We start from the raw sequence: 105,423 nt of genomic DNA on the forward strand, positions 1-105,423 counted from the left end.
TTCTGAATTACTTCTTCCTCTCACTAACGGCATTTGCGCGCGTGACGTCATTTCTCACTCGCTTTAGTGAAAGTTTTAAGGTTATTTGCGTGATTAGATTTTGATCATACGTGGACTTACCTCACTCAATAAAATGACTTTTGCACTTTAAAACTTAAGTTTATTTGAATTTGTTTAAGGTCAAAGGAACTCATTTGTGCAGTAAAGGTCCCTTCTGTGGAATGAATTTTAACAAGCTTTATTAATTTATCGCTGAATGTTTTTTACCTAGTTTTTTGAGCGGCGTCTATTTTCAATTTAGATCTGTATCTGTTTCTATCTCTATTATACACGCATGTCTATTCTTTCGCAGCTATTCCGGCAATCTGCCGGCTATGTTTTAAGATGTGTTCAGAAATTTTTTTAACGTGCGGCAATATCGCTACAGGTCTCCGTTTCTCTGTTCAGTTTTCCGTACGAATACCGTTAAATGGCAATACGTACGTTCCGATAAAGCGTTGTTACACTTTTTTAGACCCCTCAAAAGGTAATCAGTGGATTTCAAAGATATCGCCACTATTTGTCTGCATCAAATGTGATGTTTTTGCCCGTTTTTGGTTTTTTATTTAATCTCATCAATAATAGGTTTCAAGGGCTCTTTTGACGCATGATTAACTTTATTTTCTGATTTAAGTCAAAATTAATTGATTCAAAGACATTTACACCAACTTAACTTTTTTGTTGATCTGTCACTTAATCTCATTGTTGATTGGTTTCATTAATTTTCTGATGATCATATTTAAGCTTGTCTGATTTTTAATTGCTCTCGAATGAGATGCAATTATTGCAAACGTGTGATTGTTAGAAAGGCGATGTCAAGTCCCTGATAGCGTAGTGGTTAATGCCTCCGTCGAGGTGAAAGAATTGAACTCAGGTCGGGGTTTGAATCCTACCGTGGTGCGATGTTTTTGCACCCATAAAAAATATCGAGGCTACAGCCCCTGAATTCAATTGCGCCGCCTGTCATTCGAGATCAATTTCTCCGACGTTACTCGGTTTGTTTTTTTTTTCATTCAAAGCTTCAATTTTTAACGACGTGACACAGCTTTTTTTTAAGAAGTTTTCATGATTTTTATATGACTGTGTTAGTATTTAATTGCCTTCAAACAAAGTTTGCCAATATTGTTAGTCCTGTGCTCTTTTTGATTCGCTTTTTCGCTTGACCGATTTTTCGTCTGACCAATTAAAATTTTTGTCCTCACAAACGGGATAAACAGGTAACTCCCAAAGGGCTTTTAGTTCTCATAGAGTTTCAGCTGACTGTTATCGAAGTATGCGGCGCAATTCACGGAAATTGTTTTGAAGACGGGTACTCATTGTGTGGAGGGTGATCCTTAGAGACGACTTCCCCCTCCTCCCCCACCTCATTTCTCTCCAACATGAGCGCCCTCCCCTGCACATCGTCCAGGACGTGGGCCCCCGTGCAGCCAAACACCCAACCTTTGCCCAGTTCCCCCCTGTGCGCTCACCTCACGCCCTTTTGATCAATCTAAAGCTAGCCTCACTAAATAAGCCTTCGCTAGCTACTGACGAAGCCAACTGCTTGCCGGTCGTTTGAGAGCAAATCGCCTGACACGTTAGTTGTCCATTTTTGTTTTTTGTCCTGTCGGTAAGTCTCTTTAATGAAAGCTCTCCAATTTAGCATAATTGGATCAGTTCAATGTTTAGTTTAATTGATAATAATCCAATTGGCTTCAACACCATGTTTTGGACTATATTTGAAGTTTTCAGTGTTGCCTGCTTTTTTTGCTACTTTATTAGCTTGGTCCAGCAATTGTTTTCGTTAAAATTAAAATATTCTTACTATGGACAGATAGTGCAACAGGTGTTGACGAATTCAAACTTCAGTTACGTGTTTAAAGACTTTGATGCCTCTTATTGTTTGTATTGTTATTTTGTTTTGTGTGCAGTGCTTTCCCGCCAAGTTGTTTTTTGTCCAATTGTCCTTTGTGTAAAAGTTTTCTGAGGTTGACGTTCTTGAAACTTTGATAACACTTTTCTGAAAAAAAATTAAATCTTTGTTTTTATTGCAATTTTTTGTTTTATTGTTTTTTGAGATTTCGTTGCTTGGTTTGTTTTTCACCGGAGGCTGATAGTTTAAGGCAGTTGCTATTGTTGACGCAAGTTGCTCCAATTCTTTGAATTGTAACTCAGGACCGGTCCTGCTTTGTTCTTTTTTGTAAAATGTTTTCACACACTTTTCAATGACTGATCATTTAAAACGGAATAACAGGTTAGGCTCCATAGACTTCAAGCTTAATTTGAGGCCAAAAGCACGGTTTATTAGTCCCTCAAGTGCATAGTGGTTCAAGCAGCAGGGAAGGCCTTAATTCAACCTTTTCCACGTTTTGCCGTCAATTTTGAGTTCGTGTTTAAGTCTTGGCTTCGCGTTTGTCAGAGTTGATAAAGGTCCTTTGAAAGATTTTAATTACCGTTCAAGACCATTTTATGAGCTATGAATGATAATTTTTTGCTGTTCAAAATTTTTTTGAAACTGTCGTTTTTGCGTTTTTCCGGATTCAGAGGACAGAAAATCTCCTCTAGGATCTGATAATAGGTCACCGCATAGTTTTTAATTGCAAAAATTTGTTTTCAACATTATAGCACGATTTTTGCAAATTTTTTCTGGAATATGAAACTTAATCCAAATTTTCTGAAAATTACACATATTCCGAGATTAGCTATTTTGTGGGGTGGTAAATTTTTTTTACTGTAAATTGGGCTAAGGGTGTGAGTGGTTTAAATAGTGTTTTTAATTGGACCAAATTTGACCTTCAAGGTAAAAACTTAGAGTTTTAGCAATGATATCATTCTTTAGTTTGTTAAAATGTTTTAATTTCACAACTTTTAAGGCCGCTTGTTTTGGCTAGAATTGTTCAATTGATCTGATTATCAGATACAGTAGTTTAAGTTTTTCATTGAACTCTATCGATTGTTTTCCAGGTCGTGTCCTTTTTTCACTTCGATCAATAATTTGTTTCCTTTTACCTCACTTAGCCGCTTCATCGTTGTTTTTGTGACACTTTTTTAGACTAATCTCATTCATCACTCCACGTTTCCAAAATTTCTCAGTGATAATAGACTAGTGCGTAGTTTCCATTGGCAAGGGGAATGTTGTCAACACTTAAATTTCGCGACTTTTCGCTTAAACTTGTTATTCTTTGTTATCAAAAATGTTTGGGTTTTTTAGACTCAAGAAACAGAAAACAGAACCCCCTAGAATCTGATACTTGATTTCTGCAAAGTTTTCAGTGGCAAAAATTTTAGTGTTTTAAATTTTTTAGTATCTCGAATTTTTTCAAGTTTTTTGAAATTGTCTTTTGTTCAGTTTTTTTAAGCGTCAGGGGTCAAGTAACCTCAGCTAGAGGGTTGTAGTGCGTTCCTGCATATTTTCGAGGGGGCAATTGGGTGTCTTCAACGTTTTAATATTCTGAATTTTTGAAATATTTTGCACTTTTCTTTGAATATTGTGAAAATTATTGTCAAGTTCCTAGTTTATCAATCTTTGTGAGCGAATGCAGCTTCTAACGGCTTGCAATTCGCTCTGAAGCCTAACGAATAGCCTCTGGAGTCAATAAAAACATTCAGACGAAATTAAAATTACCATTCTTTGGAACAGTTCATTATTGTTTGCAATTTTTGCAAATTTAATGAATTTTTTTGTCCATTTATAAATTTATCAATCTTGATGTACCAATGAAACTTTGAAGTTGCGCTACTGGGCAGATTCCAGAGACAAAAAATAGTTTTAAACGTTTTAAAATTGCAAAAGAAGCTTTCTTTAAATTTTGAGTTTTTCACTTTTTTAAACATCTGCCACAGTTCTCGATTTTTTCTGTCTTTATTGACAAATAAAACCTTTTAAGGCTTGTGAGTGGTTTAATGAGTATATTTAAATGAATGAAATTTGGTCTTCAGGTTAAAAGCGTCAAGAAAATTAGCAATATTTATATTTTTGTTTAGATTATTTGATTATAATTTCTCAATTTATTAATTTGTTGGCTGGCATTGTTCAATTGATCTGCTGGTCAGGTACAAGGATTCATCATTCAGTTTTCCACTCCTTTCTTTGATCTGTATTGCTGGGCTTGTCCTGCTATGTTTTTTTCGTCTGACGCTCCTATTCGGTTTTAAATTTGTTCTCACTAAAGCTTAGAAAGTCAAATTTTCTGATCGACTTCTTCCTATCACAACGGCATTTTCGCGCGTGGCGTTTCTCATTCTCTTTAGCAAACGTCTTCAGGTCAATTTTGTGATAAAGTTTTGATCATAGGTGGCTTACCTTACTGATCAAATGTGTACTAAATGTCACTAACGATGAGGCTTCTGCAGAATGAGTTTTAACAACTTTAATTAATTTACCGCTGAATGATTTTTTCATAACTTTTTGAGCGGCATCGGTATTTTTCAAATTATATCTTGATCTGATCCTATTTTTTTATGCGGCACGCAAGTTTCTTACGCAGTTATTCTGGCACTCTGCCGGCTTTGTTACAGTAAATTATAAACAAATTCTCGATATGCTTGTTGATTTGGACTTGAGATGGCTGGTCCAGGAACTTATGTCCTCCGTTCTATAATTGAAGTCAGAGCATTAGTATAGGCAATCGAATATCACCAAGGAGAAGTTTTCAGCTTGCTGTGCCATAAGGTTAAGACTGGGGCCTCAAATTTAATTTCAAACTTCAATGAGATGACTCAATTCTCCGATGCTTGATTTGATACAATAAATGATTTGATGCTCCTTGCTGATGACAAAATCGTCTTCAAAAGGAAACAAACGAAAGTATACGTTATCAGAACGCCGGAAATGACGCTGTCAGTTGGTCGAAAAAAATCCATTGTTTGACAGAAAAAGTGAACGAATTCCTATGTTCGTTTTATAAGTGGAAAAAATATTGACCTTTTCACATTTTTTTTGCTAAGGTTGTACCTACGGAACGGAGCGCAAAACAGCGTTAGATCAACTTGAATGTAAATTGGGTCATTCGATAAGAATTATGTGCGGTTTATAAAAACACGACTCTTTTCGTTTTGTGAGAGAAAGCAATCAGACTTTAACTGTAGAGAACAGAATTTTAGAAGAATTTTTGAGGAAACTAAAAGAATTTAATTTGTGTTGAACTTGAGAACTGGTAGAAATGGAGAAAAACATGTTGATACATCAAACCGTCTGAGAACACAACTGGTGTACGGGTCACAAAGTTCCCCAATCTCAGGCTCAAGTACAATCTTTCTGCGTAAAAAGTATGAAGTTAATGGAGAGAAACAAATTGTAAAGGTTTTTTTCAATATGTGTCCAAAGTTAGCTTCAAAACAACGTGGATTTACTTCTACCACTTTAGTCAGTTTTAAAAATTTCTTTTTTTTTACACTTTTTTCTTTTGATTTTTAAAATATTTTGTAACTGAAATATTTTTTTTACAAATCTCAGATTATTATGTTTGAAGAAGGAGTTCTGGCCAAGTATATTTCAACTGCTTCCAGGCATTACTTGACTAGGTTTCTTTGAAGCCTTTTGCTGGCCTCTTCTCAGATCTGAGTCATGTGTGAGTAGCATGTCATTAGATTGTTCTTTTGTATGATTGGATGAGTTGTTTTAGCAATTGGATGAATTGTTTTAATAAGTTGCCAAGACAAAGATGCGCTAAGAAAATTTTGATATACTTGTTTAATTGTAAAAATGAAGCCTGGAGAAAAAAGTAGGGGATCTCTGTTAATGCCGCATTCTTGAAAGCAAGAACTCAGGTTGTGGAAACAATTGTCGTTTAGGAGCATTAGTATAGGCGATCGACTATCACCAAGGAGAAGTTTTCAGCTTGCTGTGCCATAAGGTTCAGACTGGGGCCTCAAATTTAATTTCAAACTTCAATGAGATGACTCAATTCTCCGATGCTTGATTTGATACAATAAATGATTTGATGCTCCTTGCTGATGACAAAATCGTCTTCAAAAGGAAACAAACGAAAGTATACGTTATCAGAACGCCGGAAATGACGCTGTCAGTTGGTCGAAAAAAATCCATTGTTTGACAGAAAAAGTGAACGAATTCCTATGTTCGTTTTGTAGTTGGAAAAAATATTGACCTTTTCACAATTTTTGCTAAAGTTGTACCTACGGAACGGAGCGCAAAACAGCGTTAGATCAACTTGAATGTAAATTGGGTCATTCGATTAGAATTATGTGCGGTTTATAAAAACACGACTCTTTTCGTTTTGTGAGAGAAAGCAATCAGACTTTAACTGTAGAGAACAGAATTTTAGAAGAATTTTTGAGGAAACTAAAAGAATTTAATTTGTGTTGAACTTGAGAACTGGTAGAAATGGAGAAAAACATGTTGATACATCAAACCGTCTGAGAACACAACTGGTGTACGGGTCACAAAGTTCCCCAATCTCAGGCTCAAGTACAATCTTTCTGCGTAAAAAGTATGAAGTTAATGGAGAGAAACAAATTGTAAAGGTTTTTTTCAATATGTGTCCAAAGTTAGCTTCAAAACAACGTGGATTTACTTCTACCACTTTAGTCAGTTTTAAAAATTTCTTTTTTTTTACACTTTTTTCTTTTGATTTTTAAAATATTTTGTAACTGAAATATTTTTTTTACAAATCTCAGATTATTATGTTTGAAGAAGGAGTTCTGGCCAAGTATATTTCAACTGCTTCCAGGCATTACTTGACTAGGTTTCTTTGAAGCCTTTTGCTGGCCTCTTCTCAGATCTGAGTCATGTGTGAGTAGCATGTCATTAGATTGTTCTTTTGTATGATTGGATGAGTTGTTTTAGCAATTGGATGAATTGTTTTAATAAGTTGCCAAGACAAAGATGCGCTAAGAAAATTTTGATATACTTGTTTAATTGTAAAAATGAAGCCTGGAGAAAAAAGTAGGGGATCTCTGTTAATGCCGCATTCTTGAAAGCAAGAACTCAGGTTGTGGAAACAATTGTCGTTTAGGAGCATTAGTATAGGCGATCGACTATCACCAAGGAGAAGTTTTCAGCTTGCTGTGCCATAAGGTTCAGACTGGGGCCTCAAATTTAATTTCAAACTTCAATGAGATGACTCAATTCTCCGATGCTTGATTTGATACAATAAATGATTTGATGCTCCTTGCTGATGACAAAATCGTCTTCAAAAGGAAACAAACGAAAGTATACGTTATCAGAACGCCGGAAATGACGCTGTCAGTTGGTCGAAAAAAATCCATTGTTTGACAGAAAAAGTGAACGAATTCCTATGTTCGTTTTGTAGTTGGAAAAAATATTGACCTTTTCACAATTTTTGCTAAAGTTGTACCTACGGAACGGAGCGCAAAACAGCGTTAGATCAACTTGAATGTAAATTGGGTCATTCGATTAGAATTATGTGCGGTTTATAAAAACACGACTCTTTTCGTTTTGTGAGAGAAAGCAATCAGACTTTAACTGTAGAGAACGGAATTTTGGAAGACTTTTTGAGGAAACTAAAAGAATTTATTTTGTGTTGAACTTGAGAACTGGTAGAAATGGAGAAGAACATGTTGATACATCAAACCGTCTGAGAACACAACTGGTGTACGGGTCACAAAGTTCCCCAATCTCAGGCTCAAGTACAATCTTTCTGCGTAAAAAGTATGAAGTTAATGGGGAGAAACAAATTGTAAAGGTTTTTTTCAATATGTGTCCAAAGTTAGCTTCAAAACAACGTAGATTTACTTCTACCACTTTAGTCAGTTTTTAAAATTTCTTTTTTTACACTTTTTTCTTTTGATTTTTAAAATATTTTGTAACTGAAATATTTTTTTTACAAATCTCCGACAATTATTATGTTTGAAGAAGGAGTTCTGGCCAAGTATATTTCAACTGCTTCCAGGCATTACTTGACTAGGTTTCTTTGAAGCCTTTTGCTGGTCTCTTCTCAGATCTGAGTCAAGTGTGAGTAACATGTCATTAGATTGTTCTTTTGTATGATTGGATGAGTTGTTTTAGCAATTGGATGAATTGTTTTAATAAGTTGCCAAGACAAAGATGCGCTAAGATAATTTTGATATACTTGTTTAATTGTAAAAATGAAGCCTGGAGAAAAAAGTAGGGGATCTCTGTTAATGCCGCATTCTTGAAAGCAAGAACTCAAGTTGTGGAAACAATTGTCGTTTAGGAGCATTAGTATAGGCAATCGACTATCACCAAGGAGAAGTTTTCAGCTTGCTGTGCCATAAGGTTCAGACTGGGGCCTCAAATTTAATTTCAAACTTCAATGAGATGACTCAATTCTCCGATGCTTGATTTGATACAATAAATGATTTGATGCTCCTTGCTGATGACAAAATCGTCTTCAAAAGGAAACAAACGAAAGTATACGTTATCAGAACGCCGGAAATGACGCTGTCAGTTGGTCGAAAAAAATCCATTGTTTGACAGAAAAAGTGAACGAATTCCTATGTTTGTTTTATAGTTGGAAAAAATATTGACCTTTTCACATTTTTTGCTAAGGTTGTACCTACGGAACGGAGCGCAAAATAGCGTTAGATCAACTTGAATGTAAATTGGGTCATTCGATTAGAATTATGTGCGGTTTATAAAAACACGACTCTTTTCGTTTTGTGAGAGAAAGCAATCAGATTTAAATGTAGAGAACGGAATTTTAGAAGACTTTTTGAGGAAACTAAAAGAATTTATTTTGTGTTGAACTTGAGAACTGGTAGAAATGGAGAAAAACATGTTGATACATCAAACCGTCTGAGAACACAACTGGTGTACGGGTCACAAAGTTCCCCAATCTCAGGCTCAAGTACAATCTTTCTGCGTAATAAGTATGAAGTTAATGGAGAGAAACAAATTGCAAAAGTTTTTTTTCAATGTGTCCAAAGTTAGCTTCAAAACAACGTGGATTTACTTCTACCACTTAAGTCAGTTTTTTTTAAAATTTCTTTTTTTTACACTTTTTTCTTTTGATTTTTAAAATATTTTGTAACTGAAATATTTTTTTTTACAAATATCCGATAATTATTATGTTTGAAGAAGGAGTTCTGGCCAAGTATATTTCAACTGCTTCCAGGCATTACTTGACTAGGTTTCTTTGAAGCCTTTTGCTGGCCTCTTCTCAGATCTGAGTCATGTGTCTCTTGAGTGAGTAACATGTCATTAGATTGTTCTTTTGTATGATTGGATGAGTTGTTTTAGCAATTGGATGAATTGTTTTAATAAGTTGCCAAGACAAAGATGCGCTAAGAAAAATTTGATATACTTGTTTAATTGTTAAAATGAAGCCTGGAGAAAAAAGTGGGGGATCTGTGTTGATGCCGCATTCTTGAAAGCAAGAACTCTGGTTGTGGAAACAATTTTCGTTTACGTGCGGACCTGCAAGTTTTCATATTAGCTCGTTTTTTGTCGCAATATGCTGCATTATATGCTTTCAAAATGTTTTTTTAACGATTAGATTCTTTTGGACGGTGAAGACGTTTTGAAGAACTCCATTTTTCAAACTTTATTGTGGTTTTACTCGAATTTGTCACTTTTAGGTTAATAATTTCAGTGTCCTAACTTCAAATAGGATGGGGTGACAAGCATTTCTTTTATAATTCTTATTGATTGTAATTTTTCCAGAGCAGTAACTGAAACTTTCAGGAAATCTGACCTTTTTCAGTTTTCCTCAATTTTTTCATGGTTAGTCACTTAGTAAGATTTCATTTGTACTCCCTAATACTCAATCCAAAGTAAGATTTCATTTGTACTCCCTAGTACTCAATCCAAACTATCTGCCTAATTTTAATATTGATTTTAAATTACTGCTTTGTTCTGATATTTCAGCATTTTTTTAAATCCAGGGAAGACAAGATTGCTGAGCGGATTTTATATGCCCGCATAGATGAGACCTTCCGGAATTTTTTCCCTTGTAGACTTCTTGACACACTTTGACAGTTTCCGAAATAAAAATTGAAAGTTGATTTTGATCACATAGCAACAGGAAGTGAAGTGAAAGGAAAATATTTGCTGCGTGATTTGCTTGAACGCTAACTTGTATGTAGAGTAAGTAAACGTTGATTGAATATAATTTCGTTTTCACGATTGTGGCTTTTACATTTTTATTGTATAAAAACACTGATATGGGAAAAGTCATATTGTTCTAGAAGTCACGCAGTCCCCGCTGTTGCAGTATTTTTACTACAGTTCGCATTTAAGATTTGTTTGAATTGTAATAATTTGTCTCTTAACTTTTTCATGGAATATTATCCTTGCTAAAATATTCTTTTCTTTTTACATGTTTCTACCAAGACGTGCAATTCAGTCATGTAACTCAAGTCTCTGCAATCTCAAATTAAGAAAGTTTGTTTTTGACAAGTGATTGAGCCAGCATTTTTATTCAGGATTCTCATCGCAAATACAATGCTCTAAGTTTAATTTTGTATTCTAACTGCAATTACAATAGCCCTTTTCTCCCTCACCACATGATGAGGGAGAATACGTAATGCCTCTGATGTTCAAATTGCTATTACCGTCACTTTCGGATCAATACACCAGAGTGTGACAGGAAAGCCACGAGCAAGTACTCCAGTTAGATTAGGAAAATCCGTTGGGAGTGAGGCTTTTAGGAAGAGATTTTTCACTAATGTTAAATTTGAAAGTCCCGACTTTTCGATTACTTTGTACTATCGCGTTTTATTTTCACTCTTCAAAGCTCTTAGACTCTCTTTTAAGCCTTAGCCTACCTAAACTTTTTGTGTGATATCACGGAATATTAAAGTATGCTCAAAGTCTTCGTAATCGTTAAAATTCCCAGCTGCAATCTAATCAAAAACCGTCTTTTAAAAGCTCAGAGACCGAAACGGGCTAATTTTCAAAATGAGTCTTTTAGACAGGCCTTTATCAGAAGCCAGAACGACAGCCGGTGAAACAACAGAAGACGAGAATGAGTTTACTGAAGTACGCAACAAACGAAAGATCCAGAAAACAAATACTAACACTAAGCGAAAACATCAGACCACCGATTGTTTCTACCAGGCCTAGGACGACAAAGATTCAGCCCGCAAGAGCAATCCGAATGAGATGCCCAATGGTTAAGACGAAGCATATCAGAGAACATAAAAACGAAACCGTTTTCTGTATCCAGTCGGAGCACTCAGCATCCAGAGATTGCCTAATGTTGCCATCTAACCCCCAAGGAGCCCTTCATAACGCAACTCTGAACGCAAGAAATGCAATCCCTAAATCAAAATCCTTAGTAGGTCTTGTTATTGTAAACGTTCACCACAGCAAAAAAGAAAGCGAGATAAAATGGGAACTTTTGAAGAACAAAACTAAGGATGTTATCAAGGTAACAAGGATAATAGGCAGAAAAACGACAGCTGCAAAGCTAATAAGATTAATCATCAGCTCAAACAATCAAGTCATCACCGCTCCAAAGAACGCGATAAGACTTTTTGGCAACTGTACCGCTGCGAAGCACGCCGAGAACCTCCAAACGTGATGCAATGCGTCATGTGCCAACAGTTTGGTCACTTTGCCAAAAAATGTCGCAGTGTAACTTGTTGTCTCCGTTGCTCTCAAGAGCACAGCGTTAAAAACTGAACCGCCAAAAACAAAACGCCAAGTGCTCAAAGTGTGGGGGTACTTGTGCCACTGTTTATCGCAGCTGTCCAGCTTATCAGACCAGGGTTGCTAAAGCTTCGAAAAAAATATTTGAAACTAATTTTCCAGCTATAAAAAAAATTCAAGCCGCAGAGAAACTGTCGTACACTATTTAAATGCGTCCCTCTCTTGTGGAGCGAGTTAGCTTAATTTGTTTAAAATGCGATTTGCCGAGCGAAATACAAAGTTGATCTACGTTCCCTTACTTGCGAGATACAAAGAGAGAATTGTCAACTGAATTTGAATTAAGAAAGTAAACTTATGAAACTCAAGTTCTTGTAATCAACTGAATAGGGTGTGATCAGACATGTCTGATCACGAAGCGGGCAACCAAGAAAGGATGAAGATGAACAACATAGGTCAAGGAATGAACTAACATAAAATGATAATTAAGGGCAAATGATATTGAACTAATTTAAATGCATGGTATAAAATTTTACTGCATCAAAATAAATAAAATATATCTTTGGGTATCCTAGAAACCACAAAAATACTCCTTCTTCTGAAAAAGTTCTACTTCAGTAGCAGAGCTCCTGAGCCAAATCCGCACATATCTCAATTTATTGTCATACAGTGGTACAACTAATAATGTCTTCAACAGCGCCTCGCGCATCCTCAACGAAAAAGTTGATGACAAAAAATACACGAAAGCATAAGAAGCACAAACACAGTCCCTGCAAACAGCAGAACATGTCAATCTTCAAACGTCCAGAGCTTCATTCAAGATGGATAAGCTAAGAATAATGCAATACAACTTCCGCGGACTAGTGAACAAATTGAGTGACTGGGCCTTTTTTAACAGAAAATGATATATAGTGTGTGTGTGAAAAATCCAAAAAGTGGCAAAAGAATTTTATACCCAGTAGTTACGTGGTGGCAACTGAATCTTGTTCTCATAGACCACACGGATCGTTCATTTTTTTAAAGACCAATATCACTTTAAAGATTGAGATAACAACGGTTAAATGATATACGAGAGGTTAGATAATTTAGGCTTAGTCGATATTACGCTTAGCGGGGTATTAGGCTTTCTGCCGAAATGTGCTTCGAAGGGCGAGATCTTTGTTGTTTTCTGCTTACATATCCACAATTGGTGAATGACAATCTTTAATGCATGCTTTACATGGAATGCCTTATTAGCCGATTTTTCTTCTTTGATACATGCAAGTCTACTTTTAATCGTTTGAATGAGTCTTTCTACCAAACCAAGAGCACGATGATCGTTCACTGGGGCTTCAATAATTTCAATATTGTTTTTGTTACAGAAATTCTTTACTTGATGACCCACCAAACATTTCGCTTGATCCAATAGAATAGATCGAGGAATTCCGTGATTTTCGAAGTACATTTGCAAAAAGTTTATAACATTTAGTCCATTAGTTTTGTCATATATACATGCAGTGGGGTATTTAGAAAAACGATCAATAGCAGCTAGGAAATATACCGGATTACCCTTTTCATCGAAAATGGGACCTTCAAAATCAATTTGGATTTCATGATTTGGTTCAACACACGGTATATGAGGTGAAAATTGATTAGCAGGAATTGTAGATTTAAGGTTCTTACCAATCAGTGTGCAATGTTGGCACTCTGTCGCTTTTACAATATGCTCCCGGTTCATGTATGTCCACCAACAATGCGTGGCCATGCAAATCATACCCCAGTCACCTGGGTGGCTTGCGTGGATATCATCTATCAGCACCTCGCGAAGTACGTTCGGATTTGCTACCGTTTCGTCGATAACACACAGCCGGAACGTACGTGTCGATATCTCCAATTTGAGTGGATATACATGTTGAGGGCTTTTAAACGGCTTTTGTTTGTAAGAATACAGTCCCGTACCTCTTTTAAGACTGCATCCTTGCTTGTTAGAGATGCATTGAGAGACTTAATAATGATTCTATTCACGATATAATCAAATGTTGGGAGCTGTGGACTAGGCGGAGGATGGATACTGATTTTGGAAGAAAGGGCTGGGGATGTTGGTGTCGTTATTTGGGTCGAACTTGCGGCGCGAGTGTTACTCGGAGAATCAGATCGTTGACTCGCGGAGCGAGATGTAGCTGGGGGCGTAAAGTGTTGATTCGCAGTGCGAGAGGCGTCATCGAAGCGAACTCTAGTGATACGCTTTCTAGAAGACATGTTGTATTTATTTTTACCAATGAAATTTCTAAATTGTTTTTGGGGTGAAAGTGATTATTTGAACAAGAAGTGAGCAACTGATTTCTAGGTTGATTTAAGGCAAAATGCACTGGTTCTATTTTTGGGTGGCGACTTTTAGAGATATTTGTGGAATGTCTCCTAAGTGGCGGGAATTTATGTTCAGTGAATTGAGTTTCGCGCGTTGCGAGAGTTAGTTCATTCCGATTTTGGAATGATTGTTTACAATGAGTTGAATTTTGCTTAGCGAGAGAAGTGGTAATTGGTATTTGCGACGCGGGATATGCATACTTTAAGTTGTTGAAATTACCACTGGTATTTGTAATGTGATTTCGCGGCGCGAGTGATTAGTGAGAATCATGCTTGCGTACGCGGTTTGGGTGTATGTCAATTAAATTTATCGTATTACTTCTAGCCTCAAATTTAGGTGTAAATTGATGCGCAAGGTAATGTGTTTGGATTAATTTGGTGAAATGAACAGCAGATTCATTGGGTTTTAAATTGAAAGAATTAACTGATGCAGAGATAAGCTTCAACTTTTTTATTTGGGTGCCGGGATATGTAGTCTACTAATCCCATTTTTGCGCCAGGCAAGTGTTCAATATCGAATTGAAGTGGGAGTAACTTATCAATACAGCGAGTAAAGCGACTATTGTATGATTTATTGGATCAATTTTCTTTTAATATGGAAAGAAGAGCTCTGTGATCCGTAATGCCTGTAAAGTGTTTACCGTAGAGGTAATTTTTTAACTCTTCAATAGACCAAACTACCTCAAGAAGTTCGAGTTCATTCACGCTATATCGCTCTTCACATGAATTTAGGAATCGGAATGTAAATGCAATTGGTTTCCACCCATCAACTGTTAATTGTTCGAGAGCGGCCCCGAGACCGGAACGAGATGCGTTGCATTTTACGCGCGTTTCGAGTTGCGGGTTATAGTGACCATTTTCCTTGGCGTTCGCGATGCGGCTTTTGATTTCAATAAAAGAATTTTCATCTTCCTCAGTCCTGATAGGTTTAGATTTTCTTATTAAAAGTCGGAGTGGATGGCTATTTTGAGCTAAGTTGGGTATAAATTTACTGATATAATGGACTGAACCCAGAAAAGAACGGAGGTTTTTCAATGTCTTTGGGCTGCAAGAGACAATATAGCTGAGGTCTTACTCTCGATGGGCGAGATAACAGATTGTGAAATATGATACCCGAGCCAATCATTTTCTAGTTTTGAGAAATGACACTTTGGAAGGTTTATCCTAAGATTTTCATCATCTAAGCGTTTAAGAGATTTCAAAACGTACTATTTGTGTTCAGCTTCCGATCTTTTACAATCAGAACACAATCAGAATATCGTCGAGAAAACAGTAAGTATTTTTTAAGAAAATGAGAGTATAATTCATAGCTTTTTGAAATTCTTCCGGCATGTCTGTTAAGCCAAAAAATTGAGTTTGAAATCTGTATGTGCCGGTCATGTCGCCACTTATTATATTAAAATTACAGTGATTGCTGTGTTAGAATCTCGGTTTAATTGACTGTACGCGTATTTCAAATCCAACGTAGAGAAATATGTGTCTTGCGGTGCGGGAGCCTTTATTTGTTGAGAAATAGATTCGATGAGCGTATCGATATTAGGCAATTGATACTTGTTTTTATGAATAGTTTTTTTTAAGATTTTAGAGTCCAGTGCCAGTTTGATTGATTGGTCTTTCTTTACAGTAACTACAATGGGGGATATGAAATATTTGTCAGGACAACTAGAAAGTTTTTTATGTGTTTTTCATCTAATAATTTTTTTAGTTCCGAGTTGACTTTCTCTTGAGGATTAATTGATTTTCATATCCCCTTTTGTTGTCTAGGTTGAAAGTCCTTATGTAAATTTTATTTAACCACATGATTTTTTGATCTTACCTTACGCGAAATTAGGTTAGGAAAGTTTGTCGCGATATGTTCCTTGAATTCTGATAAAGAAGAAATGGTGTTGACCCGTTTACCTTGTACTGAAGAAGGTTGTGTTAGTGCTAGACCCAGATGATCGAACAGATCTCTACCGATGAGAGATCTGTAACCATCTGCAACGACTGTGAAAGTTGCCGATTTCAATGTCCATCCGTTGCTTGTGATGGGAGTTTGTATTTTCCCTTCGATATGAATCGGTTCGTATGAAAATGTTCTAAGTTGTGGGCTGATTTTCCCATGAATCCAGACACCATGTGTACTACTTGCGTCGCGAGTGATTGATTATGAATACTGCATGCGCTCCCGGAGTCCACGAGAAGGGTAGTTGAGAAGTTACCAATTTTGATAGGCATATTGAGAGGCTCGATCTTTATTATGTCATTTTCGATGAATGCAACCGTATTATCTTCCCCACTGCTGTAGTCAGACTCGTACAGTTTAGTTGACCGAAGAAAATTTACTGAGTCTTCTGGATGAGGTTCTTCATCTACTGTGTTTACTGTTCTCTTCTTGGAATTTTGGTTTTTGCATTCTTTTGTTTTCTACAAACTTTGGCGAAATGGTTCATTAGCCCGCAGTTATTGCAAATTTTCCTTCGCGATACATTTATCGCGATGATTGGGTAGCCAATTCCCACCACAATTTGAACAATATAGAGGTGGTCTTTTGTTTGGCTTCTGGAAATTATTTGAGAAGGAACAATTCTATGATCGAGAGTCACTTGGAAACTAAATTGCGTTCAGGCTGGCCGGGATCAGTGTCATGTTATGCTGTTGAATTTGATGCTGGTTTCGCATCCCGAGTTCCATTTTGATGGCCAACTCTAATGCTTTGCGCGGCTCCACTGTCTGTTTGAGGAGTTCTTTTGAATCTCCGGATCATTTAAGTTAGTCATGAATACATCACTTATCAGGGTTTCCTCTTATTCTCGAAATCGCAATTCTCAGCTAGTACTTTTAGCTTACAGTAAAAGTGTTCTACTGTTTCTCCTCGAAGTTGTTTCGTTATGAGAAAAACGTGTCTGTCGAAAGTGATGTTTCGAGGACGAATGAAGGCGGCTTCCACGATCTTCCCAAATTCTGCAGTTGACAGTGCATCATTCATGATCTGTGGCTTCTTACAGTTTAAAATTCGACGTCCTTCCACCCCGATGCTCGAGTAGAGTAGAGACACTGTCTTTCTATCCGCAAGTGGCCATGGCTTGTCTCCACACATTATGCCAATTTCGATTAGACGTTGGCCACGTGTTTTGCCAATTCATCTTTTGCTGAGCGTTGAAAGCATTCCTTTCTCTTTCTGATTGTGCAGACGATCCAACTATGGTTTCCTCATATATCGGCTCCAAATTGGTCCACCATTTCGAGTTTTGGTCCAAGCAAAGTATCTAAAAAGATGTTCTCCTTTGCTAGTAGTGCCAATTTACATTGCACTCTCCATTTTTCCCAGCGAAGAGGTGGGTCAGGTGTTGGTATGTCCCTGAAAGCGTCTAAACCGAGCGGTGTGCGCTTGTTTGCTGGCTGCGCCATGTACACTATTTAAATGCGTCCGTCTCTTGCGGAGCGAGTTAGCTTAATTTGTTTAAAATGCGATTCGCGGAGCGAAATCCAAAGTTGATCTTCTTTCGTTTACTTGCGGCGCGATATACAGAATTGTCAACTGAATTTGAATTCAGAAAAACTTATGAAACTCAAGTGCCTGTAATCAACTGAATAAGGTGTGATCAGACATGTCTGATCACGAAGCGGGCAACCAAGAAAGGATGAAGATGAACAACATAGGTCAAGGAATGAACTAACATAAAATGATAATCAAGGGCAAATGATATTGAACTAATTTAAATGCATGGTATAAAATTTTACTGCATCAAAATAAATAAAATATATCTTTGGGTATCCTAGAAACCACAAAAATACTCCTTCTTCTGAAAAAGTTCTACTTCAGTAGCAGAGCTCCTGAGCCAAATCCGCACATATCTCAATTTATTGTCATACAGTGGTACAACTAATAATGTCTTCAACAGCGCCTCGCGCATCCTCAACGAAAAAGTTGATGACAAAAAATACACGAAAGCATAAGAAGCACAAACACAGTCCCTGCAAACTGCAGAACATGTCAATCTTCAAACGTCCAGAGCTTCATTCAAGATGGATAAGCTAAGAATAATGCAATACAACTTCCGCGGACTAGTGAACAAATTGAGTGACTGGGCCTTTTTTAACAGAAAATGATATATAGTGTGTGTGTGAAAAATCCAAAAAGTGGCAAAAGAATTTTATACCCAGTAGGTACGTGGTGGCAACTGAATCTTGTTCTCATAGACCACACGGATCGTTCATTTTTTTAAAGACCAATATCACTTTAAAGATTGAGATAACAACGGTGCAGCCATCGAAATCTTAAAAATTTGTATTAATCTGCTTCCAATTTAAAATTTCTGGATCATTTTGTCTACAATTCCCAGGCGAAGCCTCTAGACGCGGAGGAAATTTTCACAGAACGAATGTCTAATTGACAAAAGTCATCTTGTAAACTGCCTAATAAGGGTCAGTCAACATACCAATCGTCAGACAAAAAAAGAAAAAACACGCTGGATTGGCAACTTTGCTATAATTATTTTTTTGAGCTTTACAAATATTTTACTGTGTCAGATGATTTAAGAAGCTGTCATAGAAAAACAAATACTACAATGATTTTCAAGAAAAACAAAACGGTTCACTCGAAATAGAAAATAAACTTTCAGAAGACTAAAGAAATCACAAAAATGCCTTCCTATCATCATTTGGCCTTTGTTTACCTTTGCGATAGTTAGTTTTTTGAGCATTTCATCCATTTTACTTTGAGATAATTTTAAGCATCGATCACAGAGCAAAAATTACCACAATTATTTTCAGGAATAACAAAATTTAGCTCACGAAGTCGAAAATAAACGTTCAAAACTGTAAAGAAGTTACAAAATAGGCCTGCGTGTCATCAAACCTTTGACCCCCGCGTTGCGCAAGGACAAATGATGTCGATCAATTCAATGACAAGCTTTCAAACCTAATTCACTCAAAGGTTCTTTCATTAATACAAAACATCCTCCATACAATGTTGAGACACAAAAGCTGAAAAAATCGAAAAAGAGAAGAAAACAGCACGACGAATACAATTAATAAAAACAGAAATAATTTGCCTCCAGAAGGAAATAAAACGATCCAAAGAAGATTTGAGCTGAAAAATAGCAGAAACGTTGAAATTGCAGGTGGCAAAGGCAGCCACGGTTTCAAAGACCAAACAAATGAGAATCAGTCAAAACAGAAAACTAGACGACTCAAATTTAGTTCACAAAGTGCGCATTGCAATCAGCCCATGAAATAAGTGAAAAGTTAAAATAACTGCTAAATGACACAATGCGAAATCACACAACAGATTAACAAATTGCCGATCAACACTGCAGTACAATTGACATTGAAGCCCATTCATTTTTGGCCGCACAGGGTGCAAGCGAGCAACCCGGAGTTATTGTTACAGTAAAAAGTAAAAAACTTTGAGGAACTTCTGAGGTGTTCGAGAAAATTTTGCCCCGCACCAGACGAATTCGTTACCAAATACTGATTGAGCTACCAAAGTATGTTACGGCTTTTATATGTGCCTGTTTCCCAGCTCAATAAACAATTCATATGTTTTGTTACGTGGAAGGAAAGGTAGATAAACATGCTGCCAAAAAATAAGGAGCAAACAAAGGCGGAAAATTAAGACCCATTAGTCTGCACATTTGTCTGTTAAAAATCGGTGAAACTGTAGTGAAAAATATGGACATGGAACATTGTGAATCCCACATTTTATTCGGTGAAACGCAAATTGCTGACAGGAAATATAGCTGCACTACAGACAACCTTTTAAAACTTACCCCAAAACGTAAGTGAAATTTGTCAGTGGTCTAAAGACCCATGGATCCATAAACTAGAAACAAAAGGCTTGGAAATATGCCTCATATTATGGATAAATTGTTTCACGTCAAAAAGAATTGTAATCTTCAAAAACTCTGCTATCAGTAATGGTTTATACTCAGATGTTGGGATCCCACAAGAGAGTTTCTCATCATCATCTACGTTAGTCGGTTGCCCAAATTGAGAGCCCAAATCCTACAGTTCGCTGAAGATTTTGCATTATATTACAAATTACGTTCCACAAAATTAATTCAGGTCTGCTCCCAGTCGACATGTTCTGCATTTGCCCCCTCCTCTTACGCAACTGCCTGCTGGCTAGACCGTTCAAAGCGCTCATCAACAAAATTCAAAACGTTGAAATTTGGTCTCTAAGAAATTGCCTCCGAAAACAAAGATAAGATAGTACGGAACACAAAAACTCCATGACAGAAGCAAAATTACCAACGGTCTGAAAAATGCAGATAAAGTGGGTCAGAGGTTATTAATCGGGCAACAAAAAAGACTTAATAGACTTATTAAGCAAGAAATTAGACTTATAAAGCAAGAAAAAGACAATGTCCGCTCAACTCGCATTATAACTCGATCATCTCGTTCATTTAACGCCAATTCTTTTTTTTCAGGCATCACAGTCTGTAGACATAAGTAACTGCTGAAAAGGCTTGAATATTGGAACATTAGGATGAAGGTCATTTCACCCCAAAATCCAATAACCAATCCATTGCAGAAATAGTTTCGAGAACATAGAAACGAAAAAAGAGGAAATTGAACTACTATTACTAAATAATTACAAGTAAAACCAGATAATTGGTTAAAAAAAATAGAACAATACCGACAAAACAACAAATCAATAATTTGGCCTTCAATCTAAGCACCCCAAATATATAGAACATCAGCGAAATGCGCAGCCACCAAATCGAATCAACGAAGTTTTAGCGACTACGGTTCTGTTTTAAGGTCGTATCAGAAAGAAGTGCTTTTTCCCCTATGTGAAAGTTTTTGCTATCAATGATACTTTGCGGTAAACGGCGAAAAACAGAACGAAACAGACCAGCGGACTAACAGAACGCACAAAAGTCTTACAGCCTAGTGGTATGAAAATCAATTCTCAGTTCTGTTTCACCAGTTTATGTGTTTTTGTCCTCGTATTGCGTGTCATAAAACATCATCTTCTATGTCCATCAATCGAACCAAAGTATATACGGCCAATCACTCGCCTAGTCAATTTGGGGCCTGAAACAACACTCTGCAATCTATCCTACTTCACTTTGGAGAGTCTTCCTTTCCGCTCCTTTTTTCTTCTCGATTCGGCCAGCCACTCTCCAAGTTAATTTGGGGCCGAATCGATCAGGTGACTTGAGTACACTGTCAGCACAATGGGGATCAACATGCGCAATCATTGTTGCTTTTCCGTTTTTCATGTTTATCATTTCTTTTGGTAGACTCCACTGACCAATCTAGAACATGCCAAATCTCCATTAGATCAAGAAATTGTCGATTTATGTGCTACGCGTGATTTGGTTCAGTGGTTTTTTTTGTTTAGGTCAGTGTTGAGCGTAGCACTTTTGATCAAGCACTTCTTTCTTTTGTTGAATCTGTTTTTCGTAGTCAAAACAACGCTTGTTTCACTTTTTTCTCTCTTTTCTATTGTTAATTTTTAGTCTTTGTCTTTCTTAGCTTGATGGTTATTATTATATAATGATGCACACGGTTACTTCCTTTTTTTCGGATGGAAAACTAACTGTCTGCTTTAAAGTTTATTTTGTATTTGAATCTTAAAAAAAGCGAAAGAGATGCTCTATTCTAAACCGAACTTAGCGCGGTCAGCTAACACGTCATCGAAAATGCACGCCTCCATTCGAAACTCATCATGATTAAATTCTTCCTCAATTTTTCCGCCGACTTGAAGATCAAAAAATAAAACGAGAAATTGAAACACTTCAAAGAGAGAAGACAATTTAGTGCAGTGCGCAATTGAGTGTTTCGACTTGAGTTGAATATTTTTTGTCTTGTTTGCAAATCAGCTGCGGTTTATCAAGACGGATGGAAAGCCCAGCGTTGCAAACAGATCATGAAAGCACATAGCGCTGCAACTTAGAGGTCAATGAAGAATCATTTTGGCTTCATGTGCCAACTCTCCTCCGTCCAAGAGTTTCTATTGCTATCAGTATTTGCTGTTTTGTACACGTGTACCAGTTTTGTTGTTCTTTATCTGTAAAGTAAATTGTTTATCAGTAAAGATGTAATTGAGTATTCGAGTGATAATTAAGGTCGAAATACAAAGGACTGGATTCGTGACGCAAAATCCTTTGCATTTATAGATATGTAGAGTAAAGCCTCCACAATTGCACATAATTTTATTTACTTCAAGATTTGATGCGTTTCCACTCAATTTACTGATTATGCTAAAAATAGACGAGGTAGAAAGTTTACTGATTTTTTAAGATTACCATTTTAAGAATGAAATTATGACTAAAATGGGTGCGTCATGAAATCGTGACTTCCTTTCTCGACAGGAGATGAAACCCAATTATCCAACTGTTTGGCAATTTATTGGATATACCAATAATTGAAATATTTACAGACAAAATATTTACAGGGCATAAAACTTATAAACAGGTCTTAATTTAAACATTAAATAAATAAAATTTTGATATATATATATATATATATATATATATATATATATATATATATATATATATATATATATAAATTTATTTTATATATATATATATATAAAACAATTTTTGCTGGTTCTAATAGCTTAAACAATGTATTTGCTGGTTATCATAACTAGCGATAGTAAAACTTTACCAACCTAATGAATACCCTATCACATATTTATTGTATTCATTACCCAGGTAAATCAAATAACAGTCGCTAGTAACAACATAGAACGCCAAATTAGTGGATTCGTATCACCATTCTGCTAGCATGTTAAATTGGAGTAGAAGTTTGAATATCAGAGAAATTAGAACTGAAATTGATGCAAAAAGTGAACAAATACGTATTGGAAGAAATTTAATCAGTTGAAACAATTGTATTTAAATTGAAACAGAAAAATATGACAATGAGTAGAGTTTTTGGGTTCAAATATGGTTTCTGGCCTCAAATACCGACATGCTAATCTCTTCTAGTTTTCACAGGTATATGATGGTGGTTAGGATTGAAAAGATCTGATTTGAGGGTCTGCAGGGCTAACAATGGGCAAATTGAAATCAGTTTCTTCTGCAGGAGGACGGGATTTTTTTCATGGATCACAGCCAAGATTACCGGATTCTCTGGACGTTGACGTTTCAATTCAATATTGTCTTTTGTCTTTTTCACCAAACAAACCTATCTTTGCCTTTAAAATCCATAAAATGTTGAAGCAAGTCTTTAGCGTTTGGCTTACGAAAATGAGCAGACGAAGTTAATGATGTGGTTGGGTTAGGGGTGGTGTTCTGGTGCGTTGACAGTGTATATGGTTTGGAAAGCTTACGGGCCGGAAAGGATGAGGTTACTCCAGATGTATTAACTGCCTGTCTAATGGCGAACTGTAGTGACCCGCAATAGTTTTTGTTAGGTCCTTCATATGATGGCTTACTTTTTCCTCTGTAAGTGTTTCGTAATTCAGCAGTATTCGTTGAACATAATGCCAAAGCGCCAAATTTCTCTCTGGTGCAAAATTTAGCAATATCACAATTGCGTACTAGCACCTCTGGCTCACCGGGTTCTCTGATTACCGGAGTCGTTGCGGGATGTACAATATACCAAAGATCCTGGGACCAAAATTTCGTAGAGTCCGGGTAGGTCCCTTTTGGATCCTCTGGACTTTTTCCTGGCTAACTTTAATTCTAGAGGCTTTGCTGTTCATTGAATTGAATTGGTGAGCTTCGTGTTAAGAAAAAATCTGGATAACAATTCAATTTTTTCTCCGTTATACCTTCGTACTGTATCTACCTGAGCGCGATTCATGGTCTACTCCACCAAAAATTTCCTTGGTCTGCAGATACTCAACTCTTCTTATCCAGGTATTCAGCTTCTGGGACCGTATTGTCTAATAAATGATTCAAAATTGTTTCATAGGTTAAATTTGTACAAACTGATTGTGTGCTCATAAATTAGGCGTCTTTTAATTGGGCGTCTTTTAATTGTTTATATTAGTCGTCCAATAAATCCAATAGCCCTGTGATCATTAACTGGTGCTGTAATTTTTTTCAAACTAAAAATTTTGAAAATGTTAATTTTTCTTTTTAGGCAGCTTGTTTGATTTTAACGTATATTTCTAGATACTCAGTGATTTTGGATGTAATCTTCCAGAACTTTGAAGACATTTTGACCGTTCGCACTTTCGAAAAGTTTTTTTGTGAGGTATATGAAGAAACGATCAACACACGCAAGGAAGTGTATGTCTTGACATTCTTTATTCATGATTGGACCTCCAAAGTCTAATTGAAATTCTTCGTTTAGTTCAGATCAATTTTAGAGATGTATCCAGTTTGACGTTGGAATTACAGATTTATAGTTCTCGCCAATATCTTTGCAGGGTTTGCATTTTGCTGCCTTATTGAGAATCTTTATAGAAGATGTTCAAGAAATTTTAATCGTTTGAATGCCCATTTTTGTGTTGACGGCTTTGTCTTGTGCCTTTTTAGGTATTCTACTCTCCCTTAGTACTTCTCGACTAATTTCTCCGTCCTGCATATTTGTTATGAAGACATCTCGAAAGATTGACTCCTCTTGACTTTCAGGGCCGCGCTTTTAAATTTTTCTTTGGAATCCTTTTTCAGTTGCTTGCAAGTGAGAAACACATATCTTTCTTTGTTTCTTGGAGATGTAATCTAATAGAGTCCACGATTCTCTTGTTGTCATTTTATCTTTTTCGAGGGTGATATCCACACATGATTCCAGCAGCTTCATTTTTTCGGCATTTTTTTAATCACGCATTCTTCAACTGTTTGTTTCTTGTTAGACAATCGCGGTAATATTGAGCTGTGCTGTTATCCACATTTTCTTCATGGACGGTTTCATGGGAATCTTTATTTAGTCCAGAGGGGCTTCTCAAGAATGTCAATAGAAATCGCCTTTTTTGCCAGAATTTCCAACTCCAATATCCCGTGCTATCGTTCCTAGCTCAAAGAATGTTCCAATGTGTGTTTATCCCAGAAGGGTTGTATGCTGTGATACTCAAAGTGCGCTATTGATTATGCGAATTTGAATTGGGATCAAATTACAAAGGAGTGGTTTAGTGCGCGAATCCAATGCTTTTTGGCCAATTCAAAAGTACTACTTTTCAGAAATGTAAAAAAAACCTCCACGAATCCTTTTAGAAATATTTACCTGGAAACGTAGTGTATGTCCACTCAATTTACTTAATAATCTCAAAAGTGACGAGTTAGAGAGATCACTGAATTTCAGGATTAGGATTACCAGAATGAAAATATGTCTAAGAGTGTGCGGCGTGAAATCGTGACTTTCCTTCAAGACAGGAAGTAAATTTTATTCCTGTGAGCAGCAATTTATATCCCATGTAAGGATGAATCAAGTTTTAATTTTTTAAAGAATTCCTATTTGTAACACAGACTGTAAATTGCCATTAATTCTATCTGGATTTTAAGAACTACGTGAATCTTTCAGAACTTATGCTCGTCAGCTGTTGAGATTTTTTAATCTCAATTATTGTTATTTGTCGCTCCGAACCCATACAAGTAGAGGAGGACACTATATGATCAACTGTATCGATTCACAGTTGTGAAAGGTATCATTAAACGCTAGCAATTCTTAGAGTACCAAACAAAAAAGTTTTTTCAGTTTTTTTCCGAGTTATCGAGGTTTAACATTTTGCGAACGTTCTAATTTCCGTTGTTTTCTTTACTTATTGCGTAACCTTTGCTCGTACATTGATCAATTTTTTTACAAATATTTTGAAACTTTTAACAAAACTGTTATTGCTTTTATGTTTAAAAATAAAAGATATTTGCTGAACCCTACTTAACCCACATTTTTCTTCTTTCATTGCTGTACAGAAACAAAAACTGCCTTTACCTCCCAAAAGTTTCTTTATCTCGATTAGGCCTATTTTTACCTCGAATTCTTTAGAAAGTGTTCTGGAACTCATAATTTACCGGCCATTTGCTAATTTAAATCGACTTTTCTCAAAAAATGCATCATTTTTTTGATACAACAGAACTTTCTTGGCCAAAATATGTAATAACATTTTTGTCCAAAGGTGACCTAATGATGAAACAGTATGTCTCCAACCTAAAGCTTGTTTTTATGGCTTCGACAAAGTGCTTTCGTTAATTTTCGATAGAATGTTGAGTTCTCCCAGCAATTGTTGCTCTTCTAAAATTCTTTTGACTTAGTCTCCTTATTTGACAGCCTAATTTGCAAGCTAAAGAGGCGTTAAAAAACTGTTCAAGGTTATATTCCGATTTCCAGGAGCTCTTTTTTGTCTTCGAGAATACTCCCTGTAAAAATTGCTTTTTCTTTGTCGCCTTTGTGGCCTTACTTCTGTCAGTTTGTAGCTTAGTCTCACTAAGGGCAGGTCCCATCTCATCTTGTCTCCATTGAAACAAACAAAATCTCTATGGATGTTGTGTTTTGAATAATGGTTCCTATGACCTTGAATACTTCTGCCTGAAAAGAACGACAGGTATTTATACTCTGACACTTTCAGTTTGCATGAAAAAAAATTTTTCTTATTCTCTACCTGTATAAGTGGTTTTGTCTCTTGTCACAATATCACATAAAAAACAGGTTCTATGGCAGTTCAAAGGACGCCAGTTTCCACGTTTTTAAAACCTTTAATTGAGAGATTACGGTTTGAATGGGTTTAACACCTTTTTCAAGTTCGGTTTTTGCCTATAATAATTAGTTCTTTTGTAGTCGTATATCATGTTTGATCAATGACAGCTTTTAGTGGCTTCCTTTTAATATTTGAGTGAACTTATTCAACTCTTTCAGTCGGCAGTTAATAGCTTTAATGAAATTGAAATGATGTTTATTGGAAAAAAAATCAATGTAGTTCTGAACTTCTCACTTCTTCATTTTCTTTGGTCAATTTGTAAATTATTTCTTTTTGTCACAGGACCCATTTAGCCCCTTGTGTCTCTACCGGTTTTTGTGTCAACTGATGCTTTTAACATTTCGACACTGAATTTTTATAGAAAAAACTAAGGTTTCAATTTTTTTTTTCGAATATGGCTCCTTTAAAAACCTAAAAACTGGCCTTATTGATGCTCAAATGAGGCCCAAGTGCAGCTATACAATCCTTTCTGTTATGTGTTTATGCTTCTAAAGGCTTTAAAGTTTCGTTGTGTTCTATGATATTTTAAGTCTTGCCTGTAATTGTTTTTAATTTTTGTCTTATACTTAGTGTCTGTAAAGAGTGGCATTTTTTTTAATTTCAAGCAGTTTCATGTGAGCCGAACGAAATTCTTGTTATGTCCAGATCAGAAGGTAAATTGTAATGAAACAGACTGATCGTAGGCCGACTTGAGAGCTTAAAGTTTGATTTGAGCTGGTTACAAATGCACGAAAGTTTTATTTGTTGTTTAAAGTTCACGGATTTTTGATCAGAACTGGCTCTGAGCTCGTAAAAATTTATCAGAGTGTTTACAAACGCACGATGGTTTGATCAAAAAAATTATGGCCCCTAAATTTGTTTGGATTTTGTCCTAGAATTTTTGATAGATAAGTGTTGATTCAGCTGAACTACAATAGTTATAGAAAACGCAAGAATTTTAAAGACTTTTATGGCGTAATTAAAACATATATTGCGTACTATCATTTTAAGAAAAATTACCCATGAACGCCAAACCCACATATCTATGGCAACCATTTTTCACCAAAAGCTTAATTATGCATTTAATGCGTTGCATCTAAAAATATATTTTTTTTCAGTCAAGGTAAAAAAAATAATGCCGCAACTTTTGCTTAAAAATTAACAAAGAAAAATTTGCAACATTGCTGATAAAATTTTAAAGATTTCAACGGAACCTAAAACGTACTCAGCCCCTTTTTGTTCTTCCTTCCTTCCCCTTTTTTGCTCTGAAGACGATCATTCTATCGTGAGTAAGGATCATGCTTCAGTACGACTCAACCTGTTACTCGGCGTATCAGCGCTTTGCTTTTAATCCTCTCGGCTAAACTTTCCTTTAAGTCAACGGATGTTACTGAGGGGTGTGCCCTTGTACAGATTTTTATCGGTCTTCTGGGAAAAGGGAATTCTTCTCTGGAAGCATTGCTTTAGCTAACTACTCCCTTTCTCGGAAAAATATATTCCCAAAAACATTTTGCAAACAGTAAGAAGTTTCCATATGATCCATTGAACTTAATTATGGCAGCGAAGGACAAAATCTTTTCAATTTCATGCGAAAGAATAAATACTATCTATTGTTGAAGAGTTCCCCCAGCCTATCTGACAAAGTCAATCAAATTTCTCTTACAGTCTGGTTTGATTGAGTAACTGGTTTTTATACTGCTTATATTATTGCAAATAAAAAAATAGTGTAGTAAATAGTTGGAAGATGGAAAGCAGCCATTCAGAGCGATTTACTGGCTTGTTTGGCCATGCGTGAATGATATTACTTGAATACTACATGTTCTAGCAGACATTCGAACAGTCAGTGCCTTAAAATATGAGTTCACAAATATCTGATTTGCATATTGTTCACGTCTAGTTTTTATGAGAAATGTTTATTTCACACATTTATTTGATTTATTTCAATTTTGAAAACTCGAAAAAAACTGCGTTGGTTGTAGGTTTTCTGCCTTTTGCTTTGTTTTCTAACTATTCCTCAAATAGGTCTCAACTTGAGCTCATTTGAAACCAATGGGTCTCACCCGTTTAAGAGTTCTTTATACACATTTCACTGCAAGCGACCATTATAGAACTAAAAGTTGTTCTGAACGCTGATTATTTTTCCAAGTCTAGTTCCTTAACAAGTTTGCTGATTTTGCTATCTTTAGATTTTAAGTGGTTATCAAAAGTTTACGATAGCTTTCCTCAATTCATCAGGCTTTTTGTTGTTGCTTTCTGTTTTCTCTTTGCCGTCCAAATTTTATTTCCTTTGAAATTTTTCCTGATCTATTGGATAACAAAGCCGTTCGCATTAAACAAAACGTGCAAAACAAATTCTCCCTATCATCATTATTATTGCTTAAATCGCGGAATCACTTGAGTCCGGGAATCCAAGCAGCACAAAGAATATCAAAATCTAAAGAGCCAGACAGAACTAATCTTCATTGTTTTTGTGTTGCCGGTATTCCTCGTACGCCAAAATCGTTTATTTTGAACTTTTGATATATAAATAAGCACTTAAACATACATCCAGAGAAACAGACACACAAACAGAAACACACACATACACACACACGCACACAATTTCACGCACGCACACACCCGCACACATACACACACGCACGCACACACATACGCTTACCTACACGCTTATAGCATTTTTTATTTCTTTGATTTTGTTATTTCAATGACGTTGTTTTTTAATGCAAGGAGGGAATGCTGAACATCAATATATTGAGATTTAAATGCTTACAGATAAATTTTTACGCAAGTTTCACTAGAGAAAACAGCGCGTATGAAGAATTAAATTTTGAATGAATAAAAAAATGATATGTAGGCAGATTTTATTAAAACAGTTATTGTTTCTTGCGAAGCGATCTCTCCGCATATATTCTTGTAAGTGCCAATGAAGCATATTTCGGTGACAGCCTCACATTTTTTGTTGTACGCTTTCTTGACATTCCAGTGAGACTCGATAATTTGTGTGTGAACACCAGTAAAAGGCTCGACGAAGTTGAGTGAATGGTTGACAGAACTATGTTGGTGCCCTGAACGCTGCATAGAACTGTATGCCCTCCATTAATCTGAACGAGTTTGTTATTGATATTCGGTCAACTGCCTGAATAAAGGGGGCAGAGTTTCCGCATCTCTTTTTGGGTGCTTGGGCGCTCTTCCTCGATGATGTTTCAGTTTGTGCGAAAGACAACTTCCGTGGATTTGAACAACAACTCCAGGTCCACCAAGACGATTAGAATTCGTTTTTCCAGAGATTTGTCACATATTTCCCGAACACATGCGTAAACATTGGTAATGGATTGTTTGCTGAGTTCTGTCTATGCTGAGCCTGCTGATTCGATTTTTGAATAGAGCACAAGTAAATCAAATGAACCCATTTTAACAGAGATTGATGGCTGCTTGCAAAAAACTTAAACGTTCCGAACAAAAACGGTATATTTATTATTTTTTCATTTCGTATTTTGGCAATTCCAAACAAACCTTTCATTAGCCTTCTTAGGTTTAGTCTACAGTAAATCGCGTTCAATTTGAATACATTTAATATCACATGCTGAAAGGCTTAATTGTTCCAAGTTCATAATACAAAGCCTATTATTATTATTATTATTCAGACAAGGCAAAATGTCCTCGGTAACGTTTGCTCTTCAACTCGTAAAACGAATCTTGATACACTTTGACAGAACATGCATGGTCATTAAATATTTTGCAAAACTTGGAACATCTTGCCAAGAACTTCAATTACGAACATTTCATGCTAAATCTTGATATGATCTTGGTATGATTATATCAAGATAAACCAAGAAAATTCTTGACAGCTCATGACAAAATTTTGACCAATCCTGGTAAATTTTTTCGTCAATTTTTATCCCTGTTTGATTTACTTTGTCTCATGAAATGAAATGGTCGTAACTCCGCCGCTGCCGGTCCCAAGCCCGGAATGAAAAATGAGGAGGGAAAACACAAAATGTTACTGGAAATACCTAACAGTCAATCGTTGATTTGACTCGGAAAAAAATTTTCCGACACTCCTCGCCTATTGTTGTTTTTTTTGTTTAAATAGTTTTGCTTGAAATTTTGCTGAAAATTTTGTTGTGATCAAGGCGATTCTTTCTTGTTAATCTTAATAAGATCTTATTTCTTGAATTTCTTGCATTGAACTTACAAGTTCTTACATATCTTGACTTTTTCGTGGATTTTTCAAGTTTTATCATCCTTCTTATCAAGATGTTTCAAGTTTCATTTCACTGGGCAAATAGAGTACTATCGGTATTAGCGGTCAACTTAATTGAACCAAGTAAATGCCTGAATGTGATTGGTTTATTTGTTTCTCACGACGAATTAATTGAGCCGATTATATATCAATTGCATTCAATTATTGCCCCCTTTTGATAAAGGGGGCAATTGTTGAAAAGAACCAATAAAACGAATAACACCGTTGTATAAAATTAGTTTGCCATCATACAATGAGTTTGCCACTCTATAAATTGATCACAGAATCGCATGCTGGGTTGCATGAACTAGCTTAAGTCGGCTAGCAAGATTGCGTGAAATACCTGACAAAAATATGGAAGGCTTAATTGAGTTTTTATTACTTGCTTTGCTGGTGACCTTGGGATTTTTGGGTTCACCGTAATTTCGAAAAATATAAGTCACGAAAAAAAGATATCATTGATTTAGTCCACTTGTTGAGTGTACCCCATTATATCTCACCCAGATCATTTGTCGTATAACGTAAACTGTAAATATACCGTATACATTTGTCAAATGCCAAATTCACCATACAACATATTACATTAAATAAATAGTAATGGTGGTGGGGCTTTGATGAGACAGTCCCCATTTTTTCATACACTTATTTTTGGTGTATAAAATTTTTATGTTCCCATGTTCCACCTCCTATGCCATGTCACGGTCATTAAGATGGTAACATTTGAACTTGGAATTAAAATTGTCTGAAAACTTATTCCACCTGGTATCAATTATTTCTCTTTGTCTATACTTGAGACAGAAAGATGAGAATGCATAAAACATGCTTCTAATTAGTATGTATGATGTACGTTGTTGCTAATCAATTTCATAACATACTATCCGGGAACAAATATAGAAAAAGGTTTTTGTCCTTCTCCACCTGCAGGGAACTATCAAGTACAGCCACCAGACAAGCACATTCTCTCGGCCATTATTTACTGCCGCAAAAGGGAAATAAAACAAAAATGCAGTTAAATATACATACATATTTATACAAATTAATGCTCGTCTTCAGTCCAATTATTGCCCAAGAATGCAGTAATTTTGAGCTGTGTCAATTCGAGCTGCCCAAAACTCCAATTTCAGTCACCTTGGTTACCGTACCATTATCTGACGTGATTGGTCAATCAAATTGCACGCGAAGAATGGCGCAGTTTCATTGGTCAGAGGCTCTCTTCTGCCCCACGAGTTCTTTTTGTGGGATGGGACTTGATCTGCTAACTTCCGAAGGACAACGATATAGTGACGTCATCAAGAAGCATCATGAGCGAGTCCTTCCAGTTACAGAGTTGTGCGGTATTATAGTTGAACGAACCAGAACAAGCTGCTTGGAAGTTCTGACAGCTTTGTATGAGATCGATATCCTGAGAGGTAATGCATGAATAGAAACTGAAACTCTTTGGTGCAAGTTTTTACTGGTTTTAGGTTCACATCTCTGCAGTGCCATATTCTACAATACCAGGTTTTCCTATATGCACTACAGGATTTTAAAACTCAGAATTTTAAAGCTTGAAAGACTGTGACTTCTCTGTGATTTTCTCACTGACTTCATCAGAACCAGGTAACCTATAATTTTTGTGGGCTAACTGGTCATGATGAAGTCACTGAGTTAATCTGACATTCGTAGTTAACCCCATAGTGGTTCAATTTTGATTTTTGATTTTTAATGTGTTCAATTAGCAGTGAACTGCTAATTGCGATTTCTCAGGTGGAAGTTTACACCATCCTTTAAACCGCGCTTTCACTTTGGTTTGCATTTGGTTTTGGTATTTTCGTTGGTTTGTTGTGGTTTGTGTTAAGCACATGTCTGGAGGATGGAGGCAGTGAGATTGGTTTGGGTGTTTTTGCGGAGGGAGCCTGGGAGTGCCAGAAAAGGAGTTTCAGAGGGAGTTTTGGAGAGAGGGGTTTGCGGAGAGAGTGAAGGAGTAGAGTCGTAAGAGAAGCAGAAAGAAAAGAAAGAGGAGAGGCACCCTCAGTGCACCACTGGCTGCCAGTCCCCCCTTTCAGAGAACCAGCAAACGGCTTGTGCGCTGAGAGTACAGTAACTTGTCATTGGTTTTGATGTTGGTGAATGGAAAACAATAATGAAGTCTTTAGAGAGAAAGAGAAAGAGAGGCACCCTCTGCGCACCACCTACAGTCAGCCCCCCTTTCAGAGGACAGTCAGACGGCTTATGCACTGAGAGTACAAAGGCTTGTAGTTTATACCTCTTATTGAGGCGGTTGTTTTCGCCCTTGCGGGGGTGAGTGGTTGTTCCCAAGCGGGAACAGAGTGTGGGACCAGTATCAAGGCCTCAGCATGATTCGCACGATCATGCTGTCCTCCCTTACTGGTGCCCTGGAAGGAGAGTATGGAGCCAGTATCAAGGCCTCAGCATGATTCCCACGATCATGCTGCCCTCCCTTACTGGTACCCTGTAGTTAGATCAGCTTCAAAACCTAGACTGATTACCGTTATCAGTCTGGTCTCCCACACTGATCTTTCTTATGTGAGGTCCATCAGTTCTTTAGTTGGTATAAATATTAGGCATCTAGGCACACATACATATATGCAATCAGATAATAGCAAGCCTTATTAAAAAAGCCCGGGCAGTGTGTTTTTGGATGGTTTCAGCTAACGTCTCCCAAAGCGTCCCCAAAGCGTCCCCGTCCACCTTTGTTTACTTTAATTTTAGATTTTTCCTCTTTGATTTAGATTTTTAGGAAACTTGCTACTATTTTGATGGCTTCAGCTAACGTCTCGAGTCATACCCCAAGACGTCCGCATCCACCTCTGTTTTGAATTTTTGCCCTAATTTTGTTTTTATCCTTATGCTCGTTTCTTTTTATTCTTTTTCATATTGGATGGCTTCAGCTAACGTCTCGAGTCACACCTCAAGACATCCGCATCCACCTTTGTTTTAGAGTTTTGCCTTAGTTTTTGGTTTTGCCCTTTCTTTCTTTTCCTTTTTATTCTTTTTCATTTTGAGTGGCTTCAGCTAACGTCTCCACTCATACCCCAAGACGTCCGCATCAACCCCCTAATGGTTCAAATTGTTAGTCAGAATTTTGAAAAGACTTTAGTGGAGTCACGTGATCCTGCTTAAAACACGAACTCTGACCTTTGAAATCTGGCGAATATAGGAAAATCAGTCTTTTCGGAATGTGGTACTGCGAAGTAAGTTTTCAACCATCTATTCGGGCATGCTCAAATTACTTTATCTATCGGTTATCCAAAAACGATTATAATTGTTTGTTGAATAAAACAAAGTCATAGAGATAACATCAATTATATTGCCGGCGGCTGGTAATATAACCGAAGTTATCTCTATGTTTTTGTTTTATTCAACAAACAATTTTAAGCGTTTTCGGATAACCGATAGAGAAAATCAATTGAACACTCCTAGTGCAAACGTAATGTCAAATTGCATATATATTTGCAAATTTTTCTAGATTCATGTCAGATTTGCAAATATTTGGGAATTTTCACAGCTGAAGGTCAAATTTGCTACTTTTTGCAAACCATGGTAAAAATTGCAAAAATATTTGCAAATTCGTGAAAAAAAAAACATTAAAACAGCACAATGCAACAGCAGGCTAAGAAGAGAAGCGATATCACTGTAAACGTAATAGACGAGGAAGAGTCATCACCCAATATTACACCCGCACCAGCGCAGCAGATCGAAAAGCCACGTCCTACAAAATATAAGTATACAAGTTGATAAGAGGTTCAATAGCTCCTCCTGAAACTTCCCAGGTTGAGGTGCCATCCGGAAGTGACGCCTGATCAGACCATGCCAGACAAAAGTTACCTCTGATCAGACCCTCCCAGACCAAAGTATCCTCTGATCAGACAACAGTGCGCTCGAAACACCGTGTACGCTCTAAGTGCGCTCGAAACTGTCTCTTATCAGACCCTCCCAGACGGAGAGGACCTCTGATCAGACCATAATCAGACCATTGTCCAGACGATTGTGCGACCATGGCTCAGTTCAAACCCAGACCATTGTCCAGACGATTGTGCGCTCAAAATCATTTCTGATCAGACTATTGTGCGCTCAAAAGTTAATCCTGATCAGACTATCGTGCACTCAAAATCACCTCACCGCACGAATTTTGTTATAATATATTCATTTCATACGAAATGATGTTCGCATTATTATATTCATCTAAAGACAAGACTATTCTAAAAGTATTATTGCTAAAGAAAAGAAAACCCAACTGCTGAGTAAAAAATTATTTAGTATACATTAGTGCATATTTCCAACTCAATGAATAAATTCAGACAGCTTTCCATAGAAAACATCGTATACTACAGTTAAACAAAATTTCCTTGTAAGTGGACTGACATGTTCAATCAGTTGGACCCCTTTGGTTCTGATCAAAGACATCAGACTTTAGATCTGTCTGTGATCAGAATGCTGCTTTTTGTTGCCTCTTGACAGAGCCGACATCTCTCTGTAAAAAAAACAAAAAATCAAAAAAAAATTCCGCTCGAAATGGTCTCTGATCAGACTAATGTGCGCTTGAATCCACCTCTGATCAGAACATTCCCATCCTGAAGTGAATTTTGATCATACCATCCCCAGATCAAAGTGACCTCTGATTATACCATCCCCAGACTGAAGTGACCTCTGATCATACCATCCCCAGACCGAAGTGACCTCTGATCATACCATCCCCAGACCGAAGTTACCTCTGATCTTACTATTGTGCACTGGAACCAAATCCCAGACCCTGTAATTTTTGGTCTGGGAACACACCATGTGCGTTTGACTTGGTCTGATTAGAGGTCACTTCCGGATGGCACCTCAACTTGGGTTGCATTTTAAGTAACAACTAACTCGACTACAAAGTGAAAAGAGAGCTCGACAAGGACGCCAAATATACAAAAGTTGTACGGGTTTGAAAATAATCAAGAGAGTTATAACTCTGTTGAGTACTTTCAAACCCGTACAACTTTGATACATTTGGCCTCCTTTTCGGTTAAGATACTTTTGAACAAACATCTTTTCATCCCCTGATTTATTCTGCTAGTTTTATGGCGGCAAATGTATGTAGATTTTTTGATGTTAAGTTCTAGACTTTTGGGCTATCGTAAGGTTAGGGGCCCATGAAAGGTTTGAGTTTGTAAAAAAGGCCACTGAAAAACCTTCGTTTATCTTTTTGTTATCAAATTTCCATTTTCATTTATATATTTTTTCACGTTTTGGGTTTTTTTCTCCCCTTTGTATACCTGTTCTTTATATATTGTGTTCGCCGGTTGGTCGTTTGCTTGGTCACGGGTGCCCCAGTTTTGTTAGGTTGCTCTTTTGAACACGAACGTCTGGCATGCATTGTTCCTTTATTGTTGATGTATTAAGGAACATTTTAATAGCTACAGATTCTGCTACATGTTTGAACCACTTATCGGCAGGCGAATTCCAGGCACGTTTAGTTCTATTGTGGTATTCGCTGTTCGCTCCGCGGATGTGTTTGGATTTAAATTTTTGTATGAATCAATTATATTAAACTAAAGTTACCACTGTCAACAAAATCGTATTTGTTAGATGATTGATCTAATCGCTTGGTAATTAATCTTTGTCGACTTTTTTTACTCATTGACATGCCATTAGTTATCAGTTTAAACTCATAATCCAAATTGGAATCAAAGCAACACTCGGATTAGTGGCCCCTCGTCACTTTGATGATGATTTTTTATGTGAATCAAAAACCCACACAATCGGGCTTTCAATTGGATTAGTAGAACCCTCACAATCGAGTTTTCAGGTATGAAACTGCAAGAACACTTATTCTATGTGTTGTGTATTATTAGGGAGAAGTTTCCTGTTGAATTTTGGTTGAAAATAAGACCTCTTCTCGATCAGGGTGTAAGGCCCTGTGATCGGTCAAATACTAATCGGTGATCGACAGAGACCTGACCAAGGCCTTCGTTTGGATTGGTCAGGCATTACAGGAGTTAACAGTGAGACCGAGGGGTCTTAGAAATCCTCTAGAAGGGAAATCTTAAGTTAAAAGCTGCACTTCCGTTTATTCTATATTTTTGTTGTGTAATTTATTCTATATTTTGAGTTGAAGTGTCCTTTATTCTAGATAATAATAAAAAAAGAAACCTTATTGAGTGCTAGGTGTTCTTAGAGTGTGGGTCAGTATTAAGACCACAACATGGCTCCCGCGATCATGCTGCCCTCCCTTACTGGTACCCTGTAGTTAGATCAGCTTCAAGACCTAGACTGATTCCCGTGATCAGTCTAGTCTCCCACACTGATCCTTCTGATGTGAGGTCCATCAGTTCTTTAGTTAGTATAAATATTAGTCATCTAGGCAGACACACATATATGCGAGCACATAATTGCAATCTTTACTAAAGAAAAGCTTGGGCAGTGTGTGTTTGGATGGTTTCAGCTAACGTCTCGAGTCATACCCCAAGGCGTCCGCATCCACCTTTATTTGCTTTAATTTTAGATTTTTCCTCTTTGATTTAGATTTTTAGGAAAATTGCTACTATTTTGATGGCTTCAGCTAACGTCTTGAGTCATACTCCAAGACGTCCGCATCCACATTTGTTTTGAATTTTTGCCCTAATTTTGTTTTGTCCTTATGCTCGTTTCTTTTTATTCCTTTTCATATTGAATGGCTTCAGCTAACGTCTCGAGTCATACCCCGAGACATCCGCATCGACCTTTGTTTTATGGTTTTGCCTTAGTTTTTGGTTTTCCCCTTTCTGGCCTTTTTTTTCTTTTTCATATTGAGTGGCTCCAGCTAACGTCTCGACTCATGCCCCAAGACGTCCGCATCCACCCCGTAGGGATTCATGTTAGTCAGAACTTTGAAAAAACTTTTGTGGAGTTACGTGATCTTGCTTGAAACACGAACTCTGACCTTTGATATCTGGCGAATATAGGAAAATCTGTCTTTTCAGAATGTGGTACTGCGAAGAACTTTTAGTAAGTTTTCAACCATCTATTCTGGCATGCTCAAATCATTTTCTCTATCAGTTATCCGAAAACGATTATAATTGTTTGTTGAATAAAAGAAAGTCATAGAGATCACATTGGTTATTTTTCCAGCGGCTGGTAAAATAACCGAAGTTATCTCTATGTTTTTGTTTTATTCAACAAACAATTTTAAGCGTTTTCGGATAACCGATAGAGAAAATCAATTGAACACTCCTATTGCAAACCTAATATCAAATTGCAGTTATTTGCAAATTTTTCTAGATTCATGTCAGATTTGCAAATATTTGGGAGTTTTCACAGCTGAAGGTCAAATTTGCTAATTTTTGCAAACCAAGGTAAAAATTGCAAATATTTGCAAATTCGTAAAAGAAACAGCACATTGCAACAGCAGGCTAAGAAGAGAAGCCATATCACTGTAAACGTAATTGACGAGGAAGAGTCATCAACCAATATTACACCCGCACCAGCGCAGCAGATCGAAAAGCCACGTCCTACAGAATATAAGTATACGAGTTGATAAGTGGTTCAATAGCTCCTCCTGAAACTTGCATTTTAAGTAACAACTAACTCGACTAGAAAGCGAAATAAGAGCTCGACGAGGACGCCAAATATACCAAAGTTGTACGGGTTTGAAAATAATCGAGAGAGTTATAACTCGGTTGAGTACTTTGAAACCCGTACAACTTTGGTACATTTGGCCTCCTTTTCGGTCAAGATAATTTTGAAGAAACATCTTTTGATCCTCAGATTTATTTTGCTAGCTTTATGGCGGCGAATGTATGTAGATTTCTTGATGTTAAGTTCTAGATTTTTGGACTATCGTAAAGTTAAGGGCCCATGAAACGTTTGAGCTTGTAAAAAACGCCACTGAAAAACCTTCGTTTATCTTTTTGTTATCAAATTTCCATTTTCATTTATATTTCTTTCACGTATTTGGCTTTTTTCTCGCCTTTGTATACCTCTTCTTCATATATTGTGCTCGCCGGGTATGGTCGTTTGCTTTGTCACGGGTGACCCAGTTTTGTTAAGTTGCTCTTTTGAACACGAACGTCTGGCATGCATTGTTCCTTTATTGTTGATGTATTAAGGAACATTTTAATAGCTACAGATTCTGCTACATTTTTGAACCACTTATCGGAAGGCGAATTCCAGGCACGTTTAGTTTTATTGTGGTATTCGCTGTTCGCTCCGCGGGTGTGTTTGGATTTAATTTTTTGTTTGATTCAATTATATTAAGTTAAAGTTACCACTGTCAACAAAATCGTATTTGTTAGATGATTGATCTAATCGCTTGGTAATTAATCTTTGTCGACTTTTCGACTTTTTTACTCATTGACATGCCATTAGTTATCAGTTTAAACTCATAATCCAAATTGGAATCAAAAACTCGGATTAGTGGCCCCTCGTCACTGATGATGTTTTTTTATGTGAATCAAAACCCACACAATCGGGTTTTCAATTGGATGAGTAGAACCCTCACAATCGAGTTTTCAGGTGAAAATAAAACCCACACAATCGGTTATTCAATTGGGATAGTGGAACCCCACAATCTGATTTTCAATTGGGATACTCCTAACCTGGATAAGGATTCAATGATTGGCTCGCGATTCATATTGTCTTTAATCTCGCATCCCATGCCAGGATCATGATTGCGGAGCCCCAAATTGCTGACTGATTGAGATAACCTTCTGAAAGCTAACGACCACCCCGCCAGCTGCAAACATCTGTTATCAGCCAGAGTAGCGATTCGTTTGAAGGTCCTACAAACTGTCTCTGAAAACCAAACGACTGGAAAGCCAGAGCAATGAATTGAAATCCGACTTCACTACATTTCTGGGCATTCTGCTTGTACTTGCCGTTCTCAGCAGCTGTCAGGGCGAAACCACTCTTCTTCGAAAAAATTGCATATTTTTGCAAACCAAGGTGAAAATTGCAAATATTTTCAAATTCGGAAACAACAATGAAACAGCACATTGCAGCAGCAGGCTAAGAGCTCAAAGAGAAGTGATACAACTGTAAACGTTATCTGAATAAGGATTCAAGGATTGGCTCGCGTTTCATATGTGCCTTTAAACTCGCATTCCTTGCTAAGAGCATGATTGCGGACCCCAAAACTGCTGTAGCTGATATTGATTGAGACAACCTACTGAAACCTAGCAACAACCCCATCGGCTGCAAAATTCTGTTAGCCAGAGTAGCGATTTGTTTGAGGGTCTTACGAACGGTCTTTGAAACACAACTGACTCGAAAGCCAGAAGAATGAATTAAATTGAGACTTCACTACATTTCTGGGCCCACTGTTCGTACTTCTTGTCCTCAGCAGCTGACACGGCAGAACCACTCTTCTCCGACGCATTTATATTGAATCCTGACTGCAAGGTTGAAATGGCGGTAACGTCTAGTGCTGCTGGTTGACCGGCATTCCATACAGGATAGAAAATTTTGCCTGGTCTGGAGTTTTTGTCGGGTAGTAAACTCTTCTATTCACAGAAAAGAGACAAAAGAGCTCCCGAGCAGGCTGACATAATTTTGTCTCGTATACGAGAGATAGTATCACCCCTACCATGGCATGACAAGTCATGGTCGCCCATTACATATAGCGTCCCAGATTTACAAAAGGGACAATTTCTCTCGTTCTCGAACTATTTAGCACCCAATCGGTATTAAAGAGCAACACAAAACTCATTGGGATATAGGCGTTGTCCCAGAGCTGGAATGGGGGTTGCGAATAACCATTTTTCAGACTGCAGTAGAGAAAGAGATTGCAAACAAGGTTTTTCTCTAATGGAATTTTGTTTTCCTAAAACAATTGTCGTAGGCTGAGTTATCAAGTTCCTCCTGGACTTTTCTTTGAGAGCAATATGTCGTAGCAATTGTGCCCAATTATTCAATTGCCTGAACAAAAGAGATATGTTCAGTTTGATTTTGGCCTGTTTGTTTTCCTGCAAGAACAGAGGATTGAAAAAGGTAGTCAACGTATGCAGCCTGGACTTGATCTGCTGATCTCTTTTTCCTACACCGGTTTTATTGATTGGGAGGTATGCTTGGTCCCAAAAGGTATCTGAAATGAAAACTCCAAGAATACTATCAAAAGTTGCACGCTGAACCGAGTCTCAATTTTGCAGCATTTTCTCTGATTCATCCGAAGGAGAATTGATTGCAAAGGGTAGACCATTTGGGGGGCACCAAGGAAAAAACGCAAAATACCAAGGGCACTTTGTGGATCGTCCACATATGCTAGTTTTTATAGGAGTTCCCCTATTTGTTTAACGCGTTTAAGTAAACAAGAGGAGACAAAAGCATCAGATCCTATGGCACCTCCTAGAATTTCAATTCCACCTACACAGTTCCTTGATGAAACTGTCTACTTTCGTCATGCTTTCGATTAACCATAGCTCGCACTTATCCTTCCTGAGTTTTAAATCGAATGTTTCCCCTGATTCTGGGAGAAATAGCAAACAAATTTAACTTTTAACAAATTCGATCTCGATACCTGCAATAATTCGGTCATCGAGATACCAGCAATGTTGCGAGAGGTTTGGTACTTTGCTTTCAATTTCGACAATAAGAGGCCAGATGGGCTGTGAAAACAAAATTTGATCAAGTGGATCTCCTTGTTGCATTCCTGGCAGAGTGTCCAATCTTGAGCTATTGAAGAACAAATCACTATGCTTCGAGTAACAAAGGATGCAAAAGACATTAGGCATCAAAACTTTTGTTGAGACGAGGAAATGACTGCGCTTCACCGAATTAATTGCGTTTCTGAAATCAATTTGGAGTATGCCCCCACTTTTTTCTCTTCATTTAACCAAGTTCACTACTTTGGTTAGGGAGTTCATTGCTTGCTTTGGTTGATTGGAAATTGAACAATTGATTGCGTGGAGAAAATGTTGTGGGTACAATTTGGACGGCCCAGCTGCTGCGAAACTCTAATAAGACTGAAGCTGTAAAAAGACCTTTGCTTCATCGAATTCAGAAGGTCCGCAGCTATTGTCTTCCATCGGATCAAGATTTTTGTTTTCCCTGGATGAGTGCAATGAGGGTTTTTCTGTTGCCGGGTGCTTTCCCCTCCGATTTGTCCTTGAAGACAAAGTGTTTTCGCTCGGGAGGCAAGCGCTTCCATTATGCTGTGGCTTTTACTTTTGCTTGCTTCATTGAAGCCGCTTCGTACCAAAGGGCAGCATACTCACCCGATCTCTATTTCTCAAATCTATTCATCATTGCGTTTTCCTGATTCTGCTTGTGCTTTTACCCCTCTGTTGGAAGCACGCAAAACGAATTTGCTAACTGCGAAAAACTTTTTCCAGTTATCAACACAATCTGGATTTGAGATGCAACCATCTATGATTGACGTTATAATCCTGGACCACAGCATACGAAACATCACGAGTATATAGCGAATCTTTGGAAAATTTTTTACTGCAAACAGTGTTCAAAACTGGTAACTCGCTTCGGGTGTTACTGGGGCCCGGTGAATCACTTCCCAGTGTTGCAGATTTGAATCAACCCGTCTATGCGGGCAGATAGATCTTCCGGTATCTTTTTCGCTAATGACAAAAGTTGTGTGAATTGTGAATACGCCCAATTTGATTTAGAGCACATACATTTATCGTAGTTTGGACCCCACTGCAAGTGCCTGACCAAATCGTGCTCCAAGATTGGACTTTATATAGATTTTTTTTTCTCTCGGGATTGAAAAGGACTGTTCCAACTGGAATCAGTTAACGAGATACGTCATCGTTTATTGTCAGTTCACTTATCTGCTGTGTTAAACCAATTGAGGAGTCTGGCAAGACGTTCCTTTCTGAACTGCTAGTGGTTTGTTCCTGTGAGTTACATCTGTCGGGAGATATAGAAAATGGCGCTTTTTCACTGAAATTCAGAGAATATTGGAAGGGGATGAATTATCGATTATACCGTGTTTTTTTCAGACTGAACCAGATATATATTGCGTGGAACATCATGTAGATTAATACAATTCTGATGAAACTGTTTTTGTACCCACAAATTGTTTTTTTAATACCTCTTCTAAAAGATCTTTTGAGGGTATCTCGGTGACTAAAAGGCTACCTTGCAGCCAAAAACAGCCCAATTTCAGATTGAATCCCGCCTGAATCTATAAATGTATGGGCCCGTTGACTTGCATTGATCCTCATCCTTATTTTTACTGCGTACCTGATTCAAGTTAAAACAGCATCTTTAGAAGTGACACGGGCCAGGAACCTTCTTATAAGTAGTTGGCCTAGTTGATATTCAAAATTCTCCTCACAAAAAGTCCTGTTCCTGTTGAATCAATAGCGCTGTTCGAGTATTCAGTGTTTCTAGAAGTATTTTGTACTGAGGTAGAGGATGTTGATTTGAACGTTGCACGGAGGTAGTGATCTTGAGATGAAATTTGTGATAAGCATGTCTTCAGTTGAGTGATTTTGTTTCACTGTGCGCGTGCTGAGATGAGTTCTTTCTTGAGCAGAAAACAGTTCTTTCTTGACTACTTTATTAAAGGAGCAGGAAAAAGTGGTACTTATTTGTTTCGCTTTGTTTTGTGCTTTGTCAAATATAAATATGGATGCATGGATATATATATGTTTGAAGTTGAGTCGAAACTGCGGGATAATGTGGGGCTACTGCAATTTCGCCACAATTTCTGTGTGTCAATTTTGCTTCCCTTTGATTTGATTGAGGAAAAGTAAATCAATTGGTTCCCTTTTTGTGCCACAAATGTGATGAATATTAAAATAGAAGGGAAGAAGTTTATCAATGCAACGAGTCCGTCCACCATTGCATGATTTATTGGAACAATATTCCTCCATTACGAAAAAAAGTTCCTCGGCGATCAGTAAATGCTTCTCCACACAAACGGTTTTTTTTAATTATTTCACAGGTCAGACTAATCCCAGAAACTCAAACTCATTCATAACAATTTGTTTTTATTGAAATTGATAAAGCGCATTGCGAAAGCAATTTTTGCGAAACCAGTGTTGATCGTTGATCTCAGGCAGCTCCATTTACCACTGTAGGGGCGTGGCATTTAACACATGTTTCGCAATTCGAAACAAACAGGAATTTCTGTTGCGTGTGCCATATGAATTTCAATATATAAAATATTCAAAATGAATATTCAACATGTTCAGAGGTCAAAAACGGAGTTCATTCTTTTGTCAGGAGTGTTCGAAATGGATGACGAAGTAAAATTAAGTTAGGCATGTTTGAGCAAAAAACAATAATTTGCTTCTAAGATACAACGTAACTTCGTCAGGTTTCTCGGAGGATTCAGAGTTAAAGTTGTAGTTTTGGTTTTGCGAGACATTGTCTCTGTTTGAGTAAAACTGTAACAGAGTTGTTCAGTTTCCGTGTTAGCGAATTTCATTTCGACAAGTTAATTCTTAGGTTATCAGCATATAATTTGCGAATATGATAAGATATAATAAGATGATATAGTTTTATATGATCTGCAACCGTACCAGATCTATTGACGTGTATATCATCAAAGAAACAGTGCGTGTTCTTGCGTCCACTGCCTTTAGAATTTCTTATGGGGTGTCTAAAAGCGAGTAAAAATCAGTTTGAAGTCTTTTTTTCTGTTGAAAACCCCCTAACAGTTTCAAAATTACAAGGGCGTGTCGCTTCCGAGTGTTAGTTCAACTGACTTTGAGCGTTTGCAAAAACAATGTAGACGAGTGTGCTGTTTCGCTATCTAATTCATGATAGTTTTAGTGAAATGATAGACTCAATTATGCTATCACTATTGGCTTGTGATGTTTATTGTGAATATATTTGCTTAATATTTTTCAGTCTAAGGCTGACCCTACTGATTTATTTCAGTTTTCAGTAAAGACAAAATGTAATATAAAACTTTTCTACAACAACTATAAAATTTTTATTAAAGTATTCGTTGTTATTATGTTTTTGTTCCGACCCCCACTTTAGTGGGGAGTAAGGAACTATATACTGAACTGTTTTTTTGTTCAGACCATGTTGGCCGATCGATATATTCATCGTAGAGAATTATGAGTGGTATCATTAAAAAGCTCGTACAACCTAGAATATGAAATTAAAAAGTTTTTTTCGATTTTCGTTTTTTACAGGGAGTTATCGAGGTTTAAAGTTTTGTGAACATTCGACTGTTTTTGTTCACATTTTCAGTAATTTTTGCAAAAGTTTGGAACAATTTCGCTAATATAATTTAAAATAAAATAAAATCTTAAAGTTTTTTGTTACCGTTAGAGATAGAAGGGCGTTGCTGAATTGTTTGATTGAAGTTTTGTTTGGCTAAATTTTTTGATAAAATTTTCACAATTCGAAATTTTTTCATCAAAAATGGCACAAAATATGCTTTTTGGTCCAATTTGTTAAAGTTTGTCAGGTTTAGTGATCTAGAAACCTGAACACAAAACCCTAATCTCCAAAAGATTGCTAGTTAAAATTAGGTGCTCTATGAAAGTCTTCTGGAATTGAAATTTTGCCGTTTTTTGCAGATTTAACTCAATAATTATACAAAATGCATTGTTGTTTTCTTTTAAATTTTGAAGAATTTCACTCAACAATTGGTGTCGTTTGCAAAAACCTGGAACACTTGGGTGGTTGGTTGGGCGCGCGGCAAAATCAGGGATAGATTTGATATTATCATGGATTCTTAGAATCTGAATCTTTTTAATTTCTATTTTGGTGCTGCCTTTTTTCGAAATATTTTTTTTAAATGTTAATTACTGACAAAATTTTTTTTCACGGCTACAAGAAAGACAACTTCCACCTACGTAAACATGAGGCCGAACGTAGATACAGTTTGTTTTCAGAGAATCAGAGGGTTTTTATGGCTTTGAGGCAGAGTTTTAGTGGACTTTAACTGAAATCTAGTGTTCGGCCTTCAATTAAAATTCTTTTTGCAGTATGATTTAAAGATCCGAATGGCTTCTTCGAGAGGTTTTGAATGAACTTTTTTCATGCATTTGGTTGTGACCTAATGTCTCATATGTTATTGAATGTATTTGTTTTTAGGAAATTTCATGGACTTTTGAAATTGAAAGTTTTTTTATATTATTTTGATCAACTTTTTGCTTATTCTCATGAAATACAGGTCAAACTTTTTTCCTAATAGAAGACAATTTGCTGTCAATTTGTGATAGTGGTTTTACAAAAAGACTTTAAGATGATCGAAAGAGACGCACATGAATGTTTTGTATTCCCGCGGTTAATATTTTATAAATTTAATGGCTTCGACACTGTGGTTTCATAAAGTTTTTTTGTTAAATTTTTTAGTTCAGCTTGTATTTAATGTTATTTTTTAGTCTTATTATTTATTCTCACTAATTATAGGCTGAATTAGTTTTCCAATTAATTGCAAGACAAACTGTCTACTCTTTTAGTCGAAAGCTTTTGTTGGCTATGACTTTGAAAATTTTTGTTTTGAGATTTGCCGATCTTATTTCTGATAACTTGTAGCTTGGCATCTTTATAGACAAGTCATATCATTTGTAAATTGAAAAACAAATGGCTCTCCATGGTGGTTTTAGTTTACTCATATGGTCTTTGTTCTTGGTACAACCAGTTTTCTAAAAATAATCGTGATTTTTGCATGTTCGCCCCTTTTTTGTAGGTTTTTGTTTTCTTCTCGCAGTATCACAATAATGGGCGTCCTTTTATTCACAAATGCTGTCACTTGAAAAAATCCAATCGAAGAATTAATTGTTTTTAGTAGACAATCTTATATTTAGTAGCTGAGACATCGTTCTCGTGCAAATTTTATCATTCAAATTTTTTCGTGCAAATTTTTCCTTTTCGCCTTTTTTTGTCGTTCTTTTTGTTGTCGTATGACATATCCTGGATAATGAAAGATCTCAATCGTTCTCTCTGCAAATAAGAAAGAATCTCTCAATGATTTCATTTGATGCATAATGTTTCTAATCAGTTCGAAATTATTTCTTTTCAAAAAAGCTATGTTTTATTAAACTCTGCCCTTTTGCTCATTTCTTGTCGACTTGCTACCAAGTCGCATTGAAGAAAAGTCCCATATTTTGTTTCGATAAAGTACATATTAATCTTCTTAGTATAAGTTTTATCTGATGCCATTTTGATTTGGTCATTAATGGTTTTCAAAAAACGGACAACGAGTTTTGGTCGCAATTAAAATTTGTAACTATTTGATTTTTATCGCCGCGTTTTCTGGTAGTCATATTATGGTAGTTACAGGTGCCACAGGCCGTCTAAGGCAGATTGTTTTTATTCTTTTAGTAATTTGTTGAACGATATGTTGATATGTTAATTTTTTTAATCTCTTCCTCATTTGGTAGAGAATTAAGTGAAAAATGAAGATTAGCGGGGTCGGAACTTAATGTGCGAACGCACATTACCGAGCCTCCTTGTTGATTTTCGGATTAAATGTTTAATTGAAGTTTGTCGGGACTCCTCTTCCTTTTCGATGCGTGGTGTAAAAGTTTATCAAAAAGGTTAGATCGATCAATTTTGGTTTCGGACTTACCAATGGAAGACACTATACGTCATGGATGATCTAGTAGTGGATAAAACAAGGAAATCAACCAGCAGCAAAATTTGGCCTGTTCTCCAAACGCTAATCGCGCATGTCGAATGGGGCCAAATTTTACTACTTGTTGATTTCCTTGTTTTGTCCACTACTATATATTAGCTCTATATTCGGTCAGAAATTAATCAGAAATCAATTAAAATCAAAAAATAAAACAAAAAATCAAAAAATCAAAGAGCAAAATTTACATTTCACTCTTTAAGAGCAATTCACTCTTATTCGGGGTGATCCCCCAGTAGAAATATCGCTCTTTTTCGCTCTTAAAGAGTGATTCCCTCTTTTTTGATATTTTTTTTTATACTTTTATTTCAAATTATCTATACTCTTCAATAAATGTATTTTTTCTTTTATTTTTTCTTTATTTAACCTATTATTAATAAGAAATGATACAAAATTATAATATTTACACGAACAATTTTCCTCAGTTTGGCTAATAACTAAAGGACTTACAGTCTTGCTTTGCCAACTAGGATTTATTGTTTTCTCACTCAAATCAGTGTACCTACTTCGCAGATTTCTACTAAATCCTTTAGGTATATCTACATCTGGATGTTGTTTCCTTACATGAGCCCGTATCCCATCATATCTCACAACAGAAGCACAATATGGACAATTAACTTTAGCTGAAGTACAACTTCTCCATGTATACTTACTCTCATCAAAATCAGATAGTGGTTTTTATATAATTACATTTATTACAACTTCTAATAAAGACTTCTGGGCTAAGGTTAAAGTTAAGGTTAGGGTTAGGGTTAGGGTTGGGGTTAGGGTTAGGGTTAGGGTTAGGGTCTGAGTTAGAGTTAGAGTCATAGATAGAACTAGAACCAGAACTAGAGCTAGAGCCAGAGCTGGAACTAGAACTAGAACTAGATTCATTTTTTAAAGAACAACCCCATGGAGAAAAATTATTAGCACAAATACCATGTAGTATTATATTACCACACAAACATTTATCGGACAACGAGTTTTGGTCGTTATTAAAATTTGTAATTAAATGATTTTTATCGCCGCGTTTTCTGGTAGTCATATTATGGTAGTCACAGGTGCCCCAGTCCCTCTAAGGCAGATTGTTTTTATTCATTTAGTAGTTTGTTGAAGATATGTTGATATGTTAATTTTTTTCATCTCTTCCTCATTTGGTAGAGAATAACGTGAAAAATGAACATTAGCGAGGTCGGAACTTAATGTGCGAACGCACATTACCGAGCCTCCTTGTTGATTTTCGGATTAAATTATTAGTTGAAGTTTTTCGGGACTCCTCTTCCTTTTCGATGCGTGGTGTAAAAATTTCATCAAAAAAGTTTAGATCGATCAATTTGGGTTTCGGACTTACCAATGAGAGACACTATACGTCATGGATGATCTAGTAGTGGATAAAACAAGGAAATCAACCACCAGCAAAATTTGGCGTGTTCTCCAAACGCTAATCGCGCATGTCGAATAGGGCCAAATTTTACTACTTGTTGATTTCCTTGTTTTATCCACTACTATATATTAGCTCTATATTCGATCAGAAATCAATCAGAAATCAATTAAAATCAAAAAATAAAACAAAAATCAAAAAATCAAAGCAAAATTTACATTTCACTCTTTAAGAGCGATTCACTCTTATTCGGGGTGATCCCCCAGTAGAAATATCGCTCTTTTTCGCTCTTAAAGAGTGATTCCCTCTTTTTTGATATTTTTTTATTTTTTATACTTTTATTTCAAATTATCTATACTCTTCAATAAATTTATATTTTCTTTTACTTTTTCTTTATTTAACCTATTAATAATAAGAAATGATACAAAATTATAATATTTACACGAACAATTTTCCTCAGTTTGGCTAATAACTAAAGGACTTACAGTCTTGCTTTGCCAACTAGGATTAATTGTTTTCTCACTCAAATCAGTGTAACTACTTCGCAGATTTTTACTAAATCTTTTTGGTATATCTACATCTGGATGTTGTTTCTTTACATGAGCCCGTATCCCATCATATCTCACAACAGAAGCACAATACGGACAATTAACTTTAGCTGAAGTACAACTTCTACATGTATACTTACTCTCATCAAATTCAGATAGTGGTTTTATATAATTACATTTATTACAACTTCTAATAAAGACTTCTGGGCTAAGGTTAAAGTTAAGGTTAGGGTTAGGGTTAGGGTTGGGGTGAGGGTTTGGGTTAGGGTTAGGGTCTGAGTTAGAGTTAGAGTCATACATAGAACTAGAACCAGAACTAGAGCTAGAGCCAGAGCTGGAACTAGAACTAGAACTAGATTCATTTTTTAAAGAACAACCCCATGGAGAAAAATTATTAGCACAAATACCATGTAGTATTATATTACCACACAAACATTTATCGGACAACGAGTTTTGGTCGTAATTAAAATTTGTAATTAATTGATTTTTATCGCCGCGTTTTCTGGTAGTCATATTATGGTAGTCACAGGTGCCCCAGTCCATCTAAGGCAGATTGTTTTTATTCATTTAGTAGTTTTTTGAAGGTATGTTGATATGTTAATTTTTTTTATCTCTTCCTCATTTGGTAGAGAATAACGTGAAAAATGAACATTAGCGGGGTCGGAACTTAATGTGCGAACGCACATTACCGAGCCTCCTTGTTGATTTTCGGATTAAATTATTAGTTGAAGTTTTTCGGGACTCCTCTTCCTTTTCGATGCGTGGTGTAAAAAGTTTATCAAAAAAGGTTAGATCGATCAATTTGGGTTTCGGACTTACCAATGAGAGACACTATACGTCATGGATGATCTAGTAGTGGATAAAACAAGGAAATCAACCACCAGCAAAATTTGGCCTGTTCTCCAAACGCTAGTCGCGCATGTCGAATGGGGCCAAATTTTACTACTTGTTGATTTCCTTGTTTTATCCACTACTATTTATTAGCTCTATATTCGATCAGAAATCAATCAGAAATCAATTAAAATCAAAAAATAAAACAAAAAATCAAAAAATCAAAGCAAAATTTACATTTCACTCTTTAAGAGCGATTCACTCTTATTCGGGGTGATCCCCCAGTAGAAATATCGCTCTTTTTTCGCTCTTAAAGAGTTGTTCCCTCTTTTTTGATATTTTTTTTATACTTTTGTTTCAAATTATCTATTCTCTTCAAAAAATTCATATTTTCTTTTAGTTTTTCTATATTTAACCCATTATTAAAAAGAAATGATACAAAATTATAATTATTACACGAACAACTTTCCTCAGTTTGGCTAATAACTAAAGGACTTACAGTCTTGCTTTGCCAACTAGGATTAACTGTTTTCTCACTCAAATTAGTGTAACTGCTTCGCTGATTTCTACTAAATCCTTTAGGTATATCTACATCTGGATGTTGTTTCTTTACATGAGCCCGTATCCCATCATATCTCACAACAGAAGCACAATATGGACAATTAACTTTAGGGTTAGGGTTAAGGTTAGGGTTGGGGTTTCTCACTCAAATCAGTGTAACTGCTTCGCAGATTTTTACTAAATCATTCAGGTATATCTACATCTGGATGTTGTTTCTTTACATGAGCCCGTATCCCATCATATCTCACAACAGTAGCACAATATGGACAATTAGTTTTAGCTGAAGTACAACTTCTACATATATACTTACTCTCATCAAAATCAGTTAGTGGTTTTATATAATTACATTTATTACAACTTCTAATTAAGACTTCTGGGCTAAGGTTAAGGTTAAGGTTAGGGTTAGGGTTAGGGTTGGGGTTGGGGTTAGGGTTAGGGTTAGGGTTAGGGTCTGAGTTAGAGTTAGAGTCATAGATAGAACTAGAACCAGAACTAGAACTAGAACTAGATTCATTTTTTAAAGAACAACACCGTGGAGAAAAAATATTAGCACAAATACCACTTAGTATTATATTACCACACATACATTTATCAGTTTTATCTTTATGACATGATTCATAATGATATTTTAAACAAGCTATGTTTCCATTTTTATAGTTACACTCTAAACATTTTAAAAGCATTTGTAATAGGGTAAACTATAATATTTACCTAATCATTTCGCAGATAATATTTAGCCATGATTGCAATTAAATCTTTTTATTATCTTTAGATGTGATACACTCTGCAAAATAATTATTTCCTAACTTATTGAGTGTATTAGTTTTACATTTCTTATCTAAAATCAATTCAAGGTCTAATTCCTTTTTATTTCTAACAAAATTTATAATCTGTTCTCTAAAATCTTCATTATTTCCATATAGTCTGGTTAAAAACTTTCCTCCGTTTCTATTCAAAACTCCCATCTCTTCATTTATATGTTCTTCTTGAGGTTTTTCTAAGGGTGTAACAAGTTTACGTGCCCCATTAACTAAACTATTTTTTAGATCTGTATAATCATTTCCTAGATCTGTATAATCACTATGTGTATTTGCAAAGCTACTTCGCGGATCATTATCCAACTCTACTCCATATCCAAGGTTAACCAAAGTGTTTGTTTTATTCAACATATTGCTTGCACTCATTGCCACGGCGCCAACAGTTTTATTATTGAATCCGGATAAATATAACTAGTTATAACTAAACCCCAACCTATAATTCCACCAATATTTGATAATTGTTTTAAACTTTTTGTGTTAACCATCTCTTTTGTTAAAACATCATTCTGAATTTTAATATTATTTAAAGTAAGAAGTTTATTAAAGTAAAACTGATAATTATCATGATTACTGGTATTTCTATCTGTTGCATTTATCATGAGTGGTTTCATATATGCTATAAGTTTATTTATATCTTCTCTTTCTAATTCATTTTTTAAACTAAGAGCTTTTAAATCAAGGAAACCAGCTCTTGAATCATATATCATTGTTCTATTACTATTAATAATAATAAAATTATTTTCCGTCTTATTATATTTAATTATACCATAATCTGACATTCCATCTGACATTCCATCTGTACGATTATAATGGTTACTATTTAACTCACTAATTTTTTTACTAATGTCATGTTCACATTTATATATTTCATTAAAATTTTTAAATAGATCAGCTTCATTATAAGTTGTTAAATAAATAGTATCAGAACTCATTCTTGCTGTATTAATTATTTGAGCTGGTTTATGACACATTACAATCATTTGAATATTATAATGTCTGCCTTCTGTGAAATAATAAGCTGTATCCTTATTTAACCTATCACCCATATCATCAAGTACTATTACACAATTTTGAAATTTATGCATATTATTTTTTGTGATCATATTTATATCACATTTATTAAACCCAGTATAAAACTTATTAGACTCAGGATCTATCCAGTCTCTGTCATCTTTACACACTATAACTATGTTTTTAGCTTGGTCTTGGTCTTGGTTTTGGTCTTGGTCTTGGTCTTGTTTTTGGTTTTGGTCACAGTTTTGGTTTTGGTCTTGGTTTTGGTCTGATTATAATTTTAAGTATTGTCTAATAAAATATGTTTTCCCTGTACCAGTTCCACCATAAACAATAGTATGTAATGGTGACTTTTCATATTCAAATCTAACAAGACTCCTATTCATAAATCCACCAAAGTTTTCTTCTGGTTTTGTGTATTTACTTGGTATTGAATCATATATTATATAACAAATTCCAATTAAGAAAATAAAAATATAACTGCGCTACCTGTCTCCAATTTTATATATAAAATATAGACTTGATTTAGACTCAGACTTAGACTTATTAAATTTTTTATATAAAATGCTTATCCTAACTTTTGAGGAATTCAATAATAAATTTAATATTGATAATAGTGCTATAAGCAATATCAGAATAAAATTTATAGGTAAAGATATAAGTCTAATACCAATTGAAATTGTAATGAGAGATGAGAATCCTAAAACAATCAGGGAACTCAACTTCAACATTATTGTAAATCTACATCGAACTGATGGTACATATTGGGTTTTAGTTATAAGAGGAGAAGGTGGTCCTTTGTATTGCTTTGATAGTTTTGGTGTTGAGACCCTACCATTATTTTTAGAAGAATATGTTGATCTAGGCTCTAATGAAAGAATACAACAATATGATGAATCTTATTGTGGGGCTTATTGTTTATATATGATCTATCTTATTGATAGACGATTTAGAATTAACAATGCTTTGAATATTCTAGTTAATCAATGTAAATATCCAGGAATATACAATGAGTGTTTTGGTTTAGGTTGTAATGTTAATGATAATGTTAATGTTAATGATAATGTTATTGATAATGATAATGTTAATGATAATGTTAATGATAATGATAACGATAATGATAGTGTTAAAGATAATGTTAAGGATAAAGATAATGATAATGATAATGATAAAGATAACGATAGTGTTAAAGATGATGTTAATGATAAAGATAATGATAATGATAATGTTAATGATAATGATAATGATAGTGTTAATGATAATGATAATGACAGAGATAATTTTATATATCTATTTGGTGAAAAACATCAATGGGGTAAATCTAACAACAAAGAATGTCTTAGTAACAATATCTCTGTAAACATAAATAAAGATCTACAATCATGGCTAAATGATGATAGTATAATTACTGAAGCCGCATTCCCAGATAACTTTAGATGTATAATATCTGGTCCTAGTGAATGTGGTAAGACATTCTTATTAAAAATTCTAATTCTATCTAGTATATATTTTGATAAGCTATACATCATTGGACCTACTGGTGATCAATACAATGGATTAGAAAGAATATACCAAAAAGCAATTATAGAATTTATTAAAGATATAAAAGATTTACCATCTCCTAATAAACTACCCAAAGACTTAAAGAAACTAATGATATTCGATGATGTTAGAGCCAAAGAACCAGTTATCAATGAATACTTTTGTAGCGGTAGACATAATAATTGCAATATGATATATCTTATTCAAAACGTGTTCTCTCTATATAGGCAGAGTGTTAGAGAGAACTGTAATCTATTTTTTTTATTTGAACAGAGAGGTAAAGTCCTAGCATCGATATATCAAGATTTCCTTAATAATATTGAACTTAGTTATAATGATTTTGCTAATATATGTAATAAGGTATGGAAAGAGCCATATAATTATATTGTCCTTGTTATAACTAAAAATAAAATTATTAATGGTAAACTAAGAATTAATTGGGATCGGAGAGTATTGTAGTTTAGTTTAAGTTTATATCAGTATCTAGAGTTAGATCTATAATTTAGACTAGATCAACGAATTTGCTTACACCAGATGTAAATTAAAACATAATACATCACCCCTAAAGTCTATAGGTCTTCCATGCTCAACTTTAATATGAAACTCTATATATTCTATTCTGTCTTTAGTTACATTTCGATACAAGATATTAGTTGGTAAAATATTTATCAAGTAACCTGGTGGTTCTGTTAGAGTAAAAGTATATAGTATGTCTGTGTCATTCCCATTATCTTTAACACCAGATATCGTATTACAATGAATGTTAAAAGTACCAAAACCCATAATATCAACAATTTTCTGAGATCTATCTTTACCTTTTTTTATAAACTATTTTTATAAATCCTAGTAATGGGGCTATTGAATTTTCTATGTCAAAGTTAATTGCACCTTTTTTTATTTCCATTAAACTTTTCATTGTATTCTTATCAGGTTCTATTATAACATTACCATTAGTTTCTTCTTTTATTAATTCTGATTTTTCGCTTAATTCATATGCATCTGGTATAACAGCTAAAATACGGGTGTCTGTCCATGTTTCACCTCGGGTATCATATAAGAATTGATTGATTGTTCCTTCTATTCACATTATACACCGAATCATAAACAGATAATCTAAGTAAATCTAATTTTGACGAGTTAAGTATAGTTTCACTAAAGCTAAACTTTTCTGTTGGCTTTATCATTCTAAAGTTAAGCGTATGTTCTTCTTTAGTTTTAGTTAGCGTTTCATGTATCATTTGTAGTTCATATAGAATTAAGTTATCGGACATTTTTTGAATTACAAAAATGGATTTTGAAATTGGATACAACTTATAGTTATAATAATTATATACACAAAAGTAAGATTATAAAATATAAACCAAATAATCCAGCAACAATGAATACAATCATTACTAATATTAATATCATACTCAATAGAGAAGAGAATCATTTAGATTTGCATGATTCATATCTGGAGATAGAGTTTGTTGTATCAGATGATGCTGGTGGTGTATTTGCTAATAACGCTAATATCAGATTAGTTAATTGTGGTATGATGGCATTATTTAGTTCAGTTAAGCTTGAAACTAGTGGTGGTAGTACTATTAAATATATAGATCATTGTCATCCTAATCTATTGATGTATAAGTTATTAACTAGTACTGATGATGAATAAGAGTGGTTTTGTTAGAAATCAAGGTAATAGAGATAATCAACTTAAAAGTGACTATATTGCTGCAGAATGAGGTCATATGTATTTGGTGATTAAGATGAGTGATCTATTTAGTTTCGTAAATGATTTAGAAAAGATTATATATGGTTTAGGATTTAAACTAATATTAAAAAGAAATAATAATGATAGAGCTCTATTTAGAGTTAATGCTGGAGCTGATGCAGTTGGTAATGATGGTTTTATAAATATTAGAGATATATCATGGTGTGTGCCCAGTATTGATCCTAGTAATGACAATAGAATTATTGTCCAAAAGGGTTTAAGTAAAAAGAATTATGTAGACTTTAGTTATTATGAAAGAAAGACATTTTTTAAGAATGTACCCAATGCTACTAACTTCTTGTTTGATCTTGGTATGGAAAGTGGGATGGAAAGACAACAATATATAATAGTGGGTTTTGAAAATAATAATGTTAATGAACAAACTCATGATGCAAATGCATTTGATATAATGAATGTTACTGAATGTTATTGTAAGATTGGTAGTGAGTTTTATTCTGAGGATAGAATGAATATTATTTATGGTACCAATAATTATAATGAGGCTTTTAAAGAGGTTGTTAGCATTAATAAAGATTATAATGGGTTACCACATAATATAAAACAGTATATAAATCATAGAACATTCAAAAGTAGTTATAGAATATATGTATTTGATACTAGATATCAAATTGATCATATAGGACCACAACCAATACAACCTAATTTTAAATTTAGTGCTGCAGTTGCAGATGTTATATGTCATGCATTAGTATTAACTAGAAAGGTTATTAGTGTGAATAGTGATGGTAATAAGATGGTTGTTATTATATCATAGACATAGTCTTAGTTATAATTAAGTCATAGTTATAATAAATGATACATTTATTGACTTAACCAATGACTAAACAATGACTAAATCAATGATAATCAAGCTATTACCTACTAGTCTTAACAAAACCCCTAGCATAAATAATATCTAGTTTCTTTTTATTCTCTAGAGCTAAGCCTCTAGCTTCAAGTTTAGTTTGGGGTTTGGATTTGGCTTTAGGTTTAACCCTGGGCTTAGGCTTAGGCTTAATAACAACAAAGGGATTATACTTTTTTACTTCCATTATTTTTTATATATAGAAATGAGTCTTTTAAATAAGTTCAAAACTAATTCATATTGTGTTGGTGGCAGACATTATAGTGGTACTAATAATATAAGTGGAGCTATTACTTCAAAATGTACTAAAATGTTAAAGGGTAATTGTGTTAAATGTAGAAGGAATAAGACAATGACAGTATCTGATGCCACAATAGAAGCTTAGGGATTGAAAGATTTCTTTAAAAGTGTTGGTAGAGCTACAGTTAACTTCGGAAAAAAAGTTGCTAATAATCCTGTAAGAGCATTAGAAATAGCAAGTAAAATAGGAAGTGCAGCTGCAAGTAGAAAACCTAGAGCTGCTCTATCAGCCACACCTGATTTAATTAAATTTGCAACTTTTGGTGAAGGTATAAAGGTAGTACAAAAAGGAAGAGGGTTATACTTAGGTACTAAGAAGAGATAATTATTTGATTATTATTATGATTGTATTATGTTTATGATTATGTACATACCAGATAAAAGATAATCTAAATAAACCTAATTTTGACGAGTTAAGTATAGTTTCACTAAAGCTAAACTTTTCTGTTGGCTTTATCATTCTAAAGTTAAGCGTATGTTCTTCTTTAGTTTTAGTTAGCGTTTCATGTATCATTTGTAGTTCATATAGAATTAAGTTATCGGACATTTTTTGAATTACAAAAATGGATTTTGAAATTGGACACAACTTATAGTTACAATAATGATATAAACAAAAGTAGGGTTATAAAATATAATCCAAATAGTCTAGCAACAATGAATACAATCAATACTATAATTAATATCATACTCAAAAGAGAAGAGAATCATTTAGATTTGCATGATTCATATCTGGAGATAGAGTTTGTTGTATCAGATGATGCTGGTGGTGTATTTGCTAATAACGCTAATATCAGATTAGTTAATTTGGTATGATGGCATTATTTAGTTCAGTTAAGCTTGAAACTAGTGGTGGTAGTACTATTAAATATATAGATCATTGTCATCCTAATCTATTGATGTATAAGTTATTAACTAGTACTGATGATGAATAAGAGTGGTTTTGTTAGAAATCAAGGTAATAGAGATAATCAACTTAAAAGTGACTATATTGCTGCAGAATGAGGTCATATGTATTTGGTGATTAAGATGAGTGATCTATTTAGTTTCGTAAATGATTTAGAAAAGATTATATATGGTTTAGGATTTAAACTAATATTAAAAAGAAATAATAATGATAGAGCTCTATTTAGAGTTAATGCTGGAGCTGATGCAGTTGGTAATGATGGTTTTATAAATATTAGAGATATATCATGGTGTGTGCCCAGTATTGATCCTAGTAATGACAATAGAATTATTGTCCAAAAGGGTTTAAGTAAAAAGAATTATGTAGACTTAAGTTATTATGAAAGAATGACATTTTATAAGAATGTACCCAATGCTACTAACTTCTTGTGTGATTTTGGTATGGAAAGTGGGATGGAAAGACAACAATATATAATAGTTGGTTTTGAAAATAATAATGTTAATTAACAAACTCATGATGCAAATGCATTTGATATAATGAATGTTACTGAATGTTATTGTAAGATTGGTAGTGAGTTTTATCCTGAGGATAGAATGAATATTATTTATGGTACCAATAATTATAATGAGGCTTTTAAAGAGGTTGTTAGCATTAATAAAGATTATAATGGGTTACCACATAATATAAGGCTAAGGTTAAGCTTCTGGGCTAAGGTTAAGGTTAAGGTTAGGGTTAGGGTTAGGGTTGGGGTTGGGGTTAGGGTTAGGGTTAGGGTTAGGGTCTGAGTTAGAGTTAGAGTCATAGATAGAACTAGAACCAGAACCAGAACTAGAACTAGAACTTGATTCATTTTTTAAAGAACAACACCATGGAGAAAAATTATTAGCACAAATACCACTTAGTATTATATTACCACACATACATTTATCAGTTTTATCTTTATGACATGATTCATAATGATATTTTAAACAAGCTATGTTTCCATTTTTATAGTTACACTCTAAACATTTTAAAAGCATTTGTAATAGGGTAAACTATAATATTTACCTAATCATTTCGCAGATAATATTTAGCCATGATTGCAATTAAATCTTTTTATTATCTTTAGATGTGATACACTCTGCAAAATAATTATTTCCTAACTTATTGAGTGTATTAGTTTTATATTTCTTATCTAAAATCAATTCAAGGTCTAATTCTTTTTTATTTCTAACAAATTTTATAATCTGTTCTCTAAAATCTTCATTATTTCCATATAGTCTGGTTAAAAACTTTCCTCCGTTTCTATTCAAAACTCCCATCTCTTCATTTTTATGTTCTTCTTGAGGTTTTTCTAAGGGTGTAACAAGTTTACGTGCCCCATTAACTAAACTATTTTTTAGATCTGTATAATCATTTCCTAGATCTGTATAATCACTATGTGTATTTGCAAAGCTACTTCGCGGATCATTATCCAACTCTACTCCATATCCAAGGTTAACCAAAGTGTTTGTTTTATTCAACATATTGCTTGCACTCATTGCCACGGCGCCAACAGTTTTATTATTGAATCCGGATAAATATAACTAGTTATAATTAAACCCCAACCTATAATTCCACCAATATTTGATAATTGTTTTAAACTTTTTGTGTTAACCATCTCTTTTGTTAAAACATCATTCTGAATTTTAATATTATTTAAAGTAAGAAGTTTATTAAAATAAAACTGATAATTATCATGATTAATGGTATTTCTATCTGTTGCATTTATCATGAGTGGTTTCATATATGCTATAAGTTTATTTATATCTTCTCTTTCTAATTCATTTTTTAAACTAAGAGCTTTTAAATCAAGGAAACCAGCTCTTGAATCATATATCATTGTTCTATTACTATTAATAATAATAAAATTATTTTCCGTCTTATTATATTTAATTATACCACAACGAAGTTCATCTGACATTCCATCTGTACGATTATAATGGTTACTATTTAACTCACTAAGTTTTTTACTAATGTCATGTTCACATTTATATATTTCATTAAAATTTTTAAATAGATCAGCTTCATTATAAGTTGTTAAATAAATAGTATCAGAACTCATTCTTGCTGTATTAATTATTTGAGCTGGTTTATGACACATTACAATCATTTGAATATTACAATGTCTGCCTTCTGTGAAATAATAAGCTATATCCTTATTTAACCTATCACCCATATCATCAAGTACTATTACACAATTTTGAAATTTATGCATATTATTTTTTGTGATCATATTTATATCACATTTATTAAACCCAGTATAAAACTTATTAGACTCAGGATCTATCCAGTCTCTGTCATCTTTACACACTATAACTATATTTTTAGCTTGGTCTTGGTCTTGGTTTTGGTCTTGGTCTTGGTCTTGTTTTTGGTTTTGGTCACGGTTTTGGTTTTGGTCTTGGTTTTGGTCTGATTATAATTTTAAGTATTGTCTAATAAAATATGTTTTCCCTGTACCAGTTCCACCATAAACAATAGTATGTAATGGTGACTTTTCATATTCAAATCTAACAAGACTCCTATTCATAAATCCACCAAAGTTTTCTTCTGGTTTTGTGTATTTACTTGGTATTGAATAATATATTATATAACAAATTCCAATTAAGAAAATAAAAATATAACTGCGCTACCTGTCTCCAATTTTATATATAAAATATAGACTTGATTTAGACTCAGACTTAGACTTTTTAAATTTTTTATATAAAATGCTTATCCTAACTTTTGAGGAATTCAATAATAAATTTAATATTGATAATAGTGCTATAAGTGATATCAGAATAAAATTTATAGGTAAAGATATAAGTCTAATACCAATTGAAATTGTAATGAGAGATGAGAATCCTAAAACAATCAGGGAACTCAACTTCAACATTATTGTAAATCTACATCGAACTGATGGTACATATTTGGTTTTAGTTATAAGAGGAGAAGGTGGTCCTTTGTATTGCTTTGATAGTTTTGGTGTTGAGACCCCACCATTATTTTTAGAAGAATATGTTGATCTAGGCTCTAATGAAAGAATACAACAATATGATGAATCTTATTGCGGGGCTTATTGTTTAAATATGATCTATCTTATTGATAGAGGATTTAGAATTAACAATGCTTTGAATATTCTAGTTAATCAATGTAAATATCCAGGAATATATAATGAGTGTTTTGGTTTAGGTTGTAATGTTAATGATAATGTTAATGTTAATGATAATGTTATTGATAATGATAATGTTAATGATAATGTTAATGATAATGATAAAGATAATGATAGTGTTAAAGATAATGTTAAGGATAAAGATAATGATAACGATAATGATAAAGATAACGATAGTGTTAAAGATGATGTTAATGATAAAGATAATGATAATGATAATGTTAATGATAATGATAAAGATAGTGTTAATGATAATGATAATGACAGAGATAATTTTATATATCTATTTGGTGAAAAACATCAATGGGGTAAATCTAACAACAAAGAATGTCTTAGTAACAATATCTCTGTAAACATAAATAAAGATCTACAATCATGGCTAAATGATGATAGTATAATTACTGAAGCCGCATTCCCAGATAACTTTAGATGTATAATATCTGGTCCTAGTGAATGTGGTAAGACATTCTTATTAAAAATTCTAATTCTATCTAGTATATATTTTGATAAGCTATACATCATTGGACCTACTGGTGATCAATACAATGGATTAGAAAGAATATACCAAAAAGCAATTATAGAATTTATTAAAGATATAAAAGATTTACCATCTCCTAATAAACTACCCAAAGACTTAAAGAAACTAATGATATTCGATGATGTTAGAGCCAAAGAACCAGTTATCAATGAATACTTTTGTAGCGGTAGACATAATAATTGCAATATGATATATCTTAATCAAAACGTGTTCTCTCTATATAGGCAGAGTGTTAGAGAGAACTGTAATCTATTTTTTTTATTTGAACAGAGAGGTAAAGTCCTAGCATCGATATATCAAGATTTCCTTAATAATATTGAACTTAGTTATAATGATTTTGCTAATATATGTAATAAGGTATGTAAAGAGCCATATAATTATATTGTCATTGGTATAACTAAAAATAAAATTATTAATGGTAAATTAAGAATTAATTGGGATCGGAGAGTATTGTAGTTTAGTTTAAGTTTATATCAATATCTAGAGTTAGATCTATAATTTAGATTAGATCAACGAATTTGCTTACACCAGATGTAAATTAAAACCTAATACATCACCCCTAAAGTCTATAGGTCTTCCATGCTCAACTTTAATATGAAACTCTATAAATTCTATTCTGTCTTTAGTTAGATTTCGATACAAGATATTAGTTGGTAAAATATTTATCAAGCAACCTGGTGGTTCTGTTAGAGTAAAAGTATATAGTATGTCTGTGTCATTCCCATTATCTTTAACACCAGATATCGTATTACAATGAATGTTAAAAGTACTAAAACCCATAATATCAACGATTTTCTGAGATCTATCTTTACCTTTTTTATAAAGTATTTTTATAAATCCTAGTAATGGGGCTATTGAATTTTCTATGTCAAAGTTATTTGCACCTTGTTTTATTTCCATTCAACTTTTCATTGTATTCTTATCAGGTTCTATTATAACATTACCATTAGTTTCTTCTTTTATTAATTCTGATATTTCGCTTAATTCATATGCACCTGGTATAACAGCTAAAATACGGGTGTCTGTCCATGTTTCACCTCGAGTATCATATAAGAATTGATTGATTGTTCCTTCTATTCACATTAAACACCGAATCATAAACAGATAATCTAAATAAACCTAATTTTGACGAGTTAAGTATAGTTTCACTAAAGCTAAACTTTTCTGTTGGCTTTATCATTCTAAAGTTAAGCGTATGTTCTTCTTTAGTTTTAGTTAGCGTTTCATGTATCATTTGTAGTTCATATAGAATTAAGTTATAGGACTTTTTTTGAATTACAAAAATGGATTTTGAAATTGGATACAACTTATAGTTATAATAATGATATACACAAAAGTAAGATTATAAAATATAAACCAAATAACCTAGCAACAATGAATACAATCAATACTAATATTAATATCATACTCAATAGAGAAGAGAATCATTTAGATTTGCATGATTCATATCTGGAGATAGAGTTTGTTGTATCAGATGATGCTGGTGGTGTATTTGCTAATAACGCTAATATCAGATTAGTTAATTGTGGTATGATGGCATTATTTAGTTCAGTTAAGCTTGAAACTAGTGTTGGTAGTACTATTAAATATATAGATCATTGTCATCCTAATCTATTGATGTATAAGTTATTAACTAGTACTGATGATGAATAAGAGTGGTTTTGTTAGAAATCAAGGTAATAGAGATAATCAACTTAAAAGTGACTATATTGCTGCAGAATGAGGTCATATGTATTTGGTGATTAAGATGAGTGATCTATTTAGTTTCGTAAATGATTTAGAAAAGATTATATATGGTTTAGGATTTAAACTAATATTAAAAAGATATAATAATGATAGAGCTCTATTTAGAGTTAATGCTGGAGCTGATGCAGTTGGTAATGATGGTTTTATAAATATTAGAGATATATCATGGTGTGTGCCCAGTATTGATCCTCGTAATGACAATAGAATTATTGTCCAAAAGGGTTTAAGTAAAAAGAATTATGTAGACTTTAGATATTATGAAAGAAAGACATTTTATAAGAATGTACCCAATGCTACTAACTTCTTGTTTGATCTTGGTATGGAAAGTGGGATGGCAAGACAACAATATATAATAGTTGGTTTTGAAAATAATAATGTTAATGTACAAACTCATGATGCAAATGCATTTGATATAATGAATGTTACTGAATGTTATTGTAAGATTGGTAGTGAGTTTTATTCTGAGGATAGAATGAATATTATTTATGGTACCAATAATTATAATGAGGCTTTTAAAGAGGTTGTTAGCATTAATAAAGATTATAATGGGTTACCACATAATATAAAACAGTATATAAATCATAGAACATTCAAAAGTAGTTATAGAATATATGTATTTGATACTAGATATCAAATTGATCATATAGGACCACAACCAATACAACCTAATTTTAAATTTAGTGCTGCAGTTGCAGATGTTATATGTCATGCATTAGTATTAACTAGAAAGGTTATTAGTGTGAATAGTGATGGTAATAAGATGGTTGTTATTATATCATAGACATAGTCTTAGTTATAATTAAGTCATAGTTATAATAAATGATACATTTATTGACTTAACCAATGACTAAACAATGACTAAATCAATGATAATCAAGCTATTACCTACTAGTCTTAACAAAACCCCTAGCATAAATAATATCTAGTTTCTTTTTATTCTCTAGAGCTAAGCCTCTAGCTTCAAGTTTAGTTTGGGGTTTGGGTTTGGCTTTAGGTTTAACCCTGGGCTTAGGCTTAGGCTTAATAACAACAAAGGGATTATACTTTTTTACTTCCATTATTTTTTATATATAGAAATGAGTCTTTTAAATAAGTTCAAAACTAATTCATATTGTGTTGGTGGCAGACATTATAGTGGTACTAATAATATAAGTGGAGCTGTTACTTCAAAATGTACTAAAATGTTAAAGGGTAATTGTGTTAAATGTAGAAGGAATAAGACAATGACAGTATCTGATGCCACAATAGAAGCTTAGGGATTGAAAGATTTCTTTAAAAGTGTTGGTAGAGCTACAGTTAACTTCGGAAAAAAAGTTGCTAATAATCCTGTAAGAGCATTAGAAATAGCAAGTAAAATAGGAAGTGCAGCTGCAAGTAGAAACCCTAGAGCTGCTCTATCAGCCACACCTGATTTAATTAAATTTGCAACTTTTGGTGAAGGTATAAAGGTAGTACAAAAAGGAAGAGGGTTATACTTAGGTACTAAGAAGAGATAATTATTTGATTATTATTATGATTGTATTATGTTTATGATTATGTACATACCAGATAACAGATAATCTAAATAAACCTAATTTTGACGAGTTAAGTATAGTTTCACTAAAGCTAATTTTTTCTGTTGGCTTTATCATTCTAAAGTTAAGCGTATGTTCTTCTTTAGTTTTAGTTAGCGTTTCATGTATCATTTGTAGTTCATATAGAATTAAGTTATCGGACATTTTTTGAATTACAAAAATGGATTTTGAAATTGGACACAACTTATAGTTATAATAATGATATAAACAAAAGTAGGATTATAAAATATAAACCAAATAGTCTAGCAACAATGAATACAATCAATACTAATATTAATATCATACTCAAAAGAGAAGAGAATCATTTAGATTTGCATGATTCATATCTGGAGATAGAGTTTGTTGTATCAGATGATGCTGGTGGTGTATTTGCTAATAACGCTAATATCAGATTAGTTAATTGTGGTATGATGGCATTATTTAGTTCAGTTAAGCTTGAAACTAGTGGTGGTAGTACTATTAAATATATAGATCATTGTCATCCTAATCTATTGATGTATAAGTTATTAACTAGTACTGATGATGAATAAGAGTGGTTTTGTTAGAAATCAAGGTAATAGAGATAATCAACTTAAAAGTGACTATATTGCTGCAGAATGAGGTCATATGTATTTGGTGATTAAGATGAGTGATCTATTTAGTTTCGTAAATGATTTAGAAAAGATTATATATGGTTTAGGATTTAAACTAATATTAAAAAGAAATAATAACGATAGAGCTCTATTTAGAGTTAATGCTGGAGCTGATGCAGTTGGTAATGATGGTTTTATAAATATTAGAGATATATCATGGTGTGTGCCCAGTATTGATCCTAGTAATGACAATAGAATTATTGTCCAAAAGGGTTTACGTAAAAAGAATTATGTAGACTTTAGTTATTATGAAAGAAAGACATTTTATAAGAATGTACCCAATGCTACTAACTTCTTGTGTGATTTTGGTATGGAAAGTGGGATGGAAAGACAACAATATATAATAGTTGGTTTTGAAAATAATAATGTTAATGAACAAACTCATGATGCAAATGCATTTGATATAATGAATGTTACTGAATGTTATTGTAAGATTGGTAGTGAGTTTTATTCTGAGGATAGAATGAATATTATTTATGGTACCAATAATTATAATGAGGCTTTTAAAGAGGTTGTTAGCATTAATAAAGATTATAATGGGTTACCACATAATATAAAACAGTATATAAATCATAGAACATTCAAAAGTAGTTATAGAATATATGTATTTGATACTAGATATCAAATTGATCATATAGGACCACAACCAATACAACCTAATTTTAAATTTAGTGCTGCAGTTGCAGATGTTATATGTCATGCATTAGTATTAACTAGAAAGGTTATTAGTGTGAATAGTGATGGTAATAAGATGGTTGATATTATATCATAGACATAGTCTTAGTTATAATTAAGTCATAGTTATAATAAATGATACATTTATTGACTTAACCAATGACTAAACAATGACTAAATCAATGATAATCAAGCTATTACCTACTAGTCTTAACAAAACCCCTAGCATAAATAATATCTAGTTTCTTTTTATTCTCTAGAGCTAAGCCTCTAGCTTCAAGTTTAGTTTGGGGTTTGGGTTTGGCTTTAGGTTTAACCCTGGGCTTAGGCTTAGGCTTAATAACAACAAAGGGATTATACTTTTTTACTTCCATTATTTTTTATATATAGAAATGAGTCTTTTAAATAAGTTCAAAACTAATTCATATTGTGTTGGTGGCAGACATTATAGTGGTACTAATAATATAAGTGGAGCTATTACTTCAAAATGTACTAAAATGTTAAAGGGTAATTGTGTTAAATGTAGAAGGAATAAGACAATGACAGTATCTGATGCCACAATAGAAGCTTAGGGATTGAAAGATTTCTTTAAAAGTGTTGGTAGAGCTACAGTTAACTTCGGAAAAAAAGTTGCTAATAATCCTGTAAGAGCATTAGAAATAGCAAGTAAAATAGGAAGTGCAGCTGCAAGTAGAAACCCTAGAGCTGCTCTATCAGCCACACCTGATTTAATTAAATTTGCAACTTTTGGTGAAGGTATAAAGGTAGTACAAAAAGGAAGAGGGTTATACTTAGGTACTAAGAAGAGATAATTATTTGATTATTATTATGATTGTATTATGATTATGATTATGTACATACCAGATAACAGATAATCTAAATAAACCTAATTTTGACGAGTTAAGTATAGTTTCACTAAAGCTAATTTTTTCTGTTGGCTTTATCATTCTAAAGTTAAGCGTATGTTCTTCTTTAGTTTTAGTTAGCGTTTCATGTATCATTTGTAGTTCATATAGAATTAAGTTATCGGACATTTTTTGAATTACAAAAATGGATTTTGAAATTGGACACAACTTATAGTTATAATAATGATATAAACAAAAGTAGGATTATAAAATATAAACCAAATAGTCTAGCAACAATGAATACAATCAATACTAATATTAATATCATACTCAAAAGAGAAGAGAATCATTTAGATTTGCATGATTCATATCTGGAGATAGAGTTTGTTGTATCAGATGATGCTGGTGGTGTATTTGCTAATAACGCTAATATCAGATTAGTTAATTGTGGTATGATGGCATTATTTAGTTCAGTTAAGCTTGAAACTAGTGGTGGTAGTACTATTAAATATATAGATCATTGTCATCCTAATCTATTGATGTATAAGTTATTAACTAGTACTGATGATGAATAAGAGTGGTTTTGTTAGAAATCAAGGTAATAGAGATAATCAACTTAAAAGTGACTATATTGCTGCAGAATGAGGTCATATGTATTTGGTGATTAAGATGAGTGATCTATTTAGTTTCGTAAATGATTTAGAAAAGATTATATATGGTTTAGGATTTAAACTAATATTAAAAAGAAATAATAATGATAGAGCTCTATTTAGAGTTAATGCTGGAGCTGATGCAGTTGGTAATGATGGTTTTATAAATATTAGAGATATATCATGGTGTGTGCCCAGTATTGATCCTAGTAATGACAATAGAATTATTGTCCAAAAGGGTTTACGTAAAAAGAATTATGTAGACTTTAGTTATTATGAAAGAAAGACATTTTATAAGAATGTACCCAATGCTACTAACTTCTTGTGTGATTTTGGTATGGAAAGTGGGATGGAAAGACAACAATATATAATAGTTGGTTTTGAAAATAATAATGTTAATGAACAAACTCATGATGCAAATGCATTTGATATAATGAATGTTACTGAATGTTATTGTAAGATTGGTAGTGAGTTTTATCCTGAGGATAGAAATAATATTATTTATGGTACCAATAATTATAATGAGGCTTTTAAAGAGGTTGCTGGCATTATTAAAGATTATAATGGGTTACCACATAATATAAAACAGTATATAAATCATAGAACATTCAAAGTAGTTATAGAATATATGTATTTGATACTAGATATCAAATTGATCATATAGGACCACAACCAATACAACCTAATTTTAAATTTAGTGCTGCAGTTGCAGATGTTATATGTCATGCATTAGTATTAACTAGAAAGGTTATTAGTGTGAATAGTGATGGTAATAAGATGGTTGATATTATATCATAGACATAGTCTTAGTTATAATTAAGTCATAGTTATAATAAATGATACATTTATTGACTTAACCAATGACTAAACAATGACTAAATCAATGATAATCAAGCTATTACCTACTAGTCTTAACAAAACCCTTAGCATAAATAATATCTAGTTTCTTTTTATTCTCTAGAGCTAAGCCTCTAGCTTCAAGTTTAGTTTGGGGTTTGGATTTGGCTTTAGGTTTAACCCTGGGCTTAGGCTTAGGCTTAATAACAACAAAGGGATTATACTTTTTTACTTCCATTATTTTTTATATATAGAAATGAGTCTTTTAAATAAGTTCAAAACTAATTCATATTGTGTTGGTGGCAGACATTATAGTGGTACTAATAATATAAATGGAGCTATTACTTCAAATAGTACTAAAATGTTAAAGGGTAATTGTGTTAAATGTAGAAGGAATAAGACAATGACAGTATCTGATGCCACAATAGAAGCTTAGGGATTGAAAGATTTCTTTAAAAGTGTTGGTAGAGCTACAGTTAACTTCGGAAAAAAAGTTGCTAATAATCCTGTAAGAGCATTAGAAATAGCAAGTAAAATAGGAAGTGCAGCTGCAAGTAGAAACCCTAGAGCTGCTCTATCAGCCACACCTGATTTAATTAAATTTGCAACTTTTGGTCAAGGTATAAAGGTAGTACAAAAAGGAAGAGGGTTATACTTAGGTACTAAGAAGAGATAATTATTTGATTATTATTATGATTATATTATGTTTATGATTATGTTTATGATTATGATTATATGATGTTTATGATTATGATTATGATTATGATTATATTTATATTATGTTTATGATTATCGATAAATTTTAATACTAATATTATTATTACTAAACATAATATTATTACTAAACACTATTAACTTTAGTTTAAAAAAAAACTCAGCTTGTTTTTCTTGTTCTTCTTATATTCTTCATATACCTTGACTAATTCATTATATTCATCATTATTATCATTCATTGATTTAGTATATAGTTTAATAAACTTGTCTCTAAACTGTTTACTTAAAATATACATTTTTGAATACTTTTTAATTTTTTTTCTTATTTTAGTATTAATTGTTTTTAATAATGAACCACAAACAGTTGCTGTAGCAAAAGCTGTTGGTATAGAATAAGGTAATCCTATACCTGTTAATGCAACTGATGTTGTTGTTGCCGTTGTTGCTATTGATGATAATAGTATATCTGTTATCTCAGCTACAATAATATAATTTTTATATCTACTTAACTTCTTATTATAGTTAGAAGTTTCAGTTTCATAATAATTTCTAATATCTTTTGTAATGTTAATATTATTATTAAAATTATTATTGGCTTGAATCTTTTCATTTATGTATTGTTCATTAACGGTTGACAAGTTGGGATATAGTAATCTCTCACTCGGTGCTGTTGGATTGGTCATGGACTCCGTCATAGCTTTGCTTATTTTCATTAGTAAAAAAAACTTTCTATTTCTTTCGTTATATCTTCTTGTTTAAAACCATGATGCGTCTCAAATCTTGCTTGCTCTTTTTTATCAACTAACGCACTTCGTAAAAGTATAGCAATTATATATTGTACTATTGTCCTTTTATTCTTTATAAGTGCTTCATCAACGGCAGAATTAGTCTTTTTATTAATTTCTTTAAATTCTTTTAGACCCGTAGTAAACATATCATCTAGTTGTATGTTAGTGATATTCTGATTAAACTTATTATCATCAATTTCTAGTTTTAATTGATTATATTTAGAGATAGTATCAGCAGCAACTTTATTACAAAACTTAACAGTATTTCTGACTTCATTTGTTGATTCAATAAACTCATTAATTAGTTCTTCATTAACTTGTGTTTCATATAGTTGTAATGTTTTAGTTGTAACTTTATCAAGGTCACCTTTTCTTAGTTCAGTTATGTTTCTACTTAAAATGTCTATTTTATTTGAAGAGGATAATAAGTTATTGTCACAATACTCTTTATTAACAACATCTTTTTCATCTATTGGAGGATGAACATTTGTAATTTTTTAGGTATCCTTCATATCAATATTATCATTATCTTCTAGGAATAACCCACGAGCCTTAGTTAGTGTTAAGTTGTTTCCATTCCCCATATGATGTTTCGCTTGGTTAAATCTATTTCTTGTCATTATTTATATTAAGAAGTATATATAATGATTCTAAAACTTTATTATTAGATTCAAAGTCAAACTCCGATTTTAATAGTTCCTGTTCTTAGTATTTACCTTCTATTATCTCTGCATTCATATCTTCTATCTTATAAGTTGGTGGTTGTGTTTTTAAAATCTCATTTACTTTAAACAACTCTCTATTCCAATTAGAAGTGTATCCCTTAGAGAAGATATTACGTTTATCTGCATTTCTAACATAATCACCAACTTTCAATTTTGGTGTTGCTTTGGTAGAATTAACATAGTATTTAACCTTATCGCGATTATTAGAAGCATCAACAGGTGTCATAATAATAGTAAAGTGAATGTTATTGTTATATTTTATGACTGCATCATTTAATATATTTACCCAATTACCATCACCATTGATAAACATTGGTTTATTTATTATGTGTAATAATGTTCTATTAAATCTCTCTATAAACACAGCCTTTAAATCACTATAAGTAGAATATAGTTTTGATTCATATTCTTTAAGTAAAGATTTAAATGTTTTATTGTAAAACACACTACCTCTATCTACCCATAACTTTTCTGGTTTTCTATCGGGGAACCCGCAACTATGTTAACTTTCAGAGCCACCTTGTGGACTTTTAGAGCCACCCTGTGGATGTTCACTTAATACTACTTTAAAACCATTAGTTAGAGATAAACCAGATTTATTCTTTAATGGAGTAGCCCATGCATATTTTGTGAATATATCTATAACTGTTAAAATATATTTACAATTATTATTGTATTTAATTAGAGATGACTTATCAATTAAATCAGCTGACCATGTTTCATATTTATATAATGGTATTATTCTTTATCTTCTAAACTTTGTTATTTGGGGACTGAATACTTCTTTAGCTAATAGTTGTTTTTGTTGTTGTTGTTGTTGTTGTTGTTGTTGTTGTTGTTGTTGTTGTTGTTGTTGTTGTTGTTGTTGTTGTTGCGGTTTTTCCATCATTATTTATTTACCATAGTTAAAAACAAAATTATCTAGTTGCTCTTGATTAATAATATTCATAGATAATAGTTGCTTAGTTATATCTAGCATTCATCATATAATCCATCATGACCAGCTTTTGTTTCCAGTATTAATAATTCTAATCCTTCTATTAAGTTATTGGGGTCCACGTAGTGGTGGCAACTTTGTTGGTTAGGGTTGCTATTTAAACCCTTACCATATACATCAGCTTTTACCCCTATTATACGTTTTTTTGCTCTATATCTAGCACTTTTCTTATCCCCTTTTCCTAAATCATATCCAATATCAAATAAAAACCTTTTAATTTTGTTTTCATCTTCCTCGATTTCACCATATTTTATATTTGTGTTAATAAGAAAGTTTATAAACACATCTGAAAATTCATATATATTATCCTGAACTATGAATGCATTTTCTTGGTAAACTAGTTTAACACCGTTCATTTCAAATTCACCAATATCTAAATTTCCGAACTTTAACTTCAATTGAGGGTGAGATTGAACTGACATTATATTAATGATTTGAGCTGTGTCTTTATCTACTAAAAGTCCTGGTTTATCTCGAGCTTTCTCTACAACTTTCTCGTTGGACTTAATTAAAGCTTCATTAAACTGGAGGCCAGCTTGCTGGATCATCTTAGTTTGTTTATCTAACTCTTTATTTTGCCAATCTGTTGCCCTCAATGTTTGTTCACTTAATGCTAGATTGTGGTCGCTGTTCGCATTTAAAGTTTTAGTTAAAGGATCAAATAACACTTCTATTTCACCATAATATTCTTGTTGTTTTAATTTATCTTCTAATCTATTCTTTCTGTTTTGTTTTTCTAGTTAATTTATATCTATAAGTTCATCTAGCTTAGTCATTTTTTTATATAAAAATATACTAAGTATGAATTAGATCTATAATTATAATTAAAATAGCTAATTATAATAACTCATTATATAACATAATAGCTGCTTCTAATTTTTTTCTATTGCTACCTATAGTTAATTCTTTAATATCATTAATCATGGAAGGGACGAAATCCTTGGTACCCCAACCTGATTGGCTTGCCACAGACGAAGTCTGTTCGCAGATCAGTTTATCTACATCCTTATCCTTATATAGTTTCTTAATCGGTGAAGCCGCTTCTCGGATCCTATTTAACAAATCCCTTTTAAATAAATATAGTTCCTTATCATGTGGATAATTTTTTATATTGTTTACATAAAACATTTTATCATCAAATATATTTCAACTAATCTTACTTGTTTTTGTTGTTGTCATGCTATCCCCAACTTTTTGTATGCTGCTTTCATCTACTGTTCTCTGTGTTTTATTCATTAATGCATTATAATAATCTAAGTGCCTAGCATTATTATGCTTCTTTATTCCTTTTTCTTTAGTGTTTTTAGGATAATTTTTGAAGCTATATGTTTTGGGGGACAATGCTATAAATTCCTCAGTAATCCTACTCCCCAGCTCGTGCTTAAACTTGCCGGAGAGTTTATTATTAGTTTTTATAGGTATGTCTAGATTACTTAAGTCCATATGCTCATCACTAACTTTACCTTCACTATAACATAAGACGAAACTGTCCGTATCCATATACTGAAGTGTTAGATCTTTGAGGGATAGTTGTAGAATTTTATAGTACATCAAACATATGTAATTTGCTAAGTTCGATTATTGTTACTCCTGCATATACAGGTGAGCTATATTCTATTTTTTTCTTTTTATATTCTATTTGGCTATAATCTCTATATCTAGTTATATTCTTAAATGTTGGTTTACTTACACTTTTGATTATCTTTTCTTCATTGTGCAAGAACTTGCTTTGAAAGAAGTGTAGAGGATTCATGCACATTCTTCCATATAGGTGTTATTCATTAATTTCCTTACATCCTTTTCTGCTTCAGTTTTAGCTGTTGCTCTTTTGTTTTATTGTTTTGTATATAATCTCTACATATATAATCTTGTTTAAATTTAATTTTTCTATGTATTTTTTTTACTTTTACTCCCAGCTTAACATAGAACTTTAACATCCTATAATGAACCATATATTCTGTTTTGTTGTTATGGTCTAAGATTAATTTCTCTGATCTCGCCCTGCCTCCATCTCTTTCTCTGTAATCTAATTCTTTATCATTTATTTTTCTCTTATTAGGCATTAGTGCTAACTGTTCTGTTCTCTCTTTACATTTATTAGTATAATCAATATCACAAACTATATAGTAATCATGATCACTATCATGTGGAGTTCTCAATATTGCATCGAGGAACCCGCTTGGCTTGCCACGGACGAGGTCCGTTCGCGGATCTAGAGTAGTAGTAGTAATAAACTCAAAATCCTTATGAGGTAACTTTTGCATCATTGCATAACCATATAGGTTGTTTGCGTCTATGTACCAGATATTATTACTATTAACATATCTATCACCCATTATTCCACATATACCACCTCTCTTTGCTCCAACAAAATTATCTAGCATTTGTTTATCTTGCAATGTATCTAATGTAACACCGCTTGACATTAACCAACAATCAAAACTATAAACCGGGAGACTAACGTAATGTAGTGGATTGAGCTTGAATTCTTGCATACTTAATTTAACATATTCATTCATGCACTAGTCTAATATTTCAACATCATTCTGTAAAAACTCTATAGTTAGATCTTTACAAGTTTTATTAATGTTTTCATTATTAAAGTTATCTACTTCTTCTTGTTTTGGTAATTTATTATGTAGTGAGGATTTGAAGTCTTCTATTTTTAGATTGCCTAGAGTTTCATCATACTTATAGAAACCAAAGTATTCATATGGATATAATGTTTTAGTTTTACATCCGTATATCTTTGCCATTTGATCTAGAGGCATAGCTAAGAAGTTATAACTATCTAAGAATTTAAGACAACCAATGCTAAACATCTTTGACTTACCAGCAGCTAGTGGTATGTTATCTACTCTTCTTTTATCATTATTCTGTTTGAAGAGTTCACTGTATAGTAGGTTGAAGTCATAGCGAGAGCCATTATGGAATATTACAGGAATGAAGTTTTGTTGTTTGTACCTCAGATTACATATTTTACATGCTGGTCCTCTATATTTACCATTTTCATGACAATGATCTCTTACTTTATTAATACATGTTTTGCTGCAGATATGACAAGTGTTATTAGTTTCATGATATAATTTATCGTCTTCTGTGAATATCATCTTTTCATTATGTTTGAAATTATTCTCTGTTTCTATTTCTAATAGATCTCTAGCAAATCTTTTGATGAAGCCTAGACCGAAGTAGTGCTTGAAGTTACCTTGCCAGGTGTAACCCACAGCTATTGGAATATGTTCAGCTATTACATATTTATGGGTCTCCGACCATCCGGGAACCGGTTTCACCGATGCTTCGCCATGACCATTAGTTGAGACTTCAACAATGCGACATTCTATATCGGCAGTTATAATATTTTTTATATTCTGACGTTTGTGTTCATTTATAAAAGTAATATGTTTTTTCTTAGGACAAACAATCTCTGGTTTGAATGAGTTGTTGCATTCGTGTTTATCATATTTATTTATGAATTAAACCAATAGGTACACCTATCGCAATAATAATATTTATTGTTATTTTTATTTGGGCGATCTAACAGGGTTTCTATATTTTTTATTAGGGCACAGTGTTTTATTTGACCATTACTCCAAACTAGTATTCTTACATCTTTTCTATCTTTATTAAAATCATCCATTGGTTTAAACAATTCTACTTTGCCACCATCACAAGGTGTGTATACCCAAATATTAATATTGTACAATTTTTGTATTCTCTTTATATAAGCAAAATCATCTTCATCTCGTTGTCGTGCTTCAATTAGATTTTTTACATATTTACTCTCGCGTGTTGCGTGGTCCATAGCAGGATGTAGCCGAGCAGTAATAGTTAGTTGCAAGCAGTTGTATTTATAAGTACGCATATTTAATATCGATTTAGAGTTTTTGAGATCGGGCGGTAAATCTATAGAACTACCAATAGATGCCTTAGTTGGTTCAATGTTTAACTGAATACTTCTCAATCTAAATAATTCGAAATCGTAGCCATAACCTTCATATATTTCTTTTTCGAAATCTACCCATTGTTTGAAATCACCGTAATCATATATTGCATTTTTAATAATATAGTCAGTGTTGAAAAATATTTTAGTAGTTTTAACTTCTTCTTTGGTTCTCTTCTTGTACTCACACTCGGCTGTGATCTTATATTTAAAACTCTTAACTTTTCTGAACTGTTAAGTTTTTAATTTCTTCCAAAGGGTAAGTAGTTGCTTCACCTATATCTTCAATGTAATTCCCACCTTTATCTGTAATATAAAACTCTCTCATGTTCTGACTGGAGCTTATATCGAAGTCTTCTTTGTTTTCTAGATACAAGCGATTGTGACTATATGAATGAGTAGTTAGAGCTACTTTACTTCTAAATTCTTCATGACATTCTTTACATTCAAACTTAATTCTGGTGTAGATATTGTCGTCGGGTTTAGTTTTAGTTTTAATAATATCTTTAGTTTTTATAATATAATCATCTTCATCCGAATTATACACCCTCTCCAAGATTTCTTCTTCTTCAGACTCAAACATTTTCTCCAATAGTTCCTTATGTTTGAGATCGTATTATTGATGCCTGTATAAACCCTTCTTTGTTTCAAAGGATGAATTACAGACATCGCAGAAGTTTATGACACTAGAATTAGTTGATTGAGACATGATGTATTTATTTACGGAAATTATCAAAAAATATTTTTTCGAAAAATGAAAATGAAATGCAATAAGTGTATAAATAAACCTTGGAAAGAATTTTGTAATAATTGTAAAGAATTAGAATATTCTTGTTATGTATGTAAAAATATGTTTAAAGTAAAAGATTATATAGAACATTTGGGATATCATTATTCTGATCCTGATCAATATGTAACATGTAGTATGTGTAATGTTTATAAACATATATCTGTATATAGATTTAGAAATAAGAAATGCAGACTATGTATATATCTTCATAGATATAGATATGGTCATACTAGAAATCAATTCAAAGAGCATGTTTTTAGGTTTAATATTCAAGAAGCTAATTCTTCTTCTTTTAATTTATCTGTCATGTAGTTTTTGGGTTTTATTGATATATCTGCGAACGAGCTCTGCTCGTGGTAAACCAAGCAGGTTGGTATGCCAGGGACGGAGTCCATTCCCTGATATTTTAGATTTAGACCTTTTTTCTTAGTTAATGCCAGATTTAGAATAAATAATAAGCTGGTTTTTTATTCAAGTTACACTGAAAAACACTAATCACTGTGTTTTCACCGATCTCAGTGTGTTTTGACTGTATACCCATCACAGTGTGTCCCATATACAGTCTCACAGCAGGGATCAAACTTTTTAAGAAATGTGAATTTGTTTACGTGCTTGTTACACGGTCTCACTAGTTTCATACTAGTATCTGGGGATGTCCACTGGAGTCAGTGGGGATAGAACCCAAACTATCCGTCTGATAACGATTAATTACCAGCTTAACTTGACACTAGTGGTTTGCACCAAATAAGACAAGAAATGATAGATTGAAAATATAAAGAAGTGAATATAGAGAGAATGTATAGTAGTGGATAAAACAAGAAATCAACAAGTAGTAAAATTTGGCCCTATTCCACATGCGCGATTAGCGTTTGGAGAACAGGCCAAATTTTGCTGGTGGTTGATTTCCTTGTCTTATCCACTACTTGATCTTTATGAGTGCACTCTGTATATGAGCAACAGCTGAAGAAATTGCTAATAGATTTTTTTCCAGGCTTGTTGGATTAATAGCCCGAGTTGACCAAAACCATCTCTTTCCGATAACGCTTACCCGGGTCGAGAAAATTTATGTAAGAAATGCGCTGATTTTTCGAAAAGTTCAGCGCAAAAACCTTACATAAAAATGCGCTGAAATGTGCTAAAATGCGCTGAAACTTTGCAAGAAACGCGCTGAAAACCACTGAGTTTTCAAAAAATTGCTAGCTCTGAGAATCGAACTCTGCTAAGACAACTTAGGAAGAAATGCGCTGAAAATTCAGCGCATTTCTTACATATTTTCAGAGCTTTTCAGCGCATTTTTTAAGAAAAAGTTAATTGTTATGTAAGTACAACTAAATGGTTCGAAATGGAGGAATCGTTGTCAAAAAGCGTTTAAATCCACTAAATAATTTTAAGAAATGCGCTGAAATTTGAATACATTACTTATAAAGTTTCAGCGCATTTCAGCGCAAAATTATGTAAGATTTTTGCGCCGAAAATTTTGAAAAATTAGCGCGTTTCAGCTCATTTCAGCGCATTCAACTCATTTCTTACATAATTTTATCATATTCAGCGCACTTCTTACAAAATAATGCGCTGAAACGGCGCTGACATCTCGACCAGGGTATGATTTTTCCCTACAATTATTTCTTGTACTGCTGGTTTTTCAGTTCGGTTGTTACTATAGATGAACTAATGCATCTTTCAGTCGTTTCATAGCTTTGTTCAAAAAGTTTAGTGTTTATTGAAAATTTTGCATGATATACCCTACAACAGAAATCATTCGTCGCAAAGTTTTCAAAGTGCGAGGCTTCCGCTTAAGATAGTGCAGACGCTCTCTGAAGCCATTATGACATCTCTTTCAATATTACAAATAGAAGTATTTCACATTAATGGTTTTTATCAATTAAGAATCATTTGCTATTGTGCCTACACAATTGTAATATCTGAGATAAAATAAAACGAATCATATTGCGTGTTATATTCAAATTGTTCTCATTTAACTGTGCAATAAATGTTGCGGCTGCCTCTAAGAAAATCCTGCGTATATCCACTCTGTTATTGGCTGTACACGTTTGACTGCGCAAACATCATTCGAATGCCATGCCTAATTTCACTTCTGGAATTGATCTCAGTTCTCAATGATCTAAGTTATTCCATTGCTCCTTTTGGGTCAACAGTTTCTTTCAATTATTATCTTTTTATCTCCCTATTGAGAATATTTGCAATAAACAAATCTCCTACGATGGAATCTTCTTTATCTTATTGTCACAATTATCAGCGACTTCTTTGAGACTAGCCAAGAATTTCAGCTGACTCAACTTTTAGATGTTTTTTTTTATCAGAAACTGATATCAGTAAAAAGTGATGTTCCAATGTTAAACAGATGCCCATGCATAGCGTCCCAAAATTGAAAGTGCTCGTCCTATACGGAGAAAAAAAAACCCTTATACGGAGAAAAAAAATTCTGACCACACAATTTTCATGATTCATCTAAACAAACTCATCTAAACAAACTACTGACACACTTATTTCTACATGCAACTTTCAATTGTGTACTGTGCAGCTGTCGTTCGTTTTCTGCAACTGCACTTCAATTACCAATTTGTGCTTGTGTACGGGTTCAATAGACAATAACAATCTGGCCTGAGAAGAGCTTACAGAAGAAAAGTTTACAGAATTGAATTGTGCGACTTGTCGAGAAAACAAAAGGTTGAGAGAATGAAGCCGCTTCATTAAGAGACCTGAACAACTGTTGAAAATTAAGTATGAAAGAAAATTTTCTTGGGAACCAAAAAGACAAACAAATGAAATGAATTAAGATAATGTCATCCTCGGGGGAATGAAATGTTGGCAATATAGTTTTTTCGAAAACCACACAAGGAATGTTTTGTTTTGATGACTTTGTGAACCCGTCTGAAGTGCAGGCTAAACAAAAGATATCAATTTAAGGCTTTTTAAACTTTTCCTCGAAACCTTAAAAGCATTGTGTTCATCCTCAGAAGCTAAAATGTTGGGTTAATGATGCTAATTTTAATGTAAACTGGAATTTCTTTAATTGAGCCTTGATTTGTGCCCAAAAACAGTTTTTGATTATGAGTACATGACAAGAATAAAACTAGCTTTGATGTAGCTGAGCGCCCATCAAAATACCTAATTATACCACATATTTGCGAAATGGATAGATTGGCAAATCATTTATCTCAATATATAAAAAAAGTCATGCCTTCTCAGATACAAATCGGGTTAAATTAGCTAAAACGGAAAATGATTTGATTCAAGAAGCGTCTTATGAAAAGCTGAAAAATAAAGCCCTCTTTCGGAGTTTTAAGTGATTCTGTCAGCAGTTCTCAGGTCTCTACTTCGAGCAAACGTGAACAAATAGAGCTGAAACTATCATATTTGACACCTTTTTTAATGAAATCTGAAATTTGAAAAAAAAAGTTTGCAAAAATGTTTGCAAAAAAACTTGGATCAAAGCTTTTAGCAACCCTCTTCTATCTTAGGAGGTAAAAGCACGAGCACTGTTGTACACAATCTAAAAAGAAAGCAAAGTTATTGAAGATTATAATCTCTATAAACCGCCGTTGAAAACAAAATTCAAATAAATTTTAATTCTGTTTTTGAGGCTGGACGGGCTTTTTAATGATAACACTCACAACTCTCTACTATGAATATATCAATTGACTGATAATGAAAAATCTTATTTAAGTATATAGTTCCTCCCTCTCACTAAATTGGGGTCAGAACAAAAAGCCTCCGATCGCAGAGTTATGGTTTGGCCTTGAGACTTTCTCTCAACATATGGACCGCTTTTTTGTAAATCGTAGAGGAAATTAGTAACTCAACTTAATACACTTTTTTAATTTATAGCATTAACAAGAGGATTTATACGAGAAAAAACAGACATTTTTCCTTGTTGTTTTTTACCATGAAGAGTACTCATTTTATTCAATCGTTTTTCTTCTTTATTTGAGGATAACTTTTTCTCATTAATAAAAAACAATTTCAGAATCCACTGTTTTCCGCCCAAAAAAAACATACAGGTGACCAAATGCTTCCAAAACTTCCAAAGTTTAATATACAAGTTAACCCAAACACAAGCTTGCAAGATATCATTTTTTTGAAATTTTTGTCAAAATACACAATTCACAATAATCCAAAATACATTATCAAAAACTTACTACTATCAGTAGACATGATTAATTTATTCTATAAACCCTGATTATTTTTATCTAAAAATTATGCTATCAATAATCCTGATTTATTCCTTTCATTTTAAAATTGCTCCAGCCAATATATTCCTAAAATATATCTTAAAACGCTACCAATAAGGCTGCTTATTTTATATCATGCAGCCAATATTTTTACCCTATAAAAATATGTATTAGAAATTATGCTACCCAAAATCATGCTCCGTCATATGAAGAAACTCAAAAATTCTAGCGTACGTGACCTTTTTTTACTGACGTTACACAGTGGTCTTTTGTACTTGAAGTCAGGGGTCAATCAAGAGTTATTATAGACTTTTGAGTTGAGAAGTGTCGTTTTATGGGTCGAGAAATAATACTTCCATAGCTGAGCTAAGGGCAATTTATACTTTGGGCTTTTTTTCATGGGTCGGGCAAAAGTATTTTCAACGCCCAACTTTTTCAAAAATCTGGAAAGTTTCTTATTATTTAGTGTTTTGCTTCTTTCTATACTGAAGCAGCTACGCAATTAGCAATCCAACGGACGAGACAATTGCAATGTTGACAAGTTAATTCAAAATTATAAAAAAAATTTTAAAATAAATCAGTTGTCGCTATATTGCTATCTTATTTGCTTGTGTGAAAATAAGTAGCTTAATTCTGATGCAGAATTAAAGAAACGCAAATTTTTGATTGATTAGCGGTTCTTCAGAAATGCAATAGATAACGTATACTTTTTGAATACGATGTAAAAAGGTGATAAAAACTATAAGTAAGTTTTGACGCAAGATTGCAGACTCGTGAAAACTTTCCATAGACTAGTTAATTGACAACAGCTCTGCCCAATTTTTGTAATGCACTTTTTCGAGTCGCGAAGAGTCGAGCATAAAAATTTGGCTCGAGCAAAAGTCCACCTTGAACAACATATGCCGAGCTGTTCCCTGAAGTCGAGCGAAAGGCAATTAGGCTACTCAGGCCGAGCACGGTTTTTCAGACCACACCTTGGCTGAGAATGGTCTTTTCAAAAGTCGAGGTATAAATCTGTGTACCAATAATCCTGATTATTTAAGTCTAAAAAATCTTGCTACCAATAAATTAGGGACATCCTTGATGAGTTGAACTGCTCTCTGATTGTTCCTTTCAGGTGTGCTTTGTGAAATTGTATTTATAATTTGTTACCACATTTGTAAACTTGATGAATGAATTCAAACCAATAAATAAGTTTCCTTTCGAAAATAGAGTTGGATTGAAAGAATTATTAAAGGAGCGATAAACCATAGAAGTATAATAATAACTTCCATCTTCAATCTTTAGTTCGCCATTCTACATGTTTGGGAGAGGGGTGGCAGTGGTGCGAGACAGAGTTTGGGAGAGAGTGTGAGGATGTGAGCCAGGGATTCAAGTGCAGTGATAACTGCACCCAGGGCAGAGAGCCAGACCCCGCTGATGCTACTATTTGCAGACGTAAGACAAGCAGACAAGTTACCCGGAGCCTATTCCCATAGTATATCAGTATTGATTCATCAAATCATACTGTCTCATCGTGAAATCACTTCTGACAACAGTATAGTAGAACTCTAGAGCTCTTTTATTATCATTCTTTGAGCCAAAAATAAACAACTAGTACTTTAATTCATTCAATTAACCACCCCTGTTTGTTTTATACACCTCCTCCCCCTCCTCGCCGCTGAACTTAACAGTATGTTACACTTAAAGTGCCTGGGCTTTAAAAATTAAAGAGCCAACAAGCCTCACGGACGCCTGAATGTTAATCTTGAAATTCTCTTCAATTTATTTACCGCAAAATCAATTCGTTGAATCTAATACGATATATGAATGATAAATCAGTCGGCAATCTTTGAGAACTGTATTAGCTCCCAAACAGCGATTATATTGTTTCAGTGATAATTACGTACGACTGGGGTTTGTGGTCTGCAGACGTTGCGATGTTACAAAACACAGCCTATGTTCTCCAAAAAGTAAAAACGCGATCATGCTTATCATCAGTCGGGGTAGTTGTTCAACCTTCCTCGTGTAATGGCAGTGACACTATGCTGGTCGAGTCGTATGTCAAAGGTCACATCCCGATGACTTATTGGGACTCGAGAGATAAGTGCTTATCACTGGGTGGTCGGATGTTTGATGACGTCACAGTGAACGACTCCAAAGTGGCAGAACTGTTTCACGGACTAGACAAGAGGGATCTGTTTTCTTTCAAATGGATATGTATTCCAACTGGATATGTATGATCGCTGTTTTGATCTACACAGCCTGTAGCATTAATAAGATGCGAAAACTATTAAAAACAGTTGTCTGGATTTAAAAGTTTACCAAAAAGTTGCCTAAGAACAGCCCATCTTATACCGAATTAGTTGTGCTTGTGGTTTCTGGGTTGAACCAGAACATCCTTAGGAACAGCAGCCTGTCCGCAGTCTCCCCTTTTTGCACCATTCTCCACTTTTCAGACTGGTCTTTTTATGAGCACTATTGCTCTTTTTGGTGATTATAACCACTTTCTTTGCATCTCAGAAAGTCGCTTGGTGCCATGATTGCAGCCAAGATTGATCAGGGTAAGGTCAACTTGAAGCTATGATCCTCAAAATGACAGATTCGCAGAGGAAAAAGATCGAACCCTCAATCTCTGTCGTGTGAGTAGTCGTGTCACTCCTTACCTCAAGGCTATCACACCATATAAAATTCTATGTCGACATAGTGAATCAGCCAATCAGAACACGCCAGCTGGCAAGCTGGCAAAAAGTATAAACCGAGGATACAATCCACCGGCTGGCGATTCAAGCCCAGCAGCAGAAGAACAGCCGCCAACAAAAACAACAAGCTCAGCTGAGCGCGGTGGCTAAATGCTTAGCGATATATCTCGAGCAGTAAGAGCTAATGCTTAGCTTATTTCCTCTCATTATTAGAACATATAATTATGCGCTATTTTACACAGTGATGCCTTTAACTAAGTACAAATTTCGAATTCAACATTCTATAGTCCACGCATATTTCTAATCTAAAACTGGCTCCTTTATATGAAACTATCACAGTCGAATAAACTATTATGGTAATTAATTCAATGCTAACAAGGTGGTGTATTTGGGTCTATTGTTTCGAAACCCCCAACCACCACTCCCAGTGCTTAAAGGATGAAACTGGGATTTTTCTGAGGGTTTTTTTCCTAAAACTGGCTTTGTTTTACGATTTTCTGCGTGTAAATGGAAACAGATCCAATCTTAAAGGTATCAAATATGGATCGGAGTTTACTCGCCAGCTTACAGCTCAGGCAAGTGGCTAATGGCGGCTACCGATGAAGAAATATCAGCCGGATCTATCCATTGGAAAAGTTCTGAGCCTAATGGGGACAAAACCAGAGACAGGATGGTCAGAGTGTCCACAAAAAATGAATTCTATGACACACCACCTGAGCTCTTGCACTTAACTGTATGCACTCTAGTTGAATTATCTGATTGAACTCAGGCTGCAAGTTGTTGTACAATAGCCCAGTTTGTTATATAAATACAATCTTTTCTGTTTGTGACTCAAGCAACCCCCTCCCCGGAGTTACAGAGCACTTGCAGTTACCCTCAAAATCATTAAGCAAAATACGGCAATTTGACAGGTTCTCTTGGTGGTTGCAACAAAAATATGGTAAGCTTGGAGGGGGGGGGGGGGCAGACACAAACGGCAGAGAACCTCCGAACTTTACAAAGTGCCTACTTGTGAGAGACTAATTGATAGCATATTGAAAACAATGGTTCCGAATTGACTTGTTCGTTTGATGTTATTTTCTGGCAACTGAAGTTACGATCTGAAAGTTAACGATATCGTAGATCAAAATGCGCTCTGGAGAAACAATATATGAATGCAAACGGATAAATGTAGGCGTATGTTACAGATTGCCGAGATTATCTTGTTGAATGCGTTTCTTCATTTTGACTACTTGAAATCATAACTCTTATAAGTCCCTGTAAGCTGTTAACAAGTATCATAGGAACGAATGAGTAAAAGGTTGATGATTTTCAATATAGGATTATCGCTCATGTGGAGTTAGATTTTACCTCTACAACATAATTGACTTTCTTATGTGAAGATGCTAATTTATTATTATAATACAACAATGTTTGATGCAATACATTTCTCACCTCTCAGTGCACATAACAGAAAAATAGATTGAAAATGTGTATCTGTAGGTTTATATGGAGATGTAAATCCGTAACCAATGAGCTCAAACAATAGCGATTGATAGTTTATGCATAAAAAATTTTTTGAGGTTAAATGAGAATTAGGTAATCTACTTAGCTGGGAGCAAATGAAAACTGTCGGAAGCAAATGAAACTAAAGACAGCAAAACAAGCAATTAAGCTGATTAAGTGCAGGAAAGCGTGCAATGAGAAACTAGAGCGAAAAGATTCAGTTGATACTGTTTTACCCTGACCTCTTGGAAGTATTAAATATTCTACTAAAGATTGAACGATTTAGCATGCACTAATTGAGATTGTGAAACTGTAACGGCTGCTCTCCTATCAAAGTCAAGGAAAACTTTACACCGCCCAGTTCGTTTCAGCGGTTTCAAATCTGTCCGGATATTGTGTTTTTTGCAGTTAACTTTTGTGAACTGTTTTATCCGCTATACTGTAGATTACCGTTGCATTACTTGTTGCTCAATTACTCCTGATAACTAATCGCTCAGCTTTGCTGAATAACAAACTTGTTTCTCTCAGAATAACAAAATAATTCGAATTGAAACAATCAAATTTTGTTGAGTTTTTGTTAATAACTCAAGTTATAAACCCAATTTAGGAATTCCCGTTCCTACAAATTGTAGCCCTATAGCTTGGCTATAACTATGCAAAGTTTCAACCTGCTGCAGTAAGCAGTTGTAAAACAGTAGGTCTTAACAATTGGAAATCTGACAATAATAATATTTTCTAACTTTAATGTTAGCATGTCTCTCTATTGGTTTCAATAACACCAATGTTGAACTAGAATCGGCTTCGTTAAAGCCAGTAAGAGAAACTGACTTTATGCTTTGCACAAAGTTTCTCTTACTTAGGAACTTCGTTCCTCAGAAAGAAAGTTTTGAGAATATCAAAGTTAATTCTCTTTTCACAAGTCAAAGTAAAGTTGAAACTGTACAATCACTAATATGATCTACAGAAACAAGACACGATAACAAGTAATTTACCGCTCAAGAAAGCGTGCTTCAATACGCACTGTATGTCAGTTTGATATAACCAAATTTATGAGTTTCAACTGATTTTTGGTAGTTTTTCAAGCTCTATTTATACTGCCGTACATGTCAAAATTGCATCTCTGATTGGTGGTAGATTACTATGTCGTAAGATTCTCTGAATGCATTGAAGTTGGGGTTCGGGATACCTTATACGGTGCCCCGCACTCTCTGAATTAGTATAAAAATCGCAAAATTCATCGAATCTGGCTTACCAGGTTGGGTATCTCTTGCTCCGTTTGAGCTAAATTTGTGCGATTGTGAACACTTGAATACGTGGCAATAATTGCGTAATTAAAGTTTGAGTTTCTGTTTCACTTCATATATGACGATTACGTACTAATAATAGTTGCTAAATATAAATGTTGAACAAAATGAACAAATCCGTTTGGCTCGATAGAATGTAGCATTAAATTTCGCTTGTCACATTATTCTAGCTTTAAGGCTTGAAATGACCTTGAAGTGCTATTCAATTTGATTTCTGAGTTGTTAAGCTCAGCCGCGCCCTGTTTTCCATCGCGAAAACATCTTTTCCAGGTAGTACTGGGGCGAGCTTCACTACTGGTCTCTTGTACACTCCGTCGTTCGTTCGAACTATAGCTGACCGAATCACACCGTAAGACCCATCGATGGTCTCAGTAACTCGACCTAGGTTGTAATATCCACGCTTATCGCTGTCTTCGATCAACCAAACGAGATCGCCTTCTTTAAGGGTTTCGTTCGACGTAGATCGCCATTTTTGTCGATTACTCAGAGTTGGCAGATATTCTTTACGAAATCTGTCCCATATGAGATTTGCATAGGCTTGTGTCTGTCGAAAGAGCTTTCGATGATCGACAAATTCTTCTGCGCATGGTAGGTAGGGTAAGCAAACGTTCTTGTTGCCAAGCAAGAAGTGATTGGGGGTCAATGCTTCTAAGTCATTAACATCTGAACTGACTGGAGTCAAAGGTCTTGCGTTCAACGTCTGCTCAACAATACACATCGTTGTTGAAAGAACGTCCTCGGTGACTGATCTGTTCCCCAATACTGCATACATTGCTTTCTTGCAACTTCTCACCAACCGCTCCCATACTCCTCCAAAGTGGGGTGCTGCGGGTGGATTGAACTTCCATCTGATTCCTCGTTGAATTAGATGTTCTTGGATCCCTTCTTTGTTCCATGCCGCAACGTACTCTGCAAACTCTCTTTCAGCTCCAACAAAGTTTGTTCCGTTGTCACTGACGATTGTACTTGGTTTGCCTCTTCGGGCAATAAATCTCATTATTGCATTGAGACAACTGTCTGTGTCTAACTTGGGTACCACTTCTATATGCACCGCTCTCATAGTTAGACAAGTAAATAGACAACACCATCGCTTTTCATTTCTTCGCCCAATCTTCACAATGAAAGGGCCAAAATAGTCGACTCCAACATTTGTAAAGGCTGTTGAAGCATCTAACCGCTCTTCGGGTAGATCTGCCATGACTGGTGCTATCGTTTGTGCTCTGCCTTTTCTGCAGGTAACGCACTTGTTCTTGATTGATCTTATGGCGTTCCGTATGCCCAGTATCCACATCTTCTGCTGAACAATGTTTCTCACATGCTCAGTGCCTTCGTGTTGATTGTCCTTGTGCTCGTTTCGCAAGAATAATTCAACCGCATGATGTTTCCAATGTAGCAAAATTGGATGCTTTGCATTGAAGTCCAATTGACTTTTGCCTATTCTGCCTTTGGCTCGAATAAGTCCTTCTTCATCCAGGAATGGTGAGAATTGTAGGATTTTGCTGCCTTTTGGAATTTCCTTTTCAACTTTGAGAGATTTCATCTCTTCACCAAACGGTTCTTGTTGTAGTAACTTGAAGATTGTTGCTTTTGCTTTTTCTCTTTCTTCAATGCTGACTACGAGTGTTGCTGGTCTGTGTTTGTTCAATGCTCGCTGTACGTATGCCACTGTATTTACTAGTCTGTTGAAGTTACTGAATCGTTCCCACTGGATAACAGCTTTCTTCTCTTCAGCCTGTATCATGAATACTGATGAGGGTATATTCTCTTCATCTGATGCAAATATTAGGTTCACTTGCTCTGGCCACTCGCTTTCTGGTCGTTTTAACCAGGCCGGCCCAGTGAGCCACTCACTTCTCTTGAGTTCTTCAATGTTGATTGCTCTGGTGCCAATGTCCGCTGGGTTGTTGATACCGCTCACATGTTTCCACTGCGAAACATCGGTTGTATCTAGTATCTCAGCCACTCGATTGGCCACAAACACTTGTTGTTTGCGATGGGAACTGTGTATCCACTGCAATACCGTAGTTGAGTCTGACCAAAAACTGCAACTATTTATCTTCATTTCATGTTCCTTGACTATCTGTTCTTTCAACCTCACTGCCATGACTGCCGCTTGTAATTCCAATCGCGGTATTGAAAGATGCCTCATCGGTGCTACTCTGCTTTTTCCAATGACAAATGCTAAGTCAGCTGAGTATTCTTTTGGTTGTGAACGTAGATAGGCCACTGCACACATCGTGTCTTCAGATGCGTCAGCAAACACTTGAAGGTTCGGTTTTGTCCCTCTCTCTGTTGAAGTATCTTCTATCGATGCTGGTTTCAGCCACTATTGGAAGTTGTTCTTTCCATCTCAGGAATTCTTCTTTTTCACTAGGCTCCACTTCGTTGTCCCAATGTTGTCCATTCTTAGTCCAGATGCCTTTCAGAAGTCGTCTCATATGAACACTGAACGGAGCAAACAATCCGATCGGGTCGAATACTGAAGATACCAGTGACAGAATCTTCCTCTGGGTTATAGGTGGTTCAACTTCCTTGTGTGTACCTCTGCATACTTGAAGACTGTCATCAGTAACGGTCCATTGTAGTCCTAGCACTGAAGATCCCTCCGTATTGGGTTCCACTTCGACTTGCTTCGTGTTGCTGATTGACTTCAAGTCTTCTGGGATTGCTTTGGTAACTGCATCATTGTTGCTTATCCACTTCTTCAGTTCAAATCCATGTTGTGAGAGAAGAGGTTGTAGTTGGTTGAAGACTTCAATTGCTTCTTCCGGGGTTTCTACTGATTTGATGAAATCATCCATGTAGAAGTTGTTTTGTATCGCCTTGGTTGCTATTGGATACTCTTTTTCGTTGTCCAGTCCCACTCGCTTGAGAGCATAGTTCGCGCAAGTTGGAGAACTCTTAGCTCCAAATACGTGACGCTGATATTCGTATATCTGAACAGGTTCGTTAGTTCTTGGACGCCATAAAAACCTCAAGCAACTTCTATCCTGTTCGGGAACTTGCACTTGTAGAAACATCGATTCGATGTCGGCGGTTAGGGCTATTGGTCCTTCACGGAATCTGAATATTGTTCCAATCAACCCATGTAGCAGATCAGGTCCTGCTAGTAGCTTATCATTCAGGCCTACTTCTTTGTGCTTGGATGCGGCATTGCAAACACGTCTTACTTTGCCAGGCTTGTTCGGGTTTAGCACTGGATGGTGTGGCAAATACCATTCTTTCCCGAAGGTGCCTTTCACTTCGGACTCGTCCAATATCTTTACGAAACCTTTTTCTACGTCTGTATCTATTGACTGTTGATACAAATTCTTCAGGTTTGGGTCCCTTTGGAATCTTCGCTCCAGTGAGTAAAGCTGACCCAAGGCTGAGCTGTAATTGTTCGGTAGGTTTGGCTCTGGTTCACTCCACAGCATTCCCACTTCGTACCGCTCGCCTGTGAACTTTGTCGTACTCTCTAGCATCTTTTGTGCCTGCAGTTCCCTTTTTGACTGACTGACGACGTTGATTTTGGAAGCATAGGTTTCTATGTCCCACCAGGTTTGGATATTCTCAGCCACTTTCACATCTTCAGTGAAGGCGAAATGACAAACATTTTGTCTTCTTTTGCCCGTCATGGGTCCACTGACTACCCATCCTAGCTCTGTTAGAACGGCGAAAGGTTCACTTCGTGTTCCTCTCTTGTAGTCCAATGGTCGTTGTAGCTCATAAGCATCTTGACCAAGGATGATGCCAACTTCCATCAAGTTGAAGCTTTTGTTGGGTAAAACACTCAAGTGGTTGAAGCTTTGCTTCAGCTTGTTGTAGTTGTAGTTTGTGTTTCCCAAGGAGATTGACGGGTGTGCAAACGCTTCGATTGAATGCACCTTTGAATGTAGTCCCTTTATTTTGAGAGGAACCCTTTCTGTCTTCAGATCCTTCGTTCCGTGTATGCCAGCTATGTTGAGCGTCACATCGGTGCCTTGGGCTCGTAACTTCTCTTGCACACTTTGATCGATGAATGAAACCGTTGATCCACTATCGAGGAAAGCATATGTGTTCAGCCTGTTGCCACCGCTCTGTATTGAGACAGGAACTATCTGAAGAAAGCTAGTAACTTCGTTACTCTGGTTTATTGTTGCTGCGCTTACGTTGACTACGTGATTGCCCTCGTCCATTTGGTTTTCTGAGTGCAGCAATCGGTTGTGCTTCTTGATGCATCCATTGATGCCGCACGCATTGACTTTACAATCTTTGATTGCATATCCTTTGCCTAGACATCCGTAACATAAGCGTTGCTTTCTCACTGCTGCGTACCGATCATTCACACTCATATCCCTGAATAATGGACAGTTCCATATTTTATGAGTGCCATCAGCTAGCGGACAGTGATCACTTTGCGTTTGCTTCGTTTCTTTCACGTTGGAACTTGCACTGAAGTTCGACGTTTTCGAGAACCGTTTGTCTCTATTTGTGCTTCTTCGGTCTTCTTCTCTTCGCTCTCCCTTGAAAGCTGAAAACCCTTCGTGCACGAATGCTATCCTAGATAGCCACTTCTCAAACATAATCAGATCAGGCCGATCTTCATCTTTATCATCAACATAGAACCACCACTTCTCTTTGAGAACTTGGGGTAGTTTATCTACTGCCATATAGAGTGTCGAGCTTGATTGCAGATCACCAATCTGCTTGTACTCTTTGAGCACATTCACAAAGTTCGAAACAATAACTGAGAAGGTGATCAGACCTGTTGAGTCGTGTGGTTTCACCTGACTTGCTTTGCGAAGACTCTCCAGTTGTGCATCAATGATCACATGAGGCCTTCCAAATTTCCTCTCCAGAATGCTCCATGCAGCACCATAGAATCGTCCAGAATAGCCCATTCCAGAGATTGCTGACCTTGCCTTGCTTGTCAGTAGAGTCTTCAGATGGCTCATCTTCTCTGAGTCTGGTATTGGTCGTTGATCCACTGTAGCGATGAACATACTAGACCACTCTGGCCATTCGAGAGGGTTTCCAGCAAAGCTGTTCAACTTCAGCTTTGGTAGGCTACTACTACCTGCGTACCCACTGTTGTATCGTAGTAAACCAGCTCTGGGGGATACGTCTCGGTCTTCAACACTTGAGGATCGGTCTCGTGAACTGCGATATCGTGAGAAGTGACTTTGCCTGTTCACTTCAGGGGTTACTTCGAAGCGAGCTGTTGATCGATCTGGTGTTAGAAGGTTGTCGATTCTGCTGGCCCAGTCAGAGACATCTCTTTTCTTGGGTGTCCAGTTGAAGGGTGATTTGTCTCGAGCACTGGTTGATTGGGAACGAACATCATCGTTCTCTAATGCTGTTCTCTTCACTTTGCGCTCTAGCTCACGCTCTTCCTCCAGCAGTTGATGCTTGGTTTCCAGTTCCTTCATTTGCATTTCCAGCTCTAGCCTCCTCCGCTCAAACCGTGCTTGTTCGAGTCGCATCTTGGTTTCGAATTCGATATCAAATTTCTTCATCCTTTCCTCTCGCCTTTGCTTTGCTGAAGATGTTTCCGAAACATTCTCCGTTTCTTGGCCACTTGCTGTTGCTCCATTTTGCACTGTTTGAGCAACTGGGTTGTCTGTTTGGTAGTTGTTGCTCTCGCTGTCGTTCACTGCTTGGGTTGCGTTGCTTTGCTCTGCATTCATTTCTGGTTGCGTGCCTTTGCTTATATATGCAAGCCAATGATAGTCCAAACTTGCTTTGCACTTCCTTGCTTCTTTCAGATGCTCTTCAACGAAATTAGCTTGATAGGGCACAAGCTTGTTTCGACGCTGCAGTTGCTTGGGTATTTCTTCCTCTAGAAGGTGAACAGTCTGTTGGTAGAGGACCTTTAGTTTGTTGGGTCGATCTGAATCTTCAATTATTTTGTAGCCAATCCCTGTTTTGGTGTTGACTTCTTCCAATAAATCTTGGAATTTCTTGTCGTACCTTTGAGCTGCTGATTGAAGCTCCTCTCTGCTGATTGTGTTAGGATTGCCTGATTGCCTTTTGCTTTGCTTGCTCCTTTTAAGCGAGGTTAGTTCTTCAACGTAATTTGTGAAGTGCACTCGCAACTTTCGCTCTGCCTCACTGGCGTTGCGCTGTTGATTTGTTTGATTCTCTTTGGGGGGTGCCTTCGGCACTCTCTTCATCAGATTGGACAGCAGTTTGCCTTCCACTGTCCGGGTCGGCGGACCAAATGTAACGGCTGCTCTCCTATCAAAGTCAAGGAAAACTTTACACCGCCCAGTTCGTTTCAGCGGTTTCAAATCTGTCCGGATATTGTGTTTTTTGCAGTTAACTTTTGTGAACTGTATTATCCGCTATACTGTAGATTACCGTTGCATTACTTGTTGCTCAATTACTCCTGATAACTAATCGCTCAGCGTTGCTGAATAACAAACTTGTTTCTCTCAGAATAACAAAATAATTCGAATTGAAACAATCAAATTTTGTTGAGTTTTTGTTAATAACTCAAGTTATAAACCCAATTTAGGAATTCCCGTTCCTACAAATTGTAGCCCTATAGCTTGGCTATAACTATGCAAAGTTTCAACCTGCTGCAGTAAGCAGTTGTAAAACAGTAGGTCTTAACAATTGGAAATCTGACAATAATAATATTTTCTAACTTTAATGTTAGCAAGTCTCTCTATTGGTTTCAATAACACCAATGTTGAACTAGAATCGGCTTCGTTAAAGCCAGTAAGAGAAACTGACTTTATGCTTTGCACAAAGTTTCTCTTACTTAGGAACTTCGTTCCTCAGAAAGAAAGTTTTGAGAATATCAAAGTTAATTCTCTTTTCACAAGTCAAAGTAAAGTTGAAACTGTACAATCACTAATATGATCTACAGAAACAAGACACGATAACAAGTAATTCACCGCTCAAGAAAGCGTGCTTCAATACGCACTGTATGTCAGTTTGATATAACCAAATTTATGAGTTTCAACTGATTTTTGGTAGTTTTTCAAGCTCTATTTATACTGCCGTACATGTCAAAATTGCATCTCTGATTGGTGGTAGATTACTATGTCTTAAGATTCTCTGAATGCACTGAAGTTGGGGTTCGGGATACCTTATACGGTGCCCCGCACTCTCTGAATTAGTATAAAAATCGCAAAATTCATCGAATCTGGCTTACCAAGTTCAGTATCTCTTGCTCCGTTTGAGCTAAATTTGTGCGATTGTGAACACTTGAATACGTGGCAATAATTGCGTAATTAAAGTTTGAGTTTCTGTTTCACTTCATATATGACGATTACGTACTAATAATAGTTGCCAAATATAAATGTTGAACAAAATGAACAAATCCGTTTGGCTCGATAGAATGTAGCATTAAATTTCGCTTGTCACACTATTCTAGCTTTAAGGCTTGAAATGACCTTGAAGCGCTATTCAATTTGATTTCTGAGTTGTTAAGCTCAGCCGCAATAGAAACCATGGCGCACACTGTTATCATATGTATTTTTATCATAAAGACTGGAACTTCCTGAATTCTTTCGTTACCATAATTGGCTGTGACTAGCTGTGGCTAGATACTCATTGCCTTAATACGATTGTTATTTTGATGAAGTTAAAGATGAATTTTTTGAAGTTATTTTTGAAGAGTTTCAACGATCCTCCAAGCGTATCTAGAATGCGTATCTTTGAGTCTGGTTTTTTCATTAATCGGTCTGTGTTTTGGTTTGATGTTTCGACTAGACGACTTTTTAAATTTATATTTTTTATGCCGATCAAATCCAATTTAACTGGGAACGTATATGAAAAGCCATTAGTGTTTCTAATCAAATGAAAGCCACTAAATAACATCAACCAAAATAAAGCTTATTATTTATCAGTCAAAAATATGGCATTATTTGCTAATTAATACAGTAATAGCTGCATTGTGAATGAGTTTATTTTCAACGCTCTGTGTACAAAATTTTAGTGACATAAAGCGCTCCATTTGCTGAAAATGTAAGCATTTCAGTTTTCACAGCTCTGATCTCACTTCTTTGAAATTGTACTTCCTGAAGTCCGAAATTAATCAAAATTGAACGGAGCATTCACTAATCAACTTTATACTTACTGGAAAAAGAGCGACCTTTTTCGGTATCAAGATGCTATTTTCTTGTTTTTTAGCCAAAAAAGACAAAAGTTGAAGAAGACTTTTTGCACTCTCAAGAATGAAAGGATTTTACGACCTTCTTTATCATTGTTTTCTTTTTAACAAAATAGTTTATATTTGTTCCGAAAAAGTAATGTTCTATCCTTACAATAAACAGTCACTATTGCGGTGGCTAGCTCAAACAATTTTCCATAAATAAGATTGAAACTAAAAGAGGAGCATGCATGCTCTTGAATAATTATTATCAGTTTGATTTGTGAGATTTTTTGTATCCTGAAATCAACAACCAATTCAAGCAAGGAGCTCCGGTGATCTAGAGCAAATACTAACATAAGATTCGTTATGACTTGTGAAAAACATTGCACTCCCACAATGGCGTGTTTAGGTTAAGTGGAAATGTTGCAATTGAAACGACAATTTTTGGAACGCTATTAAAACTGATTGGAATGTACCCTTAGGCAGAAAAAAAACTCAGAGGGAGAGTTTAAAATGGGCAGGACAGCAGTTCATCCAGTAGATAGCGGTAGAGTTTGGAGGATTGAAAATTGATTTGGTTAGTTGAAATTGCCATGTTAAATAAAGCCCTCAGGGAGCTTGAATTGAAACTTCTGCGTTTGCGATATAAGAGAATGAAATCTACGAAATTCAGTGGCATCCGGATTTCTCTGATAGTCGTAAGTAATATTTGGATTTACCTTTGAATAACTGGGTTCTATTTCAGACGATTTCATTTTAGCCTTCCGTTCTATTGACATAAAGTGAGACCGCATTCAAAAATATTCTCTTTTTCCTACCAAAATCTACTTATTGAATTTTATTGAGATTTATATAAGCTTTCGAGCGATATGTTTTACCACATTTGAGACAGAATTTCTTTAGTTTAGATTGAATACGTTCTTACTAACGAATGAGGGAGCCTTGGGCACAAACGTCTCGAACTAATTGTCAGGCAAAATTACTTTTTCTCAACGAACCTTTGAAAATTTAGCAGTTTCGAGCTAGAAGCTTTTAACGACAAAAATACAAAACTCTGCACTATAAAAGATTCTTTAATTGACATCAAAATCAGGAATATAAGATCTACTTTGGTGTGGGTGATGTGGTATAACAGCCAAAAGAAGATCAGATTACTATGACTTATCAAAACGAATTGAATGCATTTTAATAAGTACTATAAAATTATCGTTTTTAAAATTTGATCTGAGTGGTTGCAACTACCCCGTACGCCCACACACCTTCCGGTGTTTTTTCAAGTGGCGAGATTTCTTGCTGGGAGCTGTTCGTCCAACAATAAGCAATTATAATATACCGTTGATTAGGGCATGTTAATAGTGTAGGATGCAGGGAATTGTTATAACCAGATATTGTAAGTTAGATAATTTAGGTCAAGTTGCACAAGTTAATTAGGTGTTTGAAGTTAGCGTTCTTTCTTAAGGGGTTATTGTTTCGAAGGCGCCAGAGAGCGGAGCCGAGTGATATATCTTAAACAAACAAATTAATGAACAAAAGCATATTGAGCTGTCGATATATTTCATTTACTTATCAAAGTTGTATTTGTGCATCAGGCCAAAGTCGAAATGAGTGATTTAAATTTAGAAGCAAACTAGAGAGCGAACATTTGAAGTGAACTAGATATTTTGAACAGAATTGGAATTTCAATTTGAAGTAACTAAAATTGTGATTTCAAATTTGTAAAATAATTGACAACTTCAAACTTGGTACACTCAACTCTTTAGGTTATACTCATCATTGGACTCTGAAAATTTGTGGAGATGTTCCCATAGTGAGTGTCCATGTATAATAGGGATGTGAGGCCGGTTACACACTTTCGCTCTGTGTTAGTTAAGTAGATTTTTTTTTGACTTAAAGTAAATAAAAAGGCAACTTATCAGTTTTTCCAAATAACCTGGGTCTAAAAGTTGTCCGACCCCCCCCCCCACCGGTATGGGAATTATTTATTGGTTGATAACCAGTCAATGATGAGAGTCACCTCTAATGGTCTTCTATTGCGAGTATAATTTTCAGGCCAATCTGACCACCCAATCACTAGTTATGAACACCGGAAGTAGTGTGATTTGAAGGTTTTTAGGTATATTACTGTGAAATATGAGTGTTTGGATAAGAAATAATAGGATTAATCAGTTGTAATGTCATGCAAGTATGAGTTAATGTTTTTGCAGGATCTTGGGAAGAATTTAGGATGTAAAATGGCGGTTTTTGAGTATATTGGTAATTATCACAGGAATGTAGTTAACACCTAAATTGAAATAGTTTTTTCTCAAAAAGTTGAAGTCGGATTGACCTGAGAAATGGGGGATAGACTAATTTGGGCACGAGGAATCCAATTTTAATGCGAAATTAGAGCCCCCACCAACCTGCACGGAACTAGCGCACGCCCGTGCCGCGGAACGTAAAATTTGAGTATTGGTAGTAGACTTATAATTTTTGGTGTTAGTTTTACTTTTCAAGGGTTTTCGGTTGGTGATATTTTTAATCCCAGATTCTGACCGGAAGTCAGCGCTTCGGGACGACCCGAGTGCCGAAAATGGGAAATTGGCCTTTTTGAGCGGCCGAATGACTTTGAAATGGTATTATTATGATAACCTGAGACAGTTAGTGATAAAAACTAACCACCTCGGTCAATTTTGACGAACTCGGATTTTTCGGGTTTCGGCACCCCCGACTCGTTAAAAATTTTCAAATTGCAAACGACTTGCAACGGCTGATCCGTTGGTCATGAAACGTGTCAGGCAAGTTTGTGGCACCCTGTAGTTACTAGAAAATTTTAGCCGAAGACTTTTTGACCACTACTTCGAGAGTTGTTAAGTTTAGAATTCTGGGGTCATCCGGGAGGTCGATGAAAAGTGTGTGCATTCATTGCTCGTGTTCTACTGGGAAATAGGCCACAAAATTTTTGGGTAGGTGCAACTACAAGAGAACTTCCCATGACAATAATTAGTTTTTATCAACTTGACCCCTCATTTTGGACGGGTGACCTTCAGGAGACTCCTAGAGGTCAAATTATGGGCTTTTAGGAATATCAGATTTTTCGGCGGTTTTTAACTGGGGAATTGCATGAGTTGTTGAGAAAACTCGGAAAAACAATTGCTCTTAGCTTTGGGAATGACTTTTGATTATTTATTCAACACATAATTTTTGACAGTGATTGATTGCAGCTAGTTAATTTGATAGCGGAAATAGAGGAATAAGAACTTTTCAGAGCAACGTTCAACGTTTACTAGGCAAAAATGGATATACATGTCAAGTGCATATTTGAGATGAAGTGAAGTGGATTTGTTTTCATAAGAGTGCAAAGGTCGCGTACTTAAGATAAGGAGAAAATTGAACAATTGCTGGAAGCAATTGAATGACAGAGCCTAATTTGATATTGATTTGTTTGCATAGCAAACAGAGGCCTCCTACAGAATGTGAAAGATTTCAAGTGCAAGTTGCAACGTTTCCATAAGAGATTAAGGTTTGTTTGCTTAAGAAAAGAGCAGATTGGTTGAGTAAAAATGAAGTGAAACAGAGAAGTTTTGGCAGAGAGAAACGTTGGAGAATTCTTGGAGAATTCAGAAGTTTGAATACAGGAGAGATTTTTGCACAAGCGACAGAAAGTAGTTGATTTAGTTGGACTAAACTTTAAAAGATATTGAGAGTGAGATTCAACTCCGGAAGTTTGTAATTGCAAGACCAGTTGGGATACTGTGAGCGTTTTTGATTTAGTTAATTTGTGAAGTGAACCACGGATAATGGTATTATTATTGTAGTTACTATTATAAAATGTCTTGGATTTGTCTTTTTTATTGATTGGCAAGTAATCGTCTTACTTTTTTTGTCCATTTAACTAGAATTGATATTACGAGCCCCATTGTGAATTATTTTAATTCAAGGCAATCTAATTTGCAACAGCATACAAGAGTAGAAGATTGGAAATAGAAGAGTAACAAAGTAACGCTTGCTTCACCGATTCAAAACCTTTGGTTTATTTTATTTGATCGATCTTCTGGGCGACAGAATCCCCTAACAGTTGAGCCTAGCAGAAATTCAGAAGACGACAGTGGTTCTCCTGGGTGGGCTTCATTTCTTTGTTACTTTTTGCTGTGGATTATTTTGTGATTTTTTGGAGGGCGAGCGTATTTTTCGTCGGAGAAACTGCTAAGAGCACACCGAAAGTTGTCTTAATTTTGCGATTTGGTTACCAAGAGTTTGATTATGTTTAATTATCAATTGGTGAAGCGTTTTCCTTCCCCCGGCTACGAAGTTTGGGAAGATTGGCGTGAACATTATTTGAGCAATGGCATGAAGCTGGGATGGACGGAAGAAGAGATGATGAATTGGTTGCCTACAAAATTGTGTGGTTGGGCCTTGAATGCAGTAAGCGATTTAAAAAGAAGTTATTGGTGGTCGACTCCATGGAAGCAAGCATGGACACTGACAGAGACGCTGTATCAGTTTGACATACGATTGTCTGACAATCCACTTTTCTATGAGCAAAGCCACAATTTTTTGTTAGAGGGAAAGCGGGAAGTAGGCTGGAATTCATTGAAACCAGTGATACTTTGGATCAGAGAAAGCGACAACAGTGCTCTCAAAGGCAGGTGATTGATACATATAGAAGCGCTGACACTTTTTCAATAGATAGATTTCGGCAATCTGGCAAAAGTTCTGAAGTTTTTGACATTGGATCCCGCTGTGGTGTATCAAGAAGAAGGAGCTTTTAGTAAAGATCTGTTTGAAGAAGTGGAAGATACGAGAATTGCTGTGATTGGTTTTAGATTAAGAATTCCAGGTTACAGCGATGAAGTGCAAACTGGAACTGAGGTAGAGTTTACAGAGAGAGTTTGTGGTCAAATAAATCAAGAAATTTATAGATCAGTGCCAAGTGAATACGAAAACAATGGCATCAGAGAACTTCCGACAGGAGAGAACATCATTGAGTGGAGAGTTGAGTCTTGTGGACCAGATGAGCATCATGCTATGGGAGTGGATTTTGTACTGTCACCAGAGTCTGATGAGCTAAGCGATGAACAGTCGGAGGATGACTATTTTTTTGAAGATTATTTGGATACAGATTTTTCGGATGTAGAGGAATTTGATGAAAACGATGTGAGAAACGAGACAAGTTTTGCTGGGAGTTTGAACTCAGTAGCATGCGATAACGTAACTGCAATAGCAAGCAATTTTGGCGGTGGTGTCAAAGCTAGCAGAAACCATATGTTGGAAGCCTGGGGCTTGATAGAGTTAAAGACAGGAGGTTTGGACCAGAAGTTCTGCTATGCAACACACTTGGCTGATGAGACACAAATGTGTACAGCTGAGTACACTGTGAACACTTTGGAGCATTGGACAAGTTCAGGATGTATTGATCGGCAGTTGGTATCTGAAACACAGAAGGGTCAAAATGATAAGGCAGCAGGTGACCGGACTGATTTTGCACAGTTGGGAAAAGAGTTGGAGAAAAGAGTGCAATCGCAATTGAAAAAAAAAGCTTAATAGTAGTGTTTCGGTCAAACCAACGGATGAGCATCAAAGGGAAAGTGCTGGAATTGACGACACAGGGAAATTTGATCAGAAATCAATGGCTACAGTGTTGCACATTTGCGTTCGTGATGATCAACAGCCTAGGAGGGAGGACTCTAGTGGGTTTTTGATGGAAGTTGAGCTGAAAGTGGAGAGAAGGATTGCATCGCGATTTCCGGAGATTGCAGGGCTTTTGCTGAAGAACCGATCGTTGAACGGGAAAGAGAGGTGCAGCTGTTTGGAAGCATCAGGACAGCAGTCATGGCTCGATTACAGGAGAAATGGCAGCTACTTTGGAAGAAGAGGTGGACATCCATTCAAGCATCAAAGGAAGAGGTTTTTATGTACAAGTGCACGAGTGTATGATGAGAGGGACGTTGACAGCTAAGTTATTCAAGCCTTTTTACCCAATTGTTGCCTACATTGTATTAATCTATTTAATCGAGACAAGTTGATCAAGCACTATAGCCGTAGAGAAAAATTTTTTCTGAAGAGATGAATTAGGGAAATGTAAAGTTTTGGTAGATCTATTTTTAGGATTTGTCTTTTTTAGTGATTATGGGGTTTAGTGATTATGGGGTTCCCGGGGAGGATGTATGTCAGAGGCTATAGAGTTTGATCAGAAATCAATGTTGATGAATTAGGTAGAAGTTGTGAAAATGCGAAAGTGTTTTCAAATCTGATTTGATCAACCGCTATTCAAATTTTGGTGCAGTTAGTTTATATTAACCCGGAGCTAAACATAAATGGTTCACTTCACTAGATCGACTATGGTTAAAGTACGTGGAAGTAAGTTTATCGGGTCACAGGATAAGCTTTGCAATTATTCGGGAGAATAATAATCTAGGAGGGAGGAGTGTAGGATGCAGGGAATTGTTATAACCACAAGTTAATTATGTGTTTGAAGTTAGCGTTCTTTCTTATGGGGTTATTGTTTCGAAGGCGCCAGAGAGCGGAGCCGAGTGATATATCTTAAACAAACAAATTAATGAACAAAAGCATATTGAGCTGTCGATATATTTCGTTTACTTAGCAAAGTTGTATTTGTGCATCAGGACAAAGTCGAAATGAGTGATTTAAATTTAGAAGTAAACTAGAGAGCAAACATTTGAAGTGAACTAGATATTTTGAACAGAATTGGAATTTCAATTTGAAGTAACTAAAATTGTGATTTCAAATTTGTAAAATAATTGACAACATCAAACTTGGTACACTCACTCTTCATGAACAGTCGGAGGATGACTATTTTTTTGAAGATTATTTGGATACAGATTTTTCGGATGTAGAGGAATTTGATGAAAACGATGTGAGAAACGAGACAAGTTTTGCTGGGAGTTTGAACTCAGTAGCATGCGATAACGTAACTGCAATAGCAAGCAATTTTGGCGGTGGTGTCAAAGCTAGCAGAAACCATATGTTGGAAGCCTGGGGCTTGATAGAGTTAAAGACAGGAGGTTTGGACCAGAAGTTCTGCTATGCAACACACTTGGCTGATGAGACACAAATGTGTACAGCTGAGTACACTGTGAACACTTTGGAGCATTGGACAAGTTCAGGATGTATTGATCGGCAGTTGGTATCTGAAACACAGAAGGGTCAAAATGATAAGGCAGCAGGTGACCGGACTGATTTTGCACAGTTGGGAAAAGAGTTGGAGAAAAGAGTGCAATCGCAATTGAAAAAAAAAGCTTAATAGTAGTGTTTCGGTCAAACCAACGGATGAGCATCAAAGGGAAAGTGCTGGAATTGACGACACAGGGAAATTTGATCAGAAATCAATGGCTACAGTGTTGCACATTTGCGTTCGTGATGATCAACAGCCTAGGAGGGAGGACTCTAGTGGGTTTTTGATGGAAGTTGAGCTGAAAGTGGAGAGAAGGATTGCATCGCGATTTCCGGAGATTGCAGGGCTTTTGCTGAAGAACCGATCGTTGAACGGGAAAGAGAGGTGCAGCTGTTTGGAAGCATCAGGACAGCAGTCATGGCTCGATTACAGGAGAAATGGCAGCTACTTTGGAAGAAGAGGTGGACATCCATTCAAGCATCAAAGGAAGAGGTTTTTATGTACAAGTGCACGAGTGTATGATGAGAGGGACGTTGACAGCTAAGTTATTCAAGCCTTTTTACCCAATTGTTGCCTACATTGTATTAATCTATTTAATCGAGACAAGTTGATCAAGCACTATAGCCGTAGAGAAAAATTTTTTCTTAAGAGATGAATTAGGGAAATGTAAAGTTTTGGTAGATCTATTTTTAGGATTTGTCTTTTTTAGTGATTATGGGGTTTAGTGATTATGGGGTTCCCGGGGAGGATGTATGTCAGAGGCTATAGAGTTTGATCAGAAATCAATGTTGATGAATTAGGTAGAAGTTGTGAAAATGCGAAAGTGTTTTCAAATCTGATTTGATCAACCGCTATTCAAATTTTGGTGCAGTTAGTTTATATTAACCCGGAGCTAAACATAAATGGTTCACTTCACTAGATCGACTATGGTTAAAGTACGTGGAAGTAAGTTTATCGGGTCACAGGATAAGCTTTGCAATTATTCGGGAGAATAATAATCTAGGAGGGAGGAGTGTAGGATGCAGGGAATTGTTATAACCACAAGTTAATTATGTGTTTGAAGTTAGCGTTCTTTCTTATGGGGTTATTGTTTCGAAGGCGCCAGAGAGCGGAGCCGAGTGATATATCTTAAACAAACAAATTATTGAACAAAAGCATATTGAGCTGTCGATATATTTCATTTACTTAGCAAAGTTGTATTTGTGCATCAGGACAAAGTCGAAATGAGTGATTTAAATTTAGAAGTAAACTAGAGAGCAAACATTTGAAGTGAACTAGATATTTTGAACAGAATTGGAATTTCAATTTGAAGTAACTAAAATTGTGATTTCAAATTTGTAAAATAATTGACAACATCAAACTTGGTACACTCAACTCTTTAGGTTATACTCATCATTGGACTCATCATCTGAGATGTTCCCCTAGTGAGTGTCCATGTATAATAGGGATGTGCGGCCGGTTACACCTTTTTGCTCTTATTTAGTTAAGTAGAGTTTTTTTGACTTAAAAAAAATAAAAAGGCAATTTATCAGTTTTTCCAAATACCCTGGGTCTAAAAGTTGTCCGACCCCCCGGGATGGGAATTATTTATTGGCTGATAACCAGTCAATGATGGGAGGCACCTCTAATGGTCCTCTATTGCGAGTATAATTTTCAGGCCAATCCGACCAGCCAATCACTAGTTATGAACACCGGAAGTAGTGTGATTTGAAGGTTTTTAGGTATATTACTGTGAAATATGAGTGTTTGGATAAGAAATAATAGGATTAATCAGTTGTAATGTCATGCACGTATGAGTTAAGGTTTTTGCATGATCTTGGGAAGAGTTCCGGATGTAAATTGGCGGTTTTTGAATATATTGGTCATTATCACAGGAATGTAGTTAGCACCTAAATTGAAATAGTTTTTTCTCAAAAAGTTGAAGTCGGATTGACCTGAAAATTGGGGGATAGACTAATTTGGGTACGAGGAACCCGGTTTTAATGTCAAATTAGACCCCAACCAACCTGCACGGAACTAGCGCACATCCGGGCTGCGGAACGTAAAATTTGAGTATTGGTAGTAGCCTTATAATTTTTGGAGTGTTAGTTTCACTTTTCAAGGGTTTTTGGTAGGTGATCTTTTTAATCCCGGATTCCGACAGGAAGTCAGCGCTTCGGGACGACCCGAGTGCCGAAAACGGGAAATTGGCCTTTTTGAGCGGCCGAATGACTTTGAAATGGTATTATTATGATAACTTGAGACAGTTAGTGACAAAAAATTACCACCTCGGTCAATTTTGACGAACTCGGATTTTTCGGGTTTCGGCACCCACGACTCGTTAAAAATTTTCAAATTGGAAACGACTCGAAGGGCTGATCCGTTGGTCATGAAATCTATCAGGCAATATAGTGGCACCTTATAGTTACTAGAAAATTTTACCCGAAGACGTTTTGACCACTACTTCGAGAGTTGTTAAGTTTAGAATTTTGGTGTAATCCGGGAGGTTGATGAAAAGTATGCGCGGTCATTGCACGTGTTCTACTGGGAGTTAGGCCACGAAATTTTGTGGGTAGGTGCAACTACAAGAGAACTTTCCATGGCAATATTCAGTTTTTATCAACTTGACCCCTCATTTTGGACGGGTGACCTTTAGAAGACCCCTAGAGGTCAAATTATGGGCTTCTAGGAATACTAGATGTTTCGGCGGTTTTTAACCGGGGAATTGCATGAGTTGTTGAGAAAGCTCAGAATAACAATTGCTCTTAGCGTTTGGGGTTGACTTTAGTTATTTATTCAACACATGGTTTTTGACAGTGATTGATTGCAGCTACTTAGTTTGATAGCAGAAATAGAGGAATAAGAACTTCTCAGAGCAACGGTCGCGTACTTAAGATAAGGAAAAAATTGAACAATGACTGGATGCAATTGAATGACAGAGCATAATTTGATATTGATCTGTTTGCATGGCAAACAGAGCCCTCCTACAGAATGTGAAAGATTTCAAGTGCAAGTTGCAATGTTTATATAAGAGATTAAGGTTTGTTTGCTTAAGATAAGAGCAGATTGGTTGAGAATAAATTGAAGTGAAACAGAGAAGTTTTGGCAGAGAGAGACGTTGGAGAATTCTGGGAGAATTCAGAAGTTTGAACACAGGAGAGATTTTTGCACAAGCGACAGAAAGTAGTCGATTTAGTGGGACTAAACTTTAAAAGATATTGAGAATGAGAGTGAACTCTGGAAGTTTGTAGTTGCAAGACCAGTTGGGATACTGTGAGCGTTTTTTGATTTAGTTAATTTAGGAAGTGAACCACGGACATTGGTATTATTATTGTAATTACTATTATAAATTGTCTTGAATTTGATTTTTTCGTTGATTTGCAAGTAATTGTCTTACCTTTGTTGTCCATATAACTAGAATTGATATTACGAGCCCCATTGTGAATTAACTTATTTGAAGGCAATCTAATTTGCAACAGCATACAAGAGTGGAATAGGGGAAATAGAAGAGTAACAAAATAACGCTTGCTTCATCGATTCAAAACCTTTGGTTTATTTTATTTGATCGATCTTCTGGGCGACAGAGTCCCCTCACTGTTGAGCCTAGCAGAAATTCAGAAGACGACAAAATAGCATCAGGCACCTTTTTCCTTCCACAGTAATATGAATGGACTTCACTGTTTTTATTTTTTTTCTCGAAAAAAAGTTTGAAACAAACTGTTTAATTATTTTCCAAAAAACTAGCAATAATCCGTAATGTTCGCAGCTAAACAGTTTTATAAGGAAAGGAGAGGTAAAACTGAAAACGGTATTTGGAAGACCTTTTCAACGCATCAAAAGAAAACTTGAATCAATGAGATAAGCAGTGATCACAGAAACACTCTCCGCAAAATTATGTCAATAACAATCGACATCGACGCCCTAAAAAAAGTGACAATCTCTGCAGTTATTGTTTCATCTTTTCGACAGCAATTTAGCATGGGAGGTTTTACTATAAATGTTGAATCCGATTTCATAGTCAGGCAGCATTGATGGGTATTTTAAATACACAAGTTTATTCCTCTATGGAATGCTTTGGGAAAAAAATTAGGGAGAACGACATTATCTAATTTTATCAAAGGTTTAAACTAAGGTTATCATTATTTGTGCTCAACATAATGCAAGTGAAGAGTTAAAAATTAAGTTAGCTGTCTTGAAGTGCCAACCTAGCCTAAGTAATAATCTCTCTTTCTCTCTCTCTCTCTCTCTCTCTCTCTCTCTCTCTC

General features: G+C 35.0%; 1 protein-coding gene across 1 annotated transcript; it reads left to right on the top strand.

The window, feature by feature from the left end:
* Nucleotides 1–31,661: 31,661 nt before the first annotated feature.
* On the top strand, nt 31,662–99,588 carry LOC142334917 (uncharacterized). Its single transcript, XM_075383245.1, has 4 exons — nt 31,662–32,108; nt 81,821–81,970; nt 82,409–82,749; nt 98,734–99,588. The coding sequence occupies exons 1-4, from the start codon at nt 31,703–31,705 to the stop codon at nt 99,586–99,588; spliced, it is 1,752 nt and encodes a 583-aa protein (XP_075239360.1). The 5' UTR covers nt 31,662–31,702.
* The last annotated feature ends 5,835 nt before the right edge of the window (nt 99,589–105,423 follow it).

Source organism: Convolutriloba macropyga, chromosome 2, assembly GCF_964194025.1.
Source record: "Convolutriloba macropyga chromosome 2, txConMacr16.3, whole genome shotgun sequence".
Lineage (NCBI taxonomy): Eukaryota > Metazoa > Xenacoelomorpha > Acoela > Convolutidae > Convolutriloba > Convolutriloba macropyga.

What these genes read in the sequence shown, in the direction of transcription:
- LOC142334917 (XM_075383245.1), top strand. Translation starts at nt 31,703, where the DNA reads ATGCAGTTAAATATACATACATATTTATACAAATTAATGCTCGTCTTC. An exon ending in TGATGCTACTATTTGCAGAC is followed by an intron (nt 81,971 to 82,408) that starts GTAAGACAAGCA and finishes ATATTGTTTCAG; the next exon opens with TGATAATTACGTACGACTGG. An exon ending in TATGTATTCCAACTGGATAT is followed by an intron (nt 82,750 to 98,733) that starts GTATGATCGCTG and finishes CTTTTTCAATAG; the next exon opens with ATAGATTTCGGCAATCTGGC.